This window comes from Panthera pardus, unplaced genomic scaffold, assembly GCF_024362965.1.
Source record: "Panthera pardus isolate Hobbes unplaced genomic scaffold, ASM2436296v1 HiC_scaffold_23, whole genome shotgun sequence".
NCBI classification, from domain to species: Eukaryota; Metazoa; Chordata; class Mammalia; order Carnivora; family Felidae; genus Panthera; species Panthera pardus.
In genome coordinates this window covers 2208708-2349087 of record NW_026526799.1, presented here as the reverse complement: position 1 = coordinate 2349087, position 140380 = coordinate 2208708, and the positions used below count along the sequence as shown (strand labels likewise).

Here is a 140380-nt window from a genome sequence, read left to right as displayed (position 1 = left end):
TTACGGAGACCCGAGAACGGCAGAGCGCCATTTTAGGGGAGTCCGATACCCTTGGTTTTGCCACTCTCTCTGGGTTATCTCACTAAACCTAGGTGCCTTTTTCTCTAAATATGCATAAGGCTAAGAAACTAATCAAGCACATGGACAGCTGAGTAGTTGATATCCAAACAAAGACCAAACAACAAAGACAAAATTTTCAACCCATTTTGGAGACACAGTCAGACTTACAGGATTGTGAATGTTACGTTAGGAAGTTTTCCCAAAGGCTGTCACATTCAGTGACTCCGATCATCACTGTACTGATTTGCCAATTTTATTTAATTCTACTTTATTGAAGTCCTTTATGGAAGACGTTGCTTGCGTGACTGTTGTGTCCCTTGTGGTGGTTGTGTGGTTTTTGGAAGAGAAGCAGTCTTATGGAGAGGTGGTCGCTGCGGGGCAATTTAATCAGCAATCTCATAAATTACACATGTCTTCTGTCTGATTTGCATAGAGGGAAAAGTCTTAGGGCAGAAAAAGTGTCTTCCATAGTTTAATTTGATTTCCAGGCCTAATTACATTTGCTTAAACTCAACACACTTGTGATTTTACAAGGAGGACGATGTTGCGTGATACTATTTCAGCTTTTTGAAATGTCTAAAGTTGGTTCTCTTTCCTGAAAATTAAGCCCCCCCTGCAGTCTAAAGACACAAGCGTCCACGAGACCTTATGTCGATTGCACATTAAAGAGACGATTGAATGTAAAGTTGATACATTCACGAAAGCCTCTGCAAAAAACTGATCGTGTAAAAGGTAGCTAGAAGAATTATCAGAGAGCAAAGGGGTACAAAGGTGCCCTCTGTCGATTCTTCCAGATGTGCCAGCTCACCCAGCTCCCTAAATGCACCAGCTGTACCAAAACAGGTTCTCAAATCCTGTCTGGTTTTTTTTAACGCTTTACACAGTTTTCTAGACCAAACTTAAGTCCTTTTTTTGGACAAGTCTGAAATATCACAGTATCTCTCTCCCTCTCTCTCCCTCTCTCTCGTCTGCCATCTACTGATCTCTTCAACACCCAGCTGTCACTTTTATTATATAAAATACCAAATTGAAATATTCACAATTAACCGAACGTATCCCTTGCGGAGTAAGTATAAAAGAGGATGTAATCGTTGCTAGGTTATTCCGCGGTTTTAAACGTGGGCTGTTTAGCGCCTCCATTTTTATCTACCTGAAACGGGTCATCTCTTTTCATGAGTGTCTGTGAGGACCGACCCCCAAGTTTGGAGGGTTTGTAAGGATCTGAGTCAATGTTTCCATCTGAGCTTTCTAGCATGGAGGTGAAGAGACAAGCCCGTTGTTCCTTACCTGAACTCGCAGCCGGGAGATCGAGAGGGCCCTGGAGGAATGCATATTACCTTTGGTGCCAGGGAGCCACAGCTCTTGCAAGGTGACAGGCTGTCCAACCTGACTTTTCTTTCTTTTCAACGTCTATTTTATTCTGAGAGACGCAGAGAGCGCCAGCTGGGGAGGGGCAGAGGGAGGGAGAGAGACGGAATCCCAAGCAGGCTCCGCACTGTTAGCGCAGAGCCCAACGTGGGGCTTGATCTCATGAACTGTGAGATCATGACCTGAGCCAAATTCAAGAGTCGGACACGCAACCGACTGAGCCCCCCGGGCGCCCCTAACCTGACTTCTAAAGCACGCTAACATAGGTGAGCTCCAACGTGTCCAATCCCCTGCTGAGGAATGCGTGGCAACTTCGAGAAAACAGGACACGGGCTCACTTTTCCGCGACCAGAGTGAACGGTCCGAACTCGGAGCCCTGCCTCACGGGGAACCGAGGTCTTATTTTCTCGGTCTCCGTCGTGTTGGGAAGCAGGAAAGCCGACACCAGGAACTGTCCTCCTGAGACCATTCTAGGAGGCAAGGGGAAGGAGAGGTCAAGGAACTCGGCCATTTTGGAGGCACGGGTCACAGTTGGAAGGGAAAAGCAGAGCAGACAAGTGCGGATCAGCAAAGCGGAGTCTCTTTCTTGCTTCTCCCAGATTGCGCCCCGCCGGGAAGGTATAGGGTGACTCTACTTTGAAGTCACATCTAAGGAAGTAAGGATTCAACAGCACCGTCGAAGTGCCCGCTGATGCCCTGAGAATGTGGGCATCAGAGTCTACGATCCTTTAGTGAGGTGACGTGTGGAAACCACGCGGGCTGTGGGACTGGGCCTCGCCCAGCGTCTTAGCTGCCTCGGCGGCCACCATGGGAACACCGCAGCCGGGCTGGGTTAACGGCACACATTTGTTTTCTCCCGGTGCTGGGGGCTGGGGATTTCCGACGGCCGCCTTCCCTCTGGGTCCTCACCTGCTCTGTGTGTCGTGCGTGCCCCATGGTCTTCCTGTAGGGACACGCCAGTTGGGCCAGGTTAGGATCCCGCTCGCGGCCTCCTTGTACTTTCATTGCCTTTGAATGCTTTACCTCCAAATACAGCCACGGTTTGAAGTACGGGGACCTAAGGCTTCAATACGTGAACGGGGGGCACAAATCAGCCCACGACAGGAAGTTAGAGACGCCAAAATGAAGCGTGCTGGATGGAAATAAAAGTCGCAACGCGATGGGCCTCCACTCATGATAAATTGCACCTGGCTGGCGGCGCTCAAGGCTCACAGCAAGCATGCCTGAGAGTTGTCCAAATTGCCCCCAACCTGTTTCTTTCTTTCCGTCACAGTCTCATGGGCTAAATAATTAAAAAATCATATCGCGATATATAGCGTTTTATTAGTATTCAATGCTGATGGGCTTGCGTAGTTTCATTTCTTTATATTTGATTCCTGGGTTTTTAAACCCCTAAGCCCTTGGCGCATTCTTCATTAGCATTCTATCATTGCTTTCGAGCTTAAGTGCGCCATGGTGAGAAGGTGTGTCCTGTGTGGAAACAACGATTTCAAATGATTTTAAATACGTGGAGGCCCGCCTTGCGGCTTAGGGCTTATCCGAACGTTACAACGGTCCGTGTGTATTTGAGAAGAATCGTGTTCTTTAAGGGCTAGGTGTTAGTTTCATATATATGCTTTACATCTTTCTTATTAGCCATGTTATCAAATCGTCCGGCGTGTCGGCGTGTGTATTTGGGTATCCGTGTGTGTTTCTCCTGCAATTCCCGAGATGAGTGGTAAATACAAGAACGAATTGGTCACCTTCTCCTTGTAATTAGTTTTATAAATTTTGATGCGATTTGCGGTGATTATGTTTAGCCCTGATGATGTGATGCTTTCGTCGTAAGTTAGTAATTTTACACGCTCGTTGATGATTTGTCTCAAAAATCATTTTGTTTGATACTAATCTAGAGACATCCGCTTTCTTTTGGTTGGTATTTGTGCGGAGTATCTTTTTCCAGCTTTTACTTCTGGATTTCCGTCATTGCTGTGTCCTCATACAATGCATCAGTCTCTCGTAACCAGCAGATGGTTACATTGGTGTCTTTTTAAATCTTGGAGCACAATTTGTGCCTTTTAACAGATGTTAAAGACCCTTTGCCTTTTTACGTCATCAATTCACTTGATTGTATTTATCTTAAGTTATTTTGTGCTATTTTAATTCTTTCAAAATATTCTTTCTCTTTTTTTGCTTCCTTTTGGTGAGTTGCACACACACACACGCGCGCGCGCGCACACACACCCCTGTTCTATCATCTTTTGTCTACGATTGGCAGATACGTACACTGTTTTTCTTCTTGTGAGAGTTCTACCAATCCTCGAGCTCACGGCATTTGGTTTGGAAATGTTGAGTTTACGAGTTACTCCGTGGCTGCACTTACTCTCCGGGAACCCCAAGGGCCCTGCGTGGAGGATCCTTTTCTCGAGAGAGTATCTGCATTTTCTCTGTGGCGTCAAGGGCGCTACCAACCGGATTCCACCGCATTTTCCTACCTGGGGATTCGCGTAGCTCTGCAGCCGTTCACATCCGGGACTCAGATGGGTCCAGCCTTGGGTTACAGCTTTTCTCCTTGAAAACGTTCGGTTTTGCTTTGCTCTTTGGTTTCTTGACGGTCAGCTCGTTCTCCCCAGTCCAGGGCCGTGGGGAGACTGACGGGCTTCCTCGTCGATGCCCTACAACAGCAGGCACACATCTCCTCCACCCCCTGCTATGTGGGAACATCTCGTGATTCGCTGGACTATCTCAGGTGCGGGCCCCCGCCTCTTGGTGCAACGGCCTACGCTTTTACCCTCCCGCTGGCGATCGAGACTCATCTCACTAGTTTTCTGAAACCCGCTGCTGCCTTCCGGGAACCTCTGGTTTGTGCGTTTGCTCACTCTGGATTCACCTCCCCCACCATCGTTGTAAGTTACCCTTTACCTTCCGGAAAGTTCAGCAAGGCACGTAAGGTCTGCTTGCTCTCATTTTTCCCCAAGTGGTCATTCTGCAGGGGCAGAAGGTCTCAGAACACCTAGACCGCCACCGTGGTGGAAATAGAAGCTGAGGAGGTACGTTTGATCATATTGAATATCAATTTGATCAGATACGTTCTCATCCTCTATTGAGAGATGCTGTCTCCCTTTTCACCCGCTAAGTAATGCTATTTATAGAGAATTGGCAATATGCAAGGCCCTGTGCTGTGTGGTTTATATGTTTTGTCTTACCTGGTCCTCAACACCACGCTGAGAGCAGGACTAGGATGTTACTCTCCGGTGATGCGAGATGCTTGCAGACATTCCTTGGCCAAAACTTCTCTCTCCCGCAACAATTCACACAATTCAGTGACGTATCGCTTCAAATGGGCAACTCGTTATAGATGATATCGTTCAATTACTGTTTAACCATAGTACTTAATCTTTTTTATTTAATGGTTATTTGTTTTTGAGACAGAGGGAGACAGAGTGCGAGTGGGGGAGGAGCAGAGAGAGAGGGAGACACAGAATCCGAAACGGGCTCCAGGCTCTGAGCCATCAGCACAGAGCCCCACGCGGGGCTCAAACCCACGAACCGTGAGATCGTGACCTGAGCCGAAGTCGGACGCTTAACCGACTGAGCCACCCAGGCGCCCCAGTACTTAATCTTTTTAAGCCTCAGTGTTTTCATCTGCAAAGCGCGGGGGAAACCAGTATCTACCAGACCGGATTGTGAGAGATGAAATGGGAAAGATGAGACGTATGCAAGAATGTGGTGTAGTTCCGGGAGCATCATTAGGGCTCAAGTACCCGTTCATTCATTCAACAAATATTTGATTGATTACTTTTGATTCACCAGGCATCACGCTAAGGGCTGGAAATGTAGCCTTGAACAGGTGCACACACAGTCCGCGCCTCCGAGACGCTTACGTTCTGAGAGAGGTGACCGAGAGGCCAGGTGACAAATCACACGGCACATCACTTCATTCCAGTTTTGATCGCTTCCACGGGGGAGAAATACGGCGCAGGAGCACAGAGGGACCAGAGTTAATCTGGAAGCCTGCGAAAGCTTCCTTGAGGTCCTGAAATGATCTTTTTCCAGCTCATCTGGAAGTCGGTTAAAGATAATGCAATTTGCAAGTACAAGACTATAAATGTAGCGAAAATTCAAGGCGCCTCCCCACCCTGCTGGGTTGGTGACTGAGCGGAGGTCCCATGTGGTTGTGCAACTCTGGATAAGATAGCAGGTACACTTGAGACTGTGCCAAGTTCATTCTGCCCTTTTTGAGCCAGGCTGTCCTCGTTCTCCTAGAAATCGTACACCAGTAATACAATCGTCCAGCAGCAGGACTCCTGTGTTTTGAGTTCTCTCTTCATCACTGTTCCAAAAATGGCCCAGTGCTTTCTCACCGCGGAGAATATATTCTTTTAGGCTATCCATAATCCCCTCTTGTTACACCCCATCTTTGGCAAAGACATACTCAGTTATCTGTGTTGATACGATATTCTCTGGTAATGGCTCTGCTCCCACACTCCATTTTCGAATCAGATTTCAGAACCAGAAGAAAACAGAGAAATGGACCCGCCCATCGGTCGCAATTCACCCACCCCTTCGACCCACGTCGAACCTTCTGCAACGGGTCACACGCTCTTCTGAAGGGTATACAGTGGGAGCCAGACCGAAAATGTTTCTGCCTTGACCATAAACTCGAGGGAGGGAGGGAGGCAGACAACAAGGATAAGAGGAGGTGAATTTTACTTTGGAAGGTGCTGGATGTAAGTGAGCAGGGAGATGAGAGAGAGTGGCTGGAAATCTTGTAGGAAGAATGATCAGGGTGGTCTCCCCACTGGAGAGGGAAAAAAATTTTTTTGAGAACACACACCAAGTTTCATTGGGGGAAGGGGAATATTTACAGGGGCAGGTAGAAGAGAGGGGAGTCACGCAGGGTAGGGGCGGGGGAGATTGTGGGTCCAAGGCAGACAAGGGGATACAGAACAGCCCCTGCACCCACCCCAACCCAGGGAGGGTAGGAGAGCAGCTGGGGCCCAGGAAGATGGGTGGGAAAGGACAGCAATGGGGGCAGAGTCCCTGGCCTGGGGGGCTCAGGGGCTTGTAAACATTGACCACTCTCGGAAGAGGAGGGGTGTGGGAGAGGGCTCCCCCTACACTTCCTCACAGGGTAAGGCCTCTCTAGGCTCAAGGGACCCCTAAGTTCAAAGTCCCGTTAGCGGGGGGGGGGGGGGCAAGGGAAGGAAGAAACAGAGAAGAGTGTCACCCCCCTCCCCTGCATTGGCTGCGGCCGGGGTGGGGCGGCTACATTCAGTCACAACAGTACTCCCTGATACCTCTAATGCTGTCAAAAACTGGCCTGAGGAAGGGGGGAGCTGAGACAGAGCCAGAAGTTGAGCCAGGAAACCCGCATCCGTGCCCCCAGGGGCACACAGGGCTCCAGGGACAGCAGGTGCCTCCCTGTTGCAGAATGAAACCACCAGTTTTAGGATTAAAAGTGCTGACGGTGCTGGAGGGCTGTTGAGATATGACCCGAGCTTCCCTAGGCAGCGACGCCCCTTGCAAGGCTCCATGGGCAGCGTGACGGGTGGCTGGGCCTCTGGTTTCTCGAGGCAGAATCTGTGTCTCTAAGATAAGCTGGTAACTGGTGAAGAAGTTAGGGTAGGTGACAATCATAGGTTAGAACGGCCAATCTCCTGGCATCCAAGGAGCATCTTGTCATTTATTCATTTAGGGGACAAAGATACCTTGGAGGCCTCTGGTTGCAGAAGGATGCAAGCAGATGAATCATCTCTTAGGTTTTGTGTATTTAACAGTTTGACGGCTTTGGTTTTCAGTCTGGTCGTTTTCTGTCGCTTGGGAGCCCGTAGCAGGTCTCGGCGTCTTCAGACAGAGCGAACCACCAAGTCTAAGTTCACGTAGATCTTTTACTTTCCTGCTTCTCCGGCAGATATTTTTGTATATCTGACCACTTTGCAACAAGAACCTTAACAAGTAAATTCTGTGAGTAACCCATCTGTGAGCACTTGCCCAAATTCCTTCTAGAGAGAGCCAGGGGCATCGCCCTCTGTGCCTGTAGGGCGTCTGCGAGAACACAAGGCTTGTGTGTCCGCTTGAGAGATTTCCACGGTCGCGGGTCTGTCATGACGCGGGGGCGTTGCGAGGGCACCCACACCTGTGTCCTGGAAGGGGTGTCACAGATGGTGACTTAGTGACCAACAGGGGCAGCTTCCCTCGGCCCGCCTGTCTCTCTTAAACAACACAAAGGCTCGGCAGAAATGGAATTTTTCTCAGTTCTCTGGTGCCATCTGGAGGTGGGATGTCAAATTCACATCCAATAATTTAATTCTGCAAAACCAGCCCAACTGTGTGGCCAGGAGAAAGGGGTACGCGGTTCATAAGTTAAGACTCCTGTCTACACACAAAGACGGAGTGACGTCTGTGTTCTCCACGTGCTGGCTGTTATAGAGGAACGAGGTCGGGCCAGACAAGGGCAAGGGGCTTTGCTTCTGAACACAAACTCCCGGAAGTCGCAGGGGCCACTGGTGATCGTGCCGATGCGGTTCTAGATATTTCAACCCACGGGCCCTCAATGAGTGGGGTGCTGGGCGGCGGACGAGACCTGGCCCTCGCGAGGAGAATTGCTCTCGTGCTTTCCAATCTAACTGGGGACACTTTCCAAGCACATGCATAATCCGGGTTTAGTATGGAGAATTTGGTCATGGTCATAGACGCACCAAGAGAGCTTTCTGGACACGCACAGGAGGGGCCAGAATCTCCACGTGTGGGAGACAGGGAAGAAAGGGTCATGGTCCCCAGCACGCTGCCATCGGAGAGGTAATGGGACGCAGCGTGGTGAAGAACACGGCACGCTAGACATTGTTGTCATCATCATCATCAACATCAGAGGCAGATGGTCTCCAGTTACCCCCGGATCCAAGAAGAGCTCCTTCACTGTCGGTGCGGCCCACAGACGTGGTTTGAAAACATACCCAGTGTGAGATCCTGTCTTCCGCGAGGAAAGGAGATGATGACTTTGAGAAAATTAAGCCCTTTACGATCAAGTTGTGTGCCCCATAATTGCATCTGGATAAACTCTGATATCACCTTCTCAGCATTACAAATCGTGATCCTTTTGGCGTTTCGGCGATCAGTTCAAGCCACTTAAGATGTTGACTGTTACACTGAAACACACTTCCAGACAGGCATCGCCGGGTTTCTGGAGCAGTCTGATCTGAACCCAATGCAGCGGGGGAGGGATCCTGTTCTTCTCTAGTCTTTGCTTTCAAACTGGCAAGTTGTGTCTCTCCTTTCCAACACTTAAAGACGGTTTGGGCAAGCCCCATAGCCTTTGCTCCCTGTCTGGTAGCCAAGTGACACGGGAGAGGGCACCCTGTCCCATTCATGGTAGACCTCGATCGGTTAGGGGATCTCCTATGGCGCCCGCCGCTCCCCAGAACTAGCCAGGCCTCCGAGCCACGCGTGAACAGGATGCCCCTCTCCCGAGCCCTTCTCCCCTCTCCTCTCTGCTCCCTCCTTCTGGCAGGAGAGAGGCATTAGAGAAAAGGTACGAAGATGTGCTTATTTCATTGGCTTTCCCGCACGTCCTGGCAGCAAACGTGCCCTGGGTAGGAGGCGGGAGACCTGGTGAAGCACAGGTGTGTGCCGTAGGGGACCCTGTAGGCGGCTTCCCCATTCGCCCTGTGTTTCCTTGGGAGAGTGAGCCCAGCTCAACCCTCCAGGAAGCCCCCTCCCCAGCTCCTGCCTGCAGAGGGATCCCCTTGTCCTTGTGTTTTCTGGTGAGCCCACGGCTCCTCCCGCCGGACTGACAGCCCTCTCTTTGGGGAGGTGCCATCAGAGTGACTCACGCCTGACGCCCTTCCGTGAGATGCAGGAACCCACTCATCCCGCCGCACTCGATTCAGGGGACAGGGCGGAGGGTTCCGGCTGAAGCCCCTCTATATGCTGTCTCTCTCCTCTCTTTTCCCTGCCTCGTGGCCACAGATGGCACAGAGAAACTAGTCCCTGCCTACGCAGATGTCTTAGCCACGGATTGAGTTTCCCACTGCCCCCGCCCCTGCATAGACATTGAAAATCCACATCTCTGAAAGAGGCTCTTCGAGCATTTCCCATATGGCCCAGAGCAGAAGAGCAAAAACCCCCAGCCGGTGACTCCGCAGGGTCCCTTCTCTTCCTGGGACCTGTTCCTACAGACACTGAGCAATGAGGTAAGCGTGTTCCTCCTTCTCTTAGCAGCTCCGGGGCAGCCCCTCCGCCCTCAAGGCCTCCTGACCTCTGAGTTCAGTCGCTAGAGATTAGTTTCGACAGAGTGATTTAAAACCACAGTTGGACTCAGAACTAATTAAATACAAATCACGGGGGAAACATGGCACTCTCTAGCTGAGTGACGGCCGGGACACTCATCAGTGCCACTCTCTGAGCGCTGGAACGACATTTAAAACACAACAGTTAGCGGGGGCGCCCGGGTGGCTCAGCCGGTTAAGCGTCCGACTTCAGCTCAGGTCATGATCTCGAGGTTGGTGAGTCTGAGCCCGGCACCGGGCTCTGCGCTGAGTGCTGGGCTCTCTCTGCCCCTCCCCTGCTTGCTGGCTCTCTCTCAATATAAATAAATAAAGTCAAGAAAATTAAAACATGCAGTCATTAGGAATGCAATGGAATGTGTAGGTTATGACTAATGTTACATTTCAAATTTATGAAACACACGGGAGTACGATTGGTTTATCACCGCTTATCATGCTAAGCAGTCATGTCAGTGGGACCCAGGAATAGAGTCGGGATCGCAGCAGCAGAAACACCACCAGCCGGGACTCGGAGACAGAGCGGGGTGGGGTGGAGGCAGGCTTCGAACATGCGTTACTCAAGACGAGGGGAAGAATGACCATGAGGACAGTTCGGAGATACCCCGGCCGCGGCCTCAGCTTTAACAAGCCAGCCAGCCTCTGACCAAAGCCCTAGGCATGGGGTGCCCTGGATCCATGCGGGGGGCCACCCAGGGCCTTGGGTGCATCTTTGAGGGTTTCAGTCTTCGGAATGGGACCATCCACGACTTCCAGCTTTGCATTTCAGAAGCATGAAACCCTCGATGACGTCACAGGTTAGCAGCAAGGGTTGGGAGGTGAAGGGGGGAGGAATTCGGCCTCAGGATGAGTCAGACCTCCAGTCTCACCTGGATGGGACGTAAATGATATTTAAATGAGCCTCTGGGCTTTAGACACGAGGGTACATGCTGGAGTTAAGACTTTGGGGCTACTGAAGGCAGAATGGATGTATTTTGCAGGTAAAAGTGACATAATTTGAGGGTTGGGGGGCCGGGGGGGTGCACCGTTAGGAACTGAATGTTTACGCTCCCCCAGAAATTCGTATGTCGAACCCTAATCTCCAGTGCGACGGTATTTGGAGGTGGGGCCTTCAGAAGGTCATTGGGCTTAGCCGAGGTCATGAGGGTGGAGACCCATGGTGAGGCCCTTGCCGCACCACATGAGGACACAGCAGGAGAAGCCGGGAAGAGAAACTTCACCAGACCCCGCATCTGCGGGGGCCTTGATCCGGGACTCCCAGCCTCCTGCACTGTGACAAAGACGTACCTCCCGTCCAGGGGGGAGATGGGGGGGGGTGGTGGTGGTGCATATGTGCCTTTTTCTGGGGAGAAGCCATCCCATGCATACATGTCAAGGTGGTTGGAGAACCAGATGGGGGGGGGGCGGTCAGTGCAGCACAACGGATCTCAAATTTCAGCGAAGTTAAGAATCATCTCTTCTGGCCCGGGCACGGACTTCATCCCTGCAGAGTGTGGTTCAGCGAGTAGAGGGCCCCAGTTTCGGAGTCTTTTTTATTTTTTTTTTATTTTTGAGAGGCAGAGAGGGAGGGAGACACGGAATCCAAAGCAGGCTCCAGGCTCCGAGCTGTCAGCACAGAGCCCGACGCGGGGCTTGAACCCACAAACCGTGAGCTCATGAGCTGAGTCAGAGTGGGACGCTCAACCGACTGAGCCACCCAGGCACGCCCTGGTTTCACAGTCTTAAACAAACATCCCCAACGACTCCGATGCGAGTGACCACTGACCTCACCTTGAGAAACACTCCCTTCCGTCATTTCTAAGATCTTTGATCCTAAGAATCTGATTCTGTAAATTTCAGTCCCGACTTTCCTGTAACTGGAAATACTTCGATCCAGGACGGCGACATGTCAGGGGTTTCCTGCCAGGTGGTTCCTCGCTCGGTCAGATGCTGGACTGGCCAATCTCTAAAACGCCTTCCGAGTTTTAAAGTTTGTTCCTTCACGGTACACAGCTGTGGGCACTGTTTACCTCGGACCACTGGTGTCCCTGGAGAGAGACGAGCTGACAGGTGGAGACACCACTGTCCTCCTCAGGAACAATCTGTCACTCCACAGTGACGGAACCGGGGGACAAGACAGCAAGAACCAGGAGAGAGATTTGTTTTTCAGGATAACGAGGAAGACAGAGGATTGTCCCTCAGACGCAGACAGCTCCAAGGTCAAAGCCGGGGAAATGGAACGTGACAGGTGACGGTCTGAAGGCGATTGGATGAAGCTGGTCCCCAAGAGATTCTGGGTTGGAGCCCATGACGTCATAGCAGTTTCTGAAAAACACAAGTCCAGCGAGGACGTCCTCGGGCCCTTACGAGGAGGCTGGAGTGAATAGAAGTCGCTCCCATTAGTGCTAGAAAGTGTCCAACAAAGAATGTTATGCCACAAATAATCGCCGGAGATCTCCAACCAGAGTCACCCGAGAAAAACACAGTTTCGTCAAGCGTAACTTTCCCACTTGCTTTATAAGAAGCCTGAACTATAGCTGAAAGGAGCCGGAAAGCATCCAAAATGAGCAGAAAAAAAAAACAAAAAACAAAAAACAAGGATGGCCTACACTTTCCCACAATGATGTCCTCAGAGAATTCCATCGAAAAAAATATTTGTTGGAGTCCACACGCTTTCGAGGCAATGCACTTTGAAGTTAAATAAAAAACAAGAATACTAAAACTAAGGATATTCCGAAGAACAAATGGTCCGTACTCGGGCGTGACACTTCTTTTCTTAGCTGTATCTTTTAAATCAGATCATCTTTTCCACTTCGGTTTTAAAAAAACTCTCCAAGGAATTCATGCACATGCTTTGAAAAGTCAAATAGTTGGGGCACCCGGGTGGCTCAGTCGGTTGAGCACCGACTTTTGATTTCGGCTCGGGTCACGGTCTCACGGCTCGTGAAATTGAGCCCTGCGTTGGGTTCTGTGTCGACAGTGTGGAGCCTGATTGGGATTCTAAATAAATAAACAGAAAAACTTCAAAAAGAAGCCGAATAGGGCCACGAGGTTTGCAATGGAAAGACGTCCACAATCCCTTGGGCTTCCCCCCCCCCAATTCCACCCCCCCCCCCCCAGGAGAGCTGACGAGGTCCAGGAGAGAGCGACCCTCTTTCTGCAAGTGTGGAGATAGAATTGTAGGCCCTGAGCTGGTCTGGATTATGAGTCAGTTCAAGTGACCCTCCCTGAACACGTCACTAAAATCGGGGGGTGGGTGGTAACAGCAATGGACTTAGACCAGGGAGGGCCCAGCCCCGGTCCTGGAGGAAAGTCCCACGTCTCTGCTGCTATCCCATCGTGGCAGTGGAGGAATAAATCCTGGGCAGATCCGTGACAGTGTCCACTATGCCCCTGGTGACACTTTTCTCAAATCCCCTTTGTGTCCTCTCTGGAGCGAGCTGTGTGAGAGTCACAGAATATCCAGGTCCTAATCCCTGGAGCTGTGGATGGCAAGCCCCTCGCCCTTCTATGGAAAATGGATTTTGCTGGTATGATTACGTTAAGGATCTTGAGATGCGAAGATTCTCCCGGTTTTTCACGGGGGGAGCCCGATGGAACCACAAGGGTAAAGTGAGGCAGCGGGGGATTAGACACAGAAGAACAACGCAGTCTGTGGACCGGAGCCGGGTGCCGCCCTGCTGGCTCTGAAGGTGGAGGACGGGGACAGGAGTGGGCGAATGCGAGGAACTGAGCTCTGGAAGCCGGAAAGGGTAAGGAAGGGCCCTCCCCCGGGGGCCTCCGGGTGGAGTGTGGCCCCACCAGCACCTTCACTGGGGCTCGGAGAACCGACCGTGGACTTCCGACCTGCGGAACCGTGAGAGAACAGATGCGGTCGTATGTTACAGCAGCCACAGGAGACTGATACGCACCCCCCCCCCCATTCCTTGATTGTTTTTAACGTTTATTTATTTTTGAGACAGAGAGAGACAGAGCATGAATGGGGGAGGGGCAGAGAGAGGGAGACACAGAATCCGAAACTGGCTCCAGGCTCTGAGCTGTCAGCACAGAGCCCGACTCGGGGCTCGAACTCACAGACCGTGAGATCACGACCTGAGCCGAAGTCGGACGCTCAACCGACTGAGCCACCCAGGCGCCCCTCCTTGATTTTTTTTTTTTTTTTTTAACCAGAACATACTCAGATCTCTGTTTCTTTCCCCACCCACTACCTTCCTGACACAGATTGTCCAAGCTGATTCCTTCATACACCGTTTGCTTCCGCAGCAGGAGAGTCTAGACCCCGGGCCCACGGGGAGGGGAGGCGGGCTTTGCCAGTGAGGATTCTCTTTGCACACCGAGGTGAGCCGCGGGCCCGGAGGTCTCCGTGCACCTGAAACTTAATGCTTCTATCCTGCCCCCAAGAGCCAACGGCACAGAAAATAAAAGCAAGTTGCCCGGATAAGGAAGGAAATACAAAATGAAGAAACATAATTGGCTGATGAACATAGAAGAGGTTGTATGTTTACCTACTAATAAACAAATGTGAATTTCAATCACACCGTGATTGCGTTTGTCACCTAATTGTCCAAGATGCAGAGAGCTGCCTGGTGTTCGGGAGATAAACGTTCACTCTCGTGACGTCCTTCCCGAGGGGCGAATTGGGGCAGTCTGTTCCGAGGATAATTTGCAACTCCATAGTGAGTCTCTGTAAAATATGCTTCCGGCTGACTCAGCGATCTCCCCTTTAAGAGTTTGTCCTAAATCATGAATGTCTGTAGCATCTGACTTTAGCTGTAAGGGTGTCCTCGGCAGGATGTTTAGAGTAGCAAAAAAGAAAAAAACAAAAAAACGAAATAGCCGAACGGCAGAGCTCATCTATGTGTGGAATAATTTATGCCGCGTCCTCACGGTACGCTGTTTAAGTCTTGTGCAAAAAATGACGGGACAACACCGTTTCCCTCACTGTCCCTCCCTTGGGTATGATTTATGTTAGTCTTAATATCGGGTATGATTTACGTTAGTCTTAATATCTCAGTTCCCCACTTTTTCTATTCTAAATCAATCATCCGGACGCAATTTAGTAAACTTTCCAAGTGTTGACCTCATTTTCTAGGAAAGGCTAAAACCAACTGCCTCAGCCCTCGGCCCCAGGACTGCCGCATTTTAACACTCCCCTGAGCCTCTTTTTCCTTTCTCCTGGGACCGGTGTCACTTGTCTGTTCTCTCACCAGTACCGTATGTCACAACGAACATGACTTGTCACTTGGTGGGACCACTCTGCTCGCAGTGAAGAGTCTGTTGGGAAAGTTGTCCGGACGGCAGGCGCGGGGCTGTGCCAGGTTCACGGCATCACGTGGGCGATTCGGTCCCCCGTCAACTGTGCACGTTTCACACCTGTGGCCTCGTGGAAGGTCTCACGGCTGACTGCCACCTTGTCAGGTGACCTTGACCGCAGCTCCTATTGGGTTTTGTCTGGATTTGCCTTGGGGGTGTGTGCCCATCTCTCTGCTTCAACCTGTCCATCTCTCACGAGCGTGACAGCCACCTTTGCTCTCGATCTGACGTAAGTGTTTTTCTCCTTATAAGTTAGTTAAGCCCATTTACATATTTATGGCACATTTCGTCTGAGTTCTGTCGTCTTATTTGATGGTACAGTTTCTGTTCAGTAATTTTAAAAGCCTCTAATATGGGGTGTGTGTGTGTGTGTGTGTGTGTACTTGTGTGCTCTTTCCTGATATCTGCAATGGCTTGTGCGTGAACTCTCCTGGTTATCAACGTGACGTCATTTAATACTCCTACTTCTTGATTTCTTTACACAGCATCACCATAAACAGCGATAAATTCGCCAGTTTCTTTTTCCCTTGCCTGTCCTACAGCCCCACTTTAACTTATAATATTACGTCTCTGGGTTGCTCTTGAACTTTTTTTTTTTTCTTGGAAATAATCTCTACGCCCCATGTGGGGCTTGAACTCACAACCCCGAGGTCAAGAGTCACATGCTCTCCTGACTGGGCCGGCCGGGTGACTGATTTTGAACAATTAAGTGATGTCATTACCTACTTGAGACTAAGATTTGACTTTACCCTAATTTAAGTTAATCCCTTTCGCTCCAACTTTTACAGAACAGGTGACAAGTGTACTTCTTTTCTTTTTTCTTTTAACATTTATTTATTTTTGAGAGACAGAGAGAGACAGAGCATGAATGGGGGAGGGTCAGAGAGAGAGAGGGAGACACAGAATCTGAAACAGGCTCCAGGCTCTGAGGTGTCAGCACAGAGCCCGACGTGGGGCTTGAACTCACGGACCGCGAGATCATGACCTGAGCCGAAGTCGGACGCTTAACTGACTGAGCCACCCAGGACCCCCCCCTTTATTTTTTAAGTGCTTCGACTGCAACTTTAAATATCGGTTCCGTGGCGTTCTATTCCGTTGATTTGGAGGCAGCCCGGCTGTGCCCGTGTTGGATCCTCTTTACCTGTGCCCCCTGTTTATCGTTTTCTCCCCGACCCTTTACTTTTCATTCCTTTGCGTCCATGGTCTGTGTTCCCCTTCTCCCGTGTCTCTACCTTGTTTTTCTCAATGCCTGTGTTTCCCCGACGTGTCCTCTCCCCTGTGATTTCTGACCCTCGTCTTTCCTGTCCTGCCACCTTCCCGACCCCTCCGAGTGTGTCTGCACTGGGGCGTTTTGGTTTTCTCCCTGCTCGCTAAGGCTTTAAAAAAAAAAAAAATCCTTGGCAAATTATCAGGCCAGTTTTTCTCTCTCCTTTGACTCAACATTGTCACTGTATGTTTGTCACCTCTTAGTAGTTCCCTCCTACTTTCTTCCATAGTTTTTTTTTTAATTTTTTTTTTTAACATTTATTTATTTTTGAGACAGAGAGAGACAGAGCATGAATGGGGGAGGGTCAGAGAGAGAGGGAGACACAGAATCTGAAGCAGGCTCCAGGCTCTGAGCAGTCAGCACAGAGCCCGATGTGGGGCTCGAACCCACGGACAGTGAGATCGTGACCTGAGCCAAAGTCGGACGCTTAACCGACTGAGCCACCCAGGCGCCCCTCTTCCATAGTTTTTTAATGTTTATTTATTTACGTTGAGAGAGAGACAAAGAGAGAGAGAGAGTCCAGGAGTGGCGGAGGGACAAGCTCTTCTATTTATTTATCGAAGGCTTACTATCGCTCTCATCTCTGCGGCGTGCGGACATGGCTGTATCCTGTGTCCAAGGGTCCCCCGGGTGCCGCCTTGAAACCCGTTCCCTCTGCTTCTCTAGGGCAAGTCAGTGCCGGGCTGTGTCCCGCCACCACCCCGCTCCCTGCAGCCCCCGCAGCTTGCACAGACGGTGCGTGCTGTTCGTCCTTCAGGGGACCCCACGGACTCCCGGGAGGGACGTCGCGCCGCGGTCTGCGGTCACGGGGCTGCCTCACCAATCCCTCCAGTCCTTCTGCTTCTTCTGTGTGTGTGTGCGGCTTCCGCACGGCCTCACCTGCTCCCTAGATTCAGTGACGGCGGACGCGGTAAACCCTGCCTTGTTTTCCTTTTCGTGGGGTTATCTCCACAGAGAGACTTCACAGCACAGGAGTGAAATTTCTAGGGGAGGGGGAGGAGTCTCGTTTGAAAAAAAAAAAAATTGTTCGTTTATGCAACACAGCATTTCACATAGCGCATTCCAGAGACGACTGCTTTATAGGGCAGGGGGTCGCTCCAAGTAATTGGTCGGAAAAGTTCGGAAGACAGTGGGTTAAACTCACGTAGAGAGACTTCTCTCCTATAGATCGGGCTCAGATCGTTTTGCGGGCTAATGGATTTGCCACCCCCCGGGAGGTGCTGCAAGACTTCCCCTCGCACACCGACGACCGTTAATAAACCACTACGTACACCCTGGGAAGCCCTGACCTAAGACGTTCCCCTCAGACATCACTTGACTTGTTAGCCTTCGACGCTGTTGCTGGGGTATCTGCTGAGAGGGGAGTCCCGGCCTGAGAGCAGCCCCCTCTACCAGGCTCACAGCCTAACCTCGGAGGAGTCCAGCAGGCGGGTACAGGATCCGATCGGGGCGGGGGGGGGGGGGGTCGGGCGGCAGGGACAAGAGTCTTCTCTGGGAACAGCAAGTCCTGTGTTGGGGTAAGCAGACCCAAGGAAGGGAGCAATGGCACGGACGCAGGCCCGGGCGGCCTCCGGGGAGATGTGATGTTACGCTGCGTGGACAGGGCCGCGTTGGGATCTGAGGTCGAGATCAAGGAGCCACGAGCAGATTTCATGAGGTGCCTGAGCGTCCTAGGTCCTCGTATTCCTGTCTCCAGCCGCTGCTCCCACGAGCGAGCATCGAGACCTGACTGTCCACGGAGAGGAAAAGGCAGAAAGACCCTGAGTCTTTCGTTTCGGAGGCTCCCAAGCCCTAAGATGTCTAGCTCTCTCCCAGGGAGAGAGTCGCCCGCTGACCTCCCAGAAACTGCCTGGGGAGGGGGCCACCCGGCGGGGGACTGCCCAGGTGGCCGCCGGGAGCTGAGCCCCTCCGTCCTCCGACTGCCAGGAACAGGATTCTGCCGGAAACCACGAGAGCCGGAAAAGCGACCCCTCCAAGAAAAGAAATAATTAAATAGATGCATAAATATAAAGGGCCCCAAGGTCCCCAGGGGAGACCACCGCCAGCTGGCACCGTGACTGGCACCCACTGGGTTTGAGGTCATTTGTCACACAGCGGTAGGAAGCTAATGCGCCTGTGATTGCCGGCTTCCACATCCACAAGAGCCACCCTCCCACCACCCAAACTCCCGGTCCCTTAAGACCGTCATAATCCCAGTGACTTCATAAAATCTCTGTTCCACGAGAGCCACCGCTATGACGATTACACCCGGGGCCCCCTCACATCCTGGACCTAAGCCCCTCTGCGCACTTTTCTTCAGCCTCCCGCCCCCCGTCCCTGCAGCCACTGTGACCTTCCAACCCCCCTTTCTAGTCCCTCTCACTCGTTGCTTCAATGCTTCAGGGGACCCCAGGACAAAATCCAAGCTCCGGGCGGTAACTTCCTCTGTGATCTAAGATCTGCACCTTCTCAAATCCTTTTAATGATCAGCCACCTCCTCCTCTGCCCTCCCCGCTCTTCCCTTCTCCTTCCCCAAGGCAACTTCTGCACCTGCTTCAGGTGTCAGCTCAGAGACCGTCCGCTCTAGAGCGCCCGCCCGACCCCTGGCTCTCCCCCGTGATCCCACGGCACAGGTGTCTGCAGAAGCGTCTCGAACATGCACGTACCTGTCCGCCTGCCCGCCCCGCTCCACGGTGACCTCCTCCCGGGTAGGCACCGTGCCTTGTCCACCCACAAACCTTCACTCCCCAGCACGCGGGGGCCCTCTCTCCAGGAAAGGAACAAAGGAATACCTTTGCGCAGTTCATTGTCAAGTTGAAACCCCCTCCGAATGGCCGCCAAGGAAACAGACCTGGTTTGAAGCGAAGAAGGGGGGGGTCTACGGGGCTCAGGGTCACGGGGAGAGGAAGAGTTCATTGCAGAACTGAATCCAGCCACAAGGTGGAGACTTTACCCTAGTCCTGGAATTTCTGGACTCCGCCTTTCAGAATGAAATACCTCCAATCATTTCTACCAGCCTCTGGCCCTGTCTGTAAGGCCGTTGACCTGCGTCCCAGAGAGGTCACAGAATCCGTGGTCAGCGGACGGGACGGAGAGATTCTTCGGCTGAGCTGGAGGAAAAGAACAGCTGGAAGGTGAAGAGCTCGTGAGGGGGGCCCCGCAGCAGAGGACCAGGCAGACCCAGCCTTCTCACCTGATCAGCCGGACCACCTGATTGTGTCACAGGGAAACATCCTTCCCAGTCAGGGATTGTAAATGGGAAGGGGAAAATTCTAGACTCAGCATCCCGAGGTAAACCTCTCCGACTCCAAGATGGCAGGGAGTGTCTTCTCGGTGTGGCCTCGAACGAGTCCCGTATCATCCCCCAGTGCCAGAGCCTCGAAAGAAAGATGGGGCTGTGTGCATCCTATGCGCACACATGATGAAGTTTTGGGGGCATGGGGGGTTCGTGGGGTCTGGAGCTGCCAGCCAAGAAAGAACTCTTGAAGACATCTCTGGTGCAAAAAGGTGTTTTATTAAAGCACGGGGACAGGACCGGTGGGCAGAAAGAGCTGCACTGGGCTTGTGGGGGGGGACCGTTTTATGGAGTCGGGAGGGGGGGGAATGTCAAGAGGGAGTCCCAAAGAGACTTTGACGTACTAAAGACTTACAGGAGGCCTCGCTATCGTCTGGCAAAACATGGACATCGAGGCAGTAGGGAGTTCCTGGACTTTGGCCTATTGATGGGATTGCCTTTTTCTGGTAGCCTGGTGGAGACTCTTGTCAGTTTCACTCTGTGTTTTCAGTCCTTTCCCTTTTGGGGGCAGCCAAGAGTGTCCAAGGAATATCACACATGTCCCACCCGGCGGGGTGGGGGGTGCTGTTAGCCCGCACTCTGCCCTCAGCTAGCCCCACGCTCGCTCCCTCATCACACACACGCGTGTGCACACACACACACACACGCTCACACGCGCTTTGGGATCACATCATTTCATCGCTGGTAGGCCGGACTCCTCTCTACTTAGGTACCTTCTTCACCTACGAGGCCAGACAATGCGACATCAGTCATTCGACACAGATCCAGAGGGCAAAAGTTAACGGATGGTCAGCTGCTCGATTCAAACGCTCGGCGGCATCGAGACGGGCAACGGGTCTCGGTGTGAGACAGAACGCGTTCATGTTTCCCGCCTTGAGATACCAGGAGCTGGGGGAGAGCCAGAGAAGGACAAGGCGAACAAGAAAGTATAGGAAAAGACCTCCAGCCCAGAGGGAACAGGCATCATGAGTTAGCATAATCTCAGAGGTCAGTTGTCCTTCTTTTTCAGTTCGTCTTTCTTTTCTTTCAAGGGAAGACTCGGAGGTCAGCCAGCCCTGCCCTTCAGTTGTCCGAGCAGGACAACATCCGTCTGTGCTCTGAGAACTTGCTCCCTCCCACCCGCACCATGTGGAGAGCCCCCATTGTATGATCCAGAACACCTTTCAGCTGTTCCAGACACATAGGAGGGAGCCCGGGACTCCTATGGGCCAGCAGAGTCGTGAAGAAAAGTCAGCTGGCTACAACTTTGGGCCATCACCCCGCCAACTCGGGTTCAGTAATTCACTACAATGTCTCACGGAACTCGAGAAAACAACATGCTTACAACTGTAGGTTTATTACATCAAAAGGATACAAGTCAGAACCAGTCAAGGGTGGGAGAGAGACACAGAGAGCGAGGTCCTAGAGGGTCCCAGCACACAGCCTCGGCCGTCCTCTCTCCCTGGAGTCAGGATGTGACATGATGTAGAATATCACCAACCAGGAAAGCTCACCCCAGCTTTCGTGTCCGGAGTGTTTATTGAAGTTTTATCACGTAGGCATGAATGGTTGAATCGTTAGCCATGGGATCGAGCCCCACCTCCAGCCCCCATGCCCTGTCTCTTCCCTGGAGATTGGGCTGATATGTCCTGGCTCGAAGCCCCAACACTGTAATGCTGGGGCTGGATTTTTTTGGCCTGGAGGACCCCCATCTGAGTTATTCTTAGAAAAAATTGTCAAATGTGGGCCCAGGGGCTCACCACGAGGAACAAAGACACTCCTAGCATACAGAAAATTCCAAGCTTTTCCAGGCTACCTCCCAGGACTTGGGGACAAAGGTGAGCCCTCTTCCTTATTACCCACCAATTAAAATAACAAGGAGAGTGACAACAATTCGTTGTCGGAGGCGTGAAGTTCCACCTTGCAGGAGAGTGAAGGTTGGTAGAGCGGAGGAGGGTGTGGCCATCACAGGGCCCAGGAATGGGGCTGGGGAACAGGTGCTTCGTGCATAACAAACCCTCAAGGTGTGAAAGAACAATGGAGAAAATGCTGCTTTCTGGCTTAAGGAACTGGAATCCTTGGACTTTGCAAAAGCTGTCATCTACCATTTTCCTGGTGGCCTCCTGGCCCTGGGATCTCTGGAGTGCGCCCCTCGCTGGGCTAGCCGTCACTGACCCCGATGTCCAAACATAGGTTAGAACACCTCCGTGCGTCCATCCGGGCCGGGTGAGAAAGTTCCTGTTCCTACCGTGTCAAGAGTGAAGGTGACAGGGAGGATACTTCCTCCCCTTGCATTTTGTCACGAGCTAGGTCAAAGAAAGAAATTGCTTTTATTCTATTACCAGACAAAACCCGTAAGAACAAAGGAGGACATTCACTTACTCTTTGTTTCAACTCTTCTCTTGAGAGGGGTTAATTTCTACATGCTGTGGAATTAAAGACTAGGTTGGAGATCCCATTCTGAAGGACCAACCCCCTGTTCCAAACCACGGAAGCATTTCGTTGCTCACGTAGACAAATCTCTGACTGGCCCACGTAACTAGCCCTCCCAATATGCCTGGTCACAGCCCCATGGTTGTGGGGAGATCTTGGCTGGAGACTAGGTCTCCTGAGACACAGAGACGAGGGAGGTTATATTGAAAGGGCTTCCCTGGCCTGGAGAGCCAATGGATTACTCACTGGGAAATCGGCACGCTGATATAAATTTATAAAAGCTCCGTTCCCAAAGGAGCTTGGTTTGTGTTGACTGGTCACGTCCATTTGAAATGGCTTTGCCGTGATCCCTGTTCTCCAGGAGGTGAGGCTATCGCTGGAGCCAGGCCGAGCTGTGATTGATGGTTCATTCTTTCTGTTCTCGGTAAGACCCAGGCGGAGGGCTGAGGGTTGCCCTGGGGAGACACTGGGCGAGACTTCCACATTTATCTGCATCAGGGCCGGCAGACACAGTAACTACATTTGCTCCATTTCCTATACAATTTATAGGACGATCATTAAGCAGCAGGAAAGGACAGAGGTCAGAATATGTGAGAACGTCAGTGAAAGTTCTCGGCTGGCCGGTGGGATCAAAAGGAATCAGAAAGGTCCGCCGCAAGGACTTACGCAACGGCGTGAAACGAGGCCGTAAACCCCTCCGTGATTCGTCATCCTTTGAGCCAATATTCTTCAGGAGATTTTGTTACAAAACCGAGACCGTCAAGCCCGTCAATAAAGACTGCCTGATCACGCTGTCGCCACGTGGTATGTATTATACGTTTAAGTCTCAGCCTCACAGGAGTCCGCATCGAAGAGGTTCCGTCCAGCACGATCAAGATGGAGTCCGCATCGAAGAGGTTCCGTCCAGCACGATCAAGATGGGAGTCCGCATCGAAGAGGTTCCGTCCAGCACGATCAAGATGGGAGTCCGCATCGAAGAGGTTCCGTCCAGCACGATCAAGATGGAGTCCGCATCGAAGAGGTTCCGTCCAGCACGATCAAGATGGGAGTCCGCATCGAAGAGGTTCCGTCCAGCACGATCAAGATGGGAGTCCGCATCGAAGAGGTTCCGTCCAGCACGATCAAGATGAATGTCTGGCCCGTATCAGACGCTGATGCGTTTCCAGTGACATTCCAGGAAGCTCTCCTCCGTGCTGACTTAGAGACCCTGCTTCCTTCCTTCCTTCTTGTGGCCCTACCATCTCAACCCGTGACCCCCACGGTCATGGCCGAAGGGGACAAGGTATGCGGATGGGTTGTACCAACCGGTGAATGTCTTGCTCTGCGCAGGACACGTTACTTAACCGGGCACGGGACCTGGCCTCACCGTAAAGGTGCTAGGAAATACCGTTTTCCCCAAGTATCCAGGAAAACCAGATACGAGTGAGCCTGGTTGTCCCCTTCTTATTGTCTGGCGTTATTGTCAAGGTTATAATGGAGACACTCTGCGTAGTTAGTAGTGTAAATAGCACACACGAGGTGGTCGGTAAACGCTAGCTTTTGTCTTTATTAATTATTCCGTGTCACCGGAGTAAGCGTGTAGTTTGAGCAAAGGAAATGGCATACGGGTAGAAGCAGGAGACAATACTTTTTAGATGGATGGAAAGATTGCGAAGGTAGAACAGAGCTCTCACATACCCCACACCCGGTTTCCCCTCTTGTCAATATCCTTCACCCGTATGGCTCATCTGTCACGATTAATGAACCAATGCTGATACCTTATTATTAACGAAAGCCCACAATTATTCAGATCTTCACAGTTTTCACCTAACAACCTTTTTCGGCTCAAGGATCTCATCCAGGATCCCCCATTACATTTCATCATTATTTCCTTTTAGACGCCTCTTGGCCGTGCCCATTTTTCAGACATTCCTTGTTTTTTTTTACGATTTTTGACAGTATCGAGGACAGTTCGGGTCAGGTATGTGGTAGAATGGACCCTCAGCCAGGGTTTGTCTCGTGTTTTCTCGTGATTACTCCGGGGTAATGAGTTTGGGGAGAAAGACTGCAGGACTTCAGTGAGGTGTCTCTTCAGATATGTTACCCATTTTTTAATTGGGTTGTTTGTACCCTCACTATTGATTTGTAATAGCTTTCTGTGCATTTTGGACACGCTTCCTTTATCACATGTGTGTTTTGCAAATATCGTCTCCCATCTGTGGCTTGTCTTTTCCTTCTCTTAACAGCGTCCTCCGCAGAGCAGAAGTTTTTATTTTAATAAAGTCTAACTTATCAACTGTTTTCATTCATGGATCCTACTTCCGGTGTTGTATCTAAAAACTCATCATCAAACCCCAGATCGTGTACACTTTCTCCTTTGTTTTCTTCTAGAATTTTATACTATTGCGTTTCACTTCCGCGTCTATAATCCCTTCTGAGTCAACTTTTGTGAACGCTATACGATGTGTTTCTACATTTATTTATTTTTTTAACATACGAACATCCAATCCTTTCAGCACCTTCTGTTGAAAGACTTCTTTCTCCAGTGACTTGCCTCTGTTCTGTTCAAAAATCAGCTGGCTCTCTCTGTGGGGGTCTATTTCTGGACTCTCCTGTCCCATCAACGTATATGCCTGTCCCTTCGCCAACACCGTGCTCTCTTGATTACCGTAGCTTTATAGTAAGTCTTGAAGCTGGGTGGGTCCTCCCATTTTGTTCTTCGATGTTATCTTGGTTACTCGAGTTCTTGTGCGTTTCTCTATAAACTTTAGGGTGAGTTTATTGATGTATACTAAATAGGTTGTTAGCTTTTTGCCTGAGATTTTGTTGAATCCGCAGGCCAATTGGGTATAAGAATTGACAGCTTCATAATATTGAGTCTTCCAATCTATGAGTGTGAAATATCTCTCCACTCATTTAGAGTTTTATTAAGGGTTTACGTTTTTTGCATACAGATCATGTCCATATTTTGATAGACGTGTACCTAAATATTCCATTATTTGGTGCTATTGTAAATGGCATTATTTCTTTAATTTCAAACTCCAAATGTCCATGGCTAGTATGCAAAAAAAAAAAAAATTTGAGTTTCTATCATGATCTTGTGTCTTGCAACCTTGCTATTCTCATTTATTAGTTCTTTGGCTCTAGAAAATAAAAATCATACGCATGGGTAGAAATTTCAGAACAGGGGCGCCTGGGTGGCTCAGTCGGTTAAGCGTCCGACTTCGGCTCAGGTCATGATCTCACGGCCCGTGGGTTCGAGCCCCGTGTCAGGCTCTGTGCTGACAGCTCAGAGCCTGGAGCCTGTTTCAGATTCTGTGTCTCCCTCTTTCTCTGACCCTCCCCTGTTCATGCTCTCTCTCTGTCTCAAAAATAAATAAATGTTAAAAAAAATTAAAAAAAAAAAAAGAAATTTCAGAACAATAGTTTCAGATCCATATAAAGAAGACGACCCATTAATGGGGGGGACAATCCAAGGATAAGTGGACTACTTCAGGAGAAAATAATCTTTTAGCTTCTGGCTGAAGGTGTTCAGGCGGGAGCCACACGGTCATGTAGGGGTGTGAATGTGCTGATATTCAAATACCATTAGAGGAATTGAAGTAAAGAGCGCTGCGATCCCTTCTGGCTGGAAGATTCTCTGAACCTACTGGGAGGACTAGAGGAGTGAGGAGAGAAAGGAAGGGTGTGTTTACTAAATGTGAGATCACTTCCGGGTATCCGCATGTGGATGGATAAGCCACGGGAAGGGGAGCACGTATGTTTAATATCAAGGAAACTCAAACTCTTCTAACTCTCTCATTCCATCGCAACTTCCAAACCAACCTCTGGAAGAAGCCAAAGACTTTGCCCTTCTTCCCCTCTCCCCATTGTGACAATAGCACCTAGAGATGCCTCATCAAGGGACCTATGTCTAGAGCAACTCTCCTGCGATTCCGGGAAACTTCCAAATAGGTGAGGTGGGGAAGGGGGGGGTGGTTGGTAGCACTGGGGTGCTAGGGTGGATGGACGGAGCAAGTGCAGCCGTGGAGAGAAACGAGGCCGTTGGAGGAAGAGAAGCGAAGGGAGGAGACAGGGAGACATGGGCTCCGCCAGACAGACGCACGCAGAGGAGGACGATGAGGGCTCCTCTGTGGTTGTAGGGGCCTCTCGGGAAGCATGACAGATGCAGATGAGCAAGCAGAAGGGAAGAGAATCTCCTCAAGTGGGGAGTGAGGTGGCAGCGAAGAGGCAGGTGGTTTGGAATGACATTCCACCTGCATAGACGGAGGAGACAGATGATGAGGCTCAGAGGGGACAGATGTCACAAGTCCTTGAATGGCAGACTGAAAAATAGAATGAGGATGGGGGGGGGGGTCGGTGACGTTTTCTCGGGAGCGTGACAAGACGATACAGTCTCATGGGTCATAGTGGACCAGAGCGGTGACATAGACTGACACAAGGGTCTCCGAAGACCCCAATACCAGATGCTGGGATGGTGTCCCATTCACCCTTGTGTCCCCAGGGACCAGCCAAGGGGCTGGCACGTTGTGGATGTCATAAGTCCTGATCGGTGGATGAATTATCGGAGTCATGAGGCTGTGTTTAATTGATGAGTGAGTGGAGCTTAGTAGCTTCCCTTGGCCTTTATCCAGCGCATCTGTGGGTCCCGGGGACGCACTGGGATGGAAGCTTATTGGGTTCCGCGGGTCGCCAGGGCCTATGCCTTGGGTTCCCGTCCCTTGCATCTGTGTCTTCTCTGGGGCTGGGGCTTAAACATCCACGCCCTCATGACCACCGGCCTCATATTTAACAACCGTGCCCTGCAGGTGAGGCCAGAAAATAAATGAACAGACTGATGGGGCCGTGCTTCCGGGCCTGAGTGACTGGAGTGGTGGCTCCCACCGGTCCCCAGAGGCCATGATAGCTTTTGGTCTCGAATGGCTGACCCGTGCCCCTCACCCAGCCTCCGCCGTGCTTTCGGAATAGCGATTTACCGTCCGGGGCCCAGACCAGGCAACGTTCCCTTCCTCTCCTCTACCCTTCCATAGCTCCAAGCACCCACGTAGCTGAAGGGGTTCAGGACCCGTCACTCCGAAATATGCCACTCTGGGCTTACGGATTGTTTTTGAATTACAGGTACTTGGGAAACAGCAGGTGCAGGAAGGACACTTGGCACCCCCTTTGGCCCCAGATAAGACAACGAACCGTGTCACTTCTTCACCATTTACTACCCATAGCCCAAAGCCCTTTGTCTTATCAATTCTTCACAAATTTACTTTTGGTTTTTGTTTAAAAACAGATTTGTTTAATGACAGATGAGCAAACACATGAGGGGCACCTGGGGGGCTCAGTCGGTTAAGCGCCCGACTTCCACTCGGGTCACGATCTCACGGTCGGTGAGTTCGAGCCCCACGTCGGGCTCTGTGCCGACAGCCCGGAGCCTGGAGCCCGTTTCAGATTCTGCGTCTCCCTCTCTCTCTGCCCCTCCCCCGCTCATCCTCTCTTTTTTCCCTCTCTAAAAAAATAAATAAACATTAAAAATAATTTTTAAAAAAACAACACATGAATGGATGTGCTAATTCATTCCATACCATTCTGGCACATTTGCTCATACTCCCTGGCCCTGCCCTGACAGCTCATCCCGGGATAGGTCAAGTTGGGAATTCTACTCCGGGAATTCTACATTATGTTGGCTTGGAGGGGACAGAGCAGAAAGGCTATGGACAGCGGGAGAGGAATAGAAAGGTTTTAAATGAGGATGGCCAAGGGTTTCTGCCAGGAGAGAGGAAGAACAGGAAAGGGTCAGCACAGCTTTCAGAATAAATGATCCCAGATTTTAGCCAGCAAAACGTGGTTCGTGTTATCCCCACATCTCTGCTGATGGCCTTCTCCACGTCGCGGCCATTTGGAGATCATTTGAAGCCCATTCCGTAATTGTTCTTGTGCTAAGCTTCCTTTATGCAGAAAAACGATAATGCAGTTAGGATGCTCTCAAAAGTCCTGGGGGAAATTAATTTGTTTACAGGATTGTGTTTCATCGTATGGTGAAACCAACAAGGAACGACCGGCCCTGTCTGAAGGGCTGAGTGGAGCCACCAGGCAGGGGACGTTTGCAGGGTCCGTCTTCAACCACGGCCGCCCAGACACGTCATTCTTTGGAGCTCTGGGTGTCGTCGTCAAATCCTCCCACGGTGCTGTTCTCGGTCACACGCGCTCGGCTCTCCGTTCCGGAGTCTGTTAGCCTTCCCGGGCCCGATGCGTGCCGCACGGACAGACACCCTTCGGCAATCAGTCCCTGCCGTTTCCCCGTCCACGTCCTCGTGAAGCTTTTCTCTCTGCTTTGCAACCGCCCAGGTGGTTTCCTGACGCCGGGCGTTATCCCTACTCCCTGCGCCTTGCTCTGGAAGGGAATCGGGACAGCGTTCAAGCGGATGGCACAGGGGGCACCGAGGTGAGATACAAGCTCACGTCAGCCAGAGGCCTTGTATCCTGCGAGAGCGCACCCAACAGGAAAAATCTCCAAGGGACGGCACCTAATGGCACCTCGTCTCCTCTGTCACGTAGTCTGCATTATCACAGTTTCCAAATTAGCAGCGTAGAAACGTAATAAGACGCTATCATAATCAGCGACGGTTTGTCTTCCTTTTTTAACCCCGGGAAAAGTACCGTTTAACGAATTTCTTCTCTCCTGCAGTTGGGCCGGGCCCGCACGTTCAATTCCACGGCACCACCCGGTTCAACGATCAGCCTGCTTCCCCGTGAGCTCCGGGAAGGAATCCCTGGACCTCTGGGCCTTGGCAGGCTTCTTCCCCCACCCACAGCCGACTGCGGTGAATGCACGCGGTTAGATGCCGTACGGGCGATCGGCCACCGCTCAAGCTTGTTGTGGCTCCTTAGGAAGAAGGAAGGCATTTTTGAAGTTCTATTTGTATTTGCGGCAGTGTTAGCACACAGAGCGTGTCTATCGTGCAGTTAAGAAATAGCCTTGCAAAAAAAAAGAAAAAGAAATAGCCTTGCAGTATACCTCCTTTGCAAATTCTTTACACGAATCAGGTCAGTTATCATGAAATGAACAGTTCTGAAACCACTCTAATCACACTTTGATGCTGAAGTTACAATAAGGTTAATGCTCGCGGTACTAAGGGTCATGACACTTGTTCGTACAGAATCGCTAAGCTCGAAACCATTCCAGCCACACTTTCGCAGTGAGATTTAAGTCACAAGACGATTTGGAGCCCCTGGCGGGGGGAGGTGGGGGGGTCGCTCGGTCGATTAAGGGTCCGACCTCAGCTCAGGTCATGATCTCACGGATCGAGAGTTCCAGCCCCGCGTCAGGCTCTGTGCTCACAGCTCAGAAGCTGGAGCCTGCTTCGGATTCTGTGTCTCCCTTTCTCTGTCCCCCGCCCCTGCTCATTCTCTCTCTCTCTCTCTCTCTCTCCGTCTCTCAAAAATAGGGGCGCCTGGGTGGCTCAGTCCGTTAAGCGTCTGACTTCAGCTCAGGTCGTGATTTCACGGTTTATGAGTTCAGGCCCCGAGTCGGGCTCTGTGCTGACAGTTCAGAGCCTGGAACCTGCTTCGGATTCCGTGTCTCCCTCTCTCTCTGCCCCTCCCCCACTGGCACTCTGTCTCTTTCTCTCTCAAAAATAAATAAACATTAAAAAAATTTTAAAAAAAAGAAGAGATTTCACGTGTGAATACTATTTCTGGGCACACACGGGCAAATGTGAACTCTTCTCATTGAAAAATCAACAGAGATGGGGTGGGCCCACAAAAATATGCTTTACCCTCACAGAAGGAGACAGAACACTAAAAGAAAAGAAGCAGGAAGAGGAGGGCTTGTCCATTTTTAAGTCTGGAAATGTCAAGGGAGAAACTGCTTTGCATTTTCAGAAAGAGGATTGTTCAAGGTCGTTATAAAGCAAGAAACGATGGGTCAAAACAAGATGAAAAGGACCGTCAGTGAAATTGAAGGGGGGGGGAGGGAAATGAAGATAATTTTCTTTAAAGAGAGGATTTAAAAAGATCAGCCATGGACCGAAGCAGGAACACGGCCAACCTGGCGGTTGGGCCATAGGTCCACATACGACGAAGATGCTGTGTCCCACACCTGCTGTGCTCTGTTCGCTCAGCCTGGGGCTTGCGTCCGTTGACTGATGCACAGTGTCTCTGCAGGGGTGTGGGGGAACCGCTCGCAGGAGGCTGTCCCACCCCCAGAGACAGCTCTGCTGGACTTTCTCCAAGTCCCCGAATATCCGGGTAAATACAATCTAAAAATCATTAGAGGAGAAACCGCAGCCAACGATTAAGTGGCTGCTTGACAAGGAATTTATCCCAGCCTTGGAGAAAGTTGATTTCCTTTTCCAGGTCCGAGGGTGGTGGATGCGTTTCGATGCGGTCCTGTGCAAAAATGCACGTCTGTCCTTGAGAAAGCACACGAACCGAGCAGCCCAGGGCGGCTCTATAATTTGTGTCTCAAGGGCACCCCACCCGGTGATCAGCTCCCCCTCGGAAGGGCTTCCGTGGGCCGGTGACAGTCCCCCCTTAGCTTCCCGCAGGAGCAACCGTCACGTGACCCCCGATGGAAATCTCAGGGTGTCTGCTCAGTGTCAAACTTACGGGCAGCTGATGATGTCATGAGGAATTCACCACCACCAAGAACACGCACCCTCACGTCTCAACAAATTCAGCCGTGACTCGGAAAATTGGAAAACATCTTTTCCAGGGCGTCCACCCCGAACGACGTTTCCCAGACCCCAAAGGCATTTCTAGACTTCAGACAAGAGGCCTTAGACTCCCTAGAACAATCTCCCGGGCGTGCAAACATGTCTCAAAAATGGAAAAGTCGCTCTTGCAAAATGCAAAGGTGAAAGAAAACTTGCTGCCCTCAGGAAGGGGGGGCTGGCATTGCCAATTCTGTGTGTCCCTCTCTCTCTCTGCCCCCCCCCATGCTCTGTCTCTGTCTCTCAAAAATAAAGAAACATAAAAAAAAAAAAAGAGGCTTAGAGTAAGAAGCTTGTCTATGTTCACACAAAGGAGTCCGGGAGAGGCAGCTGTAACATCTTATTTGTTTTTTTTGTTTTTTCTGCACTTTGAGAAAAGTCAGATCTACAGAAATGTTGAGAGAACAGCACCACGGATATCGCTGACCCCCAACCTGGATTCACTAGTCGCTAACATTTGCTTTCTATCTATTTACTTTTCCCCCAGCACCGTTTATAAGTGTGTTTGAGAAATAATGACACGTTGCGCAGAAATATTTCAGCGTGATGTTAATAATCATCAAATTAAGATTTTCTTACATTTTATGCTTCTTAAGTGTGGCCTCATCAGTCGGCACGATAATGCTGGGCTGGAGAGAGGTTAAGAGGCTCCCTAGAGTTTCATGATAAGGAGGTAAGAATTGGAGGGGCGCCTGGGTGGCTCAGTCGGTTAAGCGTCCGACTTCGGCTCAGGTCGCGATCTCACGGTTCGTGGGTTCCAGCCCCGCATCGAGCTCCGTGCTGACGGCTCAGAGCCTGGAGCCTGCTTCCGATTCTGTGTCTCCCTCTCTCTCTCCGCCTTTGTCTCTCTGGTCTCTCTCAAAAATAAATAAACATTTTTAAAAAAAGAATCTTAAAAAAAAGTAAGATTATTGTTAGTCCCCTGGCTTTTTTTTTTTTTTTTTTTTTTGGCATTCTTTGAGAGATCTTTACCTATAGGGATTATTTCTGAGCATTTCAAAGATTTTTTCTATCCTGCTTTTTCTGAAGCTGTCTGTGCAACTAACATTTTGATCGTCTTGTCTCCTCTTTGCATATGTGTGTGTGTGTGTATTTATGTATTTATTTCTATATTTATATGTGTGTGTGTGTATTTGTGGTTTTTTGGAGTAGAGAGAGAGGTAATAGCAAATCTTGAGGTACCATGGGGATTTATTAAAACAAATTAGTGCAAATCAGTGATTTGCTTTTCAGATTTATTGAGATCACTTTGCTTAACTGTATGGCAGAATAAAATGGATTAATCTGAACATATTACCTATTTCTAGTATCCAAATGAATTATCTAGGATAATTAAATAGGAAGAATTACTACTTTTGATGTGAATCATTCGTCTCAATTTTTGGACTAATGTTTCAAAAATGTTGATTTCTAAATGTTAAAAAAAATTTTTTTTCATGTGTATTTACGTTCGAGAGAGAAACAGAGCACGCACAGGGGAGGGGCAGAGAGAGATGGAGACACGGAATCCGAAGCAGGCTCCAGGCTCCCGGCCGTCCGCACAGAGCCCGATGTGGGGCTCGAACCCGGGAACCGCGAGAGCACGACCTGAGCCCAAGTCGGTGCCGGACCGACTGAGACGTCAGGGCGCCCCTCTGAGCCTCTTTCTCGAGACGTAAACATGGAAAGCCCTAAGCCATGCCTTGCCTTCTCCCTAATTATTTTGTGGACACCAGTCATGGGGATGGAGACGAAGCGCTGTGCAAACCACTGCGGCCCGTCTGGGCGCGAGGGGTCACGGATGTGATCACTGGGGGGGGCCACCTAATGAGCCCTGGCTCAGCCCGGCCGAGCCACCCGCCTCTGCCGGCCCAGACTCCGGCCAATCGCGCTGCGGCAGCCGCCTTCGCATCACACACGCACAGCTGGCCTCCTCGCCGGGTGCCAGCTGCACGGTCGCAGTCCTGCTCCGGAGATCAGGAGGCAGGGCAAGGAGGGGCTCCCCTCGGGAGACTTCCGTGGCCCAGACCTCCCCCGCCTCCCCGCTTCCCTGGGACCCTGCCGGCCCCGAGGGGTCACTGGCAACCGTTCAGCCCCCATGAAGCCCGCCAGGGCGTCCCAGCGCTACAGAAGCATCGGGAGAAACACCGGCCAGCGCTGCCTGTACCAGGAGTCCCTGCTGCTCGGGTGAGTCGGTGTCCCCCACCCGCAGGGAGGAGGGACGCAGGTGTGCTGAGGCAGGGAAGCTGGGTCACCCCGAGCCTTGCCTGCGTCCGACCTGAGGGCCAAGACCCCGCTCCGTCCCCCTCTCCTTGAGAGTGGACTCCCAAACTCCTTTCTCTGGGCTCTCCACACCCGGGTTAGCCATCTCGACTCCGTGCCCAGAGGGAGGCGACTGTACCTGCCGGCTGACCGGGGGACCCGAATCTGGCGTCCCCCAACCCGGCCGAACCCACGGGCGTGCGCCCTCTGTTTTCTGTCTGTTTACGCAATTATGCGATGTCAAGAGGGAGTGGGCAATACATCCGTCATAATAAATAAGGTGCCTGTTGGCACAGGCTTCAGGCCAGGGAGAAGTGAGGGAGTGCCGTTGGAATCTGTTAAATATTTATAAAGGTATATTAAAACCTCCATCAGTTTGTTAAATATTTATAAAGGTATGTCAAAACCTCCATCAGTTTGGAGAAATTGAAGGAAATCCTCCTAGGGGTAAATGAAAACCGTCGGAATTAGAGAAAAGCAAAGGAATGATTTTCTCTTTACTTCTAAGCGCATCATTGATCAAACAGCTGTCGCGCAAGACTCTTCCCTCCTCCTGAGAAGTCACCTCGCATTTCATTGTTAGGGGGAATAAGCGTTGCTACACGTTGCCAAATTGTTCTCCTCCGGAGTCACCGTTTCCCTGAAAGATTTGCCCACGTAAATCCGCTTGGCTAAACTCTTGCTTAAAGAAATCGCCGACTGTCCTGCCTCTCCGTTTTAAAGAGGCAGGAACGCGGGGAGGGTCTCTGGATGACAATGTTGGGTTTCTCTTTATTTCACCTCCAGAGCTGGGGGACAAGGAGGAGCCCCATCTTTAAAATTAGCTGACTATTTCAACCAGCCTGAAATAGAAATTGTTTTGCCCACAACGATGGTGCTCTTCAGGAATTGTTCATAAGCACCCTCTTGTCTCTTGGTGTGACGTCTTCTGATAATAGATTTCACGCTGCGAAACCGTCTTCTTTTCCCGAGCCACTAAAGCCACAGGCTCCACTGCACGTATTTCGGTGGCTGCCAGGACCGCCACCTTCTCTCTCTGCCTCCCTGGGTCCCTCATCCCTCCACACATAGAAACTTCATACAGAGGACCCCGGGGCAGCGAGATGTGGAAGGTACCCTGGGCAAGGTCCTTGCTGGAAGCAATTCTACTAATGAGATTTCCTCCTTAATGTCCTGATCCATTCAGCAAGTTGGACGACGGCTTTAATGCTGATGAAACAGGGGACAGCAATGATCCAGAACAAATCTTCCAGAATATTCAGTTCCAGAAAGATCTCATGGCAAACATTCGCTGCAGACCCTGGACCATGAGGCAGAAGCTGGGAGCACTGAGGTAGGGGCTTCCCTTCTCATTACTGATTATCGTCAGTGTGTTTTCCACGAGGCCGCCCGGTCCCGCCCAAGGGGATGAGCACTGAGACCCACTTGACGGTGGTGACCAGGTGTTCCAGACCTGACTCTGAGAAGCCACGGGTGCCTCCAGGTGGCCAGTTTCTGTGTGTGTGTGTGTGTGTGCGTGTGTGCGTGTGCGTGCGTGTGCTGGTGGAAAATTTGTGGTTTTCTACCTCCCTTGCAAACGCTAGATCTTAGCATCGTGTGGAGACGTGAACAAAATAGCCAGACTCAGCAGAGACAAGTGTATGAGCCAGACTGAAAATAGACATTACTTTCACCGGCGTGGCCATATGGACTCGTTTTTTATATATTTTCTACTTCTTTGTCTCCCGTATATGATCACACACACACACACACACACACAGGCAGCCTGATTAAGTGGTCTCATGTTACAAGGTCATGAGGGAGGTTATGATGCAGGCACAGAGCCAGGTTACCTTGAGATTTTTTTTTTTTTCCTTAGGGAGGGGACCCTACCACGATGGGAGGGGCCCAGGATTTTTAACAGGCATTCTAGCAGATTCCGTCACATACTGAAGGTTAAGATCCACTGACCCCTGTTCCGGGGTTAAACGAGGTGAACCGTGCAAGCGACTCGCATTGTCTCTGGTCCCCGGCGGTCAGGCCCCACCAGTGAGGACTGATTGATGATGCCGATGCCCGGGAGCACAGCAGAGGGGGTTAATTGCATGGCCTTAATGAGGTCTCCCGACCTGTCAAGTGCACCTTCCCAGAGAAACAGACAGTAGCCCTGACCAGCAGGCACCCTGCGTGGACAGGATTAGAACCTTCTCAGTTCTAAGGAAGAAAGAAGGAAAGAAAGAAAGAAAGAAAGAAAGAAAGAAAGAAAGAAAGAAAGAGTCATGTGTCGTATCACAGTTTTTAAAGTTATTTATTTATTTATTTATTTGGAGAGAGAGAGAGAGAGAGAGAGAGAGAGAGGTGGTGGAGGGTGGGGGGCAGAGAGAAAGAATCCCAAGCAGGCTCCATACCGTCAGTGCAGAGCCTGAGGCCGGGCTCCAATTCGGGAACTGAGAGATCACAACCTGACCTGAAATCAAGAATCAGACACTTAACGGACTGACTCACCCAGGCGTCCCTTCCCCCCCCCTCTTTTTTTTAAGTTTATTTATTTATTTTGAGAGCGTGCGCGTGGGGAGAGGCAGAGAGAGAGAGGCAGTTGTATCCGGATTTTTAAAAATCGTACAGAAACGCTGTTAAGGATGGATGGCTGATGGTTAGTAGGAGGAAGTAGTTAATTACTAATCAGTAATTCATAACCATTAATTACCAGTAAGAGCCTAAGCCATTTTAACCTGCAGGCAGAGCGCAGCAAATGATAACTTTTCAGTCGATACACTTCCCGAGCCGAAGGGCAAAATCCGGGCCCTCCGCCCTGACGCCTGGCCAGCAGTCGGGCCACACGGCGCTGCCTGGGGCGGAGGCGGTCAGGCTCTCAGACGGGCTGGTCCTCTGAGCACCTCCATAGATCATCCCCTGGACCCGCGCGTCTCCTCCCTCGTCACCTTCAGGAGCTACCAGAGCGATGCATGCCTCCCTAATTGGACCCGCTGAGGCATCTGGAAAGCACAGAGGCCACCGAAGCCTGACCACGTGGGGACCCAGGGAGCGAGGCGGACGTGGAAAAGGGCAGGGGTCCCGGCTGGGTCTGGGGCAACAGCCACCTGTCGGGGAGGACCGGTCTGTTCACCTCGCAGGGAAGCCAGCGGCCGGCACCCTAACGGGACCAGGCTAGCTCTGTCCCCCCTGGTTCCTGAGTGCCCGGCCCACCCTGTCGCCCTCCGTTACTGCGGCTTTTGGTCTCTTTCACGCTATTAGAGAGGGGGTGCCTTCCAGGACAACAACTCCGTTTCACGTGCCTGTGTGTCCCAGTCTGCTTGCCCCAAGGAAGTGTGCAGAAAATGTCTGCAGGAAGAAAATGATAAATGATTAGATGAGATAAATGATGTCACTTGTACAGGCCTCTATCTTTTAGATGCTCTGCAGGGCAGGGCGTCAACCCTCACCCTTGCCTGCATTTCTGGTCCTGACCGGAATGAAGCCAGGGCATTGGCTGGCCGGGCCGGGATGATGGGGTGATCGCAACGAGGGCACCGGGCTCCAGATCCCAGCAAACGCTCCGGTTCGGTCACGTTTCGCTCGGAAAAGGGAGTCAGCTAGTTCCCGGTGTCTCAGGGAGGGACTCAGGACCGGGGAGGGGGCCGCTAAACGGCTGCTGAGAGGCGTGTGCGAGACCTTCCTCACCAGCGAGCCGGGCAGACTGAAGGTCGAGGGGCTCTGAAGAGGCACCGAGCACAGTCAAGGGGAGGGGGCTGGTCATGGATAACGAGGGTCTCATCAGCGCAGCGTCAGACGAGGTGGCCTCAAAGGTGACCTTCACCCCCAAGAGTCCTCGACTCCCGTCCGCCCCCTTAGCGCCAACGGGGATTGTCTAACCCCGCTGTTCCTTTAGGTGTGGGTTTGACCGTCCATCCAGGGGACTTCGGTCCACCGCAGGGATGAATCATGTAGGTGGAGACATCAGGTCAACCCACCACACCGGTCAGCGTGTGTCAGTAGTTTGTTTGCGGGAGCGAAGACGCAGCGGTAACCAGACACCCACGACCCCCTCCCTGAAGCGGGCTCTCCGAAACTAGGTCTGACCTTCAATTCCAGACGCGAAGGCTGCAGGAAGCGGCCGCCGAGGTTAAGTGAGGGGCCGAGGTGCTAGCACCCGCTGCCGGGACTTCCAACGCTCACGATTCCCAGACAACAACCGGAATCAGGGGAGGGCTTTAAGAAATTCAGTTGTAGGGCGCCCAGGGGGGTACAGCCTGTTAAGCGTCCAACTCTTGATCTCGGCTCAGGTCGTGATCTTGAGGTTCCTGAGTTCGAGCCCCATGCCGGGCTCTGAAATATTTGGTAAGGGAGCCCTCTGGTCGCTGGCAGCCAGGAAATGAACGGTTTGCGTATTTTCATAGCCGGCTCCCTGCCACAGTATCTTGTCCCTCACGTTTGGCCACCTGCTCCTGTCACGCTTTCACACGTTTCGCCACGATTCCAGCGGTGCCAAAATTGTGCTCACTGTCATCGCTCTCTTGTCTCAGGCGAGCGAAGGAGATTGTGCTGAAGTTCGAAGGGAGGCTGACCAGGACCCGAGGATACCAAGCGGCAGGTGCAGAGGTGAGAGCGTGTACGCATGGCGATCCCACCCCTCCCTGTGGCCTCGGGGCCAGGAAGGTGCGTGACATTGTGCTTGCCATTATGCATCGGCTGTGCGCATCAGTCGTTACAGCCGTAAAGCGATGCTGGTCCCTGGAGGGTCTGCATGTCCCAGAACTTGGACTTTAGTCCCTGGGGCCATCACTCACCATTTGTACCTGACCCTGGGTAAACCCGACTCATCCCAGAAAGGCTATCTTCCCTCGAGAGAATGATCTAGCATTTTTCCTGACTTACTCCCTCCCATACGTGTAAGTTTTATTTCCAGCGTGTCTTGTAATGGGAACGTTATAGATCTATCCCAGTGCTTATTTGAGAACTCAGTGCTATGTTTTTTGTTTGTTATTTTTCCCATTCAGCCCCTTAAAGCTAAACTTTAGTATCTAATTGCAATGATCGGTTCAGAGAGACATTGCGATCATTCCCATAAATGTTCAGAAGCCAAAGGAAAAAAATCATCCTCTCATATAGTATCTTTTTCTAGAGCTCACGTTTCAGTCACTGAGTCTATAATTTTCACACACAGTAATCACAGCGTACAAACGTTTTTTCACTTAACCCCAACACACAAGGATTTTTCCGTGTTGCTCTGAACGTTTTACACATGTTGTCTCCCATGACAGACAAGTACATTAACTCAATTGGTTATTTGTCTGCTGTTAAATTAACTTAATTTGGTATTTGTCTGCTGGTGTATATTTAAATTGCCTTTAATTTTTCATTATTATTAATAACCCTGCAAAGACTATCTTTGCACATAGTGCTTTTCCTACCCTTTAAAATTCCTTTCCTGGGATAAATGCCAGAACTATAATCGTTGTAGAAAAAGAAAATTTGTTTTTTGGCTCTTGATACGTATTTTTTTCCCTGAAGTTTATTTATTTACTTTGAGAGAGAGAAAAAGAGTGTGTGAGCAGGGAAGGGGCAGAAAGAGAGAGGGAGAGAGTCCCAAGCAGGCTCCACACTGTCAGCACAGAGCCCCGTGCAGGGCTTGAACTCACAAACCGTGTGATCATGACCTGAGCTGAAATCAAGGGTTGGACACTTAACCCACTGAGCCACCCAGGTGCTTCGGCTCTTGATAAATATTAATAAATTATTTTCCAAAACCCTTGATAGTTCACCTTGCCATGCATGACAAGTTTTCCTGCCTTCATATTTTTGCCAATATTGGATATTGTTTTTTTTTAAGTTGGTTATATTTTAACAGATAAGAGCTGACAAATGCACTCTTTTCAGATTCTCTGAAACAAACCAACAAAATCCTTAATGAAGTTTAAATTAAAGCTGGTCATGGAGCACCTGGGTAGCTCCGTCGGTTGGGTGTCCAACTTTGGCTCGGGTTACGACCTCACAGTTGGTGGGTTCGAGCCCCGCGTCGGGCTCTGTGCCGACAGCTCGGAGCCTGGGACCCGCTTCGGATTCTGTGTCTCCCTCTCTCTCTGCCCCTCCCCTACTTGTGCTCTCTCTCTGTCTCTCAAAAATAAATAAATGTAAAACAAATTTTTTTAATTAAAACTGGTCCTAAATTTTACTTGACTGAAAAATTAGATAAAGTCGCAAAGGGTCCTCAAAGCTCTGCCTTGGCTTTCTTCTTCCTTTGCACAGACTGTGCCTGAAAACTCTAATCTATTCCTAGGACGAAAATTACCCCTGAGTGCTTATGCCTGTCAGGCGATGATGGGACTCATGCAATAAATACATTTAACAAAATTATCTTTTTAATGCTAAGCATATGTGCCGCCCGGCTCCCTCATTTTCCCTAAACAGATGGCCTGCAATGCAGCGGGAAGTCTCTTGGAAAATACTAGAAGGTCCTATTCAGACAACCTGTAATATATATGAGTGAAAAGCACAGCAACTTTTAGTCACGGTGACATCAGTAAGGATTAAAGGTGTAATTCGACAAGGGGCTGACTTACTAGACTCAGGGTTTCCAGAATGAGAAGGGGAACCGGAATTCCCAGCCTCACCTAGAGACGGGCTGCCCAAAGGTGCTCGGTGGCACCTTTGTAGGAGCAACGGCCCCGCGGAAAGGGGTTCAATCCAGCTCAGTTTAATCCACGTGCCACGCTTTGTCCCAGGCCCTGGGGTCATGTCCCGACTGGGTCACTTCCGCCTTCTGGGGGGTGCAGTAAAGTGTCAAGGACAGGTCCCCCTTTCACGTGTCTTCTTCACGCTTTGGTTCCTCCCCTCCCTGTTCGGAACAACATTCCTCCACCTTTTTATGTGCATTTCTTTTTTTTATTTTGAGAGAGAGAGTGGGAGTGGGGGAGGGGCAGAGAGGGAGAAAGAATCCCAAAGTTGCCTCTGCACTGTCAGCACAGAGCTCAAGGTGGGGCTCGAACTCACAACCGTGAGATCATGACCTGAGCCGAAATCAAGAGTCGGCCGCTTAACCGACGGAGCCGCGCAGAAGCCCCTGTAATTTTTTACACTGGAAATTTTGACAGGACCAGCACCCACTCCAGCTGCCGTGGAGAGAAAACAGAAGCCATCTAGCCCGCGGCCCATCTGTTTATAGTCCTTGGTTTGTCCGACGAAGATGCGACTGTTTTCCAAATAGTACGTTTTGTGTCACGGGCTACCCATTCTCCCGTGACTCCCGGCACTGAGATCCGGTCACCACTCCCAGGGGCTCCACTCTGTCCTGTTCTGGGAGTCCCGGCTGCAGAGCCGGGGGTGTCCTGGGGGGCCCTCCCCGGTGTCCGGCCTGTGTCCTCGCCCCCCTGGGTCTCCACCTGAGCCTGCTTACAGGCAGTCCTCCTTCAGTGCCAGCAGGTGTCCCTGTTTCTTACAGAAGCAAGGTCTGAGTGGCTGGGGCCTCCGGGGACCCGAGAAGTCACTGCGGCAGGAGGGAGGACACCCGAGTCTCTCTGCCATCGTTTCCCTGCTCTGACTTTGGTTTTCATGTGTGATTCTCAAGATTCCTTCTGGTTCTAATATTCTACGTCCTTTGTTTTTCACGCAATACCCACAAGGGAGGTCACCCTTCCCTAGAGCCTGCATGGCATGATTTAGCACCTGCCTATGATGGTATATGGGCTGATTGGCCTCCTGGCTTTCGCACACGTCCCCCTATAATCCACTCTCCTCCGTGCAGGAGCCCGGGCAGTCCTTGAAACAGTAAACTGTTTACTTAAACTGTTTAAACTGTTTAAACTGTTTCCTTACTTAAAACATAGATAGATAGATACATAGATAGATAGATAGATGATTGATAGATAGAGAGATAGACGATATAGATAAATAGATGGGTGGATGGATGGACGAATGGAGATGATAGATAGATAGATAGATAGATAGATGATAAACAGATGATAAATAGATAGATGGTTGATAGATAATTGATAGATGATAGGTAGATAGATAGATAGATAATAGATGATAGATAGATTAATAGATGGGTTGATGGATGGATGGATGGAGGGATGATAGAGAGATAATAGATAGATAGACAGACAGAGAGACAGATAGGCATTCATTACACTTAGAGTTAAATCTCACTCCTTCCCATGACCCAACTGATCTGGCCATTGCCTACCTGTTGGATCTACCCCACCTCCCCCCTTCCATCCTCTGCTGTAAAATGTCCAACACGTGCTAACTCGCGGATTGCATGCTGTCCTGCCCTCCTAGAGAGCTCCTCTACCGATTTCTTATTTTTTGAAGTATTGATTTCTTTTCACTCAAGTCTCAGCTCAAGTATGACCTCTGCAGATAGACCTTTCCTGACCCCCTTGTTTAAAAGAGCTCTCTCCTCCAGTCCTAATGGACCACGTCCCACGGTGGCCTTGACTCTTTCGTTGCCTTCCCTCTATCTGGATGCAAGCTCGACACCAGCTGACGTCTTACATGTCTTGTCAACTTGCATCCGCTGTACTGGAAACACACACAGTGCTCAGGACATGCTCTGGATGAATGCATTTTTCATAAACTAGCATTCGTGTGGTTAGAACACACTTATTCCTGGTGAACTTACAAGACTTCCCAAAGAGGAAAGAATGAGCTTATTTGGTACGGAGTCTCACCAGACTCAGTAACCCAGGCCCACAATTAAGACCCATTTCTTCCAAGTCTGGCTCCTGGTTTTGCTTTGTTTTGTTTTTGCTCTGCTCTTAAAATCTCAAGTCATTTCAGAGTTTCAGGCTTTCCATGGAGATTTGATGCAAATCATCAGAGAATCAGGTGTTTTTTCCCATGCCTTATGGAATCTTGGTCATAACAAATCACATTTCAAGGAAGCTCCTTTAGAAGGCTAGCGCAGACCGTTGTCACCAGAACAAGCGTTGAGGGTCTGGCGGCCTTGAAGCTGAGTTCGGGGCCCCTGACTTGTCACATGAGCACCAGAGGTGGGGGGGGGAGGAGGAGGTTTTGCATCTCCCACTTAGAAAAATTGCTCTACGTTAGTCTGTTTCATGCACTAAAATTTCATGCGCTGAAATTCTCATTGGAAGAGTAACTCTGAATACCACTGATCAAAGCCCACTTCTTGGACCGATGAGGACCTTGAAAGAAAACGCCTTTCCCAGGAGCGCGGGGTAGGGTAGCGGTTGAACTGGCGATAGCATCAGGTCTGAGGCCCTCCTCCAGGGCTGCTTACACCGCAGGACTTCACCGCGGGCCAGAGACTCAGATGCTTTCCAACACCAAACCCTCCCCCGAGGATGTGTGAGCACCCTGCCTCTGCCTGCTGCAGGGACAACAGAGCGAAAGCTTTGGTCTTCGCCTCCATGCCAAAGGACATAAGCCGCGGGGAAAAAAAAAACAAAAACAGAAGGGCAGCACGAGGTAGGATGAGCTGAGCATGACGAGAATGTCGATGGCCGGGAAGTTTGCAGGGAGCAGGGTCTGCCTCTCTCCAGAGAGCCTGTGCGGAAGCATCACGGGCGTGGTTAGGTCTGAGCTGCGTCTTGGATCATGAACAGAAGACCAACAATTACAACGTCTGGTGAAACTCGAACAGATTTGCGTTTCGCGTGTCTGGCCTTGGCAGGCACAACCCGAACGGCACGATCGTGCGTTCAAGCATCAGGACCGTGCGCGGTCTCAGACTTCAGAATCCTGTAATTGCATTTGGAGCCCTTCTTTCCACGGTGATATCATTTGCTTCCAACACAAGCCCGGATTGTTTGTGTGTTAAAATGGGCAGCCTGCCAACATTGTGAGGGAGCGGCCGGAGTCCCAGCACGCTGTGCTTTATTCTCCTCAGAGGAAAGAGAGAGAGGAAAAAAAAAGAGAGAGAGAGCTTGAACTCTTGGCAGTTGCCTCTTAAACACACAAGACGAATTTGCAGATCTCCCCGCTGGCGGCCTCCGCCAGGAGAGAGGGCAGGAGACCAGCACAGGTGCGGGACGGGAGGCACACGGCGGGCAGGGCTCGTGCTCGGCGTATGTTCTAGACTCTCATCCCCCAAGCGGGGAATTGTGGTCACCGGGGCAGTTTGCTGGCCATGCGGACTCCTGGGCCCCAGCCCCAGAGTGGACATCACTCCTCAAGTGATTTCCACTGTTGTCAGTCCCCAGGGCGGGAACGGTAGGAATAAGGCAGCCTGTGACCCTGGACCATACGCACGTCGATACAGACGCCGCAGCTCAGGTCCCAAGCAGGTGTCGTCACCCCAACAAGAGCGGACAGGGGCTGCTCTGGTCCTAGTGTGGCCTCAAGTCCTATGACGTCATAATCACAGGGGTGTCTGGGAACCTCTCCTCCACCAGGGACCTTAGCGTCACGATGTCCCTGCCATCCTGACAAATGCGAAGCCCGCTAACCCTGCTCCCTCCTTTTCAGCTGTGGCGGAAATTTGCTCGCGGGGCCTGTAACTTCATGGTCACCTTCATCCCCTGGGAAATGAGGATAAAGAAAATCGAGAGTAAGTGTGGGCGCTCGGGGGGGTGGGGAGGGGCAGCGGGGAGGCCCTGCCAGCGGCCAGACGACAGCGTGGCCCGAGAAGGGGCTCCGTGTCCTGGGCCTCGCCCTGCGCGTGGTGAGGCGCCGGGCTGGACGCGGGACGGTGGAGACGGAAGGCATCTGTCCGCCACTTCCCCGGACGACAGCTGTCCCACATTCGCTGCGGCTCACGGGTCGTTCGTGACTCGGACCCGACACAGACCCAGAAGGAGCAGGTGGAAAACTGCACAAGGTTGATGTGAGCATTTGCCAAACCAAAACTCAGAAATCTGCATTTTCTTAGGGGTGAGTGGCACCATTTAGAAAACATATTCTAAACTCGTTCACACAACACACACCCATAACACAGAGCACACAATGCCAGGAACAAGCTCAACAGCGGGTCCGAAATGAAGGAAGCTGTAAAACTGGGCCACCACATGTTTCAAGAGTCTTGTGAGAGGCACAGGTGACTTCACGTTTGGAAGATATGGACCTTCTTAACGTCACTTCACAGGTTTCCAGAAATTTCGGTAAAAACCTCAATGCGGTTTTTTAATTTTCTGTACTCAACAAGATGGTCGTGAAACGTAGGTGGAAGAAAACCACCCAGAAGACGCGTCGAAAAAAATTTTTTTTTGACAACGCACATGAGCTTGCGTAACCAAAGGGTTCAAGTACAATGAGGAACACTACCGCCCTTGACTCTGTAGCACAGCACTGCAGATACACTGGATTCTTACAGAGTTCTGTCAGACCCTCCACTTAAAGTCCCATTAGCTATTAAATATAAAATAGGGAAACCACGGAAGAATTAAGAGAGAGCGTGTGATCTCCGAACGGGTCAGGACAGAAGCCCGTCCAATCCCGAAGGCGAAGAAGGAAATCATCAAGGGAGAGAGGGCTGCATTTGGTCACCTATGAAGGCAACCTGCGTCCTTGAGACAGCAAAGCTGACAGTCAAAGGGAGAAAAGCCCATTTTCGGCATTTCAGTGGAATTGAGCACCGGCACACACGACAGGCGGGACTGCCCACTGGGAAGGCGTCTCCGGGGGAAAGTTAAAATTTGTAGCGAAAACCTTCATGCTGTTTGTGCCCTTCGATAAAACTCCCCCATCCCTTAACGACAGAAGAAACGAGAGCCACGACAAAATCATCGCAGGCGGACGAGGTCGGTGCCCCACCCGGATTTCTCGACTTGGCTGGTCCGGCTTTTCCCGGCAGCTCTGGGCGTGGATGCTGTGACTCACGGCTGCCCCTCCCCACCCCACCCCTCCACCCATCCCCCACCCCAGGTCTCCGGAGCGCCGCCCTGGGCCAACACTGTTCCAGATGGCGGGGCACACGTCACCTGCCCCAGCCGAGGGCGCAGAGGCCGTGATGGACGAAGTCCAGCTCCTTGTGCCAAGTGGGGCCAACCCACCGTGTTGTGCAATCTGCCTTCCAGGATCCGCCGTGGGATCGGCGGGAGCCAGGCTCCAGCACCGTATCCTTGCTTGGCCCTTTCCCCTGACCTGCCCTGACCCCCACACTCCCTTTCTCCAGAGAGCACTTGCCCAGTGTGCCCCGACCTCGGACAGAAATGGTCCACGGCAGACTTATTCACCCCAGTGAATCCCCCACCAAGTGAAAAGTCAGAAACTTCCGAAATGGCCGGGAGTGGGGCGAGGTTAAGTAAACTACGGAAAATTCAGCTGATGAAGCAATGCAATTTATTTCATGGAAGAATTTTTTTTTTGCGTGAGAAAATGCTGATAATAATTAATAACTCAAGATGCATGTTGTAGACAGATGCGAATTTTATACAAAAAATCTATACGTGGAGAATAATAATGAGGGGTCACACGAAAAGCTTGTTAGAAACTCTAATGGTAATTGAAAAAAATTTTTTAACGTTTATTTATTATTGGGAGACAGAGAGAGACAGAGCATGAGCCTGGGAGGGGCAGAGAGAGAGAGAGAGACACAGAATCTGAAGCGGGCCTCAGGATCCGACTGTCAGCACAGAGCCCGACGCGGGGCTCGAACTCACAAACCGCGAGATCATGACCTGAGCCGAAGTCGGATGCTTAATCGACTGAGCCACCCAGGCGCCCCAGAAACTCTAATAGTAATTTTAATTTAGTGTTCTAGAATAGGTAATGTTTTTTTTTCTTTGTGATGTTTTGTGTTTTCCTATTTATTGTGACCAACATAAACTAAATTTGAAATACAGATTCAGGGGATTTTTTTTTTTTAAGTATGGTACAAATCACACACTCCCTTATCTTCGTAATAGAAATTAGGTTTTGAATACGCTTTTTATTTAGAATAAAATATATAGGAAAGTTGTAAGGAGTTTCTATAATTGCTTTACCCAGTTTCCCCTAATGTTAACATCTAGCCGATTGCTATATATCTTGAAATTAAGACAAAAGAATTCTAAGAAAAATCCTGGGAATTCTCAAAACTATAACAAATATATATATATATATATATATATATATATATATATATATATACCAAATTCTCAAAAGATGCTGATTCTTTTTTTAAAAGAGTTGGTTTTTTTAAATTTTATTTTTATAAGGAGAGCACATGAGCAGGGGAGAGGAACAGAGGGAGAGAGAGAATCCCACGCAGGCTCCCAGGGCAAAGCCAGAGGCGGGACTCGATCTCACCACCCTGGGATTATGACCTGAGTGGAAGTCAAGAGTCAGACCCTCAACCGACTGAGCCACCCAGGCTCCCCTCAAAAGATGCTGATTCTTCTGAACATACATGAAATGTTGTAAATTTGACGAGTATTTGAGAAGTATTTTGACATAATGAATTTGAAGTATAATGACATAATGAATATGTCATTAGGGAAATTATGAAATTAGGGATTTTTTTTGTGCTTATAACTGGAAATACTAGGGAACATCTTGACCCACGTAAATGACTATTTTGGGGGAACACCTGAGTTGGCCTTCTTGATCTGTGCCCCGATACACAAACAACTACAACACTGCTTACAGAGAACTTTGCACCGTGAGGGTTTTATATTGTTCATCCTGTTTATACTGTTTTTTGCTTTTTGGTTTTTGTGTGCGTGTGGGGGTTTTTTGTTTGTCTTGGGTTTTTTGGGTTTTTTTGGTTTTTTGGTTTTTTCTTTAATCGTTCTTATTATCTTGTCTTTCTTTAGGTCATTTTGGATCTGGTGTTGCCTCCTACTTCATATTCTTGAGATGGTTATTTGGAATTAATATTGTGCTCACAATTATGACAGGTGCTTTTATCGTCATTCCGGAGGTAAGAACTAGTCCAGGAGAGATAAAAATGCCAGTCGTTAAAACCAAGAGATGTCAGAGCAGTTTCATAACACGACTCCCTTCATCATCCTTGTGTTCAAGCAAACTTTTTCTGTGGAGGGCCAGCTAGTAAATAGCTCAGGCTTTGCGGGGCCACGTGGCCCCTGTCACACCCCTTCTGTCTGCCACGCGGTGTGAAAGTGGCCACGGACGGCACATGAACAGTGTGGCTGTGTTCCAGTAGAATTCTATTGTTTTTTAATTTTTTTGATGTTTGCTTATTTTTGAGAGAGCGAGAGTGCGCAGGGGAGGGGCAGAGAGAGAGGGAGACACAGAATCCGAAGCAGGCTCCGGGCTTCGAGCTGTCAGCACAGAGCCCGACGCGGGGCTTGAATCCATGAACCTCAAGATCACGACCTGAGCTGAAGTCGGACGCTCAACCGGCTGAACCACCCAGGCGCCCCCAGTCGAATTCTATTTATGGATACTGAAATTTGACTTTCAGATCATTCTTAAGCGTCACAATATATCATTCTTCTTTTAATTCTTTTCCAACCATTTAAAAATGCAAAAACGCTTCTTAGCTCTTAGGCTGTTCAAAAAGAGGTGACAGGCCAGATTTGGCATCTGGGCCAGTGTGCAGACGCTGGTAAAATAAAACCCACTTCTCAACTAACCTTTGTCCTCCCAGAGTAAATGGGGTTATTTTCCGTGCCATCAAAGAAACCCGGTGACCTCAAAAACCCATCTGTAGAAGCCCCGTCCAGCCCAGAGACAGAATACCCGGGCGGGCTGATCAAGCGAAAAGAAAATCTGCCCACCCAGGATTACCTCTCCATCAGTGAGAATCAAGCGGAAATCCAGCCCCTAGAGATCTCACACGTGCAACGCCTTCACAGGCCGTGGGGATCGGCCACCCCTTTGCTTCTGGTCCCCTCCCCTCACTGAGGATCCCATGACATCCTGTTCTCTCCCACCAGCTCATTGCGGGCCAGCCCTTCGGAAGCACGGACAGCAAGACGATCCCCAAGGAGAGTGTTATGTCTGCCGGAGACCTGGACACCGTCTGGTCCCTGGGGGTGAGGTGGAGGCTGGGTGGCACTCTCATCTTGAGGGAGGGCTGAACGGGGGCCACAGTTCTGGAGCCCGGAAGTGACACTGAGTGTTCTCTCTTCGCAGGGTTATCTACAGTACTCTGTCCTCTTCTACGGCTATTACGGCAGGGAGAGAAGGATCGGGAGAGGGGGCTACCGGCTGCCCCTGGCGTACTTCCTGGTGGGCATGGCTGTGTTTGCTTACAGCTTCATCATCCTCTTAAAAAAGTATGGCTGCTCAGTTTCTCCAAACACATGCCAAGAGTGATATGTGTGATCTCAAGCTGGTCAATATCATGCAAAGTTAAGGCAGAACTGTACCCACTTTGTAGGTGGGGGGACCAAAGCTAAAGAGACCAGCAGCTGTGTGCCAGGTTCCGGGCTGGGTCTGGAGAGACAAGAATCCCATAGACTTGCCAGTTAACGTAATTTCAGGCAATTTAGTAAGTGCGGTGACAGAGATAGGAACAGGATGGTCTGAGTGACCAGAGCTTGCAGAAAGCCAAACATTCTCCGTCGGCCGCACGTCGGCCTGTGACCGAGCTACGAGTTCGGTAAGGGACAGGCTCGTCCGCGTCATGATGCGGTTGGCACACCCGGTCCATCACTGAGAGGAGACACAGTGGGAGGAAGACAGTGGGAGGAAGTGGCTGGGGGTGAGGAGTCCCGCACGGTCTCCACCGCGAGACCCACAGCCACTCACTTCCCCTCCCTGGGCCTCATTACTAAAATGGGCAGGTTGGCTCCCAAGACGGCCAGGTGCCCTGGCAGCCTTCCCACGCCCCGCTTCTGTATTGGGGCCAGACACAGCGGACTGACTGACGGGCTGGGAGTCCAGGGAGAACCTGGCCCCGCCCTGCGTGGCTCACCGGCTGCTTCTGTCAGCCTCGTGGGCACCATCACCATCAAAAAACAAAAGCCTAAGGAGGTGCACAGTGACCCAGGGGCCTCCACTTGGCAAGAAGCTTTCCAGCCTGGCTTCCGGGGGGTCCTCAAAACCCCCACCTGGAGGACAGGCCTTTTCCTCGATGTTACGATCTAAGAGACGGATGAGAGCAAACTCAGGAGCAAGGACTGTGGAGAGAGAACAGATAAAAGCTTATCGCCAGAGGCAGTCTGAAGGCACAGGGACTTTGACCTTCAGTCTGAAGGAAGAGGGACGGCGGCTCCTGCCTTCAGAGGCATCCCAAGGGTGTCATGGGCAGGAAGCGCCTGACAGGCTCCCTTCAGTGGGCGGGAAGACGAAGTCAGCTCAAGGGAGAGTTTGATTTCACAGTCACACTGCCCGGCCCCGGGCACACATGCCTTCAGTGACCTCCCGGCCACCAGAGTGGCCAATGCCATTTGCACAAGAGGGGCGCCGGACCCACCGGTGCCCCCCAGGGGCGGCCGGGGCCCATCCGCCGCCGCCCTCACATGCTCGTCCCGGCTCCTCTCTTGCAGGATGGCCAAGAACTCGCGCACGAGCCTCGCCAGAGCCTCCAATGAAAACTACACGTTCTGCTGGCGGGTGTTCTGTGCCTGGGATTACCTCATCGGAAACCCAGAGGCCGCCGAGAGCAAAACGGCCGCCATCGTAAACAGCATCAGGGTGAGTGGGGCGGCGCAGGGGGGGGCCGAGGGCGGTCAGGGGTCCTCCGACCTCGCCCGCAGCCTTGACCGCGGAGGCCCAGGGCCTCCGCGAGAGTCCGAGTCCTCCTCAGCGAGGGGACCGGCCCCGTGCACCCACAATCCCACGGAATACAGAACGAGGCATTGAAAAACTCTTTATTTCAATTTTCTAAATTTCATCCCCCGAAAATTTCAGTTGGTGCATTGCTGGTAATTTGCATAAGGGATTGCCACCATATTGCAGGTAATTTGTGAGGGAAAAAATACACGCATGTTGGCGATGTGAGCTTTAGTGGTAGCTCAGGAGAGGAAGCAGTTAGAACCTCGCAGGGACTCGGGTCTACCGAGCAACCCGACAGCTCAATGCTGCCCCTTTCGGGAAACACCATTAGATCGTTTCATTTATTAAATAACATGCTCTGCCCCCTCGTCTCCCCAAGCCCCCATCTGCATTTATTTTAATTTAATTATTTTTTAATGTTTATTCATTTTTGAGAGAGAGAGAGCGTGCAAGCAGGAGAGGGGCAGAGAGAGGGGAGACACAGAATCCGATGCAGGCTCCAGGCTCCGAGCTGCGAGCGCGGAGCCCGATGCGGGGCTCGAACTCATGAACAGCGAGGTCCAGACCTGAGCCAAAGTTGGGCAATTAACCAACCGAGCCACCCAGGCGCCCCTCCATTTTTATCTACTTATTATTATACAAAGCACTGATGTCAACAACGTCTCACAGATTGGTTCCAAATACTGACTCATCATTTCTTATCATGAAATAATTCTAAAGACTTATGATGAATGGTAACGCTAAGCTTCTAACTGAATGTGTCTTTCCTTAAAGGAGGCCATCCTGGAAGAACAGGAGAAGGAGAAAAGTAAAAACCTGTATGTATGGAGACTCCCCATGCTTCATTCATTGAAATGCTACTTTAATTTGGCACAAAAATGATCCAACTATCTATATCTTATTTTCACACATCGTCAGGTGGCTCTTCTTCGTTTTTAAAAATATTTTTAAGTTTATTTATTTGTTTTGAGACAGAGAGAGAGAGAGAGAGCAGGTGAGGACCAAAGAGAGAAGGGAGAGAGAATCCCAAGCAGGTTCCCTACGGTCAGCATGGAGCCCGATGCAGGGCTCGAACTCACAAACTGCAAGGTCATAGGTTGAGCTGAAACCAAGAATTGGACATTTGACTGACTGAGCAATCCAGACGCCCCTCTTCCTTCTTAAAATCCGTCTTTCTAGTAATGTGACACGTGGGAAGCCTGTAATCTAATCGGTCAGTAGCAGTAGTCAAGAGTGGCTCCTTCCTCCTTAGATCAGGCCACAGGGTGAGAGTTCTTTTACTCAGATAATAAAGGAGGTATTTTTAGCACCAATTTCTAGTTTGCTAAATTAAGCAAAGAGTACTTTATTCTTTTTAATGGTTATTTATTTTTGAGAGAAAGAAAGAGAGAGCGTGAGCAGGGGAGGGGCAGAGAGAGAGGGAGACAGAACGGGAAGCGGGCTCCAGGCTCCGAGCTGTCAGCACAGAGCCCGACGCGGGGCCCGAACCCACAAACCGTGAGATCACGACCTGAGCGGAAGTCGGACACCCAACCTACTGCGCCACCCAGGTCCCCGAGCAAAGACTACTTTATTTAGCAACAAATCCCGGAAGTCACAAGACGACCAATTCTTGTCGACAAGCCTTCCAAGGTGATGGCTCAGATCTGAACTTCTCTGGGATTTGAGGGCTGTCTGGGTGAGGTGAGGCCCTTTAGCCAGAGAGTTGACCCGGAAGGGCCAATCCCCCAAGGGACAGTGACCTGTCCTCATGGGACAACTCTCTGCCATCCTCCCTGGGTCTTGAGCCCCTGGATTCGTTTCCGTGATGCAGAAAGCCTGTCGGAGCCATGCCGTGGACGTGGGGAGGTGCGCAAGCCCACGCAAGTCCCTGAGGAAGCAGGTGGGAAGGATTCCCCACAGGGAGGCGGGGGAGGGGCGCCTACTCTCCCTTCGTCCTTAGCTCCCACGACCCGGGACGGTCCCCTGGCCCTTCCGGGCCTCCACTTCCTCCCCTGTGAAAGGAGAATGGGGCTCCATAGAAGCTTCTCAGAGGGCAGAGAGCACCCACCCATCACAGTCACCCCCCGGGCACAAAACATGCCAACCACTTTGGCGCCCACCCCGATTCCCTGAGTTAGAACGTCTGGACGTGGGCCACCACGATCCACATTCTTAGCAGGTGATTTTGCTGTCCCCCCACATTTAAAAACTGCAGCGTCTGGCTGCAAGATAACGCATGACCCGTCGTGATAAGCAAATACGTCAGCAGCAAGAATAGCCTGTTCCCCAAGTCTCGTCCACAAGCGAATCCTGAATCTTCCCGCGGCTGCCAAAGCCTGGGGAGAATAGGCCCGCGATAGGCCTTCTGGGATATCCAGGATATTATCACAGGACGAGGAAGGATTGGGTAGAGACGGGGGAAATTAACCCTTGACTGGCGACCCCAGCCTGTGCCCGTCACGTGCACTGTTGGGCGCAGTCAGCACGGGGACCGACAGGTTGCCCCCCACCCCCACCCAATGACCATAGCGTGGCCTGGGCGCCCTGGTTGGCCCCCACCAAGGACGGCAGCATGGTCTGGGCACAGGAGCAGGTGAGAAAGCACAGGACGCTATGAATGGACCTCACCCTCTCTCAGATCTTCCATCGGCAGTGCTCTGACTCTTCATCTAAAGTTCTGCACAGAAGACAAGGTGACGTTCATCAGATCATTTGGGGGTGAGCTTCCCCCTTGTACAGATGATGAAGGGCCGCCACTGATGTGGAGGGGGGTGTCGCGACCAGCCCGAGGTCACCCGGAGGGTGGAATTACGCTTTACAGAGAGGCTGGTACACCTCTTCTGTGCCCTTCACGTCCTCCTTGGCCACGCCCCTTCCTCTGGCACCTGCTGCGGGGCAGGGCCGTGGGGGCGCCACAGCTGCGTGCAAACGGCCCCTCGCACCCCTCACCCCTCACCGGTACCCGCTGCTCAGTGCCCCCCCACGGCCCCTCTGAGGCTGCAGTGTGGGGCACCCACCGAACCCCGGCCAGCGTGCGTGCACGGGAATCTGACAGGCTAGGGGCAACGCCGGTGGTTCACTCTCGGGGAGCCACCCTTGACCAGCAGGGAGGAAAGCGATGACAGAGGCTTCCCTACTTCTCGCCAGGCAGACCGTTCTGAGACACAGCCCGCACGCCCCTCAGAAGGCCCTGCCGTTGCCGCGTGCTGTGGCCAAGTCCGTCACGTACCCTGCCCTGACTGCTCTTTTTCCCGTCTCCCCCATAGACCTCCTGGGATCACATCCCGAGTAAAGTACTTGCAAACAGGCCTTTGCCTGATGCTCTGTTTGCAGGGAAACCCAGGCTGAGTCTGGCCCCAAAGTTGGAAGAAGACACCTTAAAAATAAGCCAGTTGGTTGGGGCGCCTCGGGGGCTCAGTCGGTCGAGCGTCCGACTTCGGCTCAGGTCACGATCTCACGGTTCGTGGGTTCGAGCCCCGCGTCGGGCTCTGTGCTGACAGCTCGGAGCCTGGAGCCTGCTTCGGATTCTGTGTCTTCCTTTCTCTCCCTCTTCCCCTCTCATGCTCGGTCTCTCTCTCTCTGTCTCAAAAACAAATAAACACTAAAAAAAAAATTTTTTTTAATAAAAAGATAAGAAATATATATATATATGTAAGCAGTTGGAATCAGTGAGTTTGCCCCCAGAGTTAGAAAGGAAAGAGCAAACCCCTGTTCCATTCCTCGTTCATCATCTAGAAAAGAGCTAGGATGTGTTTATACGCGCTGGGCCCGTTCCAGGAGCTGAGAATACCACGGCGAGGAAGAGTAAACCATTTCAGAGCGTATGTTCTCGAGGGAAAGACAGCTGATCACCTACGGCATGGACCTGTGCACAGGATCAGATTCGCAAGACTTGTTTCGAGTTCCCCTGAGGGCAGTTGGGTGGGCTTAGAAGTCCTTGTTGATCCCTTAGGAGAGGAGGAGTTTGGGGGTGGGTAGGGGGAGCACCGACGCTTCAGGGCAGAGGGTTCACACGACACGAGGTGGGTCCCGTCGTTCACGCGGCGCCCGGAGCGCAGCCCAGCGCAGCCCGCCTCTCCCCGCAGGGCAGTGACCGTGTGCCTGAGGGTTGTTGCCAACATCCTGGTGCTTCTGTCGCTCGCCGGGAGCATCTACCTCATCTACTTCGTGGTGGACCGGTCCCAGAAGCTGGAGCAGTCGAAGAAGGAGCTGACGCTCTGGGAGAAGAACGAGGTAGTCACCGCCTTCCCCGCACGCGCCCTCCAGGAGAGACGCGAGAGCAGCGCGCCCTCCCCTTCCCGGCTGTTCCTTAGGCAGGCGGGCTGGAAATACCCCCCGGACAACCTAGTCCCCCTGTCCGAGAGCACCGACTGCACGGGCTCTGAGCCACAGGGGCCACACCAAGACCTGGAGGGATCGTTTGGTTGGTCGGGAACGGTTCCGATTCAACGTCACCTTCCTGCGTTCGTTTCCTTCTTCGCCTTTGGGTGTCGCGGACTGTGGTTTGCTGCTCTCTCGTGGTGGTTCTTCACACACACACGTTTCCAGACACGGACATCCCCCGTAGACTCGCTTTAATGACCAAATCGCAGTCCGTGGCACCTGTCATAGCTGACCACACGCCAGCTCTTAAACACTTAGGTTGTTTCTCTATGTCTTTTTTTTTTTAAACATTTATTTATTTTTGAAAAAGAGAGAGAGAGAGAGCACAATTAAACGTTTATTTATTTTTGAAAGAGAGAGAGAGAGAGAGAGAGCACAAGCAGGGGAGGGGCACAGAGAGAGGGAGACACAGAATCCGAAGCAGGCTCCAGGCGCTGAGCTGTCAGCACGGAGCCCGACGCGGGGCTCGAACCCACCAACTGTGAGATCATGACCTGAGCGGAAGTCGGCCGCTTAATGGATGGACCGGCCAGGCGCCCCCTCCGTATTTCTAAATTAACAGGGATTTCTAAATCCCAAGCCAGGCTTGTTTGCTAAAAGGTCTCTTCTCTTGGTCGATGTGAATATTCCCATGACGGAAGCGGCCGAGAGAAACGTTACGACCACTCTGCTAATTCTTAGTATCTGTTGTAAGGCCGCTGCCTCCAAAGCCCCGTTGGCTTTTCCCGCCAAGGTCTAAAAGGCAGATGCAGAGACCGTCCCGCCGACTGCTGTTGTAGAAACGAGCGTCATCCTTGGAATTTACGGAGCAAAGTGCGTAGGGGAGAGGCCGTTCTCAGGTTTTCCTCAAGCGACCCTCGTTGTTCAGAACCTGAGACGGCATCAGGTCAGGTTTTCTCAGGCCTCTTATTTCATGCCAGGTAAGTGGGTTACGTGTGTTTGCAGAGAGACCAGGTTTTTAAAGGCATATTCAGATACGGCATCTTTCCTTAGCTCACACCGCCCGGGTACCAGCTAAACGTCCTTCTTTCGTCGTCAGAAAGGCAGACAAACGGGACCCAGGCGTGACCTTCGAGATATTTACTCTACCGTGTGCAGAAAGCGTATCCGATCACCTGTCGGCACCCCCCTTTCCTGTGTGTAATAGTTGGGTCGCCTCCACCCGCCACCCAAGTGACCAGCAGGGCAATTGGGAGACGTGGCGGGACTGCTCACAAATCCCCGGTGGCAAACGTCAACATCTCGGATTAAAGCCGGCTCCTAAAAGGAGTAAAGCCCGCGACAGGGTGGCAGGGGCCTCTCCGAAACATCGAATCGGCAGGGATCTGGGGGAGGGTTTCCGCGTGGGAGCCGCACAGCCCTCTGGGTGCCCACCGACCACACGGGAGGCCAGGAGGCCAGCAGGAGGCACGCGAGTCCGGGCTGGGGGGACTGGGGACTCACGGCCGGCTCGTGCTCTCTCGGCAGGTGAGTGTGGTCGTCTCCCTGGTCACCATGCTGGCGCCATCAGCCTTCGACCTCATCGCCGCCCTGGAGATGTACCACCCGCGGACCACGCTGCGTTTTCAGCTGGCAAGGTACGGGAGCCCCGTGGGAAATGCCACGCGGGGGGCACCCGTGTGCCCCGCACATGGGGGACCCGCGTCCCTCAAGAGCCCAGCTTGTTCGCTGCCCTTAAAGCTTAGCACAGAACTTCCCCGGGGGTGCCTCTCAAGGAAAGCAGGATGCGCAGGAGAGAAAGGGGGAAGGAGGAGGAAAAGGAGGCCGGGAGAGAGGGGTGGACAGGGCGGTGCGAGGCTGGTGGCTGGACGCGACGGCTGGGGATGCTGGAGGCCCGAGGCGTGGCAGCTGCTGGGTCTGACGGGGTGTCCTGGGACCGCCCATGGGGGCAGGGCACCCACATCAGTTTCTAGTGCTGGCTTCACCCCGTCTCCCTGAAAACTCCACTGCCCCCAGAGGGCGGTCCCCTCGTCCATGCGGTAGACCAGGAGCGGGGACTGTTGGCCGAGCGGGGCCGGGGAGGCGCCACACAGCCCCGCCTCACATCTGCCTCTGCATCGTCTCTTGTGCCGCTCGGTGACATTCTGCAGAACCAGTCGCCCGCCAGCTTCGGGCTAGGTTGCTCTCGTTCAGGAGTGGGAAACATCCCGAAAGACAGAGGGTGAACGGTTTGGGTCCTGTGGGATAGGTCTCTGTGGCTTCTGCTCAGCCCCGAGGTTGTTACATCAGGACAGTGGCCAGGGGCAATTTGCAAAGGAGCAGGTGGGTGTGGCCGTGTCCCTCACAACTTTACTGACAACAATAGGTGAGGCTAGGATTTGGCCTGAGGGCTGTTTGCCTCTCCCTAAAACCCAACTGTCATCTCAAAGGCAGAAAAACACTACTAGAAAGATCGAGGGGTCTCACTGTGGTTTCGATCTGTATCTCCCTGATGACGAGTGATGCGGGGCATCTTTTCATGGGTCTGTGGGCCGTCTGGATGTCTTCTTTGGAGAAGTGTCTGTTCATGTCTTTTGCCCGTTTCTTCACTGGATTATTTGTTTCTTGGGTGTTGAGTTTGGTAAGTCCTTTATAGATTTTGGATACTAACCCTGTGTCCAATATGTTATTTGTAAATATCTTCTCCCATTCCGTCAGTTGCCTTTTAGTTTTGTTGTTTCCTTTGCTGTGGGGAAGCTTTTGTATCTTTTTTTTTTAAATGTTTATTTTGAGAGAGAGGGTACATGTGTGTTAGCGGGGGAGGGGCAGAGAGAGAGGGGAAGAGAGAGAATCCCAAGCAGACTTCTTGCTGTCAGAGCAAAGCCTGATGTGGGGCTCAGTCCCACAAACTGTGAGGTCATGACCTGAGCCAAAATCGAGAGTCAGACGCTTAACCGACTGAGCCCCCCAGGCGCCCCAGAAGCCTTTTATTCTGATGACGTCCCACTAGTTCATTTGTGCTCTTATCCCCGTTGCCTCCGGAGATTGTCTAGTAAGAGGTTGCTGCGGCCTGTTTTCTCCTGTAGGATTTTGATGGGGTCCTGTCTCACATTTAGGTCTTTCACCCATTTTGAATTTGTTTTTGTGTATGGTATATATAACAGAATACTACTCAGCGATCAAAAAGGAGGAAATCTTGCCATTTGCAACAACGTGGATAGAACTAGAGTGTATTACGCTAAGCAAACTAAGTCACTCACATGTGGAATTCGGGAAACATAACAGATGAACATAGGGGAAGGGAAGAAAAGTAAGATAAAAACAGAGAGGGGGTTAAAAACCGTAAGAGACTCTTAAATACAGAGAACAAACTGAGGGTCACTGGAGAGGGGTGGGGGGGATGGGCTAGATGGGGGATGGGCATTAAGGAGGGCACCTGTTGGGATGAGCGCTGGGTGTTGTATATGTTAGCTAACTGGAATTTAATAAGAAAGAAAGAAAGAAAGAAAGAAAGAAAGAAAGAAAGAAAGAAAAGGAAAGAAAGAAAAGGGAAGAAAGAAAGAAAGAAAGAAAGAAAGAAAGAGAGAAAGAAAGAAAAGAAGGAAGGAAAGAAAAAGAAAAGGAAGGAAGGAAGGAAGGAAGGAAGGAAGGAAGGAAGAAAATAAAGAAAGAGCCGGCAAGGGGTCTGCAGAAACCTCCCCACCCAGGGTGGCTCCGGGATGAGATTCCAAACCGGCCCAAACCCGGTCCTCCTCCTGTGCCCAGCCCCGATCTTGACCTGAGAGAGAGAAGTGTCTGCCTCAGCTCTGTCCTCACCAGCAAGCATTGGGGAGGATCAATTCTATTACTGTGTTGGTTCTAACAGCAATCGTATTATACAGATCGGTCTCGTTATTCATGGTCAAAACTAGAGAAACAGAGTCATCAAGAGACTCGCCCGAGACAAATTAGGGCTAATTCTGGTCATAAGAGCAAGACATATTGTTTTAGTCCCATTAACTCACCACAGCAGATCATGTCACCTTTTGTCCAGGGCCCGGGGAGGCCCAGAGCAAAGGGGGAACCAGGAAAGCACGTGTTAATCCTCTGTTCTCCTGTCGGGCAGCACTTCTGAGCATATTCGGAGGGTCCTGCCCTGTGCAGGTGCCCCAAATGCAGAGACAAACGGGTTCTGGCTGGGTGCATCGGGAGTCGAGGGGCGAGCCAGGGCTTCTCTGTGCAGGGAGTGGAGGGGCGAGCCAGGGCCGGTGGCAGTGATGCCCCAGACCCCCCTGCTGGCTCCCACCCACGTGTCTGAACTGCACCTGTGAACAACGGGTCCTTGGGGACCGAGGGGCGACGCCAAGCATCAGCTTGGAGTCTGGTCCTCGGGATAAAGCCGTTTCTCTTCTTCATGCACCTGTACCGGTTTCGTGGCCCCCTAAGTGCCAGTCAGGGTCCCCGGGAGGAGCTGGTGAACCCGTCGCTCGCCTGTCTGGCCTCGTTGTCCCCGACGCGCGTCTGCCAAGGCTCAGGCCGTGTGCTGGGAGATCCCAGGGCGTGTTTGCCCGGCCGGGACCGCGTCTCTGATCGGTGGCCGGCTGACCCCCCGCTCACAGCTGCCCAGAGTCCCCCGAGCGGCTGACGGCCTGACCCGCGTGTGGGAAGCAGACCCCGCGGCGCTCAGGTGGTGTTCCGCCTCTGGAGAACTCTGGACCTGAGCTGCTCACTGGGCCCCGTGTTGCAATCCACTTGTCCCTTCAGCGTGCGCCTGACCAGTTGGGAGGCTCGAATGAGATCCTGCCTGGAAAATCACCTTACGAACCAGGAATGGGGACACAAGGACGCGTAGTTTACACGACCCTCCGGAGCCCCACCTCCTCAGCTCACACGCTTCCTGCGACACTAGCGGCTTTAGTATGCTGCCCCCAGGACGGGGCCTGAAGGGGTCCCCAGGCCCCACCCAGACCGGCTGAGCAGGACGCGCTCTGGAATTTTTATTCCCCCCCCCCATACGATTCTGAAGGGAACCGCGTGGAGCAGCCACTGTCTCGGGGTGACCGTGAGATTCCCTCCCAAGTGGGGTACGTCCAGAACCTCGGGCTTGCGTGTGGGGCTGTCTCTCGAGGCGGGCGTGTGTTTTCAGGGTCCTCGTGCTGTACCTGGGGAACCTCTACAGCCTGATCATCGCTCTCCTGGACAAAGTTAACAGCATGAGCGCTGAGGTGAGTGCTGTCCTCGGCAGAGGCCCCCGTCCCATCCTCGCTGCCACGCCTGCACGTGCACATGCACACACACACACACACGCGCACACATGCATGCATGCCCACTTGTGCACGCACGCACATGCATGCACACACATGCCTGCACGCGCACATACAGACACACGCACACATGCACACGTGCAGCACATACACGTGCACATGCATACACACATATATACACGCATGTACGTGCACACAGATGTACACGTGCATGCGTACACACATGCACACATACACACATGGGTGTGCGCACATACATGTGCACACACATGCCTGCACGTGCACATACAAACACATGCACACATGTACAGCACACACGCACATGCACACACATGCATGTGCGTGCGCACAGATATACACGTGCACGTGCACACATACACATGCACACACGTGCAGCACATACGCATGCACACGCATACACACGTGTACACGCAGGTACGTGCACACAGATGTACACATGCATGCGTACACACACACACACACACATGCACGCACATGGGTGTGCGCACATACATGTGCACACACATGCCTGCACGTGCACATACAAACACATACGCACACGTGCAGCACATGCACATGCATACACACATGCATGTGCGTGCACACAGATATACACGTGCATGCGCACACATACACATGCACACACGTACTCACACATGCGCGCACGCGTACACACGCGCACACACGCACACCCACCGGGGCCATCACCCTTGCGGACATTGTCACCGCTTACTCTTGCCCTCCATTCGTCTCGTTCACCGCTCAACTCAGCTGTGGCCTTCTCAAGGTAAAGCGAGCAGAATTAGCCCCGTTTCCAAGCTAAAGAAACTGAGGCCGGAGCTTATGGCTAGCGAGTGACCCAGCCGGGAGAGGGGAGCGGGGGCGTCTCGACTCCCGCTCCCTTGGCCGGGGCCGCCCCGCCTCTGTGAGCTCCATCCATTGGGTCGAGGCGGGCGTCTGCGGCGACAGCGGACGATCCCGGGAAGGGAGGCTGGCCGTGAGACTCACTGAGGCGCTGGGGAGAACGCGAGCACGCGTGGGGACAGTTCAGAGGGGGCCCCCCTCCCGGGCCCGCCCAGGGCGCCTTGTAAGCCCGCGGCACCTGTGAGGCGCCCCACGTGGTGGGGGAGGGGGGAAGGGGGAGGAGGCGTCACCGGCGCCACCTTCCGAAGGCTCCCACGGGCAGAAGCGGCCGTGACGCCGCACGGACGGGGCCCTTACTCGCGATGCGCCCGCACACCGCCCCGGAACGTCCCCGTCAGCCTCAGCCTGCTCCTCTGTAACAGGGGGTGACGACTGTCCCGATGCGCTCGCGGAGGCGAGAAGATGCGCCCGGTGTTAACCTGGACGGGGTCTGGAGGCCGGGGCTGAAGGGGCCAACCACCCAGCTAGAGAGAGAGAGAGAGAGAGAGTGGACAGACAGACAGAGACGGACAGGGAGACAGACACAGTGAGAAAGAGAGAGGCGGAGGGAGATCTTTCCCAAGCAGTGCTGTTCTGGGTGTCTACGATGCTTATTTACAAACACGCAGCAATCTTTTTTGCTTCCTTCCGTCGCCCCCGCAGGAAGCTGCCACCAGCAGTAACGCGAGCCACTGGACGGGTTCTACCGTCTTCTTTGCTGCCAGTGCGGCCCCGGAAGGGGAGAAATGGGCCACACGTGGACCCGGGACCGGGCTCGGGAGAGGCGGAATGTGGACCCCAGAGGAGGCTGGCCTGCCGACCCCCACCTTGCCCCTCGCGGGGGCCAACAAGACCGCCATCTACACCCAGAGTCTTCAAGACCAGTGCTGGGAGACATACGTCGGCCAGGTGGCTCCCTCGGTCCCTCGTAAAGCCCCTCCACAGCCATTCATCACTTCGTTCTGAAGGGTCACTACCTCTGTTTTATAGGAAAGGAAACTCAGGTTCAGTGAGCGTTTCCGATTTTCTCCGATCAATGGTAACAATCAGCACAAAGACCCCTGCAGTGTTGGCTACGTGCCGGCCCCGTGTTAAGCGCTTAGTCCTCATGAGACCCTATCGTGACCCTCCTTGTAGACACACGCGGGGAAACTGAGACTCCAGGGGTGAAGGTACTTGCCCGTGGACACAGACAGTAAAGAGCAGAAGGCAGGTCTGAACCCGGGCATCCGCTCCAGACTCGGCCTCCCCGTACGGGATCTCGTGCAGAGAATCTCAGCACCCCCCCACCGCCCCCCCCAGGTTATTGTCTGTCCTGTGAACTTGAATCACTGGCCCCAAGTGGTCTCCGGTGGCACAGAACCACAGACCTCAGGTTCTGTCCTGGTTTCGTGTCAGGTTGGACTCAGATACCAAAATTCAAATTCAGATGAACAAATATTCGTTGAGCGCCCATTAGGCACCAGACGCGAAGACGCCACGGTGCAGGGGCAGGGGGACTGGCAGAGGTTGGGGGCCCCGCAGGAGGAGGTGGCCCCAAGGACCCCCTGTGTTCCAGGAGATGCTGAAGCTTTCCATCATCGACATGCTCTTCACCGTGGCCAGCATTCTGCTCATCGACTTCTTCCGAGGACTTTTCGTCCGGTACCTAAGCGACTACTGGTGCTGGGACCTGGAAAGCAAGTTTGTAAGTGAGATGCTGGGTCCACGGGGAAGCTCCTATGGCTGCACCCTCCTCTCCTGATGTGGCTGAAATGGGAGGGAAGAGGGGAGGGTGCACAGGGCTGAGTTGCCTTCTCGTTCTCAGCCGTACTGTTTCCTGGGGTGGCCACGCAGACCGCGATCTCTCTGTGTCTGTAACACCAAAGAACCCTTTGCACGTGACTATCGTGAACTGGTTTGCACAAGGAACTTTGGAACCGTTTATTTATTTTTTTAACATTTATTTATTATCTTTGAGAGAGAGAGAGACAGAGACAGAGCGTGAGCAGGGGAGGGGCAGAGAGAGGGAGGCACAGAATCCGAACCAGGCGCCAGGCTCCGAGCTGTCAGCCCAGAGCCCGACTCGGGGCTCGCACTCACGAACCGTGAGATCATGACCTGAGCCAGAGTTGGATGCTTAACCCACTGAGCCACCCAGGCACCCCTGGAACCGTTTTTTAATGTGAAAGTTCCTTTTCTCTTGTAGCCTGAATACGGGGAATTCAAAATAGCAGAGAACGTGTTACATTTAGTCTACAACCAAGGAATGATTTGGTAAGTATCAAAGCTCCTTCTTACCTTTGTGTACCTCTCATCCAGGCTAAGATTTTTTTTTTTTAAGTTTATTTATTTATTTTGAGAGAGGGAGCGTGAGTGGGGGAGGGGCAGGGAGAGAGAGACAGAATCCCAAGCAGGCTCCGTGCCGTCAGCGCTGAGCCCGATGCGGGCCTCCAACTCACAAACCATGAGACCATGACCTGAGCCGAAATCAAGAGTCAGACGCTTAACTAACTGAGCCCCCCAGCCGCCCCCGGAATAAGATTTTGCCTTACTCGGTTTGGAAGGGACACGATTGTAACAAACACAGTCACAAGAATTAAAAGTGACATAAACAGTTCCTAACTAGACTATCTTGCAAATGTAGTAATTTTACAATGGCTTTTTAGCAATGGCTTTCTAAGCATTTTGCAGAAAGGAACGAGAAAAGAAATAGTCTGTATTTAGGCCACTATTAGTCACAGCCCCCCACCAAATATATATATATATATATATATATATATATATATATATATATATCTGCACAGGAACCATTAGAATAAGCTGCTGGGAGGTTGAGGGACGGCTGGGAACACAGTCTGCTGAGCCCCCAGGAGTTCCAGGGAGTGGCTGTGTCACAGCTGGGTCCAGGCCCGCCCTCAGCCCCCCACTGTCCCTCCCATGTGCCTCCATATTTTCATGGAGACACTGAGCCCAGAGCATGGCCATCGTCCAGACGGAGAGACCCATCCTGGGATGAAATCCGTTCACGCGGGGCAACTCCCGGCCAAGGCAATCTTTTTCCTAAAGACACCGAAGACGCAAAGGGACCCCCACATACGCGCGTGTCTGTGGGAGCACGGCGGGGAGCTCCCCGAGTCAAGCCCCCGCCTCTGGCTTTGCCTATCGGACCACACGCAGTGCTGTCTGTTCAAATACAGGCAAGGAAAAGAAGTTTCTATCCTTCTTTTCGGAGGCTCCGTGCATTCAGAAAACACAATCTCTCTCCCTAATCATTCGGTAAAATGCATGAGGCATAGAGAAGCATCGAGTAACATTTCTCAAAGTCTGTACCCTTATAGTCTGCTCCCTTTTGCACAGTTTTCACAAATGCAGGATTTAAGGCCACACCCAACGCTTATTTAATATTTTGCTCAGTATCAGGCACTTTTATAAGTACAGTAATCTCGCATCGTGGCAAGAAGAAGGGTGAGTGCAGTTCATAAGATAGTTTGAGAGGGAGGCCACATTCATAGACCTTTGGTTACATTATCTTCTAATGGTTCTGTTTTACTGGGAGTTCTTGTTAATCTCGTAGTGCCTACCTTACAGGTTAAACTTCATCCCCTGGGGGGGGGGGAATGTGTAGGAAAACCCGGTGTATGCGGGGTTCAGCACTGTCCCCCAGCGCGGGGGTCTTGGAACAGAGCCCTGCAGACCAGGAGGGGACTGCCGTATGGGCAATTTTGTCAAAGCGAGAAAGCAAAGATCCTCTTGGGATTTCTATTCGCGACAAGAGGTACTAAGGCGGGTCTCTCGGGAAAGCGGAGTGGCCCGAGGCCAACTGTCAGGTGTTGGGGTGAACGTGTGTACCCCCCGCCGCACGAGGAGGCAGACACAAACGCCGAGCACACCCGCGTGGCAGGGGCACGTCACAGGGTCACTCCTCGCCCGCGGGGGTGACCGGCCGTGTCCGCGAGCCGGGCGGCCTGGCTCCCGGCCCTTCCGGGGTGTCTCCGGTTCCTTAGGCATCGCGGGGACACCCCAAGCGTCCGAAGCGGCACAGCTCACCGCCTCCCCTGTGTTGCAGGATGGGGGCCTTCTTCTCCCCGTGCCTCCCGGCGTTCAACGTGCTCAAGCTGATCGGGCTCATGTACCTGAGGAGCTGGGCCGTGCTCACCTGCAACGTGCCCCACCAGCAGGTGTTCCGGGCCTCCAGGTGAGCGGGAACCGCGGCCGCTGCACACAGAGGGCTCGTCGGGCCTCCCACCCCCGGGGCCACGTGCCGCAAGGGGTGTCCCAGCGGCCGCCTGGCCCTGGCCCGTCCGCCCTCCGGTCGCAGTGAAGCCCCTGCCCGTGCCCCACCCTCAGATCAACTCCGATTCACTCCTCCCCAGCTCCTCACATTGGTTTTGAAACGCTTTCCTGGTCTAAGAACCATCTAGAAAAGGCACAAGGCGTAAACGTGCACGAACCGAATGCGAGTAGGGAACCAGCACCCAGATCAAGAAGCAGACACAGAGTCATACCCGGAAGCCCCCCTTGCACTCGATTCCCCTCGTTACCGACTCCTAAGGGCGCCGCGTTTCCCGGTTTCTTGCTTTGTGTACCGTCAGCCCTGTGCTCGTGCGGTGCTTCCTAAGGAGAGCACCCCAGGGCCTTTATCCCTGCTCCTGTCGGTGGGCGCGTGGGGTGTTCCCCGCCCTGCTCGGAACAGCGCTGCCTTCAACAGGCCCCTGAGCGTCCTTTTAAACTTTTTAAAAAATGTTTCTTTGTTTTGAGAAAGAGAGAGCGAGCGAGCAGGGGAGGGTCACAGAGAGAGGGAGAGCGAGTCTCGAGCAGGCCCCGTGCAGCAGCACAGAACCTGATGTGGGCAGAACCCACGAACCTTGAGATCATGACCTGAGCAGAAATCAAGAGTCAGATGCTTAACTGACTGAGCCACTCCTGCGCCCCCCGAGCATCTTTTTTTTTTTTAATTTTTAAAATATTTATTTATTTTTGGAAGAGAGACAGAGACAGAGTGCAAGCAGGGGAAAGGCAGAAAGAGAGAGGGAGGCACAGAGTCCGAAGCAGGCGCCAGGCTCTGAGCTGTCAGCACAGAGCCCGACGCAGGGCTCGAACCCACAAACCGTGAGATCACGACCTGAGCCGAAGTCGGAGGCTCAACGGACTGAGCTCCCCACCCCCCTCCCCACCACCCCGGGCACCTCCTACAGGAGGAGGATTTTTCTGTCTAAAGAGTCAAGGCCTCGGTGTGGGTGTTGGTTTGGGCATATCATCGTGTCAACTGTCACAGAAGGGACTCGGCACGCGGCACGCGGTTTCTTCGCAGATCCAACAACTTCTACCTGGCGATGCTCCTGTTCATGCTGTTTCTGTGCATGCTGCCCACTGTCTTTGCTATTGCTCGGTACAAGCCGTCTCTGAACTGCGGGCCCTTCAGGTAAGTTACTTCGGGTCTGTCTCCTCTGCCCTGAGCGACTGAGCTCTAGGGGAAGGGCGCCTGCCTTGAAGGGAATTCTCTTCCCGGCCGACGGAACAGGTCAACAGCAGAGAAGGGTCTCGAACCCACAGCCTGGGAGTCCAGGACCGGTAAGCGCCCTTTCCCTGACGGCAGGCTGCCCTCCAGGAGCATCATCTCCGTGCTCCTCTGGAAAAGATACCGCCTATCAAAACAGTACAGCCTGCTGTGCGACAGAGGAGGTCACCTGGGCGCTCGTCCCTTCCAGAGCTCGGGAAGCCGTTATCAAACGCTAACCCACGTCCCTTTTCATTCTACGTTACTTCTCTAACTGCATCAGGGTAGCAGGGCCCAGAACGCTCTGCCTAGCTTTCCCTTCAGGTCGGTTTCAAAACTATCGGGGACATTTACCGTCCTTAAAACGCACACGCACACACGGAGATCGCTGACTCCACCTTCAAATCTCCCATCAGTCGGACAAGTCATACAAAAGCTTAGGAATGTTGCATGTCTTACACTTTGGGGTATCTACCCTCCCTTGGCACCTGACTCCAAGGACGGGGCTCCGGCCATACGGCTGTTGCTTGACGGTCCGTAGAGTCCTCCCGCCAAAAGCAACGCCATCTGGGGTTCTGTCTTCCTCGCAGCGGACAAGAGAAGATGTACGACGTCGTGTCGGAGACCATCGAGGAGGACTTCCCCGCGTGGTTCGGCTCCGTGGTGGGGTACGTCAGCAGCCCCGTGGTCATCCTGCCGGCCACCCTGCTGCTGTTGTGAGTACCACACGCGACGCACACACCCCCCTCCCCGCCAGGCTTGGGGGACTTCTGCAAGCTCTGGCCACCGAGAGAGCGCTGCTCTCCAATAACCAAATAAAAGCCACGAGTTCATTGCAAAGTCCCGCGTAGAGCCTGATGACCCAGGCGGGAGCCGCGGAGGGAGGGACGGCGGGCTTCGTTCCGCTGAGGCCGCTGCGATGGGGCCGAATGCCGCAATCGTCGTCTTGTGGGACAGACGCTGAAATGATCCCGCACCAGCCTGGCCGCGAGCGCGCCCCTGGCGGCCGGCAGCGGGAGGCGAGGGGGGCTCACGCGTGGCCTGTGTTCTTCCGTCCCAGCATGGTCATCTATTACCTTCAGAGCATCGCAAGATCCTTAAAGCTCAGCAACCAGCAGCTCAGAATGCAAATCCAAAACGTAAGCACCGCCTCGTCTCTGCCGTGGTGACTGCGTGTCCGCCGCGGGGCAGCTCTCGCCCGCAAGGGACTACCGGTGAGGTCACGTTTCCGGATTCCGAGGGCTCTTGGCCACCTCCGGGGCACAAGGCCACGCCTCCCCCAGGCTCCAGCAGAGTTCTTTCTAAGAAATCCCAGGGACAGCTCCCATTGACCCAGGAACTAGCTGACTCCCCCCCACCCCCCACCGCGGCCTTGCCGATGCCCTGAGCGCGTCAGCGCCCTCTTGTGGCTGCCCCAGGGAGTCAGGGTGCAGGGCTCTTCCGTGGGCCGCCACCCACTCAGAGGAAGGAAAAAGGGCCCCTTTCCCGTTCTGTGTCAACTTGCACATCTGAGCCCACGCACTCTGTTTGGACCGAAAGACGCACCTTTTTCATGACTTTCAGGCTCCGGTGTCGTCACCCTCTCTCCCATCTGGGACTTAGCTCTCAGGACGGTCAGAAGGAGACGAACAGGTCCAGCGTGGGCACGGTGTCCCCTCTCTGCACACCGCCCCGGCCAGGACGGGGTGAGGCAAGGGAGGCACGGGCTCTCGGGCTCCCGCTGAGCCTGCCCCACGCAGCCGAGAGTGGGCGGTGCCTCCCTACAATTCCACTCCTGGGTGCCTCCTCGCCCCACCCCAGTCCCAGAGCCCCACGCAAAAAACATCCGCCTTTTGCAACTTTGAAAACCATAACTCCTGGGAGTATCGGCTCAGGCAAAGAAACAGTTCAGTGAACAATCATAAGAAACGGATGGGGAGCTACAGAAGGCGTTTTGGGGAAACATACACGTCCCATGTTGATCTGTATTTTCTCATCTGTGACTCAGGTTGACCATAGTGGCAGAATCGACACCCGGCCTGTCGAACAGCTGGCCCTAAAAATAAAACCTGCTGGGTAACACTTCAGCTCTGGGGTGTCGGCATTTATTCATTTAAGCAAGGCCCGAGTCCCTGAGTACGCTGTCCCCAAGTGATAGCAGTCGAAGGCTCTTGGCCCAAGGCGTGAGCCGTCACACGTGAATCCCCCCCCCCCCCCAGAATAGTGTTCATTACTTCTTCCTGCCAAAACCAAAACAAACATGCTTATTATTTGTATTTTAGGCCAGATCTGAAGACAAGAAAAAGGTTGCCCAAATGGTAGAGGGTAAGTAGAGACGAAAATGCCTTCTGCCTCAGTTGGGGCGGGGGGGCATTTAAAAATACAGCAGTTCGGGGCACCTGGGTGGCTGAGTCAGTTGAGCGTCCGACTTCGGCTCAGGTCGTGATCTCACGGTTTGTGGGTTCAAGCCCCGCGCTGGGCTCTGTGCTGACAGCTCGGAGCCTGGAGCCTGTTTTCCGATTCTGTGTCTCCCTCTCTCTCTGCCCCTCCCCTGCTCACACTCTGCCTCTCGCTGTCTCAAAAATAAAGAACATTAAAAAAAATGTTTGAAATACAGCCGTTTAAGGTGTGCTACCAATACAAATGCCTGATAAACTGTGGTTTTCACAATGAACTAGGCACAATAAAATAAAATAGGGCTATAAATATTGGTTTAAACTTATAATTTTTCCGTCATACCCAGGCCTGTGAATGGCACCGAAACATGTCTGAAATCAGAAGGAGAGTTTGAGTCGGGAGAGAAAAAGCAACAGAGAAATCTGGAGCAAACCCATACGGACGCCCTTGTCTTGTTAACTTTTCTGTACTTCTCGATGGCCATTTCCTCCTTGCGAGACCCCCTCCCCCCGTCGGTGCCCCAGGTGCAGCCTTCTGAGGGCACCCCTCGTCCTACTCCCGCAGGGCAATGCCAGCTGGGCCCGGCCTTCTCTCCCCAAATTCTCCAGGGGCCCCAACAAACTTGTTCCCGCCCAGGCTCCCCCTCCTGCAGAGAGCTGGTGTGGCCGGAAGGAAGGAAGGTGGGCAGGGGGGAACCCATCTGCCCCCGGGCACCACGAAGAGACCACAGAGAGATCACCCCGCAGCGCTGAAACGGCACAGGCCACGTTCTCCCTCGGAAAATGAATGAGATTGAGGCCCTAAAAGGCTCCGCGGGCCGGCTCTGTGTCTGCTGTGCTGCAGAGCTAATTAGATCTGTCCCCCTCGTGGGGGTGTGGGGGTTTGGGGGGGGGCGCTGAGGAAGAGCCAGGAGGCCCAAGGGTTAGCCTTGCCCCTCCCCCTTTCCAGAAAGCACCCTATGTATGAAAATCCGCTACAGAAAGAGACTGAAGCTCACACGATCAAACCCCACTGAAAGTCAAGGACTACTTGCCAACGGGACATAATTTAGTTTGGGTGGTCCTTAAAACCGAGGGTCTCGGGAGCTTTCTCGGGAGTGCAGTGGCTTTGTCCGATGGCCCTCTTTCAGCTCCAGGCTACGTCTTCTTCCAGAATGCTCTGTGAACTGCTTCCAAAAGCTCATAATTGTCGTATAAGCTTTATGATATGCATTGTGTAGGTAAACGACCAGAGCCCCAAAGCTGGGCAACGACCCGCTTTGCCTCTGGGGGGCCCCACATGATGCATCTATAAAGCCTCGGGGTTCGTGGGAGTCCACACTCCCTTCCGGCTCCCCGTGAGGATATGATCGGGGTTACGGAACGTTGGCTGCCCGCGGGATAGGTGTGTCCCCAGGCACACAATGGTTTGCACACCCAGCAGCTGGAGGTCCTGACGTTCCTGCAGCTAAACCAGCCCCGACGGGTCACCCCTGCCTTCTCACGTCCCACCCTCTTCCCGCAGCCCGAATCCAAACCCAAGACGAAAGCAGCAAGAGGCTTCCCAAGGACGGCGACCTCGGCAGCCAGCTGTCCTCAGCTCACTCGGGGACACCCCAGAGCAACGGCGCCGTGGTCAATTGGGACTCATGCAGCAGTGAGAGGGGCAGGGTAGAGGCCGCTGCCCAGCACACACCCCCGAGTCCCCGGCCAGGCCCCCGCAGCCCCAGCTCGCCTCTTCCCGGCACGTCCAAACCCAGGCCGGGGCAGGACACGAACAGGTGAGCTTATCTGCAGACCAGCTGGAAACCTGCCTCCCTGACCGTGACACCTGCCGGTGATGGCCAGGGCCGTGAAGTGCAGGTTGAAGAACCCTTAGGGATCTGAGGGCCTCAGCAGTTTCAGGAGGCCAGGCCGTCGAATTCCAGCTCTGCCAGCCGGCCACGGGGCCAGCTGGTGCTGAGAAGAAATGGGGGGGACAAAGTGGGTCAAACAGGACACATTCTTCCCCCTCCGCCTTTTGCCGGATCACCTGTAAGCAAACGTTCCTGCCAACCTAGGGTAGGTGTTTCTACAGCCTCAGGGGAAAAAAATACCTTTTATAATTGTTGGTTCTTTTATTTTTTTAAGTCCACACTGGCCATATTATTGGCAAGACCTTTCATATTTCAGTTCCGGGCTGGCCAAGTTATTGGCAAGGTCGTTCTGTGTTACCTGGGGTCCATTGTCGTTGTTTGAGCCTTCCTCACACATAAGACAGCAGCGGATGCACTCTGGGAGTGCGCACTGACCCCAACTCACCGAGGATGTGGTTGGAATTGATCGTGACAACCGTGAAAGCAGTTCAGATAAAATGCTGGGGGGAGAGGGTGGGGTTTGTTGGGGTTTGGGCTTTTTTTTCTTAAAGACAGTGACCAAGTTCACGGAGGACTTGAAATCTTGCGATAAGAGAGTGTATCTACGGGGCCTACAGGGAGGAGGGATCCCGTACCCTCGGGTGGGCAGGGAGTGCCTGAGCGGCCGGACAGCCCACGGCAGGGACGACACGGAGGAGCGTTCCCGACACGCGCTGGCCTAATATTAGCCCCACTGTGTGCTCCTGGACAAAACGGGGGCTCAGGGTGAGATATGTTAGCAAAGCGCCCTCTGCCCTACTCCCTCCATGGAGATGCACCGTGTGCATCATTCCAGTAGGTGTTCTAGGATTCCAGGAGCAAAGGCTTCTGTTTCTCCCGGGTCCCCGAACCATCCTGTGCGTGCATCCACAGAGCACATGTTAACGCTCTGGGACGTGGTCAGGGAAAGGCCGAGAACACGGCCTCCCTGGCTGGCGGCGCTCGGGAGGCAGGGGCTCGGACCAGGCGCTTACCCACCTCTGTCTTGCAGGCGCCCGCGTGGTCCTTGTGTGAGCACAGGTGACCGGCGCAGGAGCAGACCCCGCTCACCTGTGATGCTGACAGAGCCCATCGAAGACGCTCACTCAGAACCTCTTTTCCGAAAAGGCTTTCAGCACATCAGCCCTCCCCTTGGCGGACCGGGCCCCTCGGCCTGGGCACCGCGTGGTCGCAGGCCCCGGGCCCCCAGCTACTACATCGTTAATGAGCGAGACTCTCACAAAAATTCCCATCCAACTTTCTGGCCAGAGAGACATTTCCGGATGGATGCCCTGGGGGAGCTGGTGGAGGTGTACCCCAGGAGCACGCGACAAGCTGTGTCCCGGGGCCCCCGGCAGGGTGGCTCCCCGCAGCTGAGTGAGGAAGACGAGGACGCCCCGCGGAGGCAGCTGATGGAAGGTTCTTTCCACCCACACGCCCCGGCGGGCCTCCGAGGGGCTCCTCACTTCTATGTTGGCGAAAGGTCAGAGAGGCAGACCCCGGCCCCCAAGCACCAGGGAAGGGTGCCCCACGGGTCCTGGAGTGACGGCTTGGAGACTCAACTCGACGGGCCGGTGTACGTGCACAAGAAACCACGCTCCCGGGGCTCCCGGTACCCACAGCACCCCCCGAACCTCAGGGACAGGCCGGAGTTTGAGCCACCCCTGACGGAATCGGACTCCGTGTCAGCAGCGTCCAGCAGCGACCAGCGGGACGGCAGCTGTGAGCGATACTTCTGGGTCCCCCACGGCAAGGGCAGGTTCCCGAGGCCTGCGCTCCAGCTCGGCAGGAGAAAGGCCACATCCAGGCAGGAGCTGATCGCAGATCTGAATGACCTGGTTTGTTCTAACGTCTAGAGACTTCGTCCTGCTGGTTCGGAGCCCAGTTGGAGTGCTGGTCTGCTGGTCTGACGGCGAATGGTTCCCCCCCCCCCCCCACTTCTGGAAGGAGACTCGAACACACAGCCCCAGGACAGGGCTACGGTTCCGGTTTCTCCAGCAACCGCCTGCGCTGGGCTGCGTCCACGGGTCTCTTTGTGGCCAGCACGTCCGGAGCATCAGGCTGTCGTTTCAAAAGCTTCCATCCCCTCCCTCCGTTCAGGGTGCCCACAGGTCACAGGCAAGCCAGACAGCTCAGCCTGACGGCAGAACCCCTTGTGAGATGTCTGTGTTGTCCTCACTCAACGCGTGTGCACCGTTTGAACCGTGACGCCCGTCACGTCTGTCTCGGCACACGGAGCTCCCTGCAGGCTCCCTGATAACACCCAGGAACGAGGCGCCTGCCCTCCAAGACTTCACGGCGCTTAATTAGTTCATATGAACCGTCAGTCTAGGAATGGCGGGAGTATGGTGTGAGAACTTCTCCTGCTGTTTGCCGGGCTGCATGAACGTCCGTATTAACGAGGACGTAAGGATAGGAAGTAACGGGATCCCCGGGGTTTATTGGTTCCTTTAACTGGGAAGGATGGGAATCAAGCCTGCTTCAGGCTCAGCTGGACCTGGGTGTCGAACGTCTTCAGGATCCCCTGTCTTTTTACCTCCCAGCTCTCCCTGTGTGTCGACCTCATTTTCTCCCACTGGCGACAGGCTTCCTCCAGGTTGTAGGTGGAAGAGGAGTTCACGGAGGCAGAAAACGCCAGGTGGAGACCAGCCAGCCGATGGGCCCGGGGGAAGGAAGGGAGGTGTCCGTCCCGTCACGTGATCCGCACCTGTGGTGGCTGACGCCCCATTCGCGGGCACTGCGCAGGGCTCTGTAGCTGTGTGGGTTCAGTCGGCCGTGGCCAACCGGAGGCCACCCCCTCGTCCTATCTCCATGACCCCTCTCGCCACTCCAGATTGTGTCTTTCAACTTTTCCGCCGCCTCCACCAGCCTGTGGAACAAAGTGGTGTTTGTTCATTTCTGGGCCCTCCCCCCGCCCCCAGAACCGACACGTGGCAGGGCTTGTCCTCCTCTTCCATTGCTGTGTGACACTTGGTAGCTTAAAGCAGCACACAGCTTTCATCCTACGGTGTCTGTGGGCCGAGCACAGATGCAGCTGGGTGCTCCGTCCAAGGTCCCCGCCAGCACCTTGTGGTGCGCAACGCGCAACGCGGCCATCTGTCTCACCAAGCAGCGAGAGGATACCCCGTCGGCTCTGAATCTCCTCCAGGGAAGTCCCAGACGCTCTTGTCAAAGAGCCCATCTGATCGGGTCAGGCCCCCCCAGAGGGATCTCCCTTCTCATCACGTCAACGTTAACCGGTCAGAGACCTCCATTACATCTCCAGAACCGTCTTTACCGTGGAACAGCACCTGACGGTGGGAGTGAGAGCTCATCATATTCGCGAGTGCCGGAAACGTACAGCAGGGAGCAGGCGACACAGTTGACCTGGGAGCCCGCACTCAGTGTAAGATACAGAGTAATACAAAGCCCCGTGTGGCGAGCACCCCCACCCCCGCTGGATCAACGACCGCTACAATTTTGCTTGATTTCCATCGATCACCGTGTTATCAGTCGTGAGAAAATATTATAGATACAACCAGAGTGCGTTGTAATCCCTACGCAGAGGTCCACACCGCTCTCGCCCTGCCAAGAATTTCGTATACGTCCATAGTTGTTTACAGCTACGTATGGTGTGTGTGTGTGTGTGTGTGTGTGTGTGTAAATATGTGTGTAGAAACATCCGTAAACATATGCAAGCGTGTTTTGCTTAAGCAAATACTATCGTATTGCCTGTATCACTTTACATCTTTATGTGTTCGAGGCGTATCGATAAAATATAAAGATCAAGTTCCCTTGTAACTTCTGCCGAGTATTTCACCGTAGGAATAAACTCAGTACCATTCCATTTCCTGTCGATGGGCGTTGAAGTCATCCCCGCGTCAGCTAAAGATCATGCGGCAATCAACATCTTCTACACGGTCTCGGCTGCCCCCCGTGCTGATGCTGAGCGACGGGGGTGCTGGTTCTCCCGAAGGGCAGGTCCCTGGTGCACAGGGCAGGCGTGTGTTCACTTTCACCAGCTGCTCCTCTGTGAATCCCCGTGCGCCCCGACCTTCACAGCCCCCTCTGAGGATGATGAGGGCCATTTTACTTACCGAGTCACCAGAACTTGGTATCGTCACCACGAGGCAATTTTTGCCACCTGCTGGAAAAAAAAAAAAAAAATTCCAAGTTAATTAAAAAAAAAATTTTTTTTTTAGTGGTTACATATTTTTTTAATTTTATTTTTTTTTAATTTTTTAAAAAATATTTTAACATTTATTTACTTTTGAGACAGAGAGAGACAGAGGATGAACAGGGGAGGGTCAGAGAGAGAGAGGGAGACACAGAATCTGAAACAGGCTCCAGGCTCTGAGCCATCAGCACAGAGCCCGACTCGGGGCTCGAACTCACGGACCGCGAGATCGTGACCTGAGCCGAAGTCGGACGTTTAACCGACTGAGCCACCCAGGCGCCCCAGTGGTTACATATTTTTGAGAGAGAGAGGACAAGCGGGGAGGGGCGGGGAGAGAGGGAGACACCGAATCCGAAGCAGGCTCCAGGCTCCGAGCCGTCCGCACAGAACCCGACGCGGGGGGTCAGACTCACAAACCGCGAGATCGTGACCTGAGCGGAAGTCGAATGCTTAACCGACCGAGCCGCCCGGGAGCCCCAAATTCCAAGTTATTTGAATTAATCCGCATTTCTCTGGTCGTTAGCCTCTTTCCCTGTGTTGACTGGTTGCTCGCATTTTCTCATCTGCGAACGGACAGCCTGTCCGCCTTTTGCTCGGTCTTCTGTTGTCAGTGGCCACCAGCTCTGGCCCTTACTTGAGCCACAGCCAGCAGAAAGCCCCAGTCCGCGCTACCAAAACACCTTCTCGTAACTGACCCTTCACAGCACGGCTTGGGCTTCCGGGGACGGTCCCTGCGGGCGGTGGGGGGCAGGGGGCGATTCCCATCCACCCTCCAGTAAAACTATCACTGAGGACATGGTCCACACCGTTATTAAAAATCTCTCCTAACCATGTCTATGCAACAAACTCCTCTCAGGCCTCAGAGATCGGGACAACGGTATCCACTAAATCGAGGTGCGTGAATTCCTCTTGATGGGAACAGTCTGGCAAATGCCTTAGGCCCCTAAAGGCACCTCCCTCGGTCACTGCTCCTGTCTCCAAATTCGCGAAGGCCAGAGTATTTAGAGAGCGGTTTCTGTGCATCTCGAAAAGACTGACTTCTGTAGGCTCGGGTGGCCCTCCTGTTTTCCGGCGACTCCATGGACGTGTTTGCGTGTTTTCCCTCTTCAGGATTGCCTCGGTTTGGATTTTGCTCTTTGCCCGTTTCGTGGTAAACACTGCGTTTCCTCACAGGAAGCCGGAGGCGGTAAAGCTTGTTAAGTAAACAGAGCCTGGGCGTGTGCCACAGCTCTGCCCCTTACTAGCTCCGGGGCCACGGACACCCTAGGGGATTCTCAGTTTCTCAACCTGTGCAATGGGATGGTAGTCAGCATCTCCTAATGCCGTGAGGGCTCAAAGGCACCACGCAGAGCAGGTGCTCGGGACAGTGGCAAGTAGGACCCGCCGAAAACAACCAGCTGCGGCTAAGAACAAGCATATGCGTGCTTACAGGTGAAAACTCGCCTGTGGAGACAGCACCTGCCGGAATGAACGTCGGAAATGCACACCCGATCCCTCGCCATCGTCCAAGTAGAACGCAAATACCCCATTCAGGAGCTCTTAGGGCTGGAGGGTGTGCACACAGGGGTCCACCCCTCCGTGGTCTGGAGCTGGGGTAGGGTGGAGGCCGCCGGGCTCCCCACAACCCCCCCCACCCCACCCTCCCGCCATCTACACTGATTTAATATTCAACTAGGATTCCAGCGCGATCTGCTCTCACAGTTGGGTTACACAGAGGCCTGAGGACGTGGTGGCAGGGGCTCTGATCAGTGGGGACGGCAGAGTGGCTCCATCCTCCTTCCCATCAGCTCTGAACGTCAGCCCCAGGCCCTGTGAGCGGCTAGTCCTGTGGGCCGACCCCCGCCCCTGCCCGGCCCCCACAACCTCCACAGGTCTCTGGGCTTCTTGTTTTCTGGGAGCAAACATTAAACACTCTTACAGTGTTAACTCTTTTTAAAAAAAAAAAAAAATGTCCCATTTATATAAGAATAAGTCTCTTAAGTGTTTGATGTCTACTTTAAAGTCACTTTCCAGGTGCCTGGGTGGCTCAGTCGGCTAAGCATCTGACTTCGGCTCAGGTCGTGATCTCATGGTTCGTGGGTTCCAGCCCCGCGTCGGGCTCTGGGCTGGCAGCTTGGAGCCTGGAGCCCGCTTCTGATTCTGTCTCCCTCTCTCTCTGCCCTCCCCCACTCATGCTCTGTCTCAAAAATAAAGTAACATTAAAAGAAATTAAAAAAAAAAAAGAATCTGTAACCTTATGGGGCACCTTGGTGGCTCCGTTGGTTGAGCGTCTGACTCTTGATTTTGACTCAGGTCACGATCTCACAGCTCGTGGGTTTCAGCCCCGCATCAGGCTCTGTGCTGATGGCTCAGAGCCTGGATCCTGCTTCGGATTCTGTGTCTCCTCCTCTCTCTGCCCCTCCCCCACTCATGCTCTGTTTCTCAAAAGTAAATAAACACTAAAAAAAAAAAAAAAAAAAGAAAAGAAAAGAAAATCACTTTCTACAGAAAGACTGACTTTCCCTGAGCTATGCTTTCACTGTGTTTTATCCCCAAACAAAAAATCTCTGACAGGTCCCAGCTGACGAGGTCTTGAGCTGCAGCTTTACAGAAACCCTACACTGAATTTGTCAAGGAGGCTTTTATTAATTTAAAAAGTCTTACATGTTAGGAATTAGAATAATTACATACAGTGTATGAGGATACAAAATAAAAAGAGTAACGGCCTTTGGCATCACTCCCTCCTGCTCACAGTTTGTATCTTGCTAGAAGCCAATCTTCTAAACACATCGATGTATAAACATACACAAACATCTCTAGTTTTTTTTCTCACTCAAGACACATATGATATGTTACATATGAACATTCATGGTACGCCAGCCACCATTCCGATTGCCAACCCATCCGTTAAAACCTTCGGCTCATATGTCAACCCCAGGAGTTAGTGCTATGATTTTTCTCATTTTCCGAATGAGGACGCTAAAGTCTGCAAGGGTCAGTGACTTGCCAGGGTCACAGCTAGTTACGTGGCGATGCTGGGATCTGAATCCAGGCAATCTGAGCTGCGCACTGACTTTCCTACCTACAATACCCTTGTCTTTTAATATATATTTTTGGCAAAAAAATAAATAAATTAAAAAAAAAATATATATATATATATATATTCCCTGTCAGTGCACATTGCACATATAAAACATTCATAGGGGAGAGTTAAGAATTTAAATAATACTAAGCCAATTCTTAAACTGAGTTTTTTTTTTAATATATGAAATTTATTGTCAAATCGGTTTCCATACAACACCCAGTGCTCCTCCCAAAAGACGCCCTCTTCAATACCCATCACCTACCCTCCCCTCCCTCCCACCCCCCATCAGCCCTCATAAACTGAGTTTTCAATACCATTTTTTTTCCTTCATAGAGAATAAATTGCTCTTGGCTAGAACAGCCGACTTCCCATCAACCGTGTCCAGCCTGCTGCCTGTGCTCCAGAGAATATTTCCTGTCCCAGCCGGGCTCCCTCCCCTTCCTGTGTCTCACTGTTTTAATGGCTACCTAATAGTCCACTGAATGAATACCCTGTAACTTTCTTTACTCCGCCAACAAACAGATTTCTTTCCGGTTGCATGATCAATCTTTGGCTTTGTGCAGGAGTTTCTTGGTCAAAGCACAAGTAAACTCACATTTTGATAGGCTGTTCTCCTCCCAGAAGGTTACATAAGTTTAGACTCCTGCCCGCAGCGTATTAAAACATACACCCTCCTACCCGGAATTAACAGACCTCTTTATCTGCCCGGCTGATAGGCGTGAAAGTGGACGCTTGTTTTAATGTTTTAGTGACGGATTCCCTATGAGGGAGGTCCTGCAACTTTTCACTGCCTTCTTAGCCCTGTTAATTTTTCTGCAGAGTATCTGTTCCCATCTGATGCATTCGTTTTGTCTGTTCGGTTGTTTGCATATATCCTAATAATTCGTAAGAGCACTTTGTACATGACAAAAACTTACTTTTAGATAAACAGTGCTCCAATTTTTCCTTCAGATATTTTTGTGGCATTTTTGATGTGCTTAATTTTTTTAAAACATCTTTTTTCCCTATGTTTAAAAATTATTTTAGGGGCGCCTGGGTGGCTCAGTCGGTTGAGCGCCCGACTTCAGCTCAGGTCACGATCTCGCGGTCTGTGAGTTCGAGTCCCGCGTCAGGCTCTGGGCTGATGGCTCAGAGCCTGGAGCCTGCTTCCGATTCTGTGTCTCCCTCTCTCTCTGCCCCTCCCCCGTTCATGCTCTGTCTCTCTCTGTCTCAAAAATAAATAAATGTTAAAAAAAAATTTAATAAAAAATTATTTTATTTTTAAAGACAGAGCGAGAGAGTGGGGGAGAGGGGCAGAGGGGCAGAGGGAGAGACAGACTCTTAAGCAGGCTGCATGCTCTGCGCAGAGCCCAAAGCGGGGCTGGATCCCAAGCCCTGGGATCATGACCAGAGCCAAAATCCAGAGTCCCAAGGTCAACCGACTGAACCATCCAAGCGCCCCTGTGCTTAATTCTTTTTAATGTGGTTACCTCATTGGTCTTTCCTTTGCTGCCTCCTAGGAATACCCACGTGTGACTTCACTTGGCACGGAGACATTGATTAGTGTCTCACTTCATCTTGGAACAAACTGAGGCTCAGAGAGGTTAAGTGACTTGCCCCAAATCACACAGCCACTACAGGATGAAGCCGGGTCGGGAACCCGGGAGTCCCTAAGTCCCCAAGTCCCCGTCCAGGGCTTCCTTACAGCCTGGCAGCCCATCACAATCTCCGAAAAGGATTTTCAAGTCGTCTTTTGGTTTACAACCATTTTTCACACCTTTACAAGAAACAACAGGCACAGGGACACACGCACACACAGACCTCAGTGCTGACCTCTTCACACATTTGGTTGGTTCCAGAAGAGGAGAGACCGAGGCTGCCCTTGCCATTCGCACCAGGGGGATGTGGCCCCACTCATTCCCCAAGATCAAGGCCACCCGGATCCGCAGAAGCCTGTACCTCTTACCCGGAGCCTAACTCTGCCCCAGATGCCCCCCACATCCCACGCCTCCTGGGCCCCTCCACTTAGGTCGTTCAGCCCTCCGACCCCACGTGCCCAGAACTGAGGGCACCACGGTTCCCAGGGGCTCAGGCCTCAGGGGCGGCCGCCGTTCTGCAGGCCCCACGTCACTGGCACAGACCTCCAGCCTCCCCCGTCTGGGCACCGGCGGCGGAGCCCTCTCCTCCCCGGCCCCGCCGTCTCCCCTCCGCGGCTGCGGCCCCTACCCCGCGTCCCCGCGCACCCCCCCCTGCGCCCCCGCAGCAGCCACCCCAGAAGCTCATCTCCGACGCGAACTGCACGGTCGCCCGGCCCGGCTGCAGGCCTGCGGGCGCTCCGAGCACCGGTGCGCGCTCCCGGCCCGCCTAGGCCTCCGCGGGGCCGCCCCGAGCTCGGGGTGCAAGGCGGCTCCCGGGACCCGGCGGGCGGGAGGCGGACCCGGCAGGTCTGCGCCGTGATCCCCGGACCCGCCCAGCCGGGTCTGGCGCTCGCGGGCCCTGCCAGTCTCCGGCCGCCGGTCTGCCTGCCTGGGCCAATCCCGAGCGCGGGGCGGGGCCCGTCTGCCGGCCTGGGCCAATCCCGAGCGTGGGGCGGGTCCCGTCTGCCTGCCTGGGCCAATCCCGAGCGCGGGGCGGGGCCGAGGCCCAGGTTCCGCCCGGGCCCGCGAGCTGCGGCCTCCCGGACCCGGCGCCCGCCGCCGCTCAGCCGGGCCGCGACCCCGCAGCCACGCGCGGCCCTTGGCGCTATGGACCCGGCGCTGGCCGCGCAGATGGGCGAGGCGGTGGCGGAGAAGATGCTCCAGTACCGGCGAGACAAGTCAGGATGGAAAATTTGCCGGGAAGCCGTGAGTGAGGAGCTGGGCAGGAAGGGGTCGTGGGGCCTTTGCTCCCTGGGGCCGGGGTCTCCTCCGTAGACCCCAGGCTCCTCCTCTTCCCGCTCCTTTCTGCATTCCAATACCTTGGAGCTGGATTGGGAGGAGATTCCCTTGAGGGTTGTTTCCTTAAAAGAAAAAAAAAATCCTAGGCCTGTTGTGCGCACTATGACCCCGGGAGATAAGTGTCTGTCCCTTTCCTTGTGTGACTTGTCCAAGGCCACCTGGCTAGCACACGGTGGTTTGGAGTCGAGCCAAAACACCAGGTTCCAAAGCCTGCACCTCTCGCTGTGTTCCCGGGAGGGCGGCATGGGAATAGTTTTTGCCTGCGCAGCTCATGACTTTTAACGAGCAGACTGACATTGCTGGAGGAAACAAAATGCGTGGTGATTTGGAGAGGCTGGAAAACCGCCCTGAGCCCTTGGAATCCAGTTAAGAGCCGTTGCTCCATCACGTTCAGCTTGGTCCAGGACCCCCGCCCTGGCACACGAGTGGGGTCACGCACCTTGGAGAATCCCACCTCTCGAGGCTCCAGACTTCCAGACCAGGGGAAGGGGCCAGGTGATCTCCCAGAGCCCTTCTAGCTCTAAATTCTGCGATTCTGTGCCTTTTGACAGAATGGAGTCTCGGTTTCCTGGAGGCCATCTATGGAGTTTCCAGGGAACCTGTAAGTGCCTTGTCCAAGTTCATCAGAAGTGCCACACCGCTCTGGATGTCTCTGTGGGTTTGCTTCCTAAAATAATTCCAGTCTCCCCTAGCACCCTGGAATCAGCTGGCCAGTTGTCGTCCAGAAAACCTTCCTGTTTTTATCTCAACCATTTCCAGCAAACTGTCTCTTGCGAAAGCTCACTGTCCATTCCTGCAGGCCTGAGGGGAGGCGGGCTGGTAAACCTCAGCCCCCAATCCGCGAGGCTGTCTCAAAGAGCGGTGACAGATGTGGCACCGAGTCCTTGTGTACGATCCCAGGATAAAAAGTGTTTGGTTGATGCCTGGCATCACCTTCCTCCTTGTGCTCCAGGTACCGGGGAGAAGGCATCGTGAATGGGACGCCAGAGAAGGTGTGGGGCTGCGTTAAGCCACTTGCTGGGACCCTGAGAGACCAGTGGGATGAGAATGTGAGCAGCTTTGAAATTATCGAAAGCATCACGGATGTAAGTCTTTGCGAGCGCTCTTACCCTGGCAGTCACCTCCCTCTGGAGCTGGTCAGCGGCAGCTCTTGGCAAGGGGAGGACCCTGCAAACCCCTGGTACCCAGCAAACACAGGCTGCCCGCTGGCCAGGTCCAGGTAGGAGATGGCGTGACTGGCGAGGCGGAGGAACCCTGAGCAGAGTGCAGAGAACGCAGCAGCTGACGAAAGAGGGGGTGTGAATGTGGTTCCTGCAGCTGCCGGGCCAGTGCCTGGATTTGACCTTGACCTCCCAGCTCTGGTTTGAAATATCGCCCTCTGATGGGGCCGTGATCATGAATCCAGAGTCCTGGCCCCAGCGTCGGGGTTCTCTGCCAGCTGCGGGGCTATGCCAGGTGGCGGCTCTGGATTACAGTTTCTCCATTGGTAAGACGTGCGTCGTCTAAGCTACCCCGCCCAGTAGAACTTTCCACCATAATGGAATTGTGCTGTAACCACGCCTACTACAGTAGCCACTAGCCCCAGTTGGCCACAGAGCCCTTGAACGTGTCAAGAAAGTGAAGGAAATGAATTGTTTGAGGATGTGAATTGCTAATTTTGTTTGTCGTTACTCTCGATGTCAGTTTAAACAGCCACGTGGACATATCAGCCACCATAGGAACACAATTCTAGATGGTTGTGTCTTCAGAACATTAAGCCTCAGGAGCTTGTAAGCAGGAAGAACCCACCTCATTCTGATTACGGAAGTTAAGGAAACAAAACAAAGTCGTAGACAAAACTAATAAGCCAGTTGCCTTGGGGGGAAATGTTGCCACCCGGTTTGATTTTGCCATCTGTGGACGTGACCGCCTCTCGGCTGTTTACACAGCCGACGCTGTGAAACCTTCAAGACATAGTGCTGTGTGTTGGCCAGTCGGTAGGACCCAGGTGTTCTCTGCCTCGGCCAAAAGTCACATTGCAGTCCCTTGTCATAGTGTATGTCCCCGTTTCCTGAGGGGTGGGGCACACACCCCTGGGATACAAAAGACGTCAGGCCAGAGCTGAAATGGAATCCCACATGGTGAGATCACCCCATCTCAGTTTACTCTCTGACAGTCTGAAGAGGGGGGTCTCGGGGACTAATGTGCCTTTGACCCCCGTTTGACATCTGCTAGTCCCCTTAGAATTACAATCCGACAATCCTTTGCCTGTATATTTTGCGGTGGCCTTTATGCCAAGTGATATTTCCACCCCCCGCCCCCCATCTTGGGATAGTTAAATAGCTTCATTTTATCTTTTTTAAATTTTTTTTAATGTTTATTTATTTTTGAGAGAGACAGACAGAACGCGTGTGGGGGAGGGGCAGAGAGAGAGGGAGACACAGAATCCGAAGCAGGCCCCGGGCTCCGAGCTGTCAGCACAGAGCCCGATGCGGGGCTCGAACCCACGAACCGCGAGATCATGACCTGAGCCGAAGTCGGACGCTCAACCAACCGAGCCACCCAGGCACCCCTAAATAGCTTCATTTTAAAATAAATTTACCCAGGGTGCCTGGGGGGCGCAGTTGGTTAAGCATCGGCTCAGGTCATGATCTCACAGTCTGTGAGTTCGAGCTCCTTTTTGGGCTCTGTGCGGACAGCTCAGAGCCTGGGGCCTGCTTCGGATTCTGTGTCTCCCGCTCTCTCTGCCCCTCCCCTGCTTCAAAAATAAATAAACGTTAAAAAAAATTAAAAAGTACATTAAAAATTTTTCAAATCTGGACTGAGGATAGGATTATAATTTAGTAAAATAACATGATTAGATTACCAATGTTGATGAAGGACTATAAGCTATAAAAGTAAACTATTTTACATCTCTCATGAGAGGAACAGGGGGTCTTTTCTCCTTGAATTAATTCACGTGTCCGTGAAAAGATAAGACTTTCCACTTAGAAAGTTAGAGGGGACACCTCTCTGGCTCAGTCGATGGCACGTGTGAGTCTTGATCTTGGGGTTGCAGGTTCAAGCCCCACGTTGGGTGTAGAGATTACTTAACAATAAAATCTTCAAAAAAAAAAAACAAACAAGGAAGAAAGAGCCTTTAGTGGACAATAGCTACAAAAGAGGGGAACACACGGGCTGCTGGTGAGCTCAGCGGGGGAAGCGGCTGACCACGGCACCTCCTGACCTCTCCGTGAAGCAGTGAGAGTGGGGGGAAGGAGCCCTCCCCTGCAGGGCGGTGTGTATCAGCCAGATTGTGACGAATCTCCGAGTTGATAGGTAGATGATGGATGGACAGACGGATGGATGAGACACAGGGCCACGCCGCAAGCTTGTGGCATTGAGGACACGCGCTGACACCTTCAGGGTCTCTTACCCGTGTCCTCTTTATCTCCGTCCCCAAACACCCTCCTTCAGGAACGAGGCATCCTGCGGCAGGAATCGGGAGTAGAAGCCGGCCGTGTTGTTACTAAGAACAAATCGCTTCTGCTGGTCCTGCTGCACAGTATGAGGACTCAGACAAGGCCGGACTGCCTTGTTTCTGACAGAAGCTTTGGCCTTTAGAAAGAATATGCTTTAAAAAAAAAGAATCTGCTCAAGAGAGGGGAGGGCAGGACATTCTCACTCCTGCGTGCCCTCCTTTGCTGTTGGAATCAGCATCCTGACGTGTCCCTTTGGCGCCCTGGGGAACTCGGGCACGGGGACTCGGGCGCGCGTGACAGGATTCCAGACGGGTCGAGCGTGCTGTGCCCGTGTCTCCAGTGGGGAGGGAGGGCCTGAGTCGAGGTGAGCCCGTTCTCGGGCAGGTGGTTTTAGGAGGCACACGGGGGAAGCCGGGTCATCTGGAAAAGGATTCCCGGTTCCCCCCAGGGATTGCCTGCCTGGCTGCAGACTCAAACCCTGGGGACAGAGGTGGCTGAGAAAACACCTGCCAATCGTGCTGTCCCTCGCCCCCAGGCGGCCCACCCCGTCCTCCACCTGTTCTCCTTTGTGAGCCTGAGAGGGCGGGGCCCTGCCTCTCCAGGGGAAAGTGGGCTAGAGCCCGGGTGGGTTTAGGGTGACCTTGGCTTACAGGGTGGGAGAGAGGACTGGTGGGGTGCTCTGGGACGGGGTGGGGTTCCTGGGGCACGTCCTCCAGGGCCGGGACGTGGGGAAGCAGAAAGCTGCCTGGCTCAGCCTCTCAGGGTCAGGCAGGTGCAGGGTTAGCCAAAAACCAGCACCCCTCCTGCCTCTCAGGCGGTTCACACCTCCCCGCCTGAGCTTAGCGGTGAGCTGCTTCACCTCTCCCAGCCCCCGTGTCCTCACCTGTCAAATGGGTTCATGACACCCAGGTCTCAGAGCTCAGTGGCGGGGGGAGGTGCCCGAGAGCTTTGCCCAGCCAGGCTCTCCCTGGACGCACAGTCAGTGGCAACTCTGGGGACCCTGAGACGTAAGCTCAGAGTGGCCCCGATCTAGAGCCTGCAGTCCACGGTCAGCGCTGCCCCCTCCCCAGTTTCCCAGACCCCGGGGTGTGGGGTGGGAGCAGGGAGACCTCCGGCCGGCAGCTGGACTCGCCTTGGCTTTGACAGACGCTGTGTATCAGCAGAACCGCCACCCCCTCGGCCGCCATGAAGCTCATTTCCCCCAGAGATTTCGTGGACTTGGTGTTGGTCAAGAAGTACGAGGATGGGACTCTCAGCTCCAATGGTGAGTGCCGCTGGCCGCCCCGGGATCACGTCCTGCGTCCCTTGTGCACGGGCCTCTGCTCGTCGGCTTGGGTGGGATCGTGTGCCACGGAGGGCCGAGGGGGAGGGCCCACATGTTAGTAATTTCATATATATGTATGTTTTCCTTTAATAAATGTTTATTCAAGAGAGAGAGACAGAGTGCAAGCAGGGGAGGGGCAGAGAGAGGGGGAGACACAGAATCCGAAGCAGCTCCAGGCTCTGAGCCATCGGCACAGGGCCCGACGCGGGGCTGGAACCCACGAACCGCGAGATCACGACCTGAGCCGAAGGCGGACGCTTAACCGGCTGAGCCCCCCAGGCGCCCCGTAATTTTACGTCTAAGTCTCAGATGTGGCCAGCGCCCCGCTGGCCGCCAAGGCTCATCGTCCACGCCCGACACGTGTCGCCTGGTTTGACTGCACGGAGCCTCCGTGTGCAACGAGTCGCTGGGCCCGTGGGGGCGCGTCCCCGAGGGGCTGTGGGCCGTCCCCTCCTTCCCAGCGGGGAACAGAGTCCTGCCACGGCGTATTTCACCCGGGGAACCCGCAGCCCCTGCTGTTCCTCCGGATCCCGGCAGGGGGGGCGCCTCTCCTACCGCCGTGCCTCGGCCCGTGCAGTGTTCTTTTCTCTAAGAAGCTGGCAGGCTTGGGGAGGCTGTGCACGTGTGTGGACGCCCATGAGCGTGTGCGCACGTGTGTGTGTGTGGGTGTGAGGGACACGGGTCGGGGGGGACGCTCAGGGGCAGGTCACAGGGCGCCCGTGCTGACTCCTCGGGCCCCAGATGGCGGGGTCTGCGGGCAGGAGGGGCCACGGTGCCCCGACGGTCTGAGGTCGCAGCTCACTGGCCACTTTGTGCTGTCTTCCAGCTGTGAACGTGGAACATCGGTCATGCCCCCCGAGGCCGGGGTACGTGAGAGGGTTCAACCACCCTTGTGGTTGCTTCTGCGAACCTCTGCCCGGGTGAGATTGATCTCCTGCATGGAATTACGTGCCCAGACCCACGCGTAGCTTAACTGTGGACCTTTCGTTCATGGGGCACGTTAATTACGATTTGCAGTCATAAAAATGCCTTATGGCTCTGTAGGCTTTGACATTACTCGTCAGTGATGCAATGTCCCAAAGCACCAGGCCCAGGGGAAGGGACCGTGGGAGGCCTTGTTCTTGCTGTTCAATGTGGACTGCTCCCTCCCGCCCCATAAGACGGGCTGGGCAAACGTCATGGTCCCATTTAGCAGATGAGGAAACTGAGGCCGGAGGAGGTCAAGTTATCTATGCCGGGTGAAAGGTTTCAGAGGCTGGCGGTGCAGAGTTGGAGGACCCGGAGTGGCTGAGCGGCTGGCCGTCCCCACCCCGTGTCCCACACAGGGCTTGGGTCCCCCCAACACAGAAGAGGCTGGCAGTGCTAGGGGCTGACGGGCGATTCTGAGAGCACACGTGAGCCAGCCCTGACCCTGCACTCAGGGGCAGTTCTGTCCCATTTTCTCATAGCTCGGGGCAGGTTTTTACTAGAACTTTCTGGGTAAATAATAACTGGAGGTCAGTTGACAGTGAAAGAAATTGCACCCGAGATTGTGACCCAGAGTAACACTTCCGTTGGGGATGGGCAGCAGGACAGGGGGAGTGCGCCTTCAACCACACAGTCCTCGAAGGGCCTTGTCACAGGGTTTTGCTGAAACTCCTTCCGGGAGTTTGAAAATCGCTTAGTCACACGCCCCGCGACACACAGCTGCATGCGGTTTTGGTCCCCCGCATGCACAGGTGCCCTGACCGAGACCATGAACTTCTGCCTTGTTTTCTTGTCCTTGTTTTCTTTTTTTTTTTTTAATTTTTTTTTTAACGTTTATTTATTTTTGAGACAGAGAGACAGAGAGACAGAGCATGAACGGGGGAGGGGCAGAGAGAGAGGGAGACACAGAATCGGAAGCAGGCTCCAGGCTCTGAGCCGTCAGCCCAGAGCCCGACGCGGGGCTTGAACTCACGGACCGTGAGATCGTGACCTGAGCTGAAGTTGGAGGCTTAACCGACTGAGCCACCCAGGCGCCCCCTCTTGTCCTTGTTTTCTTGTCCGTAGCCTCTGGGGGCTGCCTCTTCCCACCCGGCCTGGCGTGTGTTTACCTCCCTCCATGCCCAGCGCTCCCCGCCACCGCCCAAGAGGTGTCTCCTTTACCTGCTCATGTTTCCAGGCAAAGAGTTCATGCAGAGGGATGCTAGGGCTCAGGCGAGCCCCGGGAGAAGGAGCAGACAGAGGAGGGGGGTGCCACCCGGGCTCAGCGGGCGGGGGGGCGGAGGATGTGAAGCTTTGAGACGGAGGGAGTCGTGGCCCCAGACTGGATGGTCCGCGCAGACCGGAAAAGCCACGGCCCAGAGCAGCACGTGCTGGCCGACATTGCTTGTCTGCTCAGCCCGTCTGTCTCCGGGCCTCACTTCCCTTTCTGTACATCTGGGAGGAGGGCAGGGTTCTAAAGGGTCTCCTCCTCCAGGCCCTTGACCTACATGACGTTGGAGCAAGTCTGGTGGGCAGGCGCAGAGCTGCGTGGGGTTCCTGAGGACGAATCTCCACGTCCCGGCTGTTTCTCCGGGGTGGGGGGCGGGCCCTCCTCGCCGGCCCTGCTGTGCGGCCCCAGTGCCCTGCCACGGACACGTGACGTGACCCTGCTCTGGTTTCTCCAGGGAGCCCGGCCGGACCCACCTGGTCACATTCTTCCAGACTGACCTCAGCGGGTACCTCCCACGGAGTGTGGTGGACTCCTTCTTCCCCCGCAGCATGGCTGGCTTCTACGCCAACCTGGAGAAAGCCGTGAAGAAATTCTACAGCTGACGTGCTCGCCCACTGGCCCAGAACTTGTGTCGCTCGTCACAGAGCTCCAGGTGCTGGGGTACCGCTTTTCCCTCTGTGGAAGCCGCTTGGGGACCGCTCGTCTCCCCAGAGGCCGGCCAGAGAGGCCCCCCTGTCCCGCTCCTTCTCCTCCCACTCGGGGCCCCCTTGGGGGACCCGCCCCGGTGCCCTGTCTGCCGGCTGTCCGCACACCTCCTGCAGCCGGCACACCCAGCCCTCCAGCCGCCGCCGCCCACAGGGTGATACTCCGCGGTCCAAATTTCCGTGCCAGTCACTGAGACTTCCTGTCCCTGTTGGTCAGAGGGAACCCCTGTCGATACCGGAAACCAGGCTCTCCTGCCCCTTCAGCGTCCGGGACTCTGTCCGACCTGTTGCCGCACACCTGACATCTGTTTTCCTGATGACACCGCACCAGGGTCTCCCCTTTAAAAAGATGTCCCTGAAAAAAAAACTTAGAAAATACTGCTTTAACAGATGAGATGAGCGTTAAGGAAAGATTCGTCCAATATTTCGTTTGTTGTATCTTCTATTTGAACGGGTTGTTTTGTCTCTTTCCCCTGAGTTAACTTCTCTTGCCCTCTGTGCTAGAGGCCTGGGTCGGGCCGTGCCAGGGTCAGCAGGAAGGCTGGGAGAGCAGGTCCCCTCCAGCAGCGCCGGCCAGAGTGCCCGCACGGGCCTGCACGGGCCCTGCCCACCGCGGTGGGCCGTCGGACCCGGGGAGCCCGGCCTTGCCACCTGGGAGGGGCCTCAGCAGCCCCACGAGGTCCCTTGCCTCTCCCCGGTCAGGACCACACAGTCGTGTGGAGTTCTCCGGCACCCCCTCCCCTGCGGTCCCCCGCCTTGCTGGTGCGGAAGATCCCTGCGTGTCTGACCAGAGTCCCCTTGTGTGGCAGCCGGAAGTGCCTGCAGGGAGTTTCCAGAGTCCTGTGCATCGTGTCCTCACATCTGCCTGGCCCGCCCGTCTCCTGAATGTGCCGAAGCCCGAGCAGCCTTTAAAACGGGAGGCTCCGTGTCCGGGGCTGAGAAAGCCCCCTTCTCCCTGGGTGGTGATGCGACCACAGATCCCACGGTCGTGCCGTCGGGATCACCCCGCTAGCTTCTCGGGAAGTCGTCATCAGACTCTTGACTTTATTTCGATTCCCTTCCTTCGTGAAGAACTGCCCGGCACTGTCCTGTGTCAGTGCCTCCTGAGTCGCCTCCGCAGGTGCAGCCAGGTCTCGGCGCACCGGCTCAGGAGTCCCCAGGAGGCGGTGGTCTTAGCGAGACGGGGCTGCCTGTGCCGGGCCGTCCAGCGACGTGGAGGGCCGTGCTGCCCGGCGCACATCTCACGGGGCCCCCCGGGCACCCCGCCCACCTGCCGGCGTCGGGGTAAACTGAGCACTGGACTAGGAGTCCGAAAGCATGCATCTGGTCCCATGCCTGCCACTCAGACCCCTCGCATCCCTGCGCGTCGACTTCCTGTCTCTCTAGGACTACACGGGGACACGAATGCCAGCCCCAGCCCGCTGCTCGGGAGTCCGTGCGGATGGAGGGACGGGCGAGGTCACTGCCCAAAGCAGAGGACCGGGGCAGCCGGGAGAGGCCCTCGGGGAGGCTCGTTTCCGTGCCGCGTTGACGAGGTTGGGAACCGTGACGCTGGGTCCTTGTGGGTGGCTGGAAACACCGTCTGCAGAGGCTGTTCTGGGCCTGGCCTCGTGGCCGTTCCTAACGAGCCGGGGGCCCTTCCGACACCCACAGCTGCGCCCCAGCCCCGAGACCAGCCTGCCCCTGTCGCTCACTTGGCTTGTCCGGCCCGGCGGGAGGCTTTCTGTGTGTCCCTGGCCCCGGCCGGCCCCGTGCTCATGCGTGTCCCCTCCTCCCAGTCCCGACGGAAGGCCGCGTCCTCCTTCCCTGCGCTGGTCCACGTGCCTGACCTGGCCGCTTGCCTGACAATGGCCCGATGATCGGAATCATCTCTGCGCGAGGTGGTGGGGGCGGGGGTGTGCCTCCGGGTTCCCGTGGCCTCGTCATGCAGGTGGGACCCCGCGGATGGCAGCAGGACTGAGTCACGCCTTCCGGGGCTGCGTCTTCAGGGTTTCTATGAAACCTGAAGAACTGGTCCACGTGGCGGCTCAGCTCCTGCCTCCGCCCGGGGCTTCACGGGATTCACAAGGGGACGTAGGGGGGCAGCAGGCAGGACACGACCACGCCGAGCCCAACGGCTTCCCGGGGTGAACGGGACGGCGAGGGGACGGCCACTGCCGTGAGGTCACTGCGGCACTCGTGTAAAGAGGAGGCCCCGGGGGCCTTTTCTAAGAGTTCACTGCCCCGGAGAAGCCACCAGGTCCCGCCGGCATGGCCCGGCGCTCCTGGCCCCGGGAATAACTCGTGTTCCTGTTGTCTGTGGTTTTCGCGATAGACGTGGGGCCGGGACGGGGCTGGAACGCCGCCCGGGGTCACGTCAAAGAGCGCGCTGGCTGCTTCTAGGCATTTCTTTGTCCTGAGCTTGGCAATCGGGCGTGAAGAGGTGACTGAACCACATATCCCTCTGGTTATTGACCTCATCGTTTACCAGCGTGGACAAGTTACCTGCCGTCTCCGCGTCCTGGTGCCCCCCCCCCCGTGAATACGATGGCACAAACCGTGCTCTGGAGACATTACTGTCATTAGGGAGACAGGGTCCATTGAACACCAACCCAGTGCTGGGCGCGTCCTAGGTAAGTGGTAGCAGTTTCTTTCACTCTCTCTTGCTCGCGCTGGCCCGTGCTCTTGGTACACCTGCCCGTGCCCGGAGTTTCACCTGTCCTCTGCTACCTTGCCCCCCCCACCAGGCAGCACCCTTGCGAGGATGAGTCTCCGGCCCAACCCAAACCAGTTTTGCAAATGCTGCGAGTGGTAGATTGTGTTTTCCCAAAAGAGCCCAGAAGCATCTCCCCTCCCCTCGCACCCGGGCCGGCCCCCACGGGTCAGGGACTGAGGAAGACACCTGTGTGGCTCCACAGCCAGCGGAGCGTGTCACAGGAAGGACACGACTGCCACCTGCCCCTCACTCTCCGGGGACGCTCACCCTGGCACCCGGCCGCCATGTTGCGAGGAGGTCCGGGCCACAGGGCGAGGCCGCCCGTGAGCGTCCGGGCTCACGGCCCCCACTCGGTGCCCAGCCACCAGCCAGCACCAACGGCCAGGTGTGTGAGACAACGACCCTTGGGGGGGGGGTTGTGGCCCCCAGCCTTTGAGTTGCCCTGGCTCGTGCCCAGTAGGACAGGATGGCCTGTCCTCTCCCAGCGTGCCCTCGAGGCAGGCTCACAAGAAACCCAAATGCTATCTGGGGAGTCGGCCATTCTGCCGTTCTAGGATGTGGGAAATCTGCGAAGCGGGACACGGGTTTCATATCAAACTGTAACGTGTCCGTTTTATTTACTGCACCATAGTATTACCGTTACGCTCTCTGGACATAGTCTGTAGGCACTGGCGGCCTCCCCGGCGTGACCGGGCCCTTCCCCTGGCTGGGCGTGTCCCAGAAGGTCTGGACCAGGGCAGCAGCGACCAGGAAGCGCGACTCTGCTGCCTCCCCCCTCCAGGCAGGGGTGAGCAGTGACCCTGAGAATTAGCAGTTGTGAGGGGCTGTCCGTCCCCGGCTTTGGTGTCGGCGCGGGCCTGCCTAGGGCTCCCCAGCCGCTGTGGTCCCCGAGGACTGGACGCTTCTCCTCCTGATGACGATCGTGACGGGGCCGTCAGGCAATGTCTTGATAACGTTCCAGGCTTCAAACCGCGTGAGCCCCTGCACGGCAGTGCCGGCCAAGTGTAAGATTTCATCTCCCGGCTGGATCGTCTCGCTCTGTTCCGAGGCTGCCCCTGAGAGGAAGAAAAATAGATAACAGGTTGCTCGGGTGACAGGGGGACAAGGAAGGTTACCTCCTAGCCTCGGTCTCTGGGGAGCCAGGACGGCTCAGAAGGGAACGGGGGGCCCATCCCTCAGGGGCTCGGTGCTGGATCTGGAATGGGGCAGCTCATCAAATGGTGGCTTTGAGGCTGGCATGCCAGGCTCCTGCTCTGTGGCCCTTGGGAAAGGTGTGGCCCGTCGTATCCCCAGAGGAGGGCGGCCGCGGGCAGCTCCGAGCCCAGAGCCCGGCCGAGGAGACTTCCGTGAGTCACGGAGCCCTCTGGGGGGCCGATCCCCTCCAACCTCCACGCACACCAGCCCAGCAACCTCCGTCCGCATGTGGTCTCTCCCTTCCGACGAGCTCGCCAGGCGTTGGGTGGCGTGGGGAGGGGGCCGGTGAACCCCCCAGGCACGCTGCCCCTGAACGGCCTGGAGAAGACCCCTGCGTCCGCGTGAAGAGGGATGTAATCCTATGTGGCTCCCACTCTCAAAGCTGTGTCCGGGAGGAGCGTTATCGTTCATATGGAACGCTATTCTACGGTATTCAGAAATACCGAATAAAAGATAATAGTAATGACAACGATAAGAAGTTGGTGAGATGTGCTGGGCCGTTGTACACATCAGGTTCTGCGCGGACGCCCCGCGAGCGTGTCAGTAGCCCCGTTGCGCACGCGAGGAAACCAAGAGTTCCGCAGCCCAGCCGAGCGTCAGAGCCGCTAGGTAGCGGGGTCTGGGTTTGAGCCCAGACTTTCTGGCCCCAGCGTCCGCATCTCCCGGCAGCTGGCCGGCCCGGCCCCGCAGACGCAGACGGGACGAGGGTGGAGAGTGGTCTCCCTCGGAAGCACGGCTCCCACTAGGAGCCAGGTCTCTTGACCTTGAGCCACATGCTCAGCCCAAGTCGACCTCCAAAGGGTCTTTCCCAGAGTTGGAGTAAACACGGGTTCCTGGGGGAGCCCCCCCGCAGTGACCCTCGGTCCCCCCCGGGGCCCAGCCGCCACTGCGGGGCTCCGTCTGACAAGCCCAGACACACCCCACACCTCCGTGCGGACGAGGAGCCTCGGGCCCCGGGGGGCAGTGGTCACTCAGCAGGTGAGAGGCAGAGCCGGGACTAGAACCCAGGTCTCCAGACTCCTGCCCAGGGCCCCACAACGCAGGGACTCCAGCTAGAAAAGCGGTGAAGATCCGGGGGTGGGGGAGGGGGTTCTGTGGTAGCTGCGGGCCATTCACGCTTTTCACAGGGAAACCCGAGCGACCCCCGCTCTAGTGCACCTCAACCCCGTGACGAACGAAATGTCAACATTTTTAATAAAGGCAGAAGCTGACGGGACCAGGACTGAAGGGAGCCCAGGGAGGCCGAGTGTGTGCAAGTAGAAAGTCAAGACTGTGTCCTCATTTTAAGCTCTGGTGCTTTGTTCATTATGGATTTTTAAAAAATTAAAATTAATTTTAATTTTTTAAAAACATCACATTGGGGGCGCCTGGGTGGCTCAGTCAGCTAAGCGTCCGACTTCGGCTCAGGTCACGATCTCACGGTTCGTGAGTTCGAGCCCCGGGTCGGGCTCTGTGCTGACAGCTCGGAGCCCGGAACCTGCTTTGGATTCTGTGTCTCCCTCTCTCTCTGCCCCTCCCCTGCCTGCTCTCTGTCTCTGTCTCTCTCCCCAAAATAAATAAATTTTTAAAAATTAAAAACAACCATCACATCGATTACTGCGGGTTTCGGGGCCTCACCTTGGCCCAGGCCTGCCCAGCTGAGCCAGGCCCAGGGCTCAGTCACTGGCGAGGACCCAGGGAAACAGAAGTAGTAAGGGGACGTCCGAGCCAAGGAGAACAGGCAGCAACCGCAGAATCGAGTCCCTAAATGGCCTGCCTGCCTCCTAGAGGGCATGGACTTGCAAACAGCCATGGCCCAGAAGGTGCTCAGAGGCCTTTGGGGGCCTGGCCCGCCACTCGCAGCCGGAGGGAACCCCCGAGAGCCAGACGCACAGCTCACCTTTGAAAATCCTGTTCACGGTGAGAGGCTTGTCCCCGAGCAGGGAGCCCTTGCCGCCTTCCAGGCTGAAGCCCAGCCCCGCGGACGTCTTCTCTATCGTCACCGTGTGCACCGTGGCCTCCGCTGCAGGGGAAGCACGGGGACCGTGTTAGGGACGCCCTCCCCTCCAGGCCGCGCACGCCTGGGCGTCACGCGAGCCCCGCGAAGGCTGCCGGCCGCCCTCGCACGTGCACGGGTAGACACAGACGCGGCTCCTGCCGCCCACGCGTTCCTAGGGCCGCGCGTCACTGAGCAGCCACGGCAGGACTGGCCCCACGCGGCCAGGGGGCTTCCTCCCCTGAGCTGGGGGGCACTTACTGGAATCCCCAGAAACGTCGCTGGCCACAGAAGCCGAGTTTGTAGAATCTGTGGATGAGTTCAGGTCGGGCGCGGCCTCCAGAGCCGGCTTCTGTGTGACGATCACAGCTTGCCTGGGGTCCCGAGCTTGGCGGAGGATGGCCAGGGCGTCGTTGTGCGTGGCCCCTTTGAGGGACTTGCCGTTGATGGAGAGAACCTCGTTGCCCTTCTGAATAGTTCCTTCCTGGGAGGCCAGCCCATTGGGGAACACCCTGTGCACCTGAAAAGCCACAGGAAGTCAAGACCCAGAGGTCACCGGCGTCAGATCCAGACCCTTCCGGCAGGAAGGTCCCAACCAGTCAGTCAAGGCCTAGAGGCTGCTTAGGGGAAAGAAAATTAAAATAACCGTGTCTCAAACCAGGGCTGCCGGCTCAGGACCTCCTTCGGCGGCCACCCCGAGCAGAGATCACTCAGTGATGGCCAGCCTGGTCCTCAGAACCCCTCCTAACACCGCGTCCTAGACCACATCACCACAATCCTATTTCCACCTCTCCTTCCCTGCAGCATCGCCCCGAGTCGTTTCCCTGAAGCCCCGATTCTGTGCCACGTTCATAGGCATTGTATCCGAAGAAACAAAAAAGATTTCCAAGGTCTGACAAAGTGAAGAACCCTGGAGAAAACAAAAGTTCTGAAAAATGTCTACACAGCTTAAGAAGGTATTGGAGACCGTGACACCTCCGTAAGAACGGGCAGCGGGAGGCAGCGACCCCCGACAGTGTTCCGGTACAGAATCCTTTTCTTCCGGGCAGAAATCCTCGGGCCTCCACCTTCCGCAGAATACGCTGTTTGGAGAAACGCTCACCTGGGAGGTCTGGACATTCTCAGAGCTCCTCCCGCAGAAATGCTGATCCAGTTAAAAGGGACAAGCCAGTGAGCGCCCAGCATGGCCTTGGCCGTGGACGGTGCTCAGGGTTAGTTCTTTCAATGACTCGGGAAAGGTACAGAAGTGTCCACGCCTGGCCCGCGTGCACCGCTTCCTCCTGGGGTTTGAGTGGCCGCAGCGTCTCAGGCTCGCCGGCCAAACGGGGCGGGGAGACGTCGCGACTCGGCAGACAAAGATCCCCAGTGCCATTCCCGCGGGCCGGCTCTCTCGTCCCTTCCAACAGAAAGTGGACTGCACAACCAGGGATTACAGTTCTCTGCTGTGTGCTCGGTGACAGAAATCGGGCCTCGGTGGTCCCGTGTGCTTTTGTGTGCGGTAGAGGGCCTGCTGGCCAAGAAGGAAGTCACCATTCTCACCCGGGTGACTCCAAGACGACCAGCAGGAACCGGCCGAGTCACCCGCCGGGAGGTGTGTCGTGTTTAATGCTGGCTGATGCTGAGCTGGGGGGGTCGTTTCCAGCCGGGTGAGGAAGTGCGTGCGAGTCCGCATAAAGACCACGCTGAGACGACACGGCCATCGGGCAGGAGGGCGCTCGGCTTTGGGGCCACGGAGCAGCCAGAATAACGGGGTCGGTGGGAAGGGGCGCAGGTGATACCGGCTGCCGTCTCTGGCTCTCCCCGAACAGGGGCGAGCCCCCAGGACCCGAAGCCTCGGGATGCAGCCGGGGCTGTGCTCTGCGGATCTTGCACAGGAACCGCTCCTTCTTCTGTCCAGCATGGCCCCAATGCCCCAGCCAACCATCATCGGCCTCTCTGGTGTCCAAGCCAACAGCCCCCAACTCTCCAAGTGGGCACAACCGGGGAAGCAGCGTCCTCGACAGAACGCACCTTCTTCCCAAGGCGCCTTTCCATCCGGGTGAGGCCCCCCTGCCTCGTGGCCTGGGCTAGTATCACGGCCAGGTCGTCAACCTCGAGCCCTGGCGGTGCGGCCTTCCAAAAAGGCCCGGGGTCATAAATCATTCTCGTCTCGACGTTTAGTAGTTGGCACCTTGCTGGTCTACTCGCCCCACACGAGAGACGTCGGATAAGACTTGCTTCGAATTTCTGCTGTTGTCGTTGGCCTGAAATTCTCGTAACGGGCAACGAACCATTTTGAAGCGTCCTATCCAGTGACATTTAGCGGGGTTGGAGGGTTTTTTGGGAAACGTTCCTCCAGACAGGACCTGCAACAATGCAGGCGTTAAACCTTGCGAGATTCCGAGCCGGCAGTCCTGGTGGGGCCCGGACCCCTGTGATTTTCTTAAGGTGATTCCGAATCCTTTTGGCATGTTCACGTTGCCTGGGGTAGACGGAGCCCTTCTTCGTTAAATTAAGGATCGAGACGAAGGTAGGCTATGGGGCCACACAGGCGACCGTTACTATGCTTCCTGGGAAGGGTGGGTCCCGACAGCCCCCCTTCGGAACCCCACACGGTGGCCTGGTGCCAGGCACTCCTCCGGCCCCCTGTGTGGCTGGCACGTGTTCTCGCTCCGGGGGCCACTGCCTCTGGCTCTCACGCACCCCCAGCGTCGGGCCACTCACCGTGATCACCTTGTTTTCTAGATCCGCTCCTCCTGCCAGGCTGAACCCAAGGCCGGCCCCTTCCTCTTTGTGCAACACGGTGACGTGGATGCTGTCCAGTTGCTGTGGGAGGAAACGCATACGTTTAAGACGTCCACCGCGCCAGCCTGAGCAGTTTAACGCGCGTGGGACCTCGGGCTGATTTGATCTCGAGCCCCATGGGGCTTGGCCACGTGCCAAGTGAGGTCACCTCCTCGAACCTGTTCCGTCATCTGGACAGAGAGGACTGTGCTTTCTGGAGTCCTAGGAAGCTTAGAAGAGAAAAAGCGTGTTATGTCAGGTGCGGTTCCCGTCTCCTCCCCTGGCCGCCCCGCCCTCACCCACACCTGTCCCAACCCGGCCGGGCGCCACTGGGTCGGGGAAACCCAGCGTGTGGGGTGACGCAGCTCCACCATTGCAGCGTGGGGCGAGGCCGGCCCCTGGGACACCGGCAACCCCAGGGGTCACGGCTGTTCTGCAGGGAGTGCCTGCTCCTTCTCTCTTCCTGCTCCTCCTGGGGGTAGAGCAGCACCGGAAGGAACCCAGCGGACTCCTGGCTACAGCACACGCGCACGCGCACACCCACGCACACGCACACACGTGCGCCCACGCACGCCCACGCACACACGCGCGCCCACGCCCACGCACGCCCACGCGTGCCCCCACAAGAGCCCACACACACACGCACGCCCACGCACACACGCGCGCCCACACACACGTGTGCCCCCACAAGAGCCCACACACACACGCACGCCCACGCACACACGCGCGCCCACAAGAGCCCATACACAGGCGTGCCCACGCACACATGCGCACCCACAAGAGCCCACGCCCACGCACGCCCACGCACACACGCGCACCCACAAGAGCCCACACACACGCGCGCCCACACACACGTGCACCCCCACAAGAACCCACGCACACACGCACGCCCACACGCGCGCCCCTAAGAGCCCATGCACACACGCGCGCCCACACACACGTGCGCCCCCACAAGAACCCACACACACACGCGCGCCCACAAGAGCCCATACACACACGCGCCCACGCACACATGCGCGCCCACAAGAACCCACGCACACACGTGCCCACGCACACACGCGTGCCCACAAGAGCCCACACACACGCGCGCCCCCAAGAGCCCATACACACGCGCACACACACGCACACACGCGCGCCCACAAGAATCCACGCACACACGTGCCCACGCACACACGCGTGCCCACAAGAGCCCACACACACACACACGCGCGCCCATGCACACACGCGCACCCACAAGAGCCCACACACACGCGCGCCCACGCACACACGCGCGCCCCCACAAGAACCCACGCACACACGCACGCCCACGCACACACGCGCGCCCACAAGAGCCCATACACACGCGCGCCCACGCACACACGCGCGCCCCCAAGAGCCCATACACACACGCACACACGCGCGCCCACACACACGTGTGCCCCCACAAGAGCCCACGCACACACGCACGCCCACGCACACACGCGCGCCCACAAGAGCCCATACACACGCGCGCCCACGCACACACGCGCACCCACAAGAGCCCACACGCGCGCCCACGCACACACACGCGCGCCCCTAAGAGCCCACGCACACACACGCGCCCACACACACACACGTGCGCCCCCACAAGAACCCACGCACACACGCACGCCCACGCACACACGCGCGCCAAGAACCCACGCACACACGTGCCCACGCACACACGCGTGCCCACAAGAGCCCACGCACACACACGCCCACGCACACACATGCTTCCGGCCTGCACGTGGGCTCACAGGAGCCAAAACAATCCTTCTGCGCTGTCTGGAATCAGAGAAGCTCCTTCTGGTCTTGACCCGAGGCCCCAAGCTGAAACGCATCCGGGGGGCCAGGCAGACGGCTTACAGGAGCGGACTGTGCAGACGTGTGAGATTTAGGGGTGACAGAACTGCCGGGGACCAGGCAGCACGTCCCCCCGCCCAAAGGAACCTGCTACGTGGCCGCGTAGACCCAGCGCCACCCGACCGTTCCCTTTAAGCAAAGAGAGAAGCCGGACAACCGGGCGTCAGTTCAGGTTTCGGAACATTCAGACTGTGATGATTTATCACATCCCCACGCGGATCCACGAAAATACACCTGCGCTTCCACGTGGCTCTCGGCCCACGAGTTGGCCCTCGCTGGGAGGGAACGACCTCACGTGAACAATTCACTGGCTCTGGCACCACCGGGGCACCTGTCGCGCAGCTGACTCTGCGACCCTTGGGCTTGGAGCCCCCACGACCCAGAGGGACGGAGGGATCTCACCACCCAGCTCTACCCCAGCACTGGCCCGCATCTCCCCACTTTGACCCAAGTATCCGGTTACTTGCCCTGTAAGGGGCCCTCGTCCGGCAGAAAAGCAAATGGTCTCCCAGTGACACCCTACACGAGACAGCTCTCTGTGTTCTACACACTTTTGCCTGCGCTATTTCATGTGAATGAGGCCCCGGGGGACGATGGTGCCAGGGTGCTACGGGTGATGGGTGAGTCGTAGCCCAGGGCGTCTTGTGCGGCTCAGGCTAAGCCACACCCTTGGCCTGGACAATTCCAACTAGGATGCCTCCCTAATTCTTGCAGAATCTTGGACGATTCTGGTGCGGAAAGCCTTTGCAGATCTGGGGCAACGCAGGAGGCGGCAAGCCCTTGAGCGCCTGAGCTGAGCGGACCTCAGCTCTGCCCGGCCACTTCCTCTCCACACATCTTGCGGTCGTGCTCAGAAGCCTATGGGAAGTGGCACTTTCGCAATGGCTTGAGTGACTTCGGGGGCGGGGCCTCACAAGCCCTGGAAGGAGCCCCCTCTCTCGGTGGGCAGGGGAGGCCTCCGGGGTCAGAGCTCGGAAATTCCCGCGGCTTACAACAGCACGGTGCCCTGAAGCATCTCCCGGACGTGAACGCCAGGCCGGCAGGCCGTGGGATGTGCACGAGGCACAGAACTTGGGGGCAGAAAACCTCTGTGACCTTGAGCTGAGCTCACCTGGCTCCTTTACAAAATGGCTACAAAGATGCAAGGAGCCAGTGATCGCAAGCACTTGAGAAGCCACCAAGCTCCGTTCGAGCGGCGGGTCGAGTCTCGGGGGTCCAGTGAGGCCCTGTCCCGCCCCCGCGGGCTCCGACCCCGCTCCGGCCACGGCTCGGAGTACGGCCTTGGTCACTGCGGGCGCTTGCAAAGGAAGCCTACCTTTAAGGTCGCTTCATCCAGAACCTTCACTTCCTCGATGAGCTTCTTTAACTCCTCGGCGCTCAGCAGGGAGATAACCGATTGGCCAGACTGAGGGGAGCAGTGGTCCCGGCTGTCGGCTTCCGTGGGCTCCCCGAGCCCCTCCGTGTACTCTCTCAGCTCTGAAAGGCTTTCGTACAGACACAGCGTGTGGGACGGATCAGAATATTGATGGGAGCTCACATTTAGCGCATGACCGCTCGGCGCCAGATACGGGGCTGAGCACCGATGTGCACGCTATTATTTGGCGCAAGAAATCCGAGCAGGTGCCGGCACCCCTCCACGACAGCCGTGAGGAAACTGGGGCTCCCCGAGGGTCGACGCCTCGTCTGTGGCCACATGGCTACGGAATGCCCAGATCTGGGACTCATAATCGCAGACCGTGGTGCGTCTGACTCCAGAGTCGGTGTCTCCAAACCTCGGCACCTCCCCCCGGAGCGTAGGGGACGCTTTGGACAATCTGCCCCAACGCTGGCAGCCCCGGGGCCTAGAAACACACTCCCCGCCCTCCGTGACAGCTGGCCCCGGCACCTGCGCGTCCCCCATCGGCACCTGCGTGACCCCCGTCGGCACCGAACGACCACAGACAGCGCCCACGCAGCCAGCATCTGGCCTTCCGTTTTCTTCGGAACTCGTTTTGATATTTGTAGCCGGGTTTTTCCAGCTACACCTCATATTTTGCAGGAAACCGTGGTTTCACCGACAGGAAACTACGGCTCCCTCTGGCTGGCAGATCTTTACCGCCAGCAGGGGGAGACGTCCCGCGGCAGTAAATTCTAACGGGGAGCCTCGGCGAGAGCTCCCGGCCGGGCACCCTCAACGTTACGGGGTACCTCCACAGCTGCCCGCTCTGGCTAGCGACCCGTGCGTCGGTCTGGCCGTCTAGACCCTGCTCTCAGTGTTTCCAGGGTCACCCCTGCTCCTTCCCAGGCTGTCTGCAGCGGCTGCCACACGAGACGTCAGGGTCAGCGGGTCCCAAGCGCTTGCGGGCAGTATCAGAATAAGAAGTAAAGCCGGGCAAACGCAGACTCGTTCTGATCCGGGACGGGACCGTGGGGAGACCCCCTCCTAATCTCAACTGAAGAGCGAACTGAGGGGGTCAGGGAGTCAGCGCCGGAGCCGGACCCCCCGGCACCCGGTTCCGGGGGCCTGAACCCCCGTGCGGGGTGGGCCTGGACTCCTTCCGGGGCGGGGACGGGGGCGGCCGTCACCTCCCGGCTCCAGTCTGGCCTTCCCGAGCAGGAGCATTCGCTTTCCAAACCTCCGTGGGCCACCGGCGCCTCCCCCGACCCCATCCCTTCCAGAACAGGTGCCGTGAGACTCCTCCTTCGCAGGGAACGTGTAACGCTCACGCACACGCACAGAAAAGAGCAGGCAGAACGGCCCTTCGGTACCCCCGAGACCAAGTTTCAAGGACACGCGCAGATGCGAGAGAAAGGACGATGGGGAAGCAGAGAAGACGGGAGGGGGAGGCGGGCACCGGCCGTACTCACTTGAGGGAGAACCCCATGTCCGAGGCAGGCGGTTCTGCAGCACTGGTCACGGCCGGGGCGTCGCTGGCCGACGACGCGGGACAGCCCCCGTCCTTGGGGGTGCAGGCAGCCTGGCCCCAGGAGACAGAGGACGGGAGGCACAGCAAGGACTTCATGACAGCCGACGACACCCGGCTACTGATGGAGTAGAGCTGACTGGTCTTCTCGCCCGGCGGCTTCACCTCGCAGGACTGGGTCCTGGACAGTGGGAAGCTTCGTGCCCGCTGGCCGGGCACCTTGACCACCGGGCCTCGAGGTTCCTCCGCGTGTGTCGACAGCAGCCTCAGGAGAGGGTCGGGGTCAGGGAGGGGGGCTTTCTGGCTGGACTGCCGTCCCGGGAGAGGGGACCCCGACGCACCGGGGTCCCCGGGCTCAGGGTGGGTGGGGGGGCCCTGCGGCACCTGCTCTTGCTCTGGCTGCTGCTGCTGCTCGGAGGTAGGGGCGGCCCCTCGCCCCGAGAGGCCAGAAAGCCGACCTCCCTCTCGCTCCCCCGGGGGCCGTGCTGCCTCCCCGACGGAGGCCTCGAGGCTCGCTCTCTGGGCTCCTCTGCTGGGCAGCTGACAGGAGCCGAAGGTCTCAAAAGAGCTGATTCTCTGCTTGATGGAGGAGAAGGCCCGGGTGGGCGGCCCCGGGGGGCGCTCCCTGGAAGCAGGTGCCGGCTGGGTGGGGGAGGCCGGGTCGGGCGGCCGCCTCGGGTCTGCAGCACGCGTCCTCAGACTTTTCAAGCTGTGGCGGAACCAGGCCGGCTTGGGGGCCACGGGAGGACCCTTCTTCACGGTGCCGCTGTCCACCGACTTGCAGACCTTGGGGGCAGCACCGGTGGCGCCCGGCTCCGGCGGGGTCCCGTCCGGGCGGCCCTGCACCCTGTCTTCTTCGCCCAGACTGGCACTGGGCTGCAGCGGCCTGTGGCCGTGGCCGTCACTCATGATGGGGCTGAACAGGTTCTTGATGCAGTCGGAAATTCTCACCCAGGGCTCTTCAGCCGTGATGTCGAGGCTATAGTCCATCCGGGCCTGCCTCTTAAGGAGCGGGTGTTTCACCGGGGATGTTGGGACCCCTGCAGCGCAGAAACATTGCCCCTGAGTTCTAGTCTCAGAGCGAGACGCCAAGGAGGCCTCGGGGGCTGGGGGGGCGGTGAGTACCCACGCTGGGCCCTGGGGCGTAAGCCCCCACTAGCAACCCCTTCAGAACCACAGTTAGCTTCTCAGCATTTCAGGGCCGGACGCGTTTGCAGGGCGCCTCTGGGCCTCTGTCTGGCATCTCACAACTGAGGAATCCAGCATTCGGGAGGGTAAGGGACCGCCTGCTGGCCCAGCCAGGGCGAGACCCCAACCGCTGGTTCCTTGTGCCCTTTCCGTGGCTCCAAGCAGCCCGCCAGCAAGCCGTCACAAATGGAAAAGCCAAAGCAATTTGCCTACCTTCCCAGCTTTTCAGCCCCAGCTCACGGATTGGTGGCCGTATCCGGTTTGGACCGCCCGCCTTGTAAGAAGCAGCGAGGATGGGCCTTCAGAGGGGGCGCACCCGGCCACCTTGGTTCTCCGCCCCCCTCGCCGGTCAGCATCTTACATATTTGCGCATCCCTTCTAGAAGGCTGGGGACGCTCTCTTACCCAGGGACAGAGGGAGGCCGGCCTCCGAGCCCCACACAGCAACAAGGCCAAGTGGACGGGTGACCCTTCCGTGGCCCCCAGGCCCGCCCTTTCCCTGGTTAAGAGGCTGTGACTCTGGATTTGCGCTCTGGGGAGGGGGTGGTGAGGGGTGACACGGCCCAGGGTGAGGAGGACTGACCCTTGCTCTCCCCTCGTCCCAGTGCCCGGCTTCAACGAAAATAGACCGTGAGAGCCTTAGTTGAGCCCCAAAGATACCAGAGGCGCCCCGCACAGTCGGGAAGACGTGCGTGGTTACTGCCGACTCCAGGGCTCTGCCGAGGGGGCCCGGCCCTCCTCGCCCGGTTCTGGTTCTGCATTTAAAAGTCGCTCTGCTGCAAAGGGCTGTCAGAGGCTCCGTGGTCAGAGCATCCGCCCGCAAGCCCTCTGCACGCTGGGGTGAGGCTCTCTTGCAGGCAGAGCACTGAGGCGTTCCCTACCATGTTCCTCTATCGGGGTGACTAAGGGAAGGCAGAGTGCGGGGGGGAGCCGGCAGCCGTGGGGCACCTGCTCCGGGCGAGACGGGCCAGACGTTTCCACCCATAACGCCCCCCGACCCTCCAGGAGCCCATTCGTGTACTTTTCATGTAGCGTTTCTCAGAGAAGCCATCTGTGTGGCTTGTAGCCTACAGAGTTTTTTCTCTGCCACTAGCGGGGGCTCCTTGGTGGCAGGAGCCGGTCAGCCCCCTCTCTCTGTCCCCCCACCCCTGCCTCCGTCCAGCACCTGGCACTGAGCCGCACGAAGCCGGCGGGCAATGCACGTCTTGCTGATGAGTGGTTGCAGCTCAGAAAAGCAAAGAGGGCTGTCCGGAGGGGCAGAGCCGGGTGTCCCACGGGGGTCTTCCTGACCCCAGGTCCTGTGCCCGTTCCAGCAGGCCACAGGCTGCCACCACACACGCAGCCCACGTCTCAGCAATGGCAGGGCCGCCACGCGAGCACAGCCACCCCCACGGGCACAGCGCCCGCCAGCACGAGCCAAGCTGCCCGCAGCCAGGACGGGCTGGACGCTGTGTGAGACAGCCGGTCACCATCTGTCCCCCAGCTGACTGCCCACTGCATCGTCAGCCTGACCACGAGCTCCCCAGACCGGCAGTGACCCCCTGTCCTGCCGTCCGGGCGCCCCAGGGCTCCTGCCTGCTCGTCAGCCTGAGTGCAGCTGCTGTGTCCATGCTCGGGGTCAGAACCCTACGTTTCCGGGGTCAGAACCCCCCCCTCCCAGGGTCAAAACCACCCTTCCCTGGGGTCAGAACCCCTATCCTCGGGGTCAGAAACGCCCCTCCTCGGGGTCAGAACCCTACATCCCCGGGGTCAGAACCCTCATCCTTGGGGTCGGAAGCCCCTCCCCAGGGTCAGAACCCTCCCTCCCTGGGATCAGAACCCTACATCCCCAGGATCAGAACCCCCCTTCCCAGAGTCAGAACCACCCCTCCCCGGGGTCAGAACCCTACATCCCTGGGGTAAGAACCCCCCCTCCCTGGGGTCAGAACCCTACATCCTCAGGGTCAGAACCCCCCTCCCCAGGGTCAGAACCCTACATCCCCAGGGTCAGAACCCCCCTCCCCAGGGTCAGAACCCCCTGTCCCTGGGGTCAGAACCTCCAACCTCAGGCCAAACCCACAATCTTACCTCATTCCCCGGACCTTTACCCAAGAGGTCCTTCCTTCCAGAAGACCGAAACGAAAGCCTACCTGGGCTGGCTCCTCTCCTCCCCGGCTCGGCCTCCGAGGACGGGCCCGCCGCGGGCCCCGGGCAGCAGGCGAGGGCGCGGGGGGCTCTCCCCGCCGTGTCTTCCTGCCCTGGCGGCCGAGGCGCTGGCGGCAGCCCGCTGGCTTCCTGTAGTGTAAACAGGAAGTGAGGCCACGTGCAGGCGGTGGCCTCCAGCCGTCAGAATGCAAGGTGCACCCGGGCTGGAGAGCCCCCTGAGGTGCTCCCACCACAGGTTCCCCGGCGCCCTGGGCCACCCGCGTCGTCGGAGGCCCACCTCCAGGGCACACCCCTCCTTATGGACCGTGAAAGCCCCCCGGCCCCCGGGACAGGGACAAGAAGCAGGGATGTGGAAGGAGCCTGGCCCCGCCGCATTTGCCCCTGCAGCCAGCTGGGCCACCGCCCCGGTGGGGGAGGGCGCGGGGGGCCGCCAGTCTTAGGACAAAATGGGAGTCGATCGCCTTCTGCACCGTTACGCGCAGTGATGTTTCGTAGGCGCGTTGGGAGGACGACGGAGCCTGGGGACCCGAGCCATCGCCTGCCCCTGCAGCACCTGCCCTGGCCCCGCGTCCGCCCAGGCAGACGTGTTGTCCCCACTGAGCCCCACGCGGTCCCGGGCTCCCTCATGAAACAGCCTCGGGACGAGGCGGACGGGGCCCCACGCGCCCGTCTACCACCTGCCCGGAGTTGGCCCGTCTGCGCGGCACCAACGAGATGCTCCTGGGGCCCGGAGGAAGCAGAGAGCTGAAGGAGGCGCCCCAGAGAACTGCTTTCTGTCTGGTTCTCGAACAAAGAGTGAGAATTTTCCAGGCAGAGAAGCAGAACAAGAGCGCTCCAGAGAGCCGGACACCCGCGGGCAGAGCAGCAGCAAGAAGCCGGCCGCGACAAGAAGAAGGACAAGAGGGGGGTCACCAGGGCGACACCGTGGCCGCCTCTGTGTCCTTTCGGTCCCGAGTCAGGCGGATGGCCAGCTGGCTATTGGACGAGGCCACAGGCTTCCTCCTGAGACGAAGGACGGAAGGGGGAACAAACGCATTGCTTGGGACTAAAACAGAAACGGCAAACGTCCGGGGCCCGAGACTAACACCTACGTTGGCAATGAACGGTCTTCGAGAACGTGAGGGCTACCAGAGTGAGAAGCGTGTTCGCAAAGCATCGCCCCCGCCCAAGGTCCCGGTCGGAGAACGGAGCTCGGGGAGAGACCAAGCAACCCCGGAGTCAGAGCGCTCCTTGAACTAGACCTTTGAAGGAGCAAGGCTTGGCCATGGCGTTCAAAGCTTTACGTACTAGGCGGGGGGCTAGAACTTAGCTTCGCTCCTCTGGGGGCTCCTCAAGGTGACACTTATCCCCGTCCACGAGCTGCTGACAGTGTTACAGGCTGACACTCAGGTACCGAGCCCAGTACTCAGAGCAGACACAGACCTCGTCTGTTGTTTTCATTGTCCCTTCTGTGAGGGAGGTGCTTTTTTCTTTTTTCTTTTTTTTTTTTAAATTTTTTTTAACGTTTATTTATTTTTGAGACAGAGACAGAGCATGAATGGGGGAGGGGCAGAGAGAGAGGGAGACACAGAATCGGAAGCAGGCTCCAGGCTCTGAGCCGTCAGCCCAGAGCCCGACGCGGGGCTCGAACTCACGGACCGCGAGATGGTGACCTGAGCTGAAGTCGGACGCTTAACCGACTGAGCCACCCAGGCGCCCCTATTTATTTTTTCTTAAATGGCCCCTGAATTCAGCTCAGTTTTACTCACGTTTTCCTCCAAGGGGTCTTCCCTAGCACGGTGCTCGGCAGGCGACGGAGAGAGAGGGGAAGGGAGGAGAAAAGCATGGGCTTACAGGGGAGACGGGGGGGGCGGGGATTTCAGTGATGGTTTGAGCTCATTAGATGGGAGACAATTGGTCTCCCCGAGGTCATTTTGGTTGTGGAAGTTAAGTCCCCATGAGTTACAGGACGGGTGAGGCTTGGGGGTTGTCCTGGGGAGGAAGGACTGCAGGGGGTCGGCGGGGAGAAAAGGACAGACAGATATTGTACACTGGGGCCACGGAGGGACACATCCAGTGAGAAGTCCCCAGAAACTGTCGAGGGAACTTGAAGAGTGACATCCAGCTTTGCGTCCTGGTTTTGCCATTTCTCTGCGCCCTGCCCCTGTCCTGGCAAAGCCGCCCCCCCTTTTCTCCAGGAACAAAGCAAAGAGCCTGGCTCCTCAGCCTGTCTGTCCCTCATCCGCCCTTCTGGACCCACAGGGAAATGCGACATTTGCCTACGGGGGGTGGGGCAGGGGGGGGACCGGACCCACCTGGACAAGCCCACCAGGTGTGGCTAGGGCAGCCACATCCTGCAGCTCTCCGCGGGACCGTGCTTCCTCCTTCCGTCCCTGTCACCCTCCCTCTCAGAACCTTCCTCCCCCACCTGCCCACCCCACCGCTCCGGGGGGGGGGGGGCCTTCCGTTCCCAGAGTCTGTCATCAGCCCCAGTCACAGACGGGCGGAGGAGTGTCCCGGGGCCCCACGCCCACCTGCCCGGCCAAGGCGGGGATGTGACAGGCAGCGTAGCTGGGGGTCGACCCACTGGCAGTGGGAGCTTGCGCTCAGTCCACTCTTTTCGTGGTTGAGACGGGGGGCAGGGATTTCAGTGATGGTTTGAGCTCATTAGATAGGAGAGAATTGGTCTCCCGGTGCTCGATGGTGCTCCCGGCCGTCAGTCCGCCTTCCCCTACGGGGCGGCGAGGGGCAGAGGAAGGAAACTGAGGTCCTGAACAGATGTGATGGAGGGACAATCACAGCGATGACGCTCATGCACCTGAGGTTTGCTAGGTGGCTCCGTTTAATGGGCACCACAGCCCTCGCTGGGAGCCTCTATACAGCCCCAGTGAACAGCTAAGGAAACTGAGGCTCCGAGAGCTTGGGATCCCCCCCCAAGCCGCACCTACGAGGAAGTGGGTGGGCAGAGCTGATTGGGAAAGAAGCCCGAAACAGTTTCTCGCCGTCACATGGGTCGACTCGCTAATGACAGACGCCAGCTAGCTCTTGGCGACTTCGAGCCTCACGGTAGGCCAATCTCCCAGCAAAAGCACCACGCCTGAAGAAGCGTGTGCGAAACACCCCCTGCCCGCCCGGCACGGAACGGCCTTCTGGGGGCGCTGCTGGACTCCATCGTAAATTCCAGTATATTTTGGAAGGGAGCCCGGAGGCCAGCAGCAGGAACGGGGCTTCCGTTCTGGGCCTGGCAAGCCTCGAGTCCTTGCACAGGCAGCCCTAGGCTTGAGCTGAGCCCCTTCTGTTTGACGGAGCAGGAGAAACCTTCCCTCCCCGGGGCCACCACTGCTGCTTGGTGCTCGCTCGGGAACCACCGTGCAAAACAGCGAAATGAAAACAACCAACGACAACCACAAAACCAACCGCTCCTCCCGGCTCTGGCGCTCGAGAGAACATTCGACCTGTCCGGCCCCTCTCTCACCTGGCCACACGCCGGCAAAGTGGGCCCTGAAGGGCATGGGGAGTTCTCTCTCTCTTCCAGACTCTTCTGAGGGTCGCTGTCACTTTTAAAGTATTTTCTGGGCGGAGGCTTGGGCTTGGAGGTCGTGGGTTTTCTCACCAAAATCTCGAAGGATTTCTTCAGTCTCAGCGGTGGGTGGCTGTGCGGGAACCCAGGGCGGGGCGGGCTCTCCTGGGGCGGCTGGGACGGAGCCACGGGAAGCGTCCCCGGCTCCTGCACTGGGGACAGGCTCGGGCTGGGCGTGTGGACTTCCGGGTCGGAAGGCTGCTGCTCGCTGCCGCTGACGGGGCTTCCCCCGGGGGACCCGGACACGTAGCTGCTGTCGCTGCTGGAACGGATCATGACCTTCTGAGCCCTGCGATTAGGGCCTGCTGAGTTCCTCTCTCTCTCCTTCTCCAAGGTCGGCCGCCCATGCCAGCTGCTCTCCAGCCTCGGGACACCTGCAGGGGAAGCACGAGGAACCCCCACAGCTGGGCTTGGGAGGCAAACGCACCCTTGGCCGCGCTCCCGACCGCCCCGGGCTGCACGCTGCACCCCGGGCTGTCTGCTTCCCATCTGAGGTCACTGGGGATTTGGAGCCCGGCCGTCTCGGGTTTGTCCCAGAAAAGCCGTATGACTCCAGCTTGGGAAAAATCACTCAACCTGAGTCTCCGTGTGATGGGCATGGAGACGTGTCCCCAACTTGCCCGTCAAAGAAGGGCTCGCTGTCCCACCTGTGGAAGGGCTGGTGGCAGATGCCTGCCACTGTCCGCCCCTCTAGGGACTGCCTACAGGAGCTGTCTCCCCAAGGCGAGCTCGCGTCCGATGACCGACGGAGATGGGCTCTAAAGGGGGGGTGGGCGGGAGCGTCTGCCACCAAACCAGACAATTCTAATGTGTCTTTTAGCTCCACAGTTCCAGGGCTGAAGCTGGCATCTCAGCTCACCTCCTCCCTCTGCCCAGCCCTCTTCTCTCCTCCCCTCCACGGGCTCCAACCCCTTGGACCCCTCCGAGATAGCACCCTGCATGCCAAGCTGGCCTCCTGGGAAACCCAACCAGCAAAACTCCATCTTTTCACCTGTAAAATGGGGATAATAGTTATAGGGTCACCGAGCTTGTTTTGGGGGCTCAGCATCAAAGAGAGAGAGGACACCGGCCAGTGTGCGTTGAGCCTTGTAGCAAGAGGATACCGTTTCCTCCAGCTGAGGACGAATCGACAGCTTCAGGACCACACTTTCTTAGCCATAGTACCCTTTCTCTTCCCTCCCATCCAGCCTTTCTTCCTGGGTCATCCCCGCACACACACCCATTCTCAGCACCGCGTCCGTCCACACAATCCTGAGAGGCCCTTTTCTGTAGCGGCAAACCGCCCCCCGTGTGTTTCTTTTCTACAATCAGAGCTCAAAGGAGTGGGAGCAGACTGAGACCCAGCCTCTTGCTCAGATTCCAGCTCATTCTGGAAGGCCAGGAGAGCGAGGAGAGCCCCGTGGAAGAGAATCCTAGACCTTAGGAGAAAACCAAAGTCAGCCAAGCTCACGGTTTGAATCCCCGATGAAGAACAAGATTTCTTTTGCTTTTTCCTGGTCATAAAATAATGCAGCCTCATTAGAAGGAACTCGGCCCCAAAAAGAAAGAAATGAAAGTGAAGATCCACCTGCCGTCCGATCCACTGGAGAGAACCACTGTCCAAATATGGGTGAGTTTCTCAGTGATATTTTCCCGAGCATGAATGTTGAGTGGGTGGAGAGGGTAGAACCTTTTCTCTGAACGCTTTCAGCCTGTGTAGCCTCCTTGTCAATATTTGCATGTTGTTCTATCACACACTCCACGATGGCTTGGCCGATGCCCCTCAGCCGAGCACAGAGGCCGCTAGCACCCAGGGACTGAAGCCAGTCGACCTGGTTCCCGTCCAGATGCTCTGTGCACCACACAATGTGATTTTGGGTAAGAGAGCCTCTCAGCGGCCCGCTTTTTCCTTAGAAACGTGCATAAAAATTATATGTAAGGATCCAGTAAAATAATGCATGAATTAGTTCCAGTGTCTGACATGACAAGGCCTTAAGAAAGATTAGATATTATGTTATTAGATATTTTTTCTAAAGAGTCTATTATTATGAACTTGTGATTGAAAACTCAACTGTGTATAGGGGCAACTGCCAATGACAGCCTGGTATAAGATGACAGGGGATGGCGGGAACAACAGAGGCCAGAGGAGTGCCGGCCCAGTGAAGAAACATACAAATTCAGATGCTTCGAACATCGTGTGCCTCCCCAACAGAGCAAACACGTGAGCCGAGCTCAGCTGGTAGGCTGCTAGCTTTCAGCCTTTGTCCACGTTGCAGGCTCGTCGGTGATGTGACAGTCACATCGCTGAGGTAGAAGGCAAGTCAATGGCTCAACCCTGAGCTGTCTAAGAAGGCAAAGATGTTCAAGTCAAAGTTCACTGTTTCTCTTACCTTCCAGGCTCCACTGATGCCTCTCCTTTCCAAACTTGACGTTCTCCACAGCCTGGGCCACAGCTTCTTTGAGTTGCATTTCAGACACCTAGAAAATACCGGTCACCTCCTCAAGTAAACGGCAGCAACGTCTGCATCAGGCTCTGAGTCCTATAGCAGCTCCCAAGCGTGGCCCCTGGATGCCAGGATCTGTCCTTCCAACCCACTCTGCAAATAGCTGACAACGTCCACTTCTAGAAACACCCTGTTGATTCCAGGGCATCAGTGGTTCTCTAGTGTATTGTCAGTAAAGTCCAAAGTCTGTCAATAAAGGGGATCCTGAGGTGGCCACTCTCGACTCTCCAACCTTCTCTCCATGGCTTGCTGAAAACCTCCAGGCAAAGTTACCACTTGACAGTTTACCTTTTGGAGCATTCCACTCTCGGCAGTGCTGCCATGACATCATCATCACTATCTTCATCACCATCATCGCCATCATAATCACGATCATCATCACCATCATCACCACCATCATCACCATCTTCATCACCATCATCATCACCATCACCACCACCATCATCACCACCATCATCACCATCATCACCACCACCATCATCATCACCATCATCTTCATCACCATCATCATCATCACCATCACCACCACCATCATCACCACCATCACCACCATCATCACCATCATCACCACCATCATCACCACCATCATCACCATCATCTTCATCACCATCATCATCACCACCATCATCACCCATCATCATCATCATCATCATCACCACCACCATCATCATCACCACCACCATCATCATCACCATCATCATCTTCATCACCATCATCATCATCACCATCATCACCACCATCATCACCATCATCTTCATCACCATCATCATCACCACCATCACCCATCATCATCATCATCATCATCACCACCACCATCATCATCACCACCACCATCATCACCATCATCATCTTCATCACCATCATCATCATCTTCATCACCATCATCATCACCATCACCACCACCATCATCACCATCATCATCATCATCATCATCATCACCATCATCATCTTCATCACCATCATCATCATCACCATCATCATCACCATCATCATCTTCATCACCATCATCATCTTCATCACCATCATCATCATCACCATCACCACCACCATCATCACCATCATCTTCATCACCATCATCATCATCCCCATCATCATCATCATGATCTTCATCACTGTCATCATCACCACCATCATCACCCATCATCATCATCACCACCACCATCATCATCATCTTCATCACTACCATCATCATCACCACCATCATCATCATCACCACCACCATCATCATCACCATCATCATCACCATCATCATCACCATCTTCATCATCACCACCATCATGATCATCATCATCACCACCAGCATCATCATCATCATCATCACCATCACCATCACCATTTTGCTTTAACAGGTCACTAACAGTTAAGAGTATGACTTTTGGAGCCACAGTATATATAAAGAACCCCTACAAATCAACAACCAAAACCAAACAGCCCAACTAAAAAATGGGAAAAGAACTTGAATAGTCTTTTCTCAAAAGAATGTATACAGATGGCCGGCGAGCACCTGAAAAGATACTCAACATCACTAATCACTGGGGAAGTGCAAATCAAAACCACAATGAGATACTGCCTCACACCCATAAGTGCTATCAAAAAAACCAGGAAACAATATGTGTTGATAAGGATGTGAGAAATTGGAAGCCTTGTGTGCTGCTGGTGGGAACGTAAAATGGTTCAGCTGCTGCGGAAACGGTGTGGCGGTCCCTCAAAAAATTACAAATATAATTATCACTTGGCCCAGCAATTTCACTTCTAGATACATGCCCAAGGACAATGGAGAGCGGGGACTCGAGTAGGTACGTGTACACCCCTGTCCAGAACAGCATTATTCACAATAGCCAAAGGTGACGCAACCCAAGTGGCCACTGACACACGAGTGGATAAACAAAATATGGCACGTACGTACAACCGAGTGCCATTCAGCCTTAAGGATATGCCGACGTGCGCTACAACGTGGAAGGACCTTGAAGACATTTTGCTGAGTGAAATAACTCCGTCACAGAAAGACAAGTCCTGTACGATCCCACTTACAGGAAGTACATAGAGGCGTCAACACTGTAGAGACAGAAAGCAGAATGCTGGTTTCCAGGGGCTGGAGAGAGGGCGAATGGTGAGCTGTTTAATGGATACAGAATCCCAGCTTTACAAGAGGAAAAGCGATCTGAAGGCGGCCGGTGGTGCTGGTGTCCACCCCCCTCATGCCATTGAACTATACGCTTGCGAATGGGGAAGATGGTCAGTTTCATGTTAGATGTATTTTACCACAAGGACCGGGTAATAACGATACGTGAATCGCCGACAGCGCTGGGCACGTCGCCCGGCAAGTGGCAAACTCTCAGTACAGGAGAGTTAATATCGCCGGCAGTTCTGCAAGGGCAAAGACCGCTCCCCAGTTTCAGAGCTGGACACCAGGGGTGCTGGGAGATCAGATGAATGTCCAAAAGGTCACTGCGAGTGAGACAGGAGCCCGGCATCCCTCTGTGTGCGCGCTGGTCGTCCCCACCTGCAACACCTTCCAGGCTTCCAGACCCGGCTCCGTTTTCTGGGTCGCTGGCACCCTGACTCCCTCAGCCTCCATGGCCTGTCTGTGTGCGCCCCGCCCCACCCCGCCCCTCCAGCCGGCACCAAGCTCCTCAAGGCCAGGGCTCCGGCCTTGGCCCCACACCCTGACTCCAACTCCACTGCCCTCTCCACACGGGACCCCAGAGCGGCAAGAGTCGCTGAGCCCGCCTCCTTTCCTTCTGTCGCCCAGAGCTGTAGACGAAGTCCTTGTTCACCTGCGTACGAAGCTTGCTTCTCTCTTGGGTGCTCCTCCTTTGTCTAGTGCCACCACGGAACAGAGCTGGGCTCGAGCCCCACTACACCAGCTGCGTGTAGATCGCCTGTCAATCTACCTCTGTCCTGTTTCCGCGGGGAGTTGGGAGTCTGTTAGCTACAAGCGCAGGCTTTGAAGCCTGGCGTCTTCCTGTAGAAGATCCACCACAGGGCGAGTTCCTTTTTCCTTTCTGAGCCTCGGTGCCCTCCTCTGTGAACGAGCAGGGAGCATCATACTGACTTCAGAGGGTTCTTCGACAACTAAACGCTATTGCGCTTGTCACGTCTTTCAGCAAATATGTCTGATACACTCAAGGATTCCATAGATAGTGACGGTGACTATCACCGCGTCCCCAAAGGAACCCCAGCAATGCCACTCCCAAGGGTCCCTCCGACCTGGGCTCCACTTCTCAGCCATTATCAGCCCTGAATCTCACCGCCTACTGGACACCCCATGGGTACCTCAATCTGCTTACGCCCACATGAGACCACTTCCTCCCTCCCAAACCCCCCCCTCCTTCCCTTGTCGCCACTGGGGAGTGCTGTCGCCATCACTCGGTCTTCCGATCCCCAAACACCCCAGTCATCCTAGACCCCTGTGCCCCAGGCTAATCAGCCAACAGTACGACCAATTCTTCCCCAACTGCCTCCATCCCTCTGCCCACATCTACTGTGAAGTTCAGGCCCTCACCATCTGGTTCCTTTCTCTTCCAAACTCCAGGATATACCCACCCCCCACCCCGTCCTCCAGGGCACAACCAACAGTTAAAAAAATAAAATCTCGCCTGCTTCCGATTCTGTGTCTCCCTCGCTCTCTGCCCCTCCCCGACTCACGCTCTGTCTCTCTCTCTCTCTCAAAAATAAATAAACGTTAAGATATTTAAAAAATAATAAAATAAAATCTGAACATCATTACACGAACAGCCACACACCCTCCCCTCGCTCCTCACCCCCCAACAGAATGCCACGCACGCCCCTAAGCATCCCGTGTGACTCCCATGCCATGCCGACCTGTACCCTTAGCCTCTCCACCTGCGCCCGCACCCCAGCCCCACGCTCCTTCCTTCCATGGCAGGTCCCTTCCTGACCCTGTAGCTCCATGGAACGACCTTCCTCAAATCCTCTGCCTGGAGACAACTAACTTTCGGTAATTCTTGCTTCATGAATTACCTACCTGCCTTCATGCAACCTTCCTTTCTGTCTCCCTCTGTTCCCAGAACACTTCCCACCCTGTATTGTAATTATGTGTAGGTCATCGTCTCCAGCCAGACGCTGAGCCCCAGAGGGCAAGACCGTGTACTACGAACTTGTTCATCCCTGTATGCTGGGGTGCACAGCTCCCGACAGTCGCATAGTGAGCGGGTCCCTACTCGATGCACGGATGAATTGGTCCCTGGCCTCCACTTGCAGGGATCCTGGGTCTGTATTTTCCTGCCCGTGAACTTGTAACCAGCTGTAAGAGCTTCCCTAAGCCAATGCCAGTTGCCTCTGGTGTCTAGGAGTCGACCAGTGGACCCCCGCTGCGTTCACTCGTTATTAAACTTGGAACAGGTTCTTGGGAATTTGGTTCCAAACCCAGAGGGCATCACCCACGTTCATCCATTTCTTGTCCCAAGTACGGAAAGAGTGAGCCTGGGAGGAAGAAGACGTCCCGGTGGGGTGTTACCTGTGGGTCTGGATGCCGGCTGACGATGATGGGGACGGGCCCAGGACTGCAGTGACTCAGGATCGCGTAGACTTCATTGAGCGTCAGGCAGTGCACAGGGGAGTCATTGATTTCCACGATCTCGTCCCCACACCTGGGAGAGCGTACACGGAAGCCGTCAGCGAGCTAACCCTCGTGGCGTTCGGACGCTCCCTTCCCTGACGCCCCACTCAGGGACTTCGCTCTCTGACGGGACCTAAAACTTACACCAATAAATAGAGCTCCTTAGCCACCCGGCTGACATTCAGAGCAGGACGGACCAGGGCAGTGCACGCTCACTCCTCGCTGCGCGACCACAGCGTGGGGGATGCTTCATACCCATTTTGTGGGTCAACGCAAAGAAAAGTTGGTCTGAACTTTCCTCTTCGTCTTCCCCATTAAAGTCTGTCTAACCGAGATGGGGGGTGTAGGTTAACCCGATTTAAGCGATTAACCAACGAACTGTGATATAAGCAATCACATCCGCTCCTCGGGCCTCACTGTTCCCATCTGTAGAATGGTTAGGAGGAAAGACGGATGCTTTGTGCTAACCGGTAAAGAAGATATAACTGGGCTGGGAGCAGTGGAAGCCCTTGGAAAAAGAAGGAAGGAGAGAAAGCATGGAGTTCATTCTCGTTGGAAGATGGGGATAGAGTTATGGAAAATTTAGATGGGTCCTGTTACCTACCCAGAAAAAAAGAAAAAACACAAGGGAGGTAGAAAAGATAGGGACGTATCCGTACTTGGAGGATTTGGGCAATCCAACCCCCTTGTCTCGGAGCTGGGGAAACCGAGGCACAGAGGGTGAAATATTCTCGATAAGACCTAGCTTAGAGTTTAAAAAAAAAAAAAGGCTTTTTCTAGAAACAGCCACGTAGTAAATGTCTTAGGCTTTGCAGTTCACACTCTGTTGCAATGACTAAACTCTGATGTTGTGGCGTGGAAACAGCAGGTGTAGACGATGTGTCAACAAATGAGCGTGGCTGTGTTCCGATAAAACTTTCTTTAAAAAAACCAAGCAGGTGACGGGCCCCAGGTTGCTGACCACTGGTCTGGCGGGTGATCAGCCCAGCGGGGATCGGAGCGCAGGTCTCCAGGGCTGAGTTCGCCGTCCCTCCCGCTGTGGTCTGCTGTCTCCCGTCACAGTTCCGCTCAGCCGGTCCCCCTTCCCCTTTGCTAAGAAAGCACGCATTTTGGGGGCGCCTGGGTGGCTCAGTCGGTTGAGCATCCGACTTCGGCTCCGGTCATGACCTCACGGTTCATGGGTTCGAGCCCCGCGTCGGGCTCTGCGCTGACCTGCTTCGGATTCTGAGTCTCCCTCTCTCTCTGCCCCTCCCCTGCTTGTGCTCCGTCTCTCTCTCAAAAATAAATAAACATTTTAAAAAATTAAAAAAAAAAAAAAAAGAAAGTGCACATTTTCATTGATGTAACTGAAGACCACCGCAGAAGCTTCCAGAACAATCCCTACCCAGCTGCAGGTCTAGGGGGGAGGACTCTCTGTCTGAAGGGATTAGGGCTAAGGCCGTTGTGGTGACTGTGCAGTCATGTCCCAGGTGACACGGCAGCTCAGCAAACGGCTGTCGCCGTCCTGCGCGTGACAACAGCAAATCCGTCTCGAAGCTAAAGCACCATCGAGACGGCATCCCGAGCAGGCCTTGCCCTTACACGGACTGCAGTGGTGGGAAAACCTTCAAAACTATGACCAAACTCTCCGGAGTTAGCAAGCCTCGAACCCAGTGAGAGAAGGGACGCGCGAAGATGCGTGAACCGGAAATATCGTGACAGGTTAAACGGGGGTCAATGGCACCGAAACCCAACTCGCTTACTGGAAAGGAGATTCAGGCTCGGGCATCTCTTAGAAGTTATCTGCAGGGACGTAGGTCTGGAGCGTCCGCAAGGATCTGGTTTATACCATCAAGAAACTGAGTTAACACTACTGATTTGCTTCGTAAGTGAGCGTCTTTCTCCACACAGGGTGCACAGGCAAACCTCCTCGGGGCTCCTATTTACGTCACCGTAAATCCTGTGCTACTTAGATCTGAATCAAGGTGTGTTCACTTCCTGTTTCCCATTTTGGACCGGCATTCCCTGAGATAATGCCTCTTCTTTTCTTTTTTCTTTTTTCTTTAAGGACAGGGCAAGGAGGAGAGCCAGAGAAAGAGGGAGAGAGGCTCCCAAGCGGGCTCCGTGCTGTCAGCACAGAGCCCCACGTGGGGCTCGATCTCACCAACCGTGACCTGAGCTGAAATCAAGCGTCGCACGCTTCACCAGCCGAGCCCCCCAGGAGCCGCGACAATGCCTCTTGAACTGCAACGTGCACACAGATCCCTGAGGGTCTTGTGAAAAGGCGGGTTCCGCCGTGGCAGGTCTGGAGAGGGGCCCGAGATGCTACATTGCTAGCAAACTTCCGAGGGATCTCGCTGCCACTGGTCCGGGGACCACAGCTGGAAGAACGAGGCTCTGAGCCACGCTTGGGTCATTCTAAATATCTCGTCTCCAAAAATTAACCTGCTGCCTTCTAAGGAATTCCTTCCCCCTGATGGAAATCAGGGCTGTTTGTTGTTGTTGTTGTTGTTTTCAAACACAGAAATGAGGACATACCAGAGCCGTCCATCCAAGTGTGCCACAGACCCCGGAGAGAGCGTGTGAACGAAAATGCCGGAGATGCACTGGAAATAGGGCACACTGCACAGGCCGATGCCCAGACCGACGCCAGCCTCTGGAAGGCAGAGCAGGAGGGAGGGCGGGGGGCTCGGAACGGAGCGCGAAGGACCTCGGCTCCCCTGCCACGGTTAAGAACGACGGTGCTCAAGGAGGGGTCCCCGCCCCAGACCTCACGGCGTATTTCGCTGTGCCCGCAGCCCTGGCCCCGGTTCCCATGTGCGGTGTCGCCTTGTTGGGGTATGTTCTGCCCCTCGCCCCACAACCCCAGGCTGAGCATGGACGGTGCGTCCTGGGCTCCTGCAAACAGAGCCGCAGGCCTCGCTGCTCGGCGGTGGCTGCAGAATCTGCTTGTAGGTGACAGACACCCTGTCCTGTCTCGGAAAGTCTCGGCGGGGGGGGGGCCCGGTGGCGGGAGACCCAGGCAGGAGGGCAGGGGCGCAATCCCACCTTTCTGCAGAGAGACCTCCACCATGACTCTGTAGTTGGGCTTGGCCGTGCTGGGGGGGGCGGCGGGGCTCCCCAAGCCGAAGGGCCCGCTGTCCTTGGTGGCACAGGTGCTGGAGCTCAGGGAGCGGCACAGCGGGGGCGACAGGTGGCTGCTCGGCGAGTGGGGTGCCGTCAGGCGCGTTCTCACGGTGAGGGTCAGGAGCCCCTTTTTGGCTTGCTGAAAGGAAGGGACCATGTGCCGCAGCGCTCAGCAGCTGTGTGAGCGTGCGTGTGCGTGGCGTGGAAGCGTGTGTGCATACGTGTACAGTCTATATCTACACGTATATACAGATACGAAACATCGTATACGGAACATACACACGTGCATACGTGCGCCAGATGGGATTGAACTGAACTGATTACCCAGAGACTTAAGCATCTTTTAGTGACTGCCTTAAAACTTAAAACAGATTTGGGGCGCCTGGGGGGCTCGGTCGGTTGACCGCCTGACCTCGGCTCGGGTCATGATCTCACGGTCCGTGGGTTCGAGCCCCGCGTCAGGCTCTGTGCCGACGGCTCGGAGCCCGGAGCCTGCTTCGGATTCCGTGTCTCCCTCTCTCTCTGCCCCTCCCCCACTCACACTTTGTCTCACTCTGTTTCTCAAAAATAAATAAATGTAAAAAACAAAATTTTTTTTAAACTCAAAACAGATTTGCAAATATATCGGCATAACTACGCTGAGTGTCTTCAAACAGTTCTATAAATCTTCAGCGATTGAGACACGCCCGCAGCAATTCTGATAACACTCTTATTTCCGGAGCTGGGTCTTTTTTCTCAACCCTGTGCCCAGATGAGCACCAGCGGGGCGCCCCATGAGAAAGACCCCACAGTTTGAGTCTGCGGGTTCGAATGGAGGAGGGGGCCCGAAACCCCGGGGTCTGGCCGTGTACCGACAGGGAGCGGTCACCTTGAACTTGCGCAGAGCATCCTGGTGTGTTAGTCCGGCCATCGATTCTCCGTTGAGCTCCAGAATTTCATCCCCTGTTGGGAGAGGGAGAAATCACAGTAGAGACGCGTATGGCCCATGGGGGCGGGCAGAGCCCTGGGGAAGCCTTCCTCGCCCGGGACTCTCCCCCCGAAGGCAGGCGGGCCCCAGCTCTCTGAGGCCCCTCCAGGGTCCTCGGCTGGCACACAGGCCTGGCCTGACCCCGTCCGGCCTGCCCTCTGGCTTTGCCCGCCTCCCCCCTGCCTCCCTGACCCTCCCGCCAGGTGTTCCCACGGCTCATTTCCTGATGCAACACGGCCTGCCTTTCTCAGGATGTTGTCTGCCTTCAGGGCCCTTCTCCCACCTTGTTCACCTGCCTCGCTCAGTCTTGCGATCCTGCCGGCTTAATTTCCCATGTGTCCTCACGGCACCTGTGTCCACCACTAACCATCACAGCTCGGCCCCGTGGGTGGGTGGTGACCAGTGACCCGGGGAAGACTCTCCCCCACCCCGGCAGGTCGCTCCCCGGCCAGGGGATTTGTCTGATCAGACGGTGTGTCCCCAGGGCCAGTTCTGGGGAGGGGGGACCTGCCCGGTGCTCAGGAAACGTGAGAAGGAGGTGATGCTTCCAGAATGCAACATAGCCCCGTTTTGCAGAAGAGGAAAGTGAACCCAGAGCTGTCCCAAGCCACCCGGTGAAGAGAATTAGGAAGCCGGCCCTTTCACCACGAGCCGCTCCCTCACAAATATGCCTAATAGACCCATTTTTTTCTGTATCCTGAAGTCCATCTTTATGGGGACGGAAAACCAATGTCTCCCCTTTACTGAATGTGCTCAACAAACGGGGAGCGTTTGTTCTGCGTTCAGGGCCGCGCTGGGCGCGTCGGACGCCCTGCTCGTCACGCAGCCGTGCGGTCTGGTCGTTAGCAGGTGCGTCTGTGGTCACCTCACTATGGTGCCCTCGCAGACAATCCAACCCTCTTCCCCGGTTGTTCAAAAGGTGGTTCTGCCTTTGCCTCTGAGAGTTGGAGGCTCCACTGCGATGCCCCCGGGTGCTTCCTCACCCTGAAATGTCGTGCCTTAAAATGATTCCGGAAAATTCTTAGCCACTGTCTCATTGCCCTTTCGCTCCCCTCTTTCACACTGTTCTTTCTTTCTAGAACGCGTCTCCCCTGTGGGCCTTCTCGCCCACCCTCCCTGTTTCTCTAACACTCCTATTCTTCTCCACGGCTCCGTGCAGCCTGCCAGACCACTTCCAGCTCCCGACTCCCCTTGCGGCTGTGCTGTGTCTGCTGTCGACACGTCCACCGAGTTGACAATTTCAATCACGTGCCTTTTGTACAAGTTGCTTTTTTCACCACGTTCCGTTCTTTCCTTGTTGTTCATATGCCCTCTTTTGCCTTTTCAAAGCTCTCTTTAATAAACACCGTGATTCTAAACAAATACAAAAATTCTAATGCAAAGGGGTAGGTGTATTTACGGCATTATCTACAAGAGCCAGATTGTGGAAATGGCCCAGTGTCCACTGATAGATGAATGGATAAAGAAGATGTGGTGTATATACGATGGAATATTATTCAGCCATTAAAAAACACGAAATCTTGCCATTTGCAACGACCTGGATGGAGCTGGAGTGTATCATGCTAAGCGACATAAATCAATCGGAGAAAGACAGATACAGAACCATATGATTTCGCTCATGTGCGGAATTTAAGAAACAAAACAAAGAAAGAAAGAAAAAAAGAGACAGGCCAAGAAACAGACTCGTAACCGTAGAGAACACACTGCCGGTCACCAGAAGGGAGGGGGGTGGGGGCGGGAGAAACGGGAGACGGGGACCAAGGAGGACACTTGTCGTGACGAGCACAGGGTGACGTACAGAAGTGCTGAATCACGGTATTGCACACCTGAAACTAATATAACACTGTATGTTAAATGCACTGAAATTAAAATGAAAACTTAATTAAAAATTGCATAATACAAAACCATAGTAATCCTACAGTGTCTTTTAGACTGCTCTGTGATCTCAGGGTTTTGAGGGCTAGTACTCGGGTCGGTTATTCCTGCCAACGCTCATCAACAAGGGATATTTCCTAATGTCCTGTGTGCTCTTCGTGTCGAACTCCCTTTTCCGGGGGCCAGTGTTTCTCTGGGGTTTTCCAGAGAACCCCAAGAGGCAGTCCAGAGCTTTCACTGCTTCGGGACAAGTGTTAACATTAGGTTCTCAGCTTGGAGCGTCCTGCACTCAGGAGAGACTATAAATGTGGCCAGAACACTCCCACGCGACACGGGTCCTTCTTTTCCTGTGGGAGACGTCTTTTCCTCACACCCAAGAGCCACAGGCAAAGGTAGGTTTGCTCACTGCTTCCCTGGGGCCCGATGGCCTTCCAAGAGGGCAGCTCGTGAGGCTTCACATGGACCCACGGCCATGTCCCATGTGGGCAACTAAGTCCGGGTCCCTGGCCCTTCAGCCCTGTGGGCACCAGTTCCACGGGCCATCACACCCTCAACTCCTAAGACTGCCGTAGATTTAAAGTTTACATGTGCCACGTTACCCAGCATGACCACGTGTCAAAAATCAAGGGCAGGAGTGGGCTGGGGACAGGATTCAAATCAGCGTCACCTGTGAGGTTGCCAGAATCAGACCAAAAATGAAAGAATCCGTCCTCGCACTTACGACAGTCCAAGTTGAGTGGAAACGGACAAGTTTTAAAAATAACTAAAATATAACTATTATGTTGGAAGGAAGAATACACAGAGGACGTATTTCAGAAGTGGTCATCCTTCCTCTCCTCCTCATGGGCAAGAGATTGAGTGATTGGTTATGGAGGGTGGAGCCTAAGTGATCGCTGGGTGTGCCATCGGTCACAGGCTAGGTGTGCAACGTAATGATTTGACAATGACATACATTACGAAATGTTCAGCAGGGTGAGTGGACTCACCCTCTGTCATCACCCAAGGTTATTACGATATCATCAACTACATTCCCTAAGCTGTACTTTCATCCCACGACTTCTTTCTTTTGTAACTGGAAGCGTGTCGTCTTCCCCATCACCTGATCCATCCGTCTGACCTAATCCCGCCCCTCTGACGGCCACCACTTTGTTCTCTCTGTGCTTACGAACCAGTTTCTATTTTTGTTGTTATTGTGAATCACGTGGCATTTTGTCTGGCTTCTTTCACTTAGCATAACACCCTCTGGATGCATCCATGCTGTCACGAATGGCCAGATTTCATTCTTTTTGTGGCTGAGTAATAGCCCACTGTAGACGTACACCACACCTTTGTTATCCGTTCGTCTATCGATGGACGCTTGAGTTGCTCCCATAACTTGGCCGTTGTAAGTAATGCTGCAACACACAGGGTGCTTATATCTCTTTGAATCCGTGTTTTCATTTTCTTTGCGTAACTACTCAGAAGTAGAACCGCTGGATCACAGGGCACTTCTATTTTTAGTTTTTTGAGGAACCTCCGCACCGTTTCCCACAGCAGCTGCACCAGGTTGCCTCCGCAACCACGGTGCACGAGGGTTCCTTTCTCTCCACATCCTCACCAACGCTTGTTTCTTGAGAAACGACCATTCTCGGTGACATGAAGGGCTGAACTTCCCTCGTGAGCCCCAACAGAACTACTCTTTGGACAGTCCTGGTCCTTGTTGGGCCACATCTGGTGGGAAGTGATTAAACTAAATCTTACACAACCGTTTCTTTCGCAAGCAGAATACAAATAAAACATCATTAGCCTTGATCTGTGCTCCAAACTTTTGTTGCAGCTGGATGTACCCCCCATCCAATGGCAGATTCTAGAACTTTACTTTGAAGGAGTTACAAACGGTGATTTTGTTAATCATGAGAGGCTAGAATCAAGGACTGTGGTAGATGAGCTGAACGTCCTTCCCACCGAATTCTTATGATTGGTATTAACGAAAAGGGGAGGGGAGAAAAAGAAGCTTGACAGGGCAGGTTTGCATTCTGGAAAGAAAACAAGACACAGCACACTGTTTCCTGCCACCTCCACTCAACTCCCTCACTTTTTGTTTAAGTAACGAGAAGTCCAAAACATAACCAAACAAAATACAGTATATTCTCAAGATTCTGATGCCCCGTTTCTCCCTTTGTCTCATTGATCCCTTTTCTTTCCCCGCCTCTTGACTTAGCTACTCCCCGCTAGAGCCTGCCTCCGCTCTCCTCTCTTCACTCCCTCCTTCATCGGCCCTATAACTCAAGTGTTTTCCAAGCGTCCACAACCCCCAGTCTACACCCAGCCCTCCTCCCTCCCTGGGCTGGAGACGGTGACACCGCCTGCTGGACAGCGCCACCTGGTGGCCGCCCAGAGCCAAGCCTCTGCCTTGGCCTTTTTCCTCCTCCGTACGTCCTGCCCCAGGTTAAGTTCACTAAGACCACGAACACTTTCTCAGACCCAGAGAGGCTGTCTCATCTGCACCTGCCTCCTCCCAGGAAGACAGGCTCAGGCAAGACCCTTAAGAGCTGGAGTCTGGCCCTTAGGACAGCCTCTCAAAGGGCTTCACAGCCTCTGGGCTCTTGCTGGCCCGTCTCATCCTGCCTTCTGCTTCCCGAATCACCTGAGAACCCTGGTCATAGCTGGTCCCTCCCAAATTATAAAAACCTTCAAAGGTTCCCCACTGCCTCCCCGATAAAATCCGGAAGCGTAAGCGTGCATGAGGTTGGGGTCGGCAAACTTTTTCTATGAAGGGCCAGGTAGTAACTACCGTAAGCTCGGCCGGCCGCGCGCCCTCTGCTCAACTAGGCAACGTCGCACAACTACGCAACACGGCTGTCGTGAACACAAAAGCAGCTTCAGACAACAGAATGAGCCGCGAGCATGGCTGGGTCCTCGTAGAGCTCGTCTCTGGACCCTGAAATTTGCATCTCATTCGGTTCTCTCTCGCCACAAAGACTTGCAAATTCCTCTGACTTTGCTCAGCCACTTAGAAATATGGGATCCATATTTTGTATGCTTTTAGGGATCCACCCAAAAGATACAAAACTACAGAACCGAAGGGGCACACGCACGCCAGTGTTTACAGCAGCGCTATCAACAACAGCCAAATTATGGAGAGACCCCAAGTGTCCACCAACTGATGAACGGATAAAGAAGCTGTGGTCTGTTTCCACAACGGAATATTACTCGGCCGTCAAAAAGAATGAAACCTTGCCACTTGCCACGATGTGGATGGAGCCAGAGAGGAGCATTACGCTAAGTGAAATCAATCGCTCAGAGAAAGACCAATGCCAGTTGATCTCGCTCACGCGTGGAATTTCAGTAACAAAACAGATGAAAATACGGGAAGGGGGGAAGGGGGGAAGGAGAAGAGAGGGCAACAAACCGTAAGAGACTCCTGAAGACAGAGAACAAACAGGGCTGCTGGAGGGGGGTGAGGGGGGGACGGGACAGACAGGGGATGGGCATCGAGGAGGGCACCCGTTGGGATGAGCACCGGGTGTCGTGTGTAAGCGACGAATCACTGGGGTCTACTGCTGAAGCCAGCACGATACTGCACGTTAACTCAGTAGAATTTAACTTTAAAGAAAGAAAAGACATACGAGAACCAGTCTCTATTTGTGAGCAGGATGAAAATGGGCTGCGGGCCTGACGTCCCCAGAGTTTGCTATCCCTGCCCTAACCAAGGTGGGTCCTTAACCGTGGCTAGGCTCCCAGCGCGACTCACAGAAAGTGTCCTGACAGGGAGGGTGGGGACACCGAGGTCACCTCTCTTAAGCATCCCGCGGCCCCTCCCTAGTGTCTGGCCTCACCCGCCCCTGAATTTTGACCCCTAGTTGAAGTTTGGGAGTGTCCTCGGGCCAAGCCTGTTGGCCAATACTCCCAGCATGATGGAGGGGCCCTCAGGAGGCAGCTCTGACCCCCGGGGATGGCCAGGGGCCTGTCCCAGACGGGAGAGCGGGCGGGCCATGAGCTCCTCAGAGGAGGGATCATATCTGATCAGCCTGTTTCTGCAGCCGAGAACACAGCGGGCTTACAGAGGATGTTCATCAGACGCATTAGAAGCACAGGGCCTGTCACTCCATGACTGTGAGTCGGGAGGGCAGGAAAGAAGGGAGAGGGTGGCGGGGACACCAGCAATAGAGGGGGGGGCCTTGGACAGAAAGGGAGGGGAGGCGGACACCTCGGCCTTCTGTCCCAGGCTGGCTACGGGACCTGGGCCGCGGGCAGACACACTCGGCACCGTGCCGGTCACGACGGAGCCGTCGGGGACGTGTGCCGCGGACCCCAGAATCCACGCCGGCCGAATTCCGCAGGCTGAAGACACAGGCTGCCCTGCGCTGTGTTCTGTGGGCCAGTGACCCCTCCGACGTCACCCGGCGAGAGACGAGAAACCTACCTTCTTGCAGCCGTCCGTCCGCTGCTGCCGCTCCCCCCGCAAAGATGGTTTTGACGTAAATTCCGATGGGGCCGTAAATGCTGTCCCTTCCCCCGACGATGCTGAAGCCCAGGCCCTGGGGGGAAGAAGAGGAGACTGGCATTAGGAACGTTCCAGGCCGAGCGCCTGCCCCAACCCCCAACCCCCAACCCTCAACGCAGGACCCGGGGAGGAGAAAGGCGCCCTTGGTGTCAGACGCCTCGGGACCTCACAGGGGAATGGGGAAAGCCATGACCTCCAGGCCGGACCGGACCGTGTGGGGCCTGGGCTCTCACACAGAGTCGTGTCCCGACACAGAACTTGTGCCGTGGCCGGAGAATCCCAGACGGGGCCGAGCCCTGGGTCTGCCCGTCTGGCTGGCAGCTCGGGGCACATCACCTCCCGTCTCCGAGCCCTCGCTTAGCCCCTTGTAAGATAATGCTCATAACCTCACTCACAGGATTGTGTTAGAAAATCCAGTGAGGGGCGCCTGGGGGGCTCCGTCGGTTGAGCGTCCGACTCCGGCTCGGGTCACGATCTCGCGGCGCGTGGGTTCGAGCCCCGCGTCGGGCTCTGTGCCGACGGCTCGGAGCCTGGGGCCTGCTTCCCATTCTGTGTCTCCCTCTCTCTCTGCCCCGCCCCCGCTTGCGTTCTGTCTCTCTCTTTCTCAAAAGTAAACAGACACTTTAAAAATCTAAAAAAAAAAAAAAAAAAAAGAAGGAGGAGGAGGAGGAGGCCTGGGGGTCAAGAAGTGTTGGGTCACTGTCCGAGTTCCACGGCCAAAGAACCAGGCACCCCCGGGGAAGTCCTGGGGCTTCCCAAGCCCTCAGTGTCCTCAGCCAGAAAACGGAGATGCTAACAGGGCTTTCGTGAGCATCAGAGGAGACATTGCTTGCAAAGCCCTCGGCCCAGGCCTGGCCTTGTGGCAGCTGCCTTCTTGCCTGATTCGATTTTGACTCTTCCCCAAGCACTTAGGGATCCTTCTGGCTCTGCCTCGTCCTCCTCCTGAACTCCCCCACCCTGACCCCACTCCAGGTTGCCACCCGGGACACGCGGCCTTCCTTCGGTGGCTGGGTCGTGCGGGTGGACGGTGGGAGGCCCGCCCGGCCTCTGAAAACCCACCGCCCCGCCCTGCACGCGGGCCTCCCGCACCGAGTGGCCCGCCTCGCTCGGTCCCTGGGCCCCTGCGGCCCGGCTCAGTCCGCCCAGAGACACGGAACGTGGATTTAGTGAATGTGCCTCTTACAGACACCAAGATACGTTAAACCGTCTTCGGTGCTCTTTGCGCTCTTCCGGGCAGGGCCGACAATTGAAAAGCCACCGAAATCCGGGCAGGGGTGCGGGGTGGAAAGCACTGTGATTTACTAGCCAGCAAGTCGGGCCGTTAGGAGAGAAGTCAGCACCGGAGAGGATTTCTCCTTTGTAGGGAGAGGACCGGTCGGGTCAGCATCTTGTGCTTCTGTCTGCTGTGCTCCCGGGAGCGGGAGGGGGTGAGAGCCAGGGAGGAAAGACCCAGCGTGAGGAGACCCCCCTCCTCTGACCAGAGCGGAAGTAGCAACAGCCCTTTTCCCCCCAGGTCACGTGCCAAAGTTATGTTAGGTGGGTTTGAAAAAAAAAACAAAAACAAAATAAAAAACGAACCATCTGATTTACTTGGGCTCGTCTGGGAACTCTGCAGCAACTGCCCGCGTCTATTCCGGAATGTTCTGGAAGCAACGCAAAAGACATTCGGGATGCCCCCACCCCCCCCACCTCTGCCTCGTCCTTCCCTTCAGGATTTCTCAGTTGTGGGGCAGAAATCGGCATGAATATATCCACCTGGGGGACACACGTGGCCTGGACGTGTCCTCCCCAAACTTCAAAGACGGCAGCCGTCGGGAGGTGAGCAAGTCGGACTGGTGGTGCCCTCGGGATGGATGAGGGGCCCTTATAAAGGAGACCCAGAGGGCTCCCTCGGCCCCCCACCATGTGCCCTGTGCAGACACAGAGAGAAGACCCCATCCACGAACCAGGAAGCCGGTCCTCCACACACAGCAAATCTGCGGGCACCTGCATCTTGGACTCTCCAGCCTCCGTAACCACGAGAATGTGCTACTTAAGCCACCTCGTCTGGGTTTTTATGACAGAGGCCTGAACCGACAAAGACACGACGTCAATGATTTGAATTTAACCGTCAGGTAAAACGAACTTCTAAATTGTTTTTGGTGTTTACTTATTTTTGAGAGAGAGAGAGAGTGATCACAAGTGGGCAGGGGCAGAGACAAGGAGACGCAGAATCGGAAGCAGGCTCCAGGCTCCGAGCTGTCAGCACAGAGCCCGAAGCGGGGCTCGAACCCCTGAACAATGGGATCATGACCTGAGCCGAGGTCCGACGCTCGACCGACTGAGCCACCCTAGAACTAACTTCTAAAAACATCACCCCAAAACCAAGTTGGCGAGCAGTTGCCCTGCGGTGGCCCACACGGGGTCCCCCCCAACCCCCCACGGGTTCATCTCGACTCTCACACCCGCAGCCAGAACCCCCATCCCTATCTGCCTCCTTCCCTGGACGGGACGGCTGGTCAGGAGCCGGTGTCCATCCGGCAGCTTCTGTTGGCAATGGCCCTCGCTCACCTTGGCCTGGCCCTTCATCAGCACGATGTTGGAGATGACGGAAGCCTGGAGGCCCCCCGAGGGCTGTGCCAGCTGAGCTGTGCTGAGCGACCGGGTGGGTCTCGAGCTGCCCTGTGGGAAGGAAGGGGGTGGGGAGGCGTGAGCCGGGGGAACAGCAGCACCCACCTCAGGGGGCAGGGGGGACCCCAACCCTCTCTCCGGGGGGCCCACGGCACCAGCCCCGAACTTGGTCGACGAGGCACGGTGGGAGTCTGGGGGGGTGGGGGGCTGCCTTCAGTGGTCCGGGGCTTTCAGCCTTCTCCCTGCAGCTGGAAGCTATGGAAGGCTTGTCCACACAGCAGGTGCAGACTACACAACAGACCACAGCGGCCGAGAACGACGCGTCCTAGAACCAGGGTCTCCAAGAATGCCCTCTCCACACTGTGTCCAATTCAAGACACGCGTACCGAGCACCCCCCTTGGGCCCGGCATGGGGTGGTGGGCAAGGAACCTGAAGATTTTAAAATTCGGGGCATAAATCCCCGGGGAGGCAGACAAGCGACTTGCATAAGAGAAGCTGAGTGTGCCAAGGAGACGTGCACCCCGCGTGCCTCGGGAAGTCTCCCCCGCCCCCCACGGTAGGGAGGATATACAGCCCGGACCATCCATCAGACTCTGGGGCCCCGCCGCCTGGGTTCCTTTCCTGGCTGGTGACCTTGAGGAAGTGACTCAACCACTCTGTGCCTGTTGCCTCTTCTGTAAAATCACCTGAGCCGTCAAGGTGCTGCAGACAGAGGCGCCGGGTGGTCCTGGGGGCAGCCTGAGTCCCTGCCGTGCAGGGCCCGGGGCTCGGGGACACAGCAGGAGGGGACGGACACTGCTGGGCTCCCGGCCCGCACCCTGCGCCCGACGTGGGAAGGACGCGCGGTGTGGGGCCCACAGGGCTTGGCTCGAATTCCGCCTGGTCCCTTAGCTTCTGAGACGTGTGAACTCAGGCAGCCCCTCGCCTTGGCCAGCCGCCAAGTTTCGTCGGCGTAAAACGGGGCCGACGCTACCTTGGTTTCTAAGCCTGTCTTATGAATTAGAGGCACAGGGTGCAAGGCAGGTCCCGACACCACGGGGCTAAGAGCGCGGGTGTTGGCGTCCTGGAGGTCTGACCCTGAGCCCCCGGGCTGCCTGCCCTGGTCGATGCCCCCTGGCACGCGTGCCCTAACCTGTCCCGGGATGGCTCCTCACCCACCCCCTGGAGCCCCGGTGCGGAGGGAGTAAAGGGTCCACAGAAGGCCTCAGCTTCCGCTCACGTGGATCGTCAGCTCCCAGCAGCACAGACGGGCAGTGGCCCCAAGGGCCGGCTCGCGGGGCGCTCCGCGGTCACCGTTCCCGGTGAGGGTCTTTCTGTGCCCGGAGCTGCCCGCTCCCACCAGCCAGCCCCTCTCCTCGGTAGTGCCGGGACAGGGACAGGACCCCACCGGCTGGCCTCCGCAGCCACGGCCAAGCCCGGGCCCCTCCCGCGTCCCCTTCCCCGGCTCCCTCCCTTGCTTCTTACCGCAGACTTTCCCGCCGGGCAGTCCAGCTGCTGAGAGAGGGACTTCCGGCTGCCACACAGGGGATAAGGCTGCCTGTCCGTGCAGGCCGCAGAGCTCTTTATCATGCGAAAGTCGATCTCCCCTGTGCAATAGGGATTAACACCTAAACCCCGGGGAGGAGGAAAGGAAGAGGCCGTCTGTGCTCTCGAAGCACAAAGGTCAGCGGAGAACACCCTTGGGTCCACCCCAAAGCCTTGGCCTCCCCAGCCCCACCGGCAGGGCGGCCCCAAGGCCCTTCTCGATCCCCCTGTGAGTTCAGATCAGCATGGACGCAGGCCCTGAGGTCGGGACAGAGCGGGTTCCCGGAAGCACGGGCTGGTCTGAAAATGACGAGTGGGCGTGCTCCAGCCACAAGGACATCGATGAAGGTCAGCATCTCAAGTCGATGGGGAGGTGGGGGGTGCTGAACGCAGTCAGACATACAGCCATCGATTGAGTTCGTTGACAATGCGGTGACGAGAGCCAATGCAAAAGCCAAAATAACTTTTGATAACATGAGTTTGTAATTAACGGTGAAGTTGAAATATGGAATGGAAAAATCAGCGGGGAGGCAGACTAAGGGTAAGTAATTCCACTTTTCCGGGGGAGGTCGGGGAGGGGGGCGACTTGGAAAATGCCGTCTCAAATATTCATCAATTAATGACACCCAAATGATTAGCTAATTGATCTTGTGTTAAGGAAACCAGAAGTGGAGCTGGAAATTGAACACATCTCCCAAATCGCTGCAAAACTCGAACACACACCCCCAGCAAGAGGCAGGGAACAAGGAAGTGACGAGTGACCAAATAACAAAGCGTAGAAAGCAGGTGAGCGAACGCAAACGTTATCCGTGAAACCAGCACCGATGGCGGGGCATCTCTCTCTAAAAACGTTGCCCCCGTTTGCTTTCGAGATCTTACCGCGTATTCTTTGCAGGACATAAAACAAACGAACAGTGAAATGAAAGGCAGGCAGAGACTGGTCACCCATAAGCGGTGCTGGAACCAAGCAGCCACTTCAAATAGCATTTGTCTCGGGGCCCCTCGGGGGCTCAGCGGGTTAAGCGTCTGACTCTTGATTTCAGCTCAGGTCATGATCCCAGGGTCTGTGGGATCGAGCCCCATGTCGGGCTCTGCCTGTGCTCACAGCGTGGCACCTGCTTGGGGTTTTGTCTCTCCCTCCCTCTCTCTGTCCCTCCCCCTCTGGCACATGCCCTCTCTCTCAAAAGAAAGAAAAAAGAGAAAAAAGCTTTCATCTAGATTCTTGCTTCACGTCAAACAACAAACATTACTGATGGGTATAGTAGGCTTTAAAAAAAAAAAAAAGCATATCGTTTAAAAATGAGAAGGAAATACGGCCCAATATTTAGTAGTGATTTTAATAGTTCTCTGGACGTGGAAGAAACTTTTACATGATTAGGAAGGAAAGAAATATATAGATGTGATTATATAAAGGTGTCCTTATCTTTTTTTAAATTTTTTAACATTTATTCATTTTTGAGAGAGAGAGGGAGGGAGCATGAGCAGGGGAGGAACAGAGAGAGAGGGAGACACAGAATCAGAAGCAGGCCCCAGGCTCTGAGCTGTCAGCACAGAGCCCGACGTGGGGGCTCGAACTCACGGACCGCGAGTTCACGACCTGAGCCAAAGTCGGACGCTTAACTGACTGAGCCTCCCAGGGGTCCCCCAGAGGCTCCTTATAAACTAATGGTATTACTGATCACAGCAATAAAAAAAAAAACCAGGTAGACTCCCCAAAAGCAAATGAATGAACCAAGAGACGCTTAGAGTCGGCTGTGTGGAGGGACTCCTTCCACCTGCTCTCGGGGCCAGAGCACCGGGCAGGTCAGGCACCAGCTGAGGCGGAGGGAGGGGGAAGAAACACTCGAGAGCGTCTCCTCCGCCTCCAGTCCCCTGGTGGCGCTCCTCGAGGACTGGGCTCCCCCAGCAACCTCAGGGCCAGGGGCAGGGAGCAAGCAGGGCTGGGCTCGTGGGCACGCGGCCTGTGAAGTCAGCCACGCAGACCCCCAAACGTAGAGGGAGCCTTGGCTTGATTTCTAACGCATCCATTTTGAAATTCTTAATATTTGAACAGGGGCCCCACGCTTCCATTTTGCACCGATCCCCACAAATTGGGTGGCCCTTCCTGGGTGAGAAGTGGGCTAGAAAAAAAGCAGAGGAAGCAGGAAAAATCTGCAGAAAAATATACATTTTTAAATTTTAACACAGTGTGGGCCGTGATTGAAGAAACAGGTGCTCGTACACATGACTGGAGTATCGGCTACTTAAAGCTAGCAGCACAGATCAAAATCTAAGGTGTGTTTTCCTATCGAAACTCCGTTTCTAAGAAATTATTCTAGGGGGCGCCTGGGTGGCTCAGTCGATTAGGTGGCCGACTTCGGCTCAGGTCATGATCTCGCAGTCTCTGAATTGGAGCCCCGCGTTGGGCTCTGTGCTGACAGCCCAGAGCCTGGATCCTGTTTCGGATTCTGTGTCTCCCTCTCTCTGACCCTCCCCTGTTCATGCTCTGTCTCTCCCTCTCAGAAATAAATTTTTAAAAAGTTTTAAAAAAATTTAAAAAAATTAAAAAAAAAAGAAATTATTCTAAAGGAGGCAATAAGCAAAAATGTATGATTAAAAACAGTGTAAGTAGCAGTCCAAAAATAGGAAATGAGCTTGGGGAACAACGTTTTAGATGGTGCATCCTGTGGCAGAATTATATGAGAGAGAGTTTAAGGCACTTGCCCAAGGTCACATAGGTAATGAGCTCTGGGAGCAAGTGTGAGCTCCAAACCCTACGCGCGTCCACTGCCCTCTGTGTTTCCCTCAGAAAATCATCACAGACGCAAACAAAATTTGAAGTACAGACTCAGCGATGCTGATAATCTTGGTGGAAAACTGAGAATAACTCAGCTGTCTAACGGTAGGGAGTCAGTTACCTAGATCGGGTACATCCGTACAATGAAATACGAGGCACCCACTGAACATGGTGCGTAGGAAAGAATTTCCAGGGACTCGAAGTCACGTCGTGCTGTGCGTGAGCACGCGTGTGCGTAGTCTATAGGCATACGCGGGCACAAAAGGGAAATAACGAAAATGTTAACATCGATTATCTCTAATGGCGGCGTTTGGTGTGGCTTTCGTTTCTTCATGCCCTTCTGCGTTCTTCAAACGTCCTCACTTTGGATTACGGCTATTCCATTTATAGCAACCAAGAATCATGGCGGCCACCAGCCTCAACTCCCCTCTTGTGACAGATGAGGTGATGGAGGCCCCGGGAGAGCAAGGAGCCTTCCTGAAATCGAGGAGCCCATCAGAAGACAGAGTGGGAGGAAACCCTTTGTGTTTTATCCCCTATAATGGGTCTCCCCAACACGGCGCTGGAGTCCAACTAGAGGAGGAAGTGTCGAAACCATAGAGAGCTCCCCCCACCCCCGCCCCACCACCACCTCTGGCTGGCCAGGATGTGCACGTGCAGTGACAGGTGGTCGCAGAGAGGCAAGCCGACCGCAGCCGGGTTTACCCCAACCGGACTAGCAGAGACCCGCCCTTCTCCAGATCTCCCCGCGTCACTCATATTCCTGGTCCTCAGCGACAGCGAGGCTCCGCTCCTGAGGACAGTTCGATGACGCACTTACTGGTCGAGTTGCTGCGTGTCCTTTGGTGACAGGCTTTGGGAAGCTGGCAGTTACTACTCTGCGGTTCTACTCTCCCAGACTTTTCTCGAGAAGTTGTGGAAGCTTCCTGCAAAACAGTTCCCATTGTTTATTCAGCGAGTTCGCCAGAACAGAAAAAGGTGCACAGAACACCGAGGTTTTGACACTGACCATATGGACGGACTTGTGGGGTTGTCTGTCTCCCCCGGTAAATTATAGGGTCTATGATGGCAGATGTACAGACTCATTGCCACCCATTCATCCATAGCTTCACCCATCACTTAATAAAAATTGAATGATAGATATACCGCATAGGCACTGGACAAAGGCAACCGATGTCTAAACATCATGTCAGCCATTACGTGTCCTTTCTTTGTCAAGTGTTGGGGAAACAGGTGTGAACGAGCCAAACAGGACATGGATCCCAGGGCAGTGCTGTCCTCGTGAAGGAAAAACAATGGGAAATAAACAAACGAGAGTGACAGATCGTTACAGAGAAGGGCAAAGGTGGTAGAAGAGAGAACTCAAGAGAGACCCAAATGGGGAGCCTAGAAGGTGGTTTCAGAGAAGAGCTCAGGTCAGATCCTGTCGGATCCCGTCCAATGAATGTTACAGGAATAGGTTTTGAAATATGGAACCATCCATGCATTCTTGAGAGTATTATGATTTTCCTATATTGCTGATTTCCATCTCCGAAGATTTAACTGAGGGCTTTTAAAATCAACATTCTCAAGTTAAATTCGGTTATGGCTCTTGCCATATTGGTCACGGTTTCCATGCTCCTTTCTCATGCTAATAATTTGGAGACCCTGTCAGCGCCTGGCTAATGTCGCGTGTCCGGTGTGTGCGTGGGCTTCCAGCACCTGGCGCACTTCCCAGGGTGGAAGGAACACCTACTGTTGCCTCTCGCTTTGGACCCAGCAACCCAGCCTCCCCTCCGGCCCCTGGCACCGTGAGCTGGCGGGCCCTGGGGATCTGCCTCACTCGCTTTCCAGGTGTTTTCCTCCCACGTGGTCAGCGGCAGGCTAATGAGCCCTTCCCCGATCCAGTGCCACCTGCTCTCCGTCATGCAGAAAGTTCTCATGGGTTCCAGAACACGGTGGGCCCCTTTCCGTGGCTTCCTGTTCTGACATGCATCTCTCCCTGTTTGTATGTATATTCTCTGAATTGGGGTACAAATTTCCAAGAGGTGGGGAAGTTAATAAAATGTACCCTGCAGCCCTTTGGAGCCAGAAGTCCACTCCCGGCCTTTTTGATGTTTAAAATTGAATTCGGTTCTCACCCAAGTTGGATCCTATAAGGGACCGCCTACCAGTTCCCTGTTGTTTCTTGTACCCATCGGTGTTTAATGCCAGACCTCCTCTCCGTAGCTTTCTTTTTCAGCAGCAGGTGGTGCTATACGAACCCAAACAAAACTGCCTTCTGTAATGAGGCTCCCCTGAGAATTTTCCGAAGGAGACAGAGCACCGCTTCTATGGGAGGTGGCTCGTGCATTCGAAGTTTTGAGACGCTATATTTCTAGGACTTAGCATCATGGTCTGTTCTTTGAATCAATTGCTTCATGCGATAGAATGTTCTAAAGAATATTTCTTTAGGACAAGAGTCCCTGAGGCTTCATCCTAATTCTAATATCGAGACTCCCTTCCTACATTATCCCCCCTTCTCCATGCTCCCCAGTGAGACTATGGAAGTAAATAATAAAATGTGACTTCAGTAGCTCTCTTGGCTTCACTGAATGTAGAGAAGCCTAGTAAAACAGCCGATATGTCTCCTTGTCCAAAGTGAAGCCGTATTTGCAAAGTACCTTTGAAATGTGGGTTTCCCCCCAAATTTCTAATAAAATGGAGATAAGTAAGTAAGTGAGGTATATACAAACACGAATCCTAATCGTCTTTAAAAATAATGTTTATATAGATTGGAAGAACAAGCGTTGTTAAAATGCTTATCCTCCCCAAAGCAATCTACATATTTAATGCATCCTTATCAAAATACCAACAGCATTCTTCACAGATCTAGAACAAACAAACCTAAAATTCGTATAGCACCAGAAAAAACCCTGAATAGCCAAAGCAATCCTGAAAAAGAAAACTGAAGCTGGAGACCTCACAATCCCGGACTTCAGGCTGTATTACAAAGCTGTAATCATCAAGACAGTGTGGTCTTGGCACGAAAACAGACATAGAGACCAATGAAACAGAACAGAAAACCCAGAACGGGGTCCACAACTATATGGTCAATTAATCTTTGACAAAGCGGGAAAGAGTATCCAACGGAAAAAAGAGTTTTCTCAACAAATGGCGTTGGGGAAACTGGACGGCAGCATGCAGAAAAATGAGCCTGGACCGTTTTCTTACACCAGACACAAAAATCACCTGAAAATGGATGACAGACCTAAACGTAAGGAAGCCATCAAAATCCTAGAGTCCTAGAGGAGAAGCTCTGCCTCCCCCGACCAGAGCTGTCTCAGACGTAGGTGGCAGGCGGTCGATCCCTTGCCGTGGCTCTGCCACGGAGCCAGGCTCTGAACTAGCTGGAGGTTCTCACAACTTGCATCTACCCAGGCACCTGCCAAGCTCCCCGAAGTTGTGTGAACTTGACGTGTTTCTCTCTGACGCGGCTGTGGGAGTAGCTGACTCGCTGGACGGCTACTGCGGGGAAGAATGGAAATGTGCTTCCACGAACAGAAGGTGACGCCCAAGAGACAACTTTCTATCAGACGTGTCAACAAACCACCAACAACCAAAAACAGAAACGACACGGCCCCTAAAATTCCCCCAAGCAGAGGCAGTGCATAAGTCCTGTGGACTTTCTATCTCCTGGATACCAACAGGGATCCAGCACTCATCCATACTCTGGGATTATTCCAAGGTTTCGTTCATTTTTTTTCATCTGTACAACTGTGAGCTTAGTGGTTTCTTGAACAGAAATGCACTGTGGGAGAGAGTGGGTAGAGCGTATTACTCTGGGCTTGTCGTCTAATTGTTTGGACTCAGTTTCTCCCTTTGTAAGCCAAGGAGGTCAACTCAACAGCCTCCATAATCGCTTTCAGCTCCGTGCTTTTGAACGCAACTGATGGTTATGTTTAAAGATCTAAAGGGCTACTGTCCTCTCAGAAGTGATCACATGTTAGAAGATCGCTCACAAGAACAAAATATCTTTCCTTGGCTCCCAGGGGCGCCTGGTCACTCTTGGGCAAGGATGTCCTGGGTGGAGTGGTTTCTCATCAAAGGAGTCTCTGTGGGATCCCCATGAACATTCGCTCAGTACGGCGCCCTTCCAACACACAGAACAGAGCCCTTTTGTTCCTGCTCCCAAGGTGGGCCTCCCCTTGGAGCTGAGGACTTGTCACTGAGGTCAGGGGCTAGCAGAGACATCTCAGACACATTTCCCCTTGTTCCTATCAGAGATGGCAGCATCGAGCAGCAGCTCTGTGGGTAGCGTGCCCATCGTCAGCTGGCCTACAGTCTCTACGTTGACCAGTCCCACTGGCGCCTGAGTGCGGAATGAGGTAGACCGGCAGCTACCCGTCTTTGAGGTATTTTTCCCAACAATGAAGATCAGCCGTGTAACTTCAAGAGTTAAGCAGCCAACCCTCAAATATGGAAATACCCCACGACCCCCAGAAAGTAAACCCAGGATGAATTTGCAGAGTTCTGGGGCACTGTGTCCCATAAAGCGAGATTATTCTGGAGACGAAACTCCTCCCCAGGGGCTAGAAGGGTCCGTTGCTCTCTTAGGGTCACTGATCTTGTCTGTAGATCCCTGATTGCTGGCAGAAGGTTCATGCTTCTGGAGTTTTCTGACTGCCTCCCACATAAATATGAGCCTTTCCATTTTTTCTTTGAACTGAAACACCATAGTGGTTCCAGTCTAAGGCAACCGCAAAATATAACCCTACTGTCCTCCAGATCTGAGGCTTGCTTCCGGTGGTTGGCCTGATGACAATTCAGCAACACACTTTGATCTGTAAGTCACAAGGATGAGCAACTAGGCCGGGCAGAGCAGTTCTGGGATGGTCGTGTGGGATGCTGAGGTCACACACCTCCTGACATGGAGAGGAAGGGTAGGAACCAAAAGCCTAGGGGTCCTTCTCAAGCCCTCCTGCCCCTGTGACCTCAGTCACCTGTATTTCTACCTTTACAAACACCCCAACATGCCCATTCTTGTTGGCTATGCCCTGGTTCAGAATACACCCCCTACATTGGAATATACAAAGCCCTAGGGACTAGAAAGGGTATTTTTGAAGAATATTTTTAACAAATGGGGGCATCTGAGTGGCTCAGTCAGTTAAGCATCTGACTCCCTCTCAGCTCAGGTCATGATCTACTGGGTTCGTGGGATTGAGCCCCATGGTGGGCTCTTCACTGATTGCACAGTCTGCTTAGGATTCTCTCTCTTCCTCTCTCTCTCTCCCCCCCTCCACCCCTCCAATGTTTTCTCTCTCTCTCTCTCTCTCTCTCTCTCTCTAACCTATCTATCTCATCTCAAAAACAACTTTAAAAAAAATTTTTAAAGAATATTTTTAACAAATAGCTCTGGGACAACTGGATATCTACATGAAAAAGAATGAAGCTGGACCCCTTTCTTAAAACACACACAAAAACTAACTCCAAATGGACCATAGACCTATGTATGAGCTGCAACTAAAAAAAACCTCTTAGAAGAAAACACAGATCCTTATGACCCTGGGTTAGGAAAACACTTCTTAGATATGAACCAAAAGTGAAAGTGACAAAAAAAAAAAATGTAGAAAATGGGCTTCCTTGGAATGACAAAATTTGTGCTTCAAAAGACACCGTCAAAGAAGTGAAAAGACAACCCACAGAATTGGAGGAAATATTTGCAACTCATACGTATGATAAGGGACTTGTATCAAGCATATATAAAGAACTCCTACAACTCAATAATAGAGAGACAAATAATTTCAATTGTTTAAGTGGAAAAAGGATCTGAATAGATATCTTCCCAAAGAAGTTACACAAGAAGCATCTGAAAATATATTCAACATCATTACCTATCAAGAAAATGCAAATCAAAACCACAGTGAGGAGGTGCTGATTCAAGCTGGCAACTAGAAGGATCCTGAACTCACTTCCCCCAACAGACACGTGAAATCTACTGCCACATGTGGGCCAAAAACAAAAACCTAAAAACTGGCAGACAGACCACTTTACATCTGACAAATGGGGGGGGGCGGGGGTAGGAAAGTCTGAGACACAGTCCCATAAACCCACTCATGAGGGGGCGACCCACAGTCAGGAGGGGGCCCAAAACTTTGAGCTTCCCACTGAGGAGTGAAGAGCTTATACCCGCCACATCGGACACCCCAACTTTTAAGGCTCCTGAGAGATAAGCCTTCAAAACACCTGGCTTTGAAGAGCCCTGGGGTTCGTGCCCCCTGGACCCCTGGGGTTGTGGTGAGCTGAGGACCAGCTGCCATCAGGCTGGCGCACGCCCATCGCCCCAAGGCCCAGACTTTATGCGAAAGACACTCATTTTTTTATTTTAAAGTGTTGGTCTGAGGGCCAGGGGTCTGTGGGAGTCCAATCAGGGGACAGAACTGGTGGGCACCCTCTTCCCACCCCATCTGCCGGCGGGCACTATTTTTCCTTCTTCTTTCTCTCTTTTCTCTTTTCTTTTCCTTCTTTTTTTCTTCTCCGTTTTCCCTTTTCAGCAGGTGTCACCTCTGTGCTCCCTCTGTGCAGGGAGAGGGAGAGACAGAGAATCCCAAACAGGCTCCACACTGTCAGCATAGAGCCCGACATGGGGCTTGAACTCACGAAACCTCGAGATCATGACCTGAGCCTAAACCTAGATGCTTAACCGACTGAGCCACCCAGACGCCCCAAAAGTACATTTTAATTGGGCGAATTGTATGGTGTGTGAGTTATATCTTAATAAAACCATTTTCAAAGGACTGTTCATTTATTCATTCGTAATATCCCTGTCCTCCACGGCTCCTCCTGCCGGCGTGATGTTGTAAATATGCAAACGCTATTCATGAGGCTGACTGAATGTCTGGTGGGTCTGCCTCTGACGGGGTCAAGGTCAAATGTGAGCTCCCCGGCGCCTCGTCCTTGCCCCCAGTGAGCCACACTCCCTGCCGTGGACCCGCTGCGTCCTGTCCCATCTTGCTGCTGCTTATCCTTGCTCCTGGTCCCTTTTCAAGAGTAAGTTTAGGCGTCATGCCTCCGTAGTGACGTCTCCGTGCAAAGCAGCTGCCTCCTGAGCAAATCCAGGACTCTCTCTGCGAAGCAGACCCAAGGGAGTCTTCAAAGCAGGAAGGCACTGAGGTGGTTGTCGGCCATTGTTTTAACGCCTGGGAGGACGGCCCTTCATCGCATACCTGTTTCACACGATAACACTATGTTGTCTAGTTAACAAGTGATGCCTCTTGCTAGTTTTGTAAGAGCTCTCCTAAATTTAAAAACTTTTCCCCTCCAAAAATTTGAATATTCTTCTCCCCAAACAGGGTTTATATTTCCTCTCACTTAATAGAAATGCCCTTCCGTAGAGTGTTGTCGTATCAGGTCTAGTGGGATGGTCAAAAGAATTAAATGAACTAATGTAAGCAAAGCACCTGCGTCGGTGACCAGCAAGCACCCCAATGTCCCAAACAGTCACCGAGCAGTGCCAATCTGTTTCCCAGATAGTCCTCCGTTCACATCCTCCTCTTCAGAGACTGGAAATACGCTATGGGAAATAACTGGAAAAAATGCACAAACACGCGTAGAGGTATGTCCATCTCGCTGTCGGTGGGAGAAGGCGATGGTGAGGTGGCACCGAGGGTGTTTTGGCAGTAACCGATCACTGTGATCCTTCTGCTAAAAACAAGTCAAAAGGTTGGAGGGGATGGGAAACAGCAAATACCGGTGAAATAGCAAAGGAGTAAAAACACCCAGGGGCCACGCAGTGAACAGAGGCTGCCCCACAAGTTTCCTGGCAGGTAAGCAGCCCAGAAGCCCGCTGAGGCCCTGCGATCATGTTATGAACCGGCTGAACTTGAACTTCACCTTCTAGAGCTTTATGGGATATCGGGAGCAGAAGGGAAGTCCCGGCTTCTTCTCAAGATGTGAAGCTTAATAGGACGCAGAGGGACACATATTTACATCCTTAGTTAAAATGTAAAGTGGAAATAAGTCCGTGCCCCCCTCGGGAACTGCATGAAAACTGCCAGTCTGGAAATGGCCGTGAACGGAAGAGGGGGAAGCCTTCCTCATTTGCTGGTGATTAACAATTACCAGACGGCCCTCACAAGAGCTGGCAGCCCGAACTCGTACCACATGTGTGTCTTGAAAGAAACCTCTAGACCAGAATTTAGTTTAAAATGGTTCCAGGCTGGTGGTGCCCCAGCCACCTGGCAGGAACGAAATTGAAACTTCTCTGGAAGAATGAGCTTTAACTTAAGTCACAAAGATTCCCACCGAGACACGAACAAGATGTATAAGCTCTCAGAGAAAAAGGTAAAAAAGGTTAAAAATAAAAATTAAAATAAAATAAAATAAAATAAAATAAAATAAAATAAAATAATATAT

At 54.4% G+C, this 140380-nt stretch overlaps 3 protein-coding genes and 1 long non-coding RNA gene across 8 annotated transcripts; 3 read left to right on the top strand and 1 right to left on the bottom strand.

The window, feature by feature from the left end:
- The first annotated feature begins 21589 nt into the window (after positions 1-21589).
- On the top strand, positions 21590-29071 carry LOC128772671 (uncharacterized). The gene is made up of 3 exons (XR_008416817.1): positions 21590-22789; positions 23040-23216; positions 27032-29071. It is a non-coding gene; the product is annotated as an uncharacterized LOC128772671 (long non-coding RNA).
- A 3589-nt stretch (positions 29072-32660) lies between these two features.
- Positions 32661-72594, top strand: TMC3 (transmembrane channel like 3). Its single transcript, XM_019460428.2, has 22 exons — positions 32661-32781; positions 34043-34189; positions 37359-37434; positions 43264-43345; positions 46530-46636; positions 47616-47714; positions 47815-47957; positions 49173-49320; positions 50176-50219; positions 53469-53616; positions 55234-55343; positions 58811-58889; positions 60495-60740; positions 61390-61518; positions 62020-62087; positions 63880-64008; positions 65125-65235; positions 65901-66026; positions 66371-66449; positions 67572-67614; positions 69190-69445; positions 70551-72594. The coding sequence occupies exons 1-22, from the start codon at positions 32693-32695 to the stop codon at positions 71392-71394; spliced, it is 3303 nt and encodes a 1100-aa protein (XP_019315973.2). The 5' UTR covers positions 32661-32692; the 3' UTR covers positions 71395-72594.
- Positions 72595-79371: 6777 nt separating this feature from the next.
- Positions 79372-87741, top strand: STARD5 (StAR related lipid transfer domain containing 5). Of its 2 annotated transcripts, none has more exons than XM_019460431.2 (6): positions 79372-79580; positions 80225-80274; positions 80626-80758; positions 84277-84377; positions 85264-85357; positions 87068-87220. In XM_019460431.2, exons 1-6 carry the CDS (start codon positions 79482-79484, stop codon positions 87107-87109), a joined length of 519 nt encoding a protein of 172 aa, XP_019315976.1. In that variant the 5' UTR covers positions 79372-79481; the 3' UTR covers positions 87110-87220. The 2 variants fall into 2 exon arrangements, with proteins under 2 accessions (XP_019315976.1, XP_019315975.1); XM_019460430.2 differs by having other exon boundaries at positions 79375-79580; positions 84260-84377; positions 87068-87741.
- A 2856-nt stretch (positions 87742-90597) lies between these two features.
- On the bottom strand, positions 90598-132966 carry IL16 (interleukin 16). 4 transcript variants are annotated; one of them, XM_053888613.1, is made up of 17 exons: positions 132828-132966; positions 129172-129314; positions 127647-127757; positions 125016-125130; positions 118637-118710; positions 117691-117907; positions 117181-117298; positions 114562-114694; positions 109968-110055; positions 107494-107972; positions 104024-104168; positions 100652-101747; positions 99120-99288; positions 95885-95986; positions 93443-93701; positions 93086-93208; positions 90598-91067 (listed from the first exon to the last, which is right to left on the bottom strand). In XM_053888613.1, exons 1-17 carry the CDS (start codon positions 132949-132951, stop codon positions 90874-90876), a joined length of 3690 nt encoding a protein of 1229 aa, XP_053744588.1. In that variant the 5' UTR covers positions 132952-132966; the 3' UTR covers positions 90598-90873. The 4 variants fall into 4 exon arrangements, with proteins under 4 accessions (XP_053744588.1, XP_053744589.1, XP_053744590.1 ...); XM_053888614.1 differs by having other exon boundaries at positions 129172-129293; XM_053888615.1 differs by lacking the exon at positions 132828-132966 and adding an exon at positions 132129-132212.
- Positions 132967-140380: the final 7414 nt, after the last annotated feature.

Bases quoted from the DNA above. Each gene is read 5' to 3' on its own strand.
- TMC3 (XM_019460428.2), top strand. From the start codon at position 32,693: ATGAAGCCCGCCAGGGCGTCCCAGCGCTACAGAAGCATCGGGAGAAAC. The intron at 43,346-46,529 runs GTAAGTGTGGGC...GTCTTTCTTTAG, and splicing joins GAGGATAAAGAAAATCGAGA to GTCATTTTGGATCTGGTGTT. The intron at 66,450-67,571 runs GTAAGCACCGCC...TTTGTATTTTAG, and splicing joins TCAGAATGCAAATCCAAAAC to GCCAGATCTGAAGACAAGAA.
- STARD5 (XM_019460430.2), top strand. From the start codon at position 79,482: ATGGACCCGGCGCTGGCCGCGCAGATGGGCGAGGCGGTGGCGGAGAAG. The intron at 79,581-80,224 runs GTGAGTGAGGAG...GCCTTTTGACAG, and splicing joins GGAAAATTTGCCGGGAAGCC to AATGGAGTCTCGGTTTCCTG. The intron at 80,759-84,259 runs GTAAGTCTTTGC...TGGCTTTGACAG, and splicing joins TTATCGAAAGCATCACGGAT to ACGCTGTGTATCAGCAGAAC.
- IL16 (XM_053888613.1), bottom strand. From the start codon at position 132,951: ATGGGAACTGTTTTGCAGGAAGCTTCCACAACTTCTCGAGAAAAGTCT. The intron at 129,315-132,827 runs GTAAGTGCGTCA...CCCGGGGTTTAG, and splicing joins GACACGCAGCAACTCGACCA to GTGTTAATCCCTATTGCACA. The intron at 127,758-129,171 runs GTAAGAAGCAAG...TCCTTCCCACAG, and splicing joins GCCCGGCGGGAAAGTCTGCG to GGCAGCTCGAGACCCACCCG.